Source organism: Melopsittacus undulatus, chromosome 7, assembly GCF_012275295.1.
Source record: "Melopsittacus undulatus isolate bMelUnd1 chromosome 7, bMelUnd1.mat.Z, whole genome shotgun sequence".
NCBI lineage: Eukaryota > Metazoa > Chordata > Aves > Psittaciformes > Psittaculidae > Melopsittacus > Melopsittacus undulatus.
In genome coordinates, this window is record NC_047533.1 from 12,078,230 (window position 1) to 12,200,739 (window position 122,510).

The 122,510-nt window shown below is 41.3% G+C and overlaps 3 protein-coding genes across 4 annotated transcripts; 1 reads left to right on the forward strand and 2 right to left on the reverse strand.

The window, feature by feature from the left end:
• The first annotated feature begins 26,145 nt into the window (after positions 1–26,145).
• GRPEL1 (GrpE like 1, mitochondrial) lies at positions 26,146–31,778 on the forward strand. Its single transcript, XM_005148506.3, has 4 exons — positions 26,146–26,259; positions 27,159–27,327; positions 28,695–28,776; positions 30,737–31,778. Exons 1-4 carry the CDS (start codon positions 26,189–26,191, stop codon positions 31,081–31,083), a joined length of 669 nt encoding a protein of 222 aa, XP_005148563.1. The 5' UTR covers positions 26,146–26,188; the 3' UTR covers positions 31,084–31,778.
• A 1,453-nt stretch (positions 31,779–33,231) lies between these two features.
• On the reverse strand, positions 33,232–39,364 carry TADA2B (transcriptional adaptor 2B). The gene is made up of 2 exons (XM_005148505.2): positions 39,095–39,364; positions 33,232–37,960 (listed from the first exon to the last, which is right to left on the reverse strand). The coding sequence occupies exons 1-2, from the start codon at positions 39,362–39,364 to the stop codon at positions 36,968–36,970; spliced, it is 1,263 nt and encodes a 420-aa protein (XP_005148562.1). The 3' UTR covers positions 33,232–36,967.
• Positions 39,365–42,581: 3,217 nt separating this feature from the next.
• TBC1D14 (TBC1 domain family member 14) lies at positions 42,582–116,141 on the reverse strand. Of its 2 annotated transcripts, XM_005148504.3 has the most exons (14): positions 115,804–116,141; positions 109,710–110,445; positions 93,199–93,319; positions 73,237–73,355; positions 70,463–70,545; positions 68,357–68,474; positions 66,985–67,091; positions 65,513–65,593; positions 64,003–64,097; positions 62,747–62,818; positions 61,296–61,424; positions 58,257–58,366; positions 48,560–48,818; positions 42,582–45,835 (listed from the first exon to the last, which is right to left on the reverse strand). In XM_005148504.3, exons 1-14 carry the CDS (start codon positions 115,844–115,846, stop codon positions 45,770–45,772), a joined length of 2,139 nt encoding a protein of 712 aa, XP_005148561.1. In that variant the 5' UTR covers positions 115,847–116,141; the 3' UTR covers positions 42,582–45,769. The 2 variants fall into 2 exon arrangements, with proteins under 2 accessions (XP_005148561.1, XP_033920562.1); XM_034064671.1 differs by lacking the exons at positions 93,199–93,319; positions 109,710–110,445; positions 115,804–116,141 and adding an exon at positions 77,425–77,523.
• Positions 116,142–122,510: the final 6,369 nt, after the last annotated feature.

Here is a 122,510-nt window from a genome sequence, read left to right on the forward strand (position 1 = left end):
TTCATTAATCCTCTCTGTGATCCTCACTAGAAATTGTGATCTTAACGAGGATTTCTGGGGTTTTGGGGTTCTATCCACTTGATGATTTCCCTAGGTTAGAAAACCCATTTTATACAGTGCTTATAAGTAGGTGTTATCATAAAATCATAGAATAGTTTGAGATGGAAGAGGCCTTCATTATCAATACATTCTTCCAATGTTATGCCATTGGAAGAAAACCTGTTTATTGCAGTACTTCTCAATAGTTAAGCTCTTTGCCACTTGGGAGGACAACACTGCTTAGAGAAAACATGCTTCAAAGCAGTTTAAAATTAGTTCCTTCTTTCTGCTATTATAGTTTACTGGCACTCTGCCCTTTCTCTTTTCCTTTCTCTATGTTTCCCTTGGGATAGATGGAGTGAGGAACAGTGAATAAAATGATACAATTAAATTAAATGCAGCAAGCTTCAGCAGGCACAACTCCTGATCCTGCAAGATACCAAGTACTCTCAAGTCAAGATCAGGTACTTAGAGCTCTACTGTGAATGAAACAAGCATAAAAGACTAAGTAGGAAACTCATTAATATGGAACAGGCACCAAAGAAGGGCACCTCTTCCCTTACCTACAAGACTACTACCAACTCGCTTAAATGGTCAATTACCCAGGACATCACTGCAATATCAATTTCTATTTCTGACTCCCATAGTCCTATGAAAATCAATGACTACACCATTTGGTGCATATTGGCTTTCATGTACTTCGATGCTCCCATTTCCCAAACCTGCTGAAGCCAGTAATTGATATTACAGTATGATCTTTATAGGATGCTTAATAACAAAATATGTTTTTAATGAGCTCAGTCATATCCCACTGTTTTATTTATTTTGTCATAAAGCCCGGTAATGGTAAGGGAGTGACTGAGGATAACTCCATGGGCCACATTCAAAGCGATGCCTGTTCTTCCTGGCATTGCCAAGGAGCAGCCTTTCGTTGTTATAACGGCATGTATAGATGGATTTCAAAGCACTTGGCAAACACTTCCCATTAGTTATCAAACAATTAAAGGGAGACACAGGAATCACAAGCAAACACATGGAGTGAGGCACAGCAACTGATTAACAGCACACAGCTGAGCTATTCTACATCAAACCTTAGACAGTATTCCTGTCAAACTCTGTAGAGAAGTTAAATGCACTGCACTATTTTAGAATCAATCTAAAATGCCCTAAACACATCAAATCTGAGTCTTGTGACAAGTTCCACTGAAATTAATTAGACCACTTGTAAAAAGCAGGGTAAGGAGCTATCTTTGTAGAGTGTGAATATGTCAAGTGTGAATATGTATGAATACGTGTGAATATTCATATATATATATATGAATATATAAGGTTAGTATCTGTTCTCAAATTCAACTTTTATCAACACAGATTTCAATGAACAAGAAGGAGAGATGTGTAAAGGTACCACAATCATAAGCTTAAGAAAAAAAATTTACTCAGCCTTTTCTATGCTACAAGTCAACCATTAGCCCTATATGGTTTTAAGAAAAACTACAAAATCCTGAAAGATACAGAAACTTTAAAGGCTTATTCAAAAATCATCACCCCAAAGAAAATGCATTCAGGAATCCAAATTCTCCACACTGCAGTTAAATTGATCTGTGACTCCTGCATACAGTTTGAGATCAGTATATTTCAACTTCTTTTTCTGACTCTTTACCACTTTAACTCCCTCTCTTTATTACATAAAAATACACTGCTCATAAAAGTACAACTAGATTTTATATAAGTATGTGCACAGATATTTTTTTTTCCAGCCAACATAACAATAACCTGTGTTATCACAACTGTGTTTCAACAGAGAAAGGAAAAATGATAGCATACGTTCTATAATAGTCTCTCTTTACCTTACTATCTCCCAGGTGTCACCATGCACAGCAGTTATCATAGTCTACAACAGAATGAGCCAAACAAAAAAATCCTTAATCAGTAGGAATGTTATCTCTGACAAAGACATCAGGTTCCTTCCGGCCATCTATTCTATTTTGTGTGCAGGAAGTTGTAGATCAATTTCACCAAGAGTATCACAGGTCAAGAATTTTCTGTCAGAATATGTGCTATTGGAAGAGACCTCTTCTCAATTACGCATTTAGTGAAGGTACAAAACTATAGTCTATTAATTTCAGAGGATTTAAGTTCCTCTTCTGAAGTTGCACTATAATACCGACCATCATAAACACAGTTCTTTACTACAGATAGCAACCTAGCTACAACCTAAAGGCAGAAGCTGCATTCTGCCATATCTCTACATAGACTTGAGACATTGTTGCTATTTTTCCTCCCTTGTGTGCATTTCAATCCAGTTTCCAAACAGCTGGCCTAAGAGAAGCAATGTTTTAACCAGAAACATGCTACTTGGGTGAGCTCTATTTATCAGATCATGGACTTTCATGTAACAGTCTATTAAAAGTTCACCAAACCTGTATAAATATTGAGGCTCTGTTGTACCTGACAGGGTTTCTGAGCCCCCTTAAGCAGATACGTACCATGAGACACCAAAATGCAGTGACTGAAGGGGGCCTACAGGGATGCTGGTGAGGAACTATCCATTAGGGACTGTAGCGATAGGACAAGGGGTAATGGGTTGAAACTTAAACAGCAGAGGTTTAGGCTGGATATAAGGAAGAAATTCTTTACTGTTACGGTGGTGAGGTACTGGAATGGGTTACCCAGGGAGGTTGTGAATCCTCCATCCCTGGCAGTGTTCAAGGCCAGGTTGGATGAAGCCTTGGGTGATATGGTTTAGTGTGAGGTGTCCCTGCCCATGGCAGGGGGGTTAGAACTAGATGATCTTAAGGTCCTTTCCAACCCTAACTATTCTATGATTCTATGACTTGCTGGAGGCCACAAAGGTAATGAGGCTGAAAGAACCTACATCTGCCATCAAGTCCTGTGATTTATCTGCAAGACCAGCATTACCTTTCTATTTTCATATAATTACAAATTACTCATAGATCACATCCTGAAACCTCATGAGGAACAAGGAGAAGAGCAGGAAAAAGCTTTTGAGTCACTTGCCATATGTTCATAGCAGCTCTATCAGAGCAAAACTGAGCAAAGGAGAAGTTAATGCAAACCTAAGACTAGTATTTATTTTAGAAATACCATCTCTAGAGCAATTTAAATCACAGCTTTATACTCTCAGTATGTAAATTTTTAAGAGTGAATATAGGAGGGCCGTTCAGGCATTCAACATTACTGAAGCACCATGCCGTGTCCCAGTGGTACCCGCAGCCGCATGGCCCAGGAGAAAGTAATAACACAGCACCCTTGCACAGGTGAGTTAATCTGCCCCTGGCCATGAAGCGGGCTTTATGGTTGCTCAATTGTCTCAGGGATAGCAACACAACCACAGCTGGGTCTCTGAACTCTTCATTCCCACAGTTGTTCCAGCTGTAAGAAGCTTTAGTGAGCAGATGATATGACATTTTCTTCCATTTAGGAAATGGTGGGTAAGGAAGTGGCAGCACCTTGCCAGAAACAATTTTAGTGGCAGCAAAGTTGGCTGCAAGAGAATCTCAGGAGCCTATGGCAGCAGTCCACATCAGTTATTTTTCTTAATTCTAGCTCATAAATCCTGTGAGCACTTTACACCAACATTAATTGGAAGTCAAGGGTTGACAGGGCCCTCCAGCAATTAACACTACAGAGTCAACAGAAAGTCTTCCACCGAGTCACATAAGGATTTCAGCCCCAAATAAACCCCTGTGGGTGTACTTTTATTTTGGGAGGAGAGAAGAGAAGGGAGCCAAGGAACAAGAAGTGTCTTACAATCAAATGCAGATTCTTCTTCCCTGTCTTGCCCCATTAACTGTAACAAGACTCTTCAGCTTCTCTCCTTCGAACTACTCTGATTCAACCCCAGTCTCCAGTTACCATTGCTAACATCTCCATTTATAATACAAGTTCATTTAAGTCTCTCACTGGAGCAGTACACACTGAGGACTTCCTTCTTCTCCCAGTGTTATGTGATAAATGTAGTCTAAGAGAAATTCCACCTATGACACTTTGCACTTTTACAACACTGTTCATCTCAGATGGTGTTTTACAATAAACAGCACTTACAGGCTTACCCAGTATGAGGTCCTGGCATTCTGTATGCTGAACTGCTAGTAAAAATTCACCTCCTGATCCAGAAAGCTTGCAGTCTGAATAGGGGAGAAATGGTAGGGGAAACCAAACTAGTCATTTGTACATTATCAAGGCAGCAGCATGGTCAAGTCCAGAAGACAGCTCAGACTTGTGTCCTGCACACTGGACCATGATGCTATTCAGGCATTACCTGAGCTCTGTGATACTTCTAAGGATCAATACACCCACTGGAATTAGAAGGAAAGCTGACTCAAGGACTAACCTAAGTTCTAAAAAATCTTCCATAAAAATGCACAGAATAACTTCCAAACCTCACACTTCTTTCCCACCTCCTTGCTACATCTCTCCTACAGTTCAGAAGTGTGTCATGTCCAGAGGTGAAGACTTATTATGGAACTGGGATAATTATAGAATAATCAGGTGGGAAAAGACCTCTGAAGATTGACAAGCCCAATCTCCTCCTCAAAACATGGTGAATTCCAAGGTGAAGTTAGGTTGCTCAGAGACTTAGCAAGTTACAGTATTTGTAAGGCTGGAGACTCCACAACCTACCTGGACAACTTGCTCCAGTACTTAAATACACTCCCTGTGAAATAGAACTACCTAAAAGCTAATAAACCTTCCTAATGCCTTTACATTTTTTATGTAGCAACTTGTATCCATTGCATCTTGTCCTTTTGCAGTGCAGTTCTAGTTCCCCCTGCTCTATAGCCCTCCATGAGGTAGTGGATGACTGCAGTTAGATCCTCCCTTAGCCTTGCCCAGGGTAAACAAGCATAGCACTCTCAACTTCTCCTTGCACTCCCTTAACTTTCCTGATTTTCCTATGCTGCAGCTCCCCAACCATCTTACTCCCTGCTGGACTTGTTCCAGTTTATTTATCTCTGTTGTACAGGAGGTCAAAACTGAACACACTTCTCTACGTGGGGTCTTGTAAGTAATTAATAGAGGGGAATAACCACGTGACCTGCTGGCTACAGTCTTGACAAGGCAGACCAATATGCAATTGGCTGTTATTGCTCTGTGATCCTGCTGACTCATGGTCACCTTGTTGCCCACCAGGAACCCCCAGGTCTATCTGCAGAGCTGCTGTCTAGCCAGTTGGCCCCCAGCCTGTACTAATCTGTCTTGGCAGAACAGTGTGTTTGCATTGTGAACATTATGAGGCTTCTACCAGACCATTCCTCCCACTTGTTGAGGACCCTCTGTTTGGAAGCTCTGCACTACTCTAACTTATCAACTGCTCCCCTCCCACACACACAGTTTGTCATCATTCATGAACTTATTGAGGGTGCATGTTGCCCCTTCATGCTGATGCATTGGAATAGGCTCTCCAAGGAATATGGTGGTTTAAAAACCACCATCCCTGGAGGTATTTAAAAGACATGTAGACGTGGGCTTAGGGACATGGTTTAGTGGTGGACTTTGCAGTATTGCTTAATGGTTAGACTTGATGATCTTAAGGGTCTTTTCCAACTTGAACAATTCTATGATTCTATGAAGCTGTTCAACAGTATCAGCCCCAGTAAGTGATCACTAAGAAAGATCCTTTTCAGTTGCCAGCTGGTTTTATTCCAAACCATTGACTACTCCTCTTCAAACCAACAGCCCAGCTTTTCATATATCCATATCTCACCAGTCTGGCTACAAGGAAACCATGCCGGAAGCCTTGTCAAGGTAAACAACATTCACAGCTATTCCTTCAACCACAGAGCACTCATTTCATTCTAGAAGGTAATGAATTTGTCAGGTGTAATATATCCCAGTAAATCTGTGCTGTTCTCAATCCTTTTCTCACTCTTCAAACATCTGGGAAGTATCTTCCAACATGACTTGCTCCATAACCCTTTCAGGAACTGAGGTGACACTACCAAGCCTGAAGGTCACACAGACCTCCTTCTTGTATTCATTTAAGAAACTTGTGGAAGACTGTATGGGAGGTAAAACAGTAGTAATGAGAATGAAAAACAGCATAGTGGAACATGAAACCATAAAATCCTTAGACCATTTCCTGTGCCTGATTCAGTAGCAGAGGGAGGAAGAACTCTCAGTATCCTGCACTGACACCTGCTATGCCAATTTTCCACATTGAATGCTATTTAAAGCCAAAGTACGCAGGTTTCAAAACAGAGTTATTAACTGCTAGATCTGTTCTGTGGTGTCATACAAGAGAACACTACACTCAACCATATATCTGGTTAGAACAGAAACAAGACAAAATATTTCTGCTGCTTCAGCTCCTGCTGTAGACTTCAAGATGGCTCTCTAAAGTCTCATGTTCACAAAAGTCAGGAAATGTGCTTAAAACTGTAGAAAGGAAATGGATGCCACATTCTGATCTCACGGGTTGATGGTTTTATTTGAGAAGTCCAGATCCTATTAATCAACAGAACACCTCTTACTGTTTTCAGTATGTGTCATACTGAGCTACTGACTGTACTCAGTGTAAGACTAACATGAAGGAAGAGTAGACCAGCACACGTATATTGTGATGTTGTTTCTTCTGACAGAGCCAGAAAAACAACTTTTCTCTAGAAAACAACCTGAATTCAAAGTTAACATCTATTTGACAATCAAAACCACCTGAGTCACTTTGAGGACACTGAAACAGAGTTTAGAGAGGAAAAACTGGAAAACATTTGAGTATCCAGCTCAGTAAATTAAAGATGTTTATTTTAGCTTAACTACAACTTCAGTGAAATATTTTCTAGACAATTGCTATTACATATGAAAGCCTCTTCAGATGTGAACTACACTTAAGAGCTGCAAGTGTCTCTGCCTCTGTATGTAACATTCCTGTCTCAGAATTCATACAGCATTTGACACCTTCGGTTTCTTTCCATAGATCTTGACTAGATGTTCAGCTCACCTTTAGTTTATGAGTCACTTTTTCGCTTAGACCCCTTGCAGTGGCTTCAATATTTAAAGAATCCAAAATCCATAAATGGATGGCCAGGGTATGACTGCTCCTTTCACATGAATTAGTTTAATCTAGATCATTTCCCAAACAGATTCAGTAACATGTACAAGATGAGTCACTACTTAGTACAGAGCATGACATTTAGAATAACATGGGTTGCCCAGGAGCCAGGTTTTATTGACTTTCCATGACATTTATTCTTTCCAATGCCTGAGTTGATTTACACAGTGGGGTTTAGTAATTTTTGTAATGTAGTAACCTTTCTTCCCCCCAGATCTCTCTCTCTTTTGCATGGGCTTAATGAAAGATATTTTGAAGTATTATGTATGAATACTATTCCATTCTTGCATAAGGTGTAATCTTGCTTACACACGTGCAGTTTGCATCTGCTTCTTTGAGTTTTAATCTATATTTTTGTGGTTCAAAACTAACAAATATAAACTAGGTTTTTAGCATCTGCCTGGAGCAATTACTGCCCTAACACTGCCTCAGGAAGTATCACTGTCCTAAAATTGCATGTTGCCATCTCTTAGCTGGAAGTTACTCACCTTGCATCAGAGCCAAGAAGCCACAATGTGTGAGACCTCAGCCCCACAGGGCAAGGTCAAAGCTTACTTTGAACCATGCCAGTCACGGCTGGAGCTACACTGGCTGATTTTGCACCACGTTGCACATTTACCAACCTGATGTTCTGCATCAGGTGTGCTAACCTCTACCTGAGAGTATACCTGTCCCTTTAGCCCCCTTCTGGATAGCACATTTCACCAGCATCTCTACAAACTAGCACTGATTCAAACACTGGTTCAATAGTGCCCTTTTTAAGTCAAACCAAAAGAGACAAATCAAGTAGACTGGTTCTGTTGAAGAAGTTAACATGTCAAAAATGGTAATTACTTGGAAATGCTACCTTGAAAACAAACAAATTATGTCTGCTACAGAAATACAGGCTGTGTACATCAAGATAATCATAAAGTTTTTTACCTTTTAGTTATCACATAGTTAACATAAGTGCCTTTACCTACTGTGGAAAGACCCCAGAGCTGCAGCGTTGATAGCTCTGCATCATTTCCAGCAATTTAAAGTAAGGCAAAAATGTTCAGTGTTATTAACTAACACTAAAAGTGTTTTGAATTCACATTACACAGGTACAGACAACTTGCATCACAATCTATATGGTAAAGTTACAAAAAATTAGCATATTTGTAATGCTAGAAGTTCCTCTTCTATTCCAAAATAAGACTAACATAAGGCATTGAACAAGTGAAACAGAAGTTCAGGACAGGATTCACATTCATGTTTCAAGGAAGCATGTATCAGCTATCAATCATAAATCACAGAATGGTTTGGGTTGGAAAGGACCTTAAGATCATTCAGTTCCAACCCCCTGCTATGGTCAGGGACACCTCACACTAGACTATATAGCCCAAGGTCCTATCCAGCCTGGCCTTGAACACTGCCAGGGATGGAGCGTTTACCACTTCTTTGTTCTGGTGCCTCACCACCCTCACAGTAAAGAACTTCTTTATATTCAGTTTGAATATCCCCTATTTCAGTTTGAACCCAGCACCCCTTGTCCTATCACTACAGTCCCCAATGAAGAGTATCTCTCTTGCACCCTTGTAGGCCCCATTTAGGTATTGGAAGGCTGCTATCAATCATTTACAGTGGCTTGTTACCATCCCTTGCCATAGGCTCCTGCCCCCAAACCTTTGCTAGTAGAAGAAACAAGTAAATGCTCCTCCTTTTCTTCAGTGCAAAGCTGAGTGTCTCATCTGACTTTGGCAGGAAGTGGTTTGAGAGCACCTGCACCTTTCAGAGCATAGGATACAGTGCTGTCATTTCCAGAGGCTTTGGTGATGACTTTAATGGATGCAGCATGATCCAGATGACCATGCCTGTCTAGCAATAGCACTATATTATTCTTGTCTATGCTACATCTGCCCTAAGAATAAACACAGAATTTTCCCTACAAGGTTGCCAACTTTTCTAATCCCAATTTAATTAAGTAAAGATTCTTAAATGAAATATGGTGATTAAAATTTCTGTGGAGAAAGAAAGCCTGTAAAACACTGAAAATTACAACAAAGCTTTTAAAGCAATTTCATATTAGGACTCAAGTTAAGTGAAAGAAATAATAAGCTGACTAAGCCGTACTCTTCTCTGTAATATTTGAATTGCTTTCAAGTGAACTCTTCTTGACAGCATTTGACATAATTAGGAAGTTTCACATTTTACTTCAACATTCAGGGCTTGAAAAAAGGTGTCTATTTATTTCATATAATTGCTAGAATTTAAATTAAAGTGGTAGATACCAAATTAAGCCCCAGCTTGGTTACTGTAAAAGTGCTGAGAGACTGCTGCCATTTTACACTCAACGAGTTATTTCCACATGGAGATACTGCCAGCACAATCCTGTTTCTGGATTGGATGCTGTTGTTGCTATACAGTACACTAGGTGGGACCTCCATTTTTACTAAGTGGGCAGGAATTCTTCTCACTGAAATGTTTCCATTCCATTTTCAAACCAGAACCTTTACAGTGTAATTTATACATAATAAATAAACACTGTCACAAGACTTCCTAAATTGCATGCTGCTTTAGAATTCCTTTATTTAGAAATAGGGAGAGGAATTTGACAGAGTGACCTTTGCCTTTATCTATAATTGATGTTTTTAGAGTTTAGTTTTTTTAAGAGCATTTGTTGATTTGTGGACTACAAAGAGCACAACATGAGTAGGTCACAAACAACATTCTTCTGTTGTAAGATATCACTGGAAACATTAATGAAATAGTTAACACAAAGCCATATCAGGATCTGGTGAAACATTGAGTGTTGGTCTGTTAGAAGTCAAAGAACTTTAGGACATCTTTTTTGTGTACTGACAAAAGAGGAATGGGAAATGTTGTTGGTTCTTATCAGATAGATTCCACAGCTATGAAAGAAACATAGTGGTTTTGTGAAATGCTTTAAGACAAGAAATCAACCACAGTCACACAGCCAAAACTTCAGTTCCAGACACACAGTAAGTCAGAACCCATCAAAGGTAAGTGCCGCGGCCAGGTGGAGGGGAGAAAACACCGACACGATGTAGGTTCACGAAATACTCCATTTATTGATTACAAGGCTGCTCTTAATATACTGTCCCACACGCAATCACGCACTACTTGATTGGCTACTTCACTCTGCCCGCGAGAGGTACACGCTCCACTTTGCCTCTCCTGATTGGTTTCACACCTTCGCTTCAGCTTAGCGTTACATCATGCTTCTGGCATCTTGTTATTGCTCTCCTGTTTTGCTGACCTTGATGCTTCCTCTTCCAGCCTGGGGTCAGAGGCTCACTTTCTCACAGCTTGCTGCAAGCCTGTTAAAGCGCCCATGCTCGACCCCCAACAGGTAAGTCTGCAAAACTGACCATCTCAGCTGGAAGTGCACAGGAAGACCTGTGCTTTTGGGAAACAAAGGCACAGGACACGAACAGTAAAGGTTATATTTCAGTAGGTCACAAATTGTCAAAATCCAAGTGGCTTTTCATGAGCAGAAGAAAGGAACTCTCCTTGCCTTTGAAATCACCACTGAAACATGTCAAGGAGGAAAGCAGTGAACAGAGCACGAAGGAGAGAGCTGCACCTAACCCCAGCTTGCCCAAACCCTGTTCTTGTGAATGGGCTGCAAGATTTCAGTCTATAAAGAATGTGAGGGGACTCTGCTTCTTAATATCACAGCTGAAACAAGCAGAGACACTGAAATGTTTGAACTGTATCTGTATTAAAAAGAAAAAAAGAAAAAATACCCAACATGATGCAAAGCAAGGGATTAACAATGTGAAAGTGTAAAATCTGATGCTGAAATCACTGTGTGCTGACTAGCAACATTTGTGACACGTTTGGAGTCTTAAGAGTATCCAAGGTGAAACAGAGTTGAGAGTGCTTTTATTTCTGCAAAATAATGTAGTTACTAAATTCTGTTTCCTTTTAACATAAGGAACTTCCATCCTTTCCATGGAAAGGATCAGAAAATGTTCCTCGAAAGTAGGGAAAGACTAGTAAAAGAAGCTTTACCAGACTCTTGTCATTCTGCTGGCAACACTGCTCTAGCAAAGGGTGAATAGAGCTGTTAAATCAGTGTATATATACATGTGACCTTCAGTATGGAGTGTTTTTTCCAGCAACCATGAAGTGCCTATAATGGTGACAAGTTATTTTCTGAGTAATCTTCTGTGTATATATATCACAAGATGATAGAAGATTTCATGTAGTAATCTTACTTTGCTCAGTGGAGTTAGCGTGACATATGCTGCTTTGTGATATAGAACGGAGTAAAATTGAGTTTTTTAATATAAGTCCTGACAAAAATGGTAAGTGAAATAGCAGTAGTGCAATGAAGACAGGGCAAACAGAGCCACCATTATGGGCTTTGTAATATCTCAGACACAGTCCTTGGTTTTTAGAAGTAATTTCATTGGGAAATGGAATGTCTGACAAGACACAGAGGTGATTTTTAAGAGGGGCATTGACAGAAGTGACTTCAATTTAACATATCAGCTGAAAGACAGCACCTTTCATCATGCAGGTTCTTCTAAAATCACTCTTCAGTGACAGCATCATATATGAGTCAAAGTCCTAAGGCAAGACAACAACTAAGCTCATAACTTTCTGCTCCAAAAGTGAATCCACAGTGAAAAATTAACACGCTGTCATAACACCAGGGACTTCACAGATGAATAGAAATCCATCAGGAATCACAAGTTGTGCAAAACATAAATCCATTGGACAAAGCCAAAACCTATCCCCAAATGCTTCTGTTTCTTCATCTCCCAAGAAAGGTAGCCACATCGGCCTCATTTCACAAACAATCTAACAGAGCCTGAAGGACATGAGCTTTGGAGATGGGAAATGTCTGGAAAGATAAATTTTCAACAACTTCCTGGCAGGTTCCCACCGAGTTAAAGGAAATTTGAGTAACTGGGAATCTTCAAAAATCTGCCTAAAATTACATATTTAGCACAGCAAATGAGATGTAAAGTCACAAACAAAACTTCAGGAGTCTCCTCCATGCCTTGGAGCTGACCATGTCTTTTCATACTCTCTTTTTCATACTGGATTCAGCTGAGTCAATTGGTCATACTCTAATGCAAAGAGCTGGCTGCAAATGGTGCAAAAATTTAAGGAAGGAGTTTAAAACTTGAACCTTGGTTTCATGTCTTCTCTAATATTAACTTTCAGCAAGCTTATGTCTAACCTATTGCCTTTGCTTCACGAATACCCTACATTTCTGTGCCCTCAGGCTGCTGTACTGTCACTTCAGGATCTCCTCCCCAAGACGTTATTTTTCACATTTTTAACCTCATACATCATTTCTATCACCTCAGGAGCAGGAAAATCTCCAAAGCAGTGTTAAAATCTCAGTTACCATGTTTTAAATTAATATTTACAATGCTAATAAAAAATTCATATTTACCATGGCAACCTGCATCATACATATGCTCCTGATGAGAGGGAGAAGCCATTAAAAATAAATAAAAATAAGCAGGCACAGAAATGAAACATACACATTTCTGGACACATATTTCCAATGGAGGGGAAAAATAAATTAATCCGCTCTATCAAAAACACAGATTTGCACATCAATACAAATAACATAAAATGTTCAGAGTGAAATATGAATTGCTAGTTTAGAGGGAACTTACTCAGTTTGGGTCTGAGCAGCGTAATGGGGAGAAAATTAATAATCTCAAAATAGAAACTGGATGTCAAATCTTGTTTGGTCCAACTTCTGTTTAATTCTTATATTCCTTTCCATGTAAACCTTACATTCCTTTACTCCTTTCTGACACATTTATTTCATTAAAAGAGAAGCTTTGGAAAGACTCCCATCAGCCTATTTTCTTTTGCGTCACTTGTTGGGGGTATTTTATAAGCAGAAAATATTCTGATACAACAGCAGAAATTTCTTCACTAAAAAAAAATCAGAGCCCCTTCCCTTGATTTCTGGATACTCTAGAAAATAACAAGCCTGAACATGTCCTGAGTACTAACCCCAATCTGTTTCTAAAGAAGGCTTCTGCCTAATCAGGAGTATGGTGAAGCATTTCAGATGAAGTACGTTACATGTAACAGCATCCTTCCTTAGAAATGACAAAGGCTTATCTCATCTACCTGAAAGAGTCAAGGTACTGTGCTCTTCTATCTGTACTGGCTATAATAACACAAGCAATTGCAGAGGTAAACACAATCTAGATGTATGCATGTATTCAGCTGAAGGGAAGAAACTCTGCTGGAGCATAGTCTCTCCTGGAACAACAATACAATAGGAGCAGGTCATTCTCATGCACAGCAGAAGTAACTGCTGATCTCACAAAAATTACAGCAAGAATAAATTTAGCTCTGCACAATAGAAGTGAGAACTTCACTGCAGCTGAACAATTGATCCTCAGAACAGCGAAAAGAACGTGCAGCAAGCTCACTGCCCTGGACTTCAATAGAGCAGACTTTGGCCTCTTCAGGAACCTGCTTAGTAGGGTTCCATGGGATATACCCTAGAGGGCAGGGGGGCCCAAGACTCTTGGCTGATATTCAGGAATCACCTGCTACAAGCTCAGGAGTGTTGCATACCAACTAGAAAGAAGTGCAGCAGGAGGGCCAGGAGACCTCCTTGGATGGATAAGGAGCTGCTGAGAAAAATTCACAGGAAAAAAGAGGCTTATAAAAAAGGAGGAAGCAAGAACAGGTGGCCTGGCGTGAATACAGGGATGTTGTCCAGGAAGCTAGGGACCAGGTTAGGAAAGCTAAGGCCCAGTTAGAATTAAACTTGGCTAGGGATGTTAAGGATAACAGGAAGGGATTCTATAGGTAAATAGTGAACAAAAACCAGACTAGGGACAACGTGGGCCCCCTCCAGAAGCTATCAGGAGAACTGGCTACACAGGACTTGGGAGAAGGCTGAGGTTCTGAATGGCTTCTTTGCCTCGGTCTTCACTGGCAAAGGCTCTGACCGCAGCACCCAAGTCTTGGAATGTTGACGCAGGGACTGTGAGAATGAAGACCTTGGGCCCATTGTAGGAGAGGATCTGGTTCGAGAACATCTTAAGAACCTGAACGTACACAAGTCCATGGGACCTGATGAAATCCATCCTCGGGTCCTGAAGGAGCTGGTGAATGAAATTGCAAAGCCACTGGCCATCATATTTGAAAAATCATGACAGTCAGGTGAAGTTCCTGAAGACTGGAAAAAGGGAAATATAACCCCCATTTTCAAGAAGGGGAAAATGGATGACCCAGGAATTACAGACCAGTCAGTCTCACCTCTGTGCCTGGCAAAATCTTGGAGCAGATTCTCCTGGAAGCCATGCTAGGGCACATGAAAAACAACAAGGTGCTTGGTGACAGCCAGCATGGCTTCACTAGGGGGAAATTCTGCCTGACCAATTAGGTGGCCTTCTATGATGGGGCTACAGAAAATATGGACAGGGGTAGAACAGCTGATGTCATCTACCTGGACTTGTGCAAAGCGTTCGACACTGTCCCACATGACATCCTTGTCTCTAAATTGGAGAGATATCAATTTGATAGGTGGACCACTCAGTGGATAAAGAACTGGCTGGATGGCCACACTCAAAGAGTTGTGGTCAACGGCTCAGTGTCCAGCTGGAGACCAGTAACGAGTGGTGTCCCTCAGGGATCAGTGTTGGGACCAGTCTTGTTCAACATCTTTGTCGGTGACATGGACAGTGGGATTGAGTGTGCCCTCAGCAAGTTTGCCGATGACACCAAGCTGTGTGGTTCTGTTGATACCCTAGAGGGAAGGAATGCCATCCAGAGGGACCTTGACACACTTGTGAGGTGGGCAGATGCCAACTTCATGAAGTTTAACCATGACAAGTGCAAGGTCCTACACCTGGGTCAGAGCATTCCCAGGTGCAGCTACAGGTTGGGCAGAGAAGAGATTCAGAGCAGCCCTGTGGAGAAGGACTTGGGGGTGTTGGTCGATGAGAAAATGAACATGAGCCAGCTTCAGTGTGCGCTTACAGCCCAGAAAGCAACCATATCCTGGGCTGCATCAAAAGAAGCGTGACCAGCAGGTCAAAGGAGGTGATCCTGCCCCTCTACTCTGCTCTCATGAGACCTCACTTGGAGTATTGTGTGCAGTTGTGGTGTCCTCAACATAAAAAGGACATGGAACTGCTGGAACAAGTCCAGAGGAGGCCACGAGGATGATCAAGGGACTGGAGCACCTCCCGTATGAAGACAGGCTGAGAAAGTTGGGTCTGTTCAGCCTGGAGAAGAGAAGCTGCATGGAGACCTCATAGCAGCCTTCCAGTATCTGAAGGGGGCCTATAGGGATGCTGGGGAGGGACTCTTCATTAGGGACTGTAGTGATAGGACAAGGGGTAACGGGTTAAAACTTTAAGGAAAGCAAAGGTTTAGATTGGATATAAGGAAGAAATTCTTTACTGTTGGGGTGGTGAGGCACTGGAATGGGTTGCCCAGGGAAGTTGTGAATGCTCTATCCCTGGCAGTGTTCAAGTCCAGGTTGGACGAAGCCTTGCGTGGCATGCTTTAGTGTGAGGTGTCCCTGCCCCTGTCAGGGGGGTTGGAACTAGATGATCTTAAGGTCCTTTCCAACCCTAACTATTCTATGATTCTATGATTCTATAATTGTCTGTATCTCATCTTCTCTGCTCAGACATAAAATATCAGAATGCAAACAGTATTGCTTGTAATATTTTTTATTGTTATTCTTGATGCCAGTTGCTGTAAAAAAATAGAAATATTTTCATAGCAGTAAAACCCAATCAGTCCTATACTGCCTGCTCTTTTTTAACTAGAAGAGAAAGATATTAAATCATCATGAATAACTATTTTTAATATAGGATTTTTTTATGCAATGATTTTTTTCCCAAACATTAATAAATGAGGGTAAAAGTCTTTCCCTCCTTGCAAAACTACATGAGGTTTAATTTGTTTTTATTGATTTCCAGAGGCATTTACACAACACAAGGTACAGTTAAGAAGAATATGTTACTTAAATATTTTCACAGGTATGTTCTTTTCACTTCAGAAAAATAACAGATCTTTCCAACCTGCTGTATGCTGCCTGCCAATCCTGTGTGGCAAAAGCAGCATCATCTCTTCTTAAATATAATGGGCTTTATTTTCAGTATGGTCCAAACCCCAGGTAAGTATTTAGGGTTAAATCACATAAACATTATCTTTTTGCAACAAGTAGGAACAAATGCACCAACTTTGACATGACTGGAAAGAGATTTTTGTAATGCCATTACTAACACTACATGCTTTCTGAACAAGGACATAACTGTGTTCGGTTCAGCCTGTGATCTGCTCATCAGAAAGCCATGGCAGTGTCCTGACACTATGTTAACCTGACCATTACACACGTTTCTGTCTGTACCATATATACACTTCTTCTCTGGTACCAATGTTTATTAGAGAGCCCAAGAAATATCAAGCATAAGCCACAAGCATTTGGGTCATCATAAATCTTTTTGAAGAAAGAAGATCAGGCAGGGAAATAGCAAACTCAACCTTTGAAGGAAGTCCTTCCTGAGGTTAAACAACTTTTTCACTGCTGCCAAACATTTGATCTTCCTTCCTATTCACTTAGAAGGAACTAGTTACCCAAAGCTACAGAAGGACGCTCTTAAAGGGCCTTCTTATGCTAATGGTTTGGTTTGAAAGCCCGGCTCCTGAGGTTGTCTTAGAGTTAAAAGCACAAATATGCTGGTAAATAGGTAGGAATTCAACATGAGACATAGGAATACGCTCAGATGACTCAGCTCAAGGTTGTGGTGACCCTCAAGTTTCTAGCCAGCTCACAAAACGGATCACTAAATCCACAGTTCACAAGACAGGGTATCTCCTGACATAGCTGGGTAAGCCACTTTCAAGAGTCATAGTCATAAGAAGTACTGAGTGAAGCAGATGAGAGCAGAGACAGGGGAAACAAACTGAAGACCAGAAAGCTAAAGGCCTCAGGATGATTTTGGCAGGCGGACTAGAAAGTGCAGAAATGATTTTGCCAGGAGCCTAACAGACACACAAACACAGGCAAACCAGCCCCAATGATGTAGAGCTGCATACTGACTGCAAGATAGAGAGCAAATTGCTGGGCCTTAAATGTCTTTGAGAGGCTCTTCTGAGGTACACAGAGGAAGCTGCACACCAGCCACAATGTTATAGTGGATATATTAAGTGTAGAACTGTGGCTTACTTGATTTGGTAGACATATTTGCTAGACCTGATGTTTGAAGAGTGATTCAAGTGCCTAAAAATAGCTATCTAAAAACACATTAAATGAGACATCACTATGGGGCTGGCAGAAACAAAACAAGACTTACTAAGGCTTGTGCACTTCTGGCACAGCTGCTGGAGGGCAGGATATGTAGGGTGTCCACAATGGGACTGTACATGTTTAGCACCAGAATTACTTGCTTTGTAACTTATATGGTAGAAAAAACAGACAAGTCTGCTCCCAGCCCAAAATACAGGTACAATAATTACACAGTGGCATCACTGGCCCAACAAAATGAAGCCTGATACTCAACTTCTCCTTACCCTTTAGTAGGCCAAAACTCTGCTTGTTTTTAATAAAGAATTACTGTTTCCAGCCTAATACTGCCTCCATCTCACATTATATATTATCAGCTACTCTGCTAGAAGTGATCATCCACTCCAGAAATACATGCAGCTAATTTCATTTAAAACCAGGAGTTCAGGTAAGGTAGGAGCACTTACAGGGCAAAGGGAGTAATGCTAGGAATGACATTCCAGAAAGTCCCTAAACAGAGTGAGGTTTCACCACAGGGCACAGACTTTTCTAGAAGAAAACAGAGACAGTTTTAGAGAAACAAGTTACTCTAAACCAGAGGTTTATATTTATCTAGGTTACAGATTTATCTAAACTGGAATCTCACCTAAATATACAATGAAAATATATCACAAAGTGATGAATATACAACCCTTGTAAGATGAAGACTACTACAAATTTTCTGGAACTGCAAGGGAAGAACATGTCTGAGGAGCAAAATATTTATGTGTATAAATAGAGACCAGATGCACATTTTCAGCAATTCCATTTGAAAATTTTACTTATTGCTTTCATAACATTTATTAGGAGTTTAAGATACTGGTATTTCTCTGTGTCGACTGGATAAATGTCATTGACACAAACCAAAGAAAATAAGAAGAGACGATACAAATGCAGCCAAGTTGTATTTATAGTGAGCATAGTGTTCATCCCTCTGTCAGGTCAGTGGGATCTCTATAGAATCATAGACTAGAACTATAGAATGGTTTGGGTTGGAAAGGACCTTAAGATCATCTGGTTCCAACCCCCCTGCCGAGGGCAGGGACACCTCACACTAGACCATGTCACTCAAGGTTCTGTCCAACCTGGCCTTGAACACTGCTAGGCATGGAGCATTTACCACTTCTCTGGGCAACCCATTCCAGTGCCTCACCACATCTATTATTTTATGTACTTGTTCTGGCTGGGATGGAGTTAATTTTCCCCCCTGTGTGAGGGGACTGAAGGTGGACAGGGTCAACCCATCGCATTGTGCCAACAGAAGAAGATAGATATATCCTGCCTCTTCCATTCAGTGACTGCCTAAAAAGCTGAGACTGCCTTAAGTCACCACCTAACTTTATCAGCATTTTGCACACACTCAGTGATCTGCAGAGCCATTACAAAGGCAGGGAATATCTGAAAAGTAAAAAGCTGGGTAAATTTGCTTGCTGCCTCAAAATTGCCCCCAACTGGGAATTTATTCCTTGCAAACCGTGAGCTGCAACAAGGAAATTGCCATTAATGCATAAATATTTCCTGTGCTTTGCTCTTGCTTGACCTTGTTTGTAGCTGTGCTTGCCAACTGCAGACATGAACTACATAGTTTAGCTCGAGTTTACTGCAAAGCCAGCTCTGAAACAGTTATTTGCAGTGTGGAGAGAGCTGTAAGAACAGATCCTCTGAGTCTGTCACGCTGCCTTCTGGCAGCAGAGCACAGAATTTTCTTTACAGCTCTCAGAGTTATCTCTAAAGCCTCAACTTCTTGTTTGTACATCTTTTATTCACTTGGTGTTGTACCAAGGTGTTAACAGTTATTGAAAAACAACCACTCTCAATCCAAAACAGCTCTTTCTGTCCCAAAAAAAAAACCAGAAAACCTGTCACATCAACGTGTAGACAGTCACTAATTGTCTCAGAGCAGCATAGAGCTGTATGAGATACAGGCAGCCCCAGGTCTAGTTGCTTTCCAGCAGCACAACCAGCTCGGAGCTATTTAGCATGACAACGTACTGTGACAGGCAGGTACACAGAGCACATACAGAATTCTTTGGTACTTCCAGATTACTGTCAGCATTCAGCTGCTTAGCCTGCTGGATCTGTCCTACAGAGCAAGCATCACTGTGATAACAATACACATACACCACTTGGTTTATGCACTTAAGGTAGAATTAGGAAGATCAATACATTAGCAGTTTGTGACTGCAAAATAATTTTACATTTTTCATATGTATTTATCCTGTTTTACTTAACTCCAAAATAAATATATTCCCTGTTTCCCTCAGCTTCCTCAAACTTGCACGTCCCATTTCAATGAGCGAGTGGATTTTTATAGCTATAACATGACAGTAATTTTATTCATTAAGACTTTGCCAGCCAAGGCACTTGGGGACTCATAGAAAAGTAATAAACACATGTTTTAAAAGACACAACAGAAAAATAATTTTTAAAATAGACTTAAAATACAAATTAAGCAGCAGGAGAAGGTGTTCCAATAAACAGCCAACAGCACTGGTCATAAAAGAGCTGTAAGCTCTTTGAAATGGAAGAGTCTGCTTTGTTCAGTAATAAAGATGAATTAAAAGAGCAGCCACAGCGGGGCTGGGATTCTCCACCTTAATGCTTTACCAAGGCACAAGCACAATTATTAATCAACACTAATATCATAAAGCAGAGTAGGGGGTAACACACCATCTCTAGAAATGAACACAGTGCTGTTGAAGCCATATTTAATATCACAAAGGTGAAGGTGTTCTTGGTCACAAATCATGATGAGAACTTGAGAGAGGATAGCATCACAAAACCTGAGAAACAATGAGTAAGCAGAGATGGAAGCAGTGTGCTAAAGAGGCACTTCCACTCTCAGCAGAGCAGATGTGATGATGGAATATGCAAAGCAGAAGATGAAAGAGGAAGAAGGAGAAAGAAGAGCATAAGCCTGGGCAAAACCCAAGGACCACCAATGGGTTGGGAAGACAATGAAAAGAAGCTTATCCAGTCAAATCAGAGAACAGTGCAGAGCCCAGCAGCTGGGATGGAGTCAGAGGGAATGACTATATGGTTTCAGCCATAGCAGTAGAATTCCTATTTAACATGTATCACAGAAGTGCAGAATCCAATAATTTTCAACCAGTTTCTGATTGATTAATAACACATTAACCTGATCTAATGCGTAAATCTGAGGTGACTTTTAAACCAGCAGTGAAAGGACTTTGGGTGACAGCTCTTACAAAACTTGAAGCAGCCATGCTCTTGCTTTCTGAGCAAGGTGCAAGTACAGTGGATGTAAAATAAGGGCTTTCATTCAGCTCTGCCTGTACTTGCCTGGCATATGTTTTACATTCAAATAAACTCCCAAAACTGGAGTTAAACCATAGACATCAATAGCAGAACCCAATTGATTTCGAAGAAATTCTGACAAAAAACATACACACTCCCCTTTAATTTCACCAGCTTCTATAACAGGGTTGACTTTGTACCTTCACAGATGCTTGTGGAAGGGAGCAAAGTATGAAGCACTCAGTGTAGGGACAAGCTCAGAGACCTCCACACAAAGCACCAGAAACGTAGTTAGTTATATTTTATTTCTGTGGCAATCAGATTTTCAGAAGCTTTTCTGCCCTCCCACTCCAGCTACTTTTAGCTGAACTCTTTGTCACCATCTAGCCAGACTCACCTCACCAGGTTAGGATTGAATGGAGCAAAGCACTGGTCCCACAGGAGCGTTCACCCACTCATTAATTACATACAGCAACACAATGACAAGTTCTTGCTGCTTTCTACAGTTGAATAAAAGCATCAAATAACCTTTTTAAATCTTGCTTTATGCTACCTCCATTCATAGCTTTTCAATACCCTTGCACAACATCAGCAGAACAAGCAGTCCTGCTTTGTCAGCCAGCTGAGTGCCCAAAGAACAGCCTACCTATGAGACTGAACTGTGAATCAGAGCACTAAACCATAATGCCTAGAAAGAGCTCTGTGCGCTGCCCAACCAACCACACAGTTCAACATCCTGTCAGTCATCAGATAAAGTATGCAAAAAGCAAGGAAGAAACATTTGCACAAGTCACACTTGAGCAGTAAAAAGCCAGGCCTCAGGCTTTCACAGCACTACTGGCAGCCTGTTTGCCCACCACCTGGCTTCAGCAAACAACATTCTCTTTGACTAATACAAATCACTTGTACAGCAGAAACAGGCCTGCAGCAAGTAATTTATCAAAACTTTAAGAAAAATTAAGAAAGAAAGAAAGAAAAACGTAGATCTGAATGTCAAAATACCATTGCAATACCACTTCCATTGTTAACCTGTGTACAGGAACAGATGCCAACTGCTGTCTGCTTGGCAAATGTGAATGTGACACAAGAGAGCTGACCTACTCTTCTATCAACTTGTTCTGGTAAGTTGAAAGGCAACAATTTCTTTTTATGAAAAATATGAAGAAAATCCATGACACAACACCAAGAGAATCACAATTGATTTGAAAACTCTTCTCTCGAAGCTCAATGGATTTGTCTCAAGGTGGAAAGCCACATCAGTGTGATAGAAGATTGTTTCTCTGCATTTGAACAGCTTTGTTCTGGGTGGTAGCTAGGCTAAAGTAAGATAGACAACACTTGATTGACAGGTTTTCCATTTTTATATCTCCAGGAATGCTACAAGACATGCACGAGTGCCCCTGATAACATACGGGCTGAGAGAACAAACCATAATAGACAGCCAGATTTGTAAATCCTTGGTATACCAGATGACTTATGCAGGAATATTACAATAAATTGCCTCTGAAATTGTGGCATGCTGCTCTGGGGAAGGATCTTTTCAGTGTCCCCCCAGGAACAGAACTTTTGTTGTTCTAAATTGCTGTAATTAGCTCTCTTCAAAGCCCTGTGGCTATAGCTATTCCATTTCCAACACAGCAATGCTCTCCAGGCAACAAGATGGTTACAAAATGTACCTTTCAAACCAGTTAGCAAAAAATCTATGGGAATTCCAAGAGTATTCTTTATAATCAGAGCAGGATGTATGATTCAGTATTTTCTGCCTTAGGAGAAACTAGGCAGAAAGTAGGTATTACACATTTCCTCTTGGGAGAGAGATCTTACAATGTTTACATTAAAAACTGTAATTCTGAACATACAGATAAACCATTTTAGTGCTGCTCTAATGAAAAGAAAGTCAGGTTATCTCCCCCCCGCAGGCCCCCAACCTGCATTTCAGGATTTAAAGTTTTTGGATTCAAGTAATGATTTCATCTTTATTGTCCTATGTCTGAAATGGACCCAGGGTGGAGCTGATCCTCAGTCTTAACAATCTTTATGGAGGAAGATTTGTTATCACTTTATACACCAGTATCAGTTCCTTAATTTTACACAAGACATCTTCCCACAATGCGCTATGGCTCAGTGGTCCCATCTGCAACCTTTTCTAAAGGGCACGGGTATGAATAACAGGTTTGTCTTCTTCATTGCCATATAGATCAGTAATGGTCTTACAGCTAAATTAACATTTTCTTTAATTTGATGTTTCCTGATATTTCATTTGATATTTAATGTTTTCTGATATTTAATTTCATGTTATTTCCTGGTAACTTCCCTGAAAGGTCACTGCTGGAATATATACAAAGGTATTTTTTGGTCATTTCTTGTCCACTTCCTCCCACCCCAGCTCAATATTGGTTCCGATCAGGATGACCTATATCTGTTCAGCAAAGATATAATGCCCTTTCACTTGCACCCTCAAAACATTAATAACACAGTTCATATTCAAATCACAAAAGTAATGGCATTCTGTTTGCTGCTTGAATATCAATAGGCTACATCTTAGCATTAAGAGACAGAACTAGGTTGTTTTTTTTTTTTTCTAGAGAAACAGAAGTGCCTTAATATTTCATTGAACTTTTCAAGCACAAATCTTGCATTTATGGCATTTTTCATCTCGAAGGATTATAAGTCTCTTCACTACAAGTGCAATATTAATAATAAAAAAGAGACATAATTCAGCTGACATTTTGAGTTTTCAAAGTATCACAGAAATTCCCTTGTGCTCTCTAAACAACTTCCTTGTAAGGTACTGAAAAATTACTGCCCTTAATTTGTATCTGTAGAAATGTAGTTAAGTAACTGCACAAGACCACAAAGTGAATCACTAGAGAAACCAAGGGATCATATCCAGAGTCCTTGATTCTATCACTAGATTCTATCCACAGAAATCAAGGGTGAAAGTCACTTTTAACCACATCAAGTTGAAAAGTAGCAGCTGGTCAGTGTTACAGAATTCAGGACAAGCATTACTTATCATCAGATCATTTTCAAACCCGGTATTTAAATGAAGAGCAAAAGGCCATTTGATACTGAGAGGACTGCTCAGGAACCAAACAGTGCTTGCTAGTGAACATCTGTGATTGCCAACCAGGTGCTGAATACTCAGTAGAGTATACAAAACCCCAACACATTAGGTTGGGTTTGCAATTAAAATGGAAGAGACACCAGTAGTGTCAGAACATTAAAATTTTGAAGGTTTTGGTCAAAGTGGGACAGTGCTCACAGCCAATATCAATCAGGATGCAAACAAGCTCTATTTAAATGTCCATGCTCTTCCTTTGTGCTGCAATCTGCTGTTTGGTCTTGACCCATCAATAGCTGTGCTAATGCAGGGTTTTCTTGACAGGTGTTCAAGTTAAGAAATTCACAACAAACCTCATTCTTACTGTGGAGTATCTTGAAAACTTACTTGCAAAAGGCCTGTGAACAACCATTTGGGGTAACTGGTCCTTATGCAAGAACAAACTTGTTTCCGAAATCTTGAGCTGACTGTATTTTACTGTTATTAATTAGCCGTGCTGGCAATGGGCTTTGCTCAACCTTTTGTTATCAATTTTGTGATTTCATGATCAATCATTAATTGAGCACAACTTCCAAAGATGATAGGCAGAAGAGAATTAAGAAAGGCTGAAACAGGAAGCTAGATGCTAAGAGTGACATGGAGAAATGACAGCCAAGAATGATGAGACAGCAAAGACAGCTTGTCTAGGCTTTGTGAGAAACGAATAATCCTTCCAGGAAACATTTTAAAAACATCAGACCTAAAGATCCACTTACCTTTTCTGTCTCATCATGGCTTTCTGTGGGCACTGCCTTTTGTGGCTATTCCTACTTCTCTCCTGGCTCCTTCTGGTTCTTCCTTGGCATTGTCAGCAGCTTTAACAGATTTCCTCAACTACTTCTGTCAGTATTTCTGAGGATGAAGCTTGGAATTTCTGGCTTATCTACATTCCATAAGGCAGATACCGACAGCACTACATCCACTGTGTGTATGAACATCCCATGGCATCACTCTTTCTTTGCTGTGTTGGGTACGTGCAAACCATTGGATTGTACCAGTGTCACATCACAAAACAGTGACAACCAAAATATAAAAAACACAAGACTGCAAAACCATTTGGTTCGTATCTTACAGCTGTTGCCTGTTGTCACCCAAATGTGTTTATTGGTATGCTTCTAGCTCTTCCAGGTCTTCTCACAGGAAGAGAAACCCACATCCATGTAACTGTATGAGTCAGTGAGGTTCCTTGGGATCTAACAGCTGTCACAGTATAAGGCCACTGGCCTCATTATACCATTTATCTTGTATTCTGCAGAGCCATGAAGCAACACATCATAGATAGGCAACCTGCCAAATAAAAGCCATGCTGGTAACTTCATGCACTCTGCCAAAGTTTGACTGAACTTATCAAAGCCGCAGCTTCTGCAGGATTCTCATGTGGCAAAGCAGGAATGTACTTTGATTACATGCTTGAATATAACATTTATCGAATTTGCACTGTGGAATCTTCATCTTCGCTATCCTTCAGTTTACGTTAGGGAAGTGCACAAATGCATGTGAAGATCAGGTTAACAGCTGGTGTTCACACGTCTGTGAATAATCCAGGACTCACTTTGGGACTGTACAATAAATGTGTGACCTTGATATTGGGTGTTTTTTTTTCCCCCACTTTAACAGGGTAACAGCCATTAGATATTGACAAAGCTCAGGAGCCATCCAAGTACAGCAAGCAGGACTTCCACAGCCTCCACTTACCATTGCACAAACAGGTTGCACAAGCAGGTGGCCAAATTTGGGAACAGTGGCTTAGCAGAATTAATCCCTTTTAATTAAAGCTCAAGATTTGAGATGATGATTACCCAGCAAGCGCGTTGACAGCGTTGTGTGAGCTTGCATAGGCACACTTCTCAGTGGGGGTTTGCACACCAACTACTGACAGATGCCACAAGGCATTACTGATTAATAGTTCAGCAGTTAAAAATAAAACGAACTGCAAACTCCAAACTTTTCCAGTCATAGCTCTTACAGGACAGGCAGACGGGACCACCCGCAGCCACCACACTGCCTCAGCTCGTCTTGACCCGTTCTGACAGGAAAACGCCGACGGCTGACGGCGGCCAGTGCCCCGCTGACTTCTGCGGGCTCCGGTTCCCGAGGGGAGGCTGTGACAGCCCGAGGAGGGGCAGCAGGAACCGGCAGAACCCGCTCCCAATATAAACGGAGTCTCCCTCTCACCGCCTCCCTCATACAGGGACCTCCTCCCGCCCAGGCCCCGCCCCGCCCGCGCGTCACCTTCCGCCACGAGGGGGCGAGGGGAGCGCTCCCCTCCGCAGCGCCCCGGAAGTGCTGCAGGCTCCACCCTCCAGCCTCGCCTCTTTGGCCCGAGCTGCGCACCCGGCTGTCGGATTGGCTGTCGGCAGCGTCGCTCTTAGCCTGTCCGCTCGCTGATTGGCTGAGGCAGCGCGGAGGCCCGGAGGGGCGGGCTGCGGCGGTCTGTGGGAAGGAAGGTGCAATGGCGGCGGTGGCACAGTGTGTGCGGGGCGCGTTGCGCCCGCGGTATCCGCTGCTGAGCTTCGCCCTGAGGTGAGGGTTGCGCCGTGCCGTCTGGTCTGTGTTTGGTGTTGCGGGATAGGTCGGGTCCGGGTCCGCACTCACCGCCTTGCCATCGCCGAGCCAGGCCAAGAGTGGGGCCCAGCCTCGCCGCGCTGGGGTGCTTCACCCCTTATAGCCGGTCCTATAGGGAGCCCCTTCTGATAGCGGGGACAGCCGGTGCGGGTCCCATCTCCCTTACTGTCTGCCGGGAGAGTGTCCCAGCTAAGCACGGCGGGGCCCGAGTGGCCGGGCCGTGGGCTTGAAGGCCTCCGGGCCTAAAGTGTTGGTGCGGGGTGCCAGGCCTGTTGGGATTGCAGCAATGAACCTCGCCCGTTAACCGATTTGCTCCTCTGCTTCAGAAGCATTAAGAAAGGATAAAAACTCATCTTCTTGAGGACCGCCGCTACATGGTATTTGCGATACTCCGGTGAGGTACAGCAGGGACTCAGAGGCGATTTTCCTTTGCCCTGTGGTAGTCGGCGGCAAACCGCGGTTCTTGTCCGTGTTTTCTGGGAGGCTGTTGCGGGTGATTGCATCATGTGAGCTGGCTTTGTGTCCTGATAGAGCACCGTGCTGAAAGCAAGCACATGCTGCCTTTAAAGATGCTGGTGCTTTGTAAACTGACTGCAGTGGGCACTTACGAGCTGCTGCCCTGTGGTTTTTATATTGCAGTGAAGTTATTTTTTGTAGCAGTTTAGATGGCCTGAGTTCAGTTACTTCTCGTAAGAGGCTCTGTAAGTAGATTTCACATACCTAGAGTTGTTGTATTAATTTGTGCTTTAATGTGAGGATTGTGTAGATATTGATATCTCAAATAAAGTGTCCAATATGTCCAGAAGATGCAAAGACCTTACAAAGTAAGCAACTGATTGTCCACGTTTTTGCCTTAGGACTTCTCCACGGCTGCTTTGTGCAGCAACACAACAGAAAAATACTGGCCAGAACTTGGAAGAGGACCAGAGTCAGAGCCAAAATGAACACAAGGTTGAACCCAGCTCTGCTGAAAAGATGTTAACTGAAGAAAAGGCCAAACTGGAGGAACAACTGAAAGAAGTTACCGTAAGTATCTTGTGGTTATTGGGTTGCACGCCGCATACCTACAGGTGTTCATTATGGTTTCTTGGTGCTCAGTCTGGATGGAGTTGTGTGACTGCTGTGTAGTTGTTGAATAAAAACCTGCACTTTGATAATTGCTTAAAGCTTCAAAGTAGATATACTACAAGATATGTGTCCCTGGTACAAAACTTAAGATTTTTTGGTAACTTATTTCCAGTTTCTGGATGCAGTTGGGCCTTGTCCAGCCTGAATATCTCATACTGAGTTTTGATGACTTCAGTTCACTTGGGTTTTGCTCAGTGGAGAAGTAATTTTTGGGAGCCTATGGAGGGGTTTGAGGTTGTCTTTAATGTGTAAATCTGTGTGCACTAGGAGTAGGCTTTCTGAAAAGAGCTGCTGGCTTTTCAAAGGTCAGGGTCAATGGTGCTTAGCTTTTACTTAATAGTCTACTTATTACATTCTCTGGAAGTTTCAAACCTTCTCTGTTGGAGAGCCCTTCAGACATAAGGCTGAAGCATCACATTCCCTTTGGCTGGCCCATCTTGCATTCCCTCTTCAGCAGAGGGTGAAGGATTAAACAAAAGTATTACTTTTCTGGGAGTGCTTTATATAAAATGTATTTCTAGAGCGTTTGAGACTTTGAGAGGTAGCCCAGAACCTTCTGTAGAAGGAGCACCTATGGATCATAAGTGGATTGAGTTTTCTTCTTGTTGCCCTTCCCAGAGCACTGAAGGACAAAGCAGAGATGTCTTTTAACATCTCTGCTGACACCTTTTGCTGTTAGCTGCCTAATGTGGCTCTTCAGTCAACAAGTTGACTATTTTTACTGTATTGTGGGATTCTTCACAAGCATATTCAGAGTGGAAGCCCAGTGTGGAGTTCTGGGTGAGGTGGTGAAGCACTCAACCTGAAATGCCTAGATTTAATGAATTCCATTCTTAGTACATCTGCTGCTAGAGGAGTTAGGCTTCATAGTTTGTAAAGTTTGAAGAAACCTGCTGTGTTGAATCTTCTTTGCCACAGTGTCAAAATCCCTCAGGACTGATGAAGGCTTCCTATGAACAGACATCACCAAAAGCGGAAACCTTTGATTAATAAAACTTGATGTATCTGTAGAGTTAAAAATGGTTTCCAGCTAATCTGTTGACAAATATGGAGAGTCTGGAAATTCCCTCACTTCTGTCTGCATTAAAGTGAAGCAAACATCTGCATTGGTAGATTGCTAATTGGCATGTTGTCTTTAGATTGGTCGGCCATCTAAACTATAACTGTGTAAATGCTGGTTTATACAGAATATGCTGTTATGAATTGTTGTTAACCACCTAACAACCAGAATGAAATCTCTTCTGTTACTGGTTTTATTTCTTCAGGACAAGTACAAGCGTGCCTTGGCAGATGCAGAAAACATAAGGCAAAGAAGCCAGAAACTGGTAGAAGAGGCAAAGTTATACGGTCAGTGGAGGCTCATTTTGTCTATGCTCGTAAGACCCAGGAAATGCACAGCCTGGAACACTGAGCTGTCTGGCCCAGAGTTTTGTACTTCCCAAGTCACTCTGACTCCTTGCTGGAAAAATGTATTTGAGGCAGAGGAGTTTTAACAGTTCCTCACTTTGCATCAGAATTACAATCATCTCACTAGACAAGAGCAAGGCTCACACAGCTGACTTGAAATCTCCTGTCAGCTTGGTACCTGATTTCCTACAACATGGCCTGCACTGGTAGATTTTTCAGTAAGGTTTGCAGCCTCAAGTTTGCCATTTTCACACACTTCAGTCTCAGAACTGTCTTCAGAATACTGACGTAAAATAGCAGCTTTACTTCTGGTTTAGGGGTTTTAGTTTTTGGTGGGTTTTTTGGGTTTGGTTGTTTTGGGGGGGGGGGTTGGTTTTGTTTGGGGTTTGGTTTTTTTAGCCTTTTATATTTGGATAACTTTTGTGTTTTGCTGAAGGCCATAGCTTTCAAACAGAAGTAATACATTTAGATGGGTGGTTTCTTTTCAGTGGTAGGAATGTAAAATCACTGGCTACTAGGAATGCTAGATACACATCTTCCTTCAACAACTGGAGCCAGGCTACTGACATCTGATTCAGCTTTTTGACAGTTCAAACACAAATCTGTAAAACACTGTACAGAAATCCTGTGGCAGCAGAGTGCTGATCATTTTAGTGTTTGACTGTCACTCTGGCTTGAAAAATTAGTTGACCTTTTTTGCCACACACTATACACAGCTCTATAGTTGAATTCTGAATACAGAAGTTTTAGATTTCTGAATACAGGGTCTTCAGTTAATGTGTGCTGTCAAAAAAAGCACTTCTCAGTTACACAGTGTTCTTGCACTGTTTTCATGGGTGTTTGAATACTTTGTTCTGAAGTTGATTTTCAATAAGCATTGTTTCACTGATACACTACTTAGTGCAGAAGGACTTTGAGTCACGTCTGAGCTCAGATGTTAGAATAGAAATATTCAAATAACGTTTCTCATGAATACCAAATTACAGAAAATCTGTACAATTTTATCATTCATATATGACTGCTTCTTCTGTTGAAGGAAGAGATGTGCAGTCGTTAGTGACCCATTCCTGAGAATTACCTGATCCCTACAGATTTTGCCAGGTGCCTTGGTAGGATTTTTTATGTTTAAACCAAAGACTTGTGCTCTGGTAATACTCATACCACTTCTCGATAAGGAAAAACCTATCAAAATGCAGAGCAGTTTGTCACAGGTTCACTTCTACATAGAAATGTGTTATTTTACTGAATGCTTTCGGTTTTTCATGATTTCTAGAAATGATTTGCCTTAAGTGAGAGGAGGCCAGATTCTGTTAGTGTGAGCCAGAGAACAGCTTCAGGACAGGGCCTGTGTTTACCTTAGGAATTGCTCAAGTGTTTACAAGGCACAGCTTCTGACTCTGTACAAGTGGTTTGTAGTGGCAGGGAGAGGTGTGAGTTCTCACAGTGAATCACAGGAGTCCCTGTTCCTCTCTCAGACTCCTCATCAATCTGACTACATGGGTTTTCTTCTGGAAATACTTTTGGCACATCAGATTAAAGAGTAGGAATAGGGCAATATAATGCTTTGAACTTGAATGCCAGGATGAGAGAGACATGAGGAAATGATGTTCATCTGAAGGGCTTGGTCATTTTGATTAGAATTTTAACAATGTCAGGTCATCAGTGCAGCTTTAGCTCTTTTAAGTAGAAGTAATTTTTTTCCATAGAACTAGATGATGTGGATTTCAAGGTACCTGTAATAATTCTGTGTCATCCAGTCAAATTGTAAAGGACATTTTACCCCAGATGTTTATGTATCCTGTTAAAAAGTCTAAAATAGTACAGATTGTTTGGGGCTGTGGTTGTTGGGCTGCCTGTTTGCCTTAGTGGACTAATTCCATTCCCTTCTGTTTCTTCTCAGGGATTCAGAGCTTCTGCAAGGACTTACTAGAAGTTGCAGACATTTTGGAGAAAGCAACTGAAAGTGTTCCAAAAGAAGAAATTAAGGATGAAAATCCTCACTTGAAGAGTTTATATGAAGGTCTCGTTATGACAGAAGTACAGATTCAGAAAGTGTTTAAAAAGCATGGCCTGCTCAGACTGAATCCTGTCGGAGCCAAGTTTGATCCCTATGAACACGAAGCGTTGTTCCATGCTCCCATGGAAGGGAAGGAGCCTGGCACTATTGCATTAGTATCCAAGATTGGCTATAAGCTGCACGGGCGTACACTGCGGCCCGCCTTGGTGGGTGTTGTGAAAGACGCTTAGCTGCTTAACCTGAGAAGGTAAAATGCCATACAACTATTAAACAGCTGGATGGTTTTCCTCTCACACCGTGCTTTCCTCATTCCTCTGCCCCCTGAGAGGTCTAAATGAATTGCTTGAGGTCTCCCAGTGAAAATGAAGCAACCAGTGAAATTCTCCTGCTTAGTGGCCTTCAACATAACTGTTCCATCAACTCTCTTCTCAAGTGTGAAATACAGGAGCCATTAAGCTCCCTAATGCTGTAGATAACGTTTTTTACAACTATTGCTCCCAAAGGTGCATTAAATTGAAAGGAACAAAATGCTCACAAGATTTTTGCATAACGTTTATCGTGTGTAGAGTGAAAATCCAAATCGTGGCTCAAACACTTCCTTTTGTTTTGTAGAATCCAACACTGCAGAAGTGGGTGAAGTACAAATAACCCCTTTTCTGCAAGCACCCATCAGCTTTTATGTGATAAATGCCCTTTTTTAATGTCTATTCAGAAATAATCTGGGCAACTGAAATGGAAACCTTGGTGAGTTCTGATGTGTAAATAAAAGGCAATGGAGAGTAGACATATTCTGTAAGTGTTCAACCCTTTTTGTCCTGTGCTGATGTTGACTCAAGAAAACCATCTAATACTTGTATGGCATTGAAGAACCAATAGAATTTATCCTATCTGGATTTTTAATTTAATATTGTATAAATTGGTTTAAACAATTTTGATAGTCTTGTAACTTCCAACCTTTACACTCAGTTTGGTATGCAAACTGTAGTTACATCCCTGCTGAAAGCCAGAATGCCACCATAAGTGAGTAGCTGAGAGTTTGGCACATACTGTCTTTTAGAATTACATAAATAATTGCATGTAAGTGGCTCAGACAGAAATGTGAACTTTGTTTCATCTGCATTTCTTGCATTTACTCAGCTTGGATCTTAAGCTGGAACAGAACTTTTCCCATGCACAGCTCTTGCCCTGTCTAAACTGCATGTGCTGCTCCCAGTCCTGTAGAATCAGGCTAAAATACAGTCCCTGATTAACTCCATGCTTTGCCCTACATTTGTCTGGTCACCTGGATAGGATGGGATGGAAACTGACAAATTACACAACTGGCAAAGCCTCTTATATCCTCAAAGCCCACACATCTAACGGGATAGAAACTGCAAACTTATGTGTGTTATTAGGACCTGGTAAACAGTAAGTACTGCTGAATTTTCACCCTTGCTTCTGGTTGTCTTCCATCAAGGACCTTCTGCCTCAAGGTCAAGTATTGATTTTTGTTTTGGGGTTCAGAGGCAGAGTTGCCAACAGTTTACTGAATGCAAGACCTGCTCATGGGGAGACGTGATTACTTCTCCTTCAAGACTTACTTCCCTGTGCTAGTTTGCCTCCTGGGAATCAGTTAACTAGGAACAACCTAAGTGCACATTGCTGGTGGGAGGACAGTCATGTTTAAGGATTCATTCATTCACAGCTCTAAGAAAGAAAATCAGCATTTTGACTGGGCAGGGGAGGGAGAATGATTTTTTGCTACATGAAGAACTGAATTGGAAAGTAACTTCCATCTGGGCTACAGCATACTGGAGCTGTGTTCTGCCCCCTCCCAACCCCTCTGTATCTAAACTAAATCTAGTAACTTCATTAGTATGGAAGTTTTGCAGTAGGGCAATTACAACAAAGGGCAGCTTCTTCCCTAGCAGATTAAGCTTTTGTTAATGGGCTTCCTAGCCCTTCATACAAACTGTCTCTTTTGGGCTGTATTACTTCATTCAGGGTCTTCTTAGACAAAAGTTACTTTTAAGTGTTCAGTGCAAGACTCAAAGTAGTAGTTTTAAATTTCATTTAAGTGTTTCTCCTTCCTGAGCCTGCCTGTTCAGAGAAGCTTTCAGCATGGAGAGCTTCAGTCTTCTCTGAGAGCTCAAACCACGGGTGTGCTTTGCTATACCAGTTAAGAAACACTGAAGAAATGAAAGAACAGAGGGAGGTCATTCTGAAATTTAAGCGTAAGAGCAGGCAACAAAGCTACCACCAGTACCTTTGCCTTAGCTCTTTCATAAACATCACTTCTCCACCCACCATCAGTTGGCTAAACTGCATCTCCATTTGTTATTGCAAAGACTTAAGCCATGTTCTTCATAATACAAGCTACATTGTCATTAAATCAATAATGGAAAGAAACTTTAATACAAGTTTATTTACCAATATACAATGCAAAAACCTAGTAAAATGCTGAGTGTGCACAACATCAGTTAGGTTTTACATGACTTCAGCACAGACATTTGTGTGTCTGGCACAGCTATACCAGTACACCATTCAAATGAGTGCAACATTCCCTTTAAGGAAGCAGCTAGTGAGCTGAACATGCTCACCAGGTACCTTCCTTCACAGTATTTAATGTGATATCACTTAAGAGCAACTGGGGCACATGCAAAAACATTTTGCAAGAAGAGAGTAAACTGAAAGGCCAAAAAAGTCCATTACGGTTGCAAAGAAACTTGATGCAGCCACCGCACAAGAGAATAATGGCAGAGTGCTTAGTCTGTGTGACTGACAAGGCAGTTTGTGGTCAAAGACTCGTGCAAACCTACTGACGCTGTTCTTAATGCTTGCTGGGACAGCAACAAAACATAAGGCAGGAGGGTTTGTATTCAGAACATTCTCTAACAAACCCTTCTGCACTGGCAGAGTGGAGATTAATGCTCCCTTGTTACCTGGTAAGCAAATATTGCTGTAAAACATCACTGTGATTGGACTGATCAAAGTAAACATACAGCATTAAAACAGACATATTGCTGCCTCTATCAGTAGCAGAAGACCAGTATTTTGAAGAGCTTATGGAGTGTCAGTTTTTCATAGGCTTACATCAATGCTGTCAGGAAAGATGCTATCATTAGTAGTATCTTCCATTAGAAAAGTCAAGAGCATAAGCATATAAAACACCTTTTCATTAGCAACATGAAGGCTAGGTTACTTGTACAGTACAGAAAGCACTTTCCAGATCAAGACAAGATACAGGTTGAGCTCTTTGCCATGTGTTTGCTCAGCCCCTTCACCACAGAAGAGAAGCAGTATAGCTCTAGTTAACTGCAGGATCAACATAACTGCATCTCAGCTTAACAAACAAACAAACAAAAAACCAGCAGCTCATAACAAAGGAATGCTTTGACTAAACCAGTTCCATGTGAAAACATGGAACAGCAGCATCCTCTAGTGCAAGTCACCTTAAAAATTCAAAGCATAGCTGACAATGAGACATTGCTTCTAGGGAAGCCCTTTCCAAGGGACTAGTATTTGCTAAAGCAAACATTCACCACCTTAAATTTGCTTGCAAGTATAAAATAAATATTGATATCCATATTTCATACATTAAAAATACTTTATTTTTACATTCATTTTGATGTTCAATAAGTTACGTCTAGCACCAATGAAACATTTTGGAGGGGCTGAGGCATTAAGAAACTACAAAGTGTAACTGCAGAGTTCACTTCAACATTTAAATGACTCATTGGTGCCTAGATACTGTCTTAAGTTATTGTTCAGATGGGCTTTAGACTATTGCTTCGGTTCCACTTGGATGTGCCACAACAGCGTAGAAATATAGAAATCACAGATCTGAGGAAAATAATAATAGTAAAAAAAATAGCTTTTAAACTCCCAGCTACATGCAGAGTTGAGGCTCCAGAACATTAGCAGTAATGGGATGTTATGGCAGTCCAGGAACAAGGTACAGGAAGAACCAGATTGCATAACTAGAATGCCAGAAAGGCTGAGCATCCCTTCTGCAGGGGTCGGGCAGAAAATAACCAAGGGTTTATACCTTACGAACTTGTGTGCTTTTTGTACAGTGTACAGGGTTGAAATGATTCTTAGAGCTACTCAGCACATTGCAGTTAGTTCCACTGCTGCCAAAGAGAGACGGTTTTGTCTCAAGTATTCCACAACGAGCCATTTACAGGTAAGCCAAACAAAGTGTTACATCCAAGAGGACATGGCCCTTACTTTTTCTGAAGGGACAGAACATCAAACATCACAAGCTCAAAAGAAAAAGGCACTAGAGTTTTGGTTTTCTCTTCCTTAGAAATGCTGGCTTTGTAATTGTACCCCTTTTATTCTAACCTCACTAGTAACACTATTCTGGTAATGCTGGATATGATACCTAAACCCCAGTTCCCATCAGTACACCTATGCCAAGTTGCAGAATTAATACTGGTTCAAGATTTTGTGGTATCCTCACTGACTACAGCCCAAAGCATCAAGGCAAGATGACCTTTCCAATCCTCACACCTGTTCTGGAGCCAGTCAAATTCCATGTTTTGGCACTCTTGCACTCCAGAAGACCTGCCCAACTGGCCTCTAGTCCCAGCTTCCTGCTCTTGACACAACTAGTGGAGAGGCTTAGGCAAGTACCACTGTGCTGTCTTCTACATGGCAACCACCGTATTTATTCATCTGGTTAAATACCAGCACGGGAATTTAAGGTTGAAACAAGCATAAAACTTTTCTAGTCCTTCAACATCTTCCCCCTAATTTAGTAGATCCTACTAACCCAGTGCTGTGGATCTGGTATGTCTTTCACTTGCAGTGTTATACCTGGCCAGAGGGTGCCTGTTGCAAGCACCCAGTTCAGACTGTAGTGTTAAGAGTTGGGGAAGTCACCTCTCCAGGTGTACTGTTCTCACCACAGAGAACTCTCACTCTCACTGTGAGTGGGCTGCACTCACAGTTCTCCTGCCATGTCAGTAACTTCAACATGTCTGGCCTGGTATGTTTCAAGGTACATGCAATCAGAACCCTGTAATGGCTTGAATACAGCTCTGCACTTCAGGAGCACATAAGCTGTGAGCTTTGACCTCATCTGTGTCACTTCTCTCATTGGGTTTTAAAGCCCAGTCTCAGTGATAACCTTTTTAGACTCACTCCCTTTCCTTGTACCTCCCAAAGTTCAGGAGGAGGTAGCAGCTACACCTCCCCAGCCCATAAAAGCTCAGAAGTTACAGGCACTGAATGAGGAGTAGGCTCCTCCAGCAAGAGGGAATGGTGATTCTGTTGCCTGAGGCTCCCACCTACTGACAAACGACTCACTCCCCATCTTTCCAAAACCCATTTCTGGCCCAAATCAGCCCCTTGACAGTGGTACTGACCCCACACAGCACCACAGCTGCTCATACTCCTGCAACTTTGCTATTCATTAGTGAACATCAAAGCTTCAGTGGGGTCTGTTTCATTCAAACCTCAATGTCAAAGCTGCGTCTGGATCAACTGGGAACAAAGGCAGCTCTTCAAGAACCCTTTCCACAGCACAAGTACCTGAAGGCATCTCACCTACTGCATTTCTTCCCCTCCACTCACTGCCTTTTCTCATGCCTGCTGCATTCCTGACAGAAACTCACCCACTGTCCCAGGCTTGGCTGTAGTTACTAAGGAGAATGTTCTGAAAGCTTAGCACTGGTCACCTGGAAGCACATTTGGAAGCTTCACTTTCCTGCCAGCATTACACCAAAAAAGACAACAAAGGGAGAAGACAGTTTCCAGCAAATGAAACTATCTCCCACCTTCAAACGAAAGTAAGGATTACACCGATACTCATTTATCCAGCAGCAGGGAGTAAGTAACTACTCTGAGACTACTGGAATTGAGTAAGTTCACGTGAAAGAAATCTGACTGAATAATGTACCAAAAGCAGTGAAATCCAATGCAGAAGTTTCACAATTATTTCCATGATCCAAAGCAAAAGTCCATTTGAACCATGGATCACGAATACTGAGGGGGTTTATGCATTCGCATTTCTGTTGCTGTTAATTTTAAGTGACGTGATTTCTGTATCTCTGGGGAGGGAAGGAAAAACTAACGGAGTCCTTGAGGCTCTAATGTGTCTCTGCTGTGTACTTTCAGATCAGCTGAGTTTCAGGAAGCGTCCCTAGATATCCAACCACTTTCTGTTAGAAAGTTTAAAATCCTTTTCTTCAGTACCTTGTCTAAGTAACTGGGAAGGCGACTCTTGGAAGGAATTCCTTGTCTTTTTTGAAGATGGTCTTTAATGATTATAGTTTTTACAGTCACATAACGTGCAGGACTCAGATTTAGAGAGCTGCAGAGCACCTTTTCCCTGTCTGATAAGAGTTCAAAGCCAGGCAGGTTTTCAATGGCAGCAAATTCACCCTCTTTTCCATCTTCCTTCCCTCTCTTTGAGCTCGCTATGTTTTTGTTCTCCTTCCTCTTTTCCCGTTTATGCCTGGCTGCCTCATATTCTGCCGACTCTTCCATTTTGGTGATCCCATTCCGACGGTACCGCTGCAGCTCCCGAATCTTTGCTCGGAGTATCCTCTCCTTGTGCATGTTCTCAAAGAAGTCTTCAAACTCCTTACAAGACATGAACTGGTACAGAGGCCTCAGTTTCAGCCTCAGCTCCTTCTCCTCTTTAGTGATCTTTCGTTTGGGAGCTTTCTCCTTGTCCTTTTTATCCTTCCCCAGAAAGGCCGGTACCAAGTTATAGTCTCGTGCAATGTTCTTCCGCCGCTGCCTCTCCTTGAGCTTCCTCACGTACATGTCTACATGAGCTCTTTTCAACTCTATCTCCACATCGTCATCGTCGTAGTTCACCGAGAGGCCGCTGATGAGGGTCTCCGCATCCTGATCGTATTCGATCTCGTAGTCATCCCGCAGCGGCATGTACCCGAGCTGCTGCTGCTCTGCCACAGTTATGTCCAGTGGTGGCAGCGGTGTGGTCAGGCTGGGGGACAGCGGCCCCCCGCTGGGACACGTGTGATCCGTCACTCGGTTCGGGATCGTGTCAGGGATGCAGGCTTTTCCCAGGTTGCCATGAATGTACATGCTCACATAGTGCTCCATCACCTCCTGGGGTGTTCGGGATGCTCCCACATGAGTAGCCATGTCCTCCTAAATGGTACATAAGGAAAAGTGATCAAATGATTCCTGTTACGTCTCCAGCATAACATGCACTCAGGGAAGAGCCTGACTTCTTCCCTGCTCCTCAAAAGCCAACTCATAGTACTTAAGCCTTTCCACCAGTGCTGAAATTAGCTACATTTCCATCAGATGTGTGTTTTTAGGTCAAGTATTTACAAGTGCAGAGGTGCACACTGGCCATGAAAGCAGCACCAGAAGCAGCATCAAGGCAAACTGCATCAGATCCTCAAGCTACATAACACCACCAAGATACTGGAGCCATATGGTGATTTCTGAGCATACATCACTTGGAAATCCAGCTCACCATCACTAGGAAGCTTTCTGAGTTCCAGGCCACCACCAAGATCACCGCATCATTTGGATTTTACTCATTTATATCACATTGCTGAGGTGCTTTTAGAGCAATAAAGAAATACAGTCAGAAAGATAATATTTACTCTTTTATAGCTGGTTAAGATCTAAACCAAGGTACAAGAATCATAAACTTTAAGATTTTGAAGAAGTCTTTATGTTCAATAAAACAAACTATGATCAAGTATCAATTACGGAATCAGGTTAAAATGCTTTTTACTGCTATTCTTTAAAAATGAACATGTACTGACACGAAAAGCAAGCAGCAAGCTCACAGCTGGGACACAGAATGGTTAATGTTGGAAAGTACCTTAAGATCATCTAGTTCCAACTCCCCTGCCATGGGCAGGAACACCTCACACCAGACCATGTCACCCAAGGCTTCATCCAACCTGGCCTTGAACACTGCCAGGGATGGAGCATTCACAGCTTCTCCGTGCAACCCATTCCAGTGCCTCACCACCCTCACAGTAAAGAACACACTGAAGGCACAGACCGAACACTGTGCAGCATCAGGTGCAAGCTCTGTCACACACGGGCTGAGGGAGCGGCAGTGCCTCAGCTCACGGCACCACAGGTCCGCCAAGGCGAGCGGTCCTGAGGAGCTCCTTTCCGCGGCGGGTCTCACAGGGGCCCGAGCACCCACCCCAGCCCGGAGGCTCAGCGGGCACCCCCCGCAGCCTCCCCTCAGGCCCGCCGGGAGCCGCTCGCTCGCTGTCAGGCGGCCGGGACCCCGCGGACCTTGGCCCTTACCCAGTTGCCAAAGCCGAACTGCTCGATGGCGTCCAGCAGCAGCTGCTCCTCCCGGCTGCTCCAGCCGCCCTCGGCCTCGGCGCCCCAGAGGGTGAAGCGGCCGCCGTCGACGAGCTGGTAGCCGTGCCATCGGCGGTGCGGGCCGATCTCGGCGCCCGCCGAGAAGCAGTCGGGGCAGAGCTCGATGTCGGCGCACTCGGTGCAGCGGAAGCGCAGCGGGCTCACCTCAGCCAGGCAGTACACGCAGTACTTCTTCCCCAGTTCCGCCATCTTACCCCGCCCGCCGACAGGCCGCGCGCACGCGCCGGCACGCCCCCCCACCGGCCTTGCCAATGGCAGAGCGCCCGGCAGGCGGAGCCCTGCTACAGGCAGCCAATGGGAGAGGAGGGCTCGGCCCTCCTCTCGGCCTCCCTGCCAATGGGGACAGCGCGCCTGGGCACGGGGGTATTAAAACGAATGAAGGGCTATGATTGGCAGGCAGGGACCCGGCTTCCTTGCCCGCGACCAATCGAAAAGGCGACCCAGAGCAACCCCGCCGCTGATTGGCCAGTTCCGGCGGGGGGAGGCGAGGCCGAGCCGGCGCCATGGGGAGAGAGGGGAGGGGCCACGCCGGCCGCGGAGCCGAGTCCCGTTGCCCGGGCAACAGGGGAAGCGGCAGCAGTGCGGCCGAGGAGGCTGCGGCGGGGCCGGCGTGGGTCTGAGCGGAGCCAGCGGGGAGCAGGAGCCCTGCGACATCAGGGCTGCAGGAGCAGGCAGGGCTCCTGGAGCCATCACAGCCGCACGTCGCGGCCGGACCGCCGGGGCCCTCGCCGCTGTGCCGAGGAGCGAAGGCGAACACACTGAAGAGGCCCCGGTCTCTCCGGTGCCGGCTGCTCCCCGCGGGGCTCCGCAGATCGCGGAGGAGCGGGCGGCGGCAGGACAGAGCCAGCCTGCAGCGACAGGAGGTCGGGCTGCCACGGGCGAAGCGCCGCTGTGTGTCCGTAGGCTGCCGGGGGAGCGGTAGGCCCGGGCCTCGGCCTAGTGTTCCATCGCCTAACATCTCCCCCCTTGGGAAGTAACCACCACAAGAGTTACAATGGTTTTCTCCCCTTGAAGCTTTAAAGAGAAGCAATTATGAAGACATACGGGAATTTCCTGTAATTCTGACATGCTGCTTTTTGGTGAGTTTTGCAGAATAAACTGCACAGGCACTCCTGAAAAAGCCTTTTCTAAGTGACATGTCAGTATTATGTATTCAGTGATTACAGTAGCTACTCATTTTGAATGAAGTGATACACGTCCCAGTCTTCAACAAAAAAAGCCTCATTCAAACTTCCACACTTTTAAAAAACCATTTTAGCAAACTGTCCTTTAAGGCTATGGCAACACTGTGTAAATAGAGCACTCACCATAACACTAACTCAAATCCTGATCCTGCCTCCTTCTGTATAGATTTCATAACTTGGTGTTGGCTTCATCTGCACACTAAATGTACCTTATTCTGGGCACAGCCTAAGCAGGAGGTTTCATAGATGTGGCTGAGAACTGGAGAGAACCTTGTTGTCAATACCTGGCACAACCTGCACGCAGCCAGTGTTCTACGAAAGCACTAAACTGTTCAGCCATTCTGTAAATACACTTGGCTGCCAAGTTTGCCTTGGGGGTGCACAGGAAGAAAGGCTTATTACTTTAAGAACTGTTTCCATAGTATAAATACATACATAAATCTTACAAGTCAAAGCTACATTATTTTTTGGCTTTCAGCTTTTACAGCTTTAGGGGGCACTCAGCCTCTTCCTCCTCATTCATGGTGTGTGAAGAGGCAGAGCTCAGTACACCCATCACTGTGTCAGTCCTCTCTGCACTGCTCAACTAGAACTGAAAAAAGAAGGCTGAAGGAAAAGTGGAGAAGAGCAACAAACATCTACACATTTATGTATGCACAGCCCACAGAGCTTTAGTTACAGGAAGCAGCTTCCTGTTTCCAAACAGTTCTTTAAACTCCAGTTCCCCCATGAGAAAGATTGAGCCCACTCAAAAAAAGGGGAAAAGAAACAAGAAAAAAACCCTAATAAAAAAGACATAAAGAAACACCAAAATCAGTACCTTTCATCTTGAGCCTTGTTAGCAAAAGTGAGATCTTCTCCTGCTCAAAGAGTGGCTGTTCGCAAAAGTCCAGTACTCTCCTGGTATTCCATGGAACTGCTTTCATCAATAATAAATGTTGATCAGTGGTCTCCCGTTCCTAAACATTACTGCCAGCAAAACTCTTGTGCTTCTTGTTGCTTTTGACTTCAGACATACAGACCTTCTCTAGCTTCTTTATCACTATTAAGCAATATATGTAGCCAGATAAAGCATGGAGAAACAGGGGAAGTAAATCTTCAATGCTTTTCATTGCTACATGTTTGACATCTGGAGAAAGCAAAAATTTAAGATGCAAATGATGCTGATTAGTATATTCCCTGAACTATTTCCACTGAAATAAATACTACAAAAACATTTGCTTAAACTTCACACACTGTCCCCAGCACTTCTTTTCTTAAGGCTGAGTTGTGGACACACTGCTACCCTACCCTTTCAAAGCACCCTGAGGATGAAGATCAATGATTCCTCCATTGTTCTCCTATATATATATATATATAGGAGAACATTCCATCAGGAAGCAGTAAAGACAAACGTATTTCCTCGTATCGTCTGTTACCATGCAGGAAAGTATTTAGCTTCTCTTCAAACAGACTGGAATTTATATTGGGAAAACAGGTAAAGTTTTGAGCAATTTTATGCAACTCTTCTAATGTATACAACATAAAGCTCTATTGACATCGAATTGGTATAGGCTTATATGAAGCAATTCTGATTTTATGTTTTAATCCTGCAAATCAAACAGTAAAATCCTTCAGTAAAAAGGAAGTGAGACACACATTTACTAGAGGAACTAGAGCTGTGGCAGCCAAGGCTGTGTTCCCTGTGTAGTCCTGTTGCACAGGTACTGTTTTCTCTCTCCTTTCATCTTTGACTTGGTGCTTTAACCTCTTTGCATTTCCACTTTAATCTCTGAAGTTATGCGTATGTAAGTATTAAAAAAACCACTGCCTTGAGCACAAAAATGCCTTGTGATTATGAAACCTACAATAACCCAAGGTTTCTTTTTTTAAAACAAAAGAGAAGGTATTGGAGCATTTGGGTTCTGCAGATCTCACAAAGATATCTTTTACATACTTTTTTCATGTTCTATTAGATCTCAGACTTACTTCACAGAAAGGCATATGAAATGGATGAAACCATGGACACCCTGCCGTAAGCACCAAATCTTCTAAATGTCACATGTAATGTAACAGGTATTTTAACATGAGAACTTGGAAAGCATCACCAAAAAATCCTCCACCTCCAATACTCAATGTCACAGGTCCTGATCTGGGACAGACTCAAACTGCTAAAGAAGCCTCTGAAGAAACAGAAAGGTAGTTGAATTTTTCATGCCTGAATTCCACTGGCCACAGGTAAGATAACTTTACATGACTTTATTTAACAAAACCATATATTTACAGTTGAAAAAAGTTCCAGTTTGACACACATATCTAACCGAAACAAACTCGATTAACTACATAAAACCAATTTAAATATGATGTACAGGAGATGTATCAACAGTTCTTTACATGTCATTCCAGGTTTCAAATAATTCAAAAATAAGCTGTTAGAAGGTACCTTTTTGTAAAAAAGGAAATTCTTTACTCAATGAAGTAATGTCAATGATTGATTGCTGACTGAAGTTGCAGAACAGCTTTATTATAAAGTGCAGGTCGTACACAATTCCAAACCTGGTTGAAGATTTCTGGTTTCTCTGATCTGCTGCATGTACTTGCAGGTATTTGCAGACTCCTGATGTATTGCAGCAGTTTTATTTTCCCTCAAACCCATGAAGACAAGGAAGTTTGCTTGATGGGGACACTTACTCAGTGAAAGAAAATCTCATGCATCTTGTTACAGATACCATGAAGCACCTGAACAATAAAATTGTCATTTTTTTAATGCAATCCCTGAATTTATTACAGAATTCTTCCTTAATAGCTAATGAAGAGTTTTGGTATGCTGCAAGAGACTTGAAAAGCTCAGTGGTAGGTCTATGCCCTCACTACTCATCTCTGGTTTTATCAAAATTCAAGCGTTATCTTCAAATCAAGTTGCTGAGAAGTTGCAACAATGGCATCTTTAGGCAGGTGATTGCTTTTTCAAATGTATTTAGTTTGAAACAAACTGTGCAAAGCTCCTTATTGCATTGCTTTTCTTCATTAAAGAACATACCTTATATACACAAAGAAATCATTTAGAAAATATATACATCTTCTAAGAACAGAAAGACTAAATCACAAACCAAAAATAATTACATTAGCAAGTAACAAACAGTGCACAAGTGTTGCAGCAGGCCTTTTTCCCCACAGCTATGCCCATTTTCACTGTTACATTCAACATCTTTTTGAGAAGAGGAAAAGGAGAACAGGCTGTCAATGGCTGCAAAGATACCTAGGAGCTAAAGAATGCATTTTAACTGGACAAATGAGCCACACTTGTAGACTAGCTTTAAAAGGAAATATAAATCTAGTTGCAATGAAGACTTAAATCACAAAGCCAGTTACAGTACCACCTAAAAATGTAGACTGAGGAAAAAGTTGTGTCTGTGTTGAGGAAACCATTTACAAGCATAGTGCAAGTGTTTTGGGTGGTAGGCCTCTCATATCCTTCATGGAAAGGCATATTGTAGTAAAAGTAACATTTAAAAACACTTACTGACCGTCCAGCTTTCTTATTGCACTTCAAAGCAATGTAGCATACAAGTACTGGTCAATGAAGGACTAAAGCTATACAAATTCTGGGAGAATTAATGTGTTTCACAGCAACACCTTGATGTCTATTTTTAGTAAGTGATGATCTAAGAGAAGTCTTATGGAGGAATTAAGATGGCCAACAAAAACCCACATCCATTACGCCAGGTACACAAAGGGGACAGGAAAAGAGGCCAGTGAGGTATCAGACTGTCAAGCTGCATTTGCATGACACATTGTTCAAAGTGATTATGAGCCCTCACTTACCAGGGAATGTTGCTTTCCCTCTTTTTCATATTACTATCAAGCTATCCCTCGCAGAAACAATGTTTATACTGAAGGACAGTAGTTTCATTATGTCCCACAGTCCTTTACGTGATGAGTTGAGCAGTGTGCAACTATTTTCATTCACACAATGCTGAAATCTCAGTGTAAAACAGACTGAAGAGAATTGGGAAACCGCTGACCATACAGCTAGAGGATTTAGTAACACCTGTTTACAGTTAACACAAATATTGCTCCAGTTAGTTTCCCTTTTCAATGATCATCATTAGTTATAAAACAGATTTTTCACTATACAATAAACATTCTTGTAAATCAGAGGCTCTCATGATTTACAGTCTGACATCCATGTGAATGCAGAGGGGAGCTAAGCTGGATAACAACACAGTTTGCTGCCTCTGTAACTTTCTCCCATGTCTGAGAGGCTGGATAAAATGCTAGGAAGTGACAGCTTGTACTTATCCTGATGGTATTTGTCTGGCACATTCCCCAATAAACGTCTGTCACTTGTCACTACATACAGATCAGCTCCACATAACACTTTCTCACTATGGCAGTAGCAGCAGCTTCAGGAGATCCTACAGAGCCTTTTCTTTGCAGCAGCAAAGCTGGCTTACACAACTTCTCCCTTAAACCCTTCCCCCTCGATTTTGCCAGTGAGCAGAGCTGGGTTTAGGTAAGAATGAAACTTACTTTTGACCACTTCTCAGTTCATCTGCTCAGCCCACTGTTTTATCAGCATGACTGGAGAGATGGCACAGGAGTAAGTAGGCAAGAACACCCCAAAACAGCACTGCCCCAGAAGAGAGACACGTGGAGACATACACTTAGTAGTATGACTGGGAAATGATGCCAGCTTAATACTTGAAGCCCTACAGTGAGTTTGGAATCTAGTCTGATTAATGGCTATGCATCCAGACTGGAAACATGTATTTCTGAGACATCCTCAAGAATAATTGCCTTTGCACTGCTAGCATGACTTCTCTTCCAAGTTTACTTTCTACTTAACATTTTCTTACTAAAGAATGGAATGTAGTTCTACATCTACATGATTTCTTTGGTAAATGGGACCCACAGCCTATAAAACAAGAAGCATTTCTAAACAAATGGTCCTTACATCATTAACTATAAATTCCAGCACCAGTTATTTAAAATCCAGATCCAGCTACTGTTACAGGTATGGGAGATACAGAAACATATCCTGCCCAAGAATGAAATCGGGAAATAGCATTCAAAGCAACCAGCATTGCTGAATGCCCAGTCTTTTAAAACATCAAAGAAAAAAATAATCATAAAATGATATTGTTTAAGCCTCACTGCCCTCATCAGAAAATCAGAATGTACAGTGCTGTCCACAGCAAATGCTCATTCCACTAAAAGTTTAAGGCTAATCCTAGGTTTAATTTATAAGGTTTTTATCCCTCGATTTCCTTCCCTAACCCCTCCCCCCTTGTTTCCTCTCTTCTCTTTAAGGCTATTCTACTACTAAACGAAACGCTGAAATAACACTTTACGTTGCAGGCTCATATATGTCAGACAGTACTCAATACTTCTGCCACTGTAGCTCCTTTCACTGTGGACAGCCACGTGTTTAACGTTTGAGTGAGGGACTTCCTCTCTCCATTTCCCGGTTATCTTTCTGCAGAGCAGCCAGGATCTAGAATGAGAGAGAACAAAGTATTAGAATTTAAAAGAGACTCAATAAATCATTGTCTGAAGAGTTTCCAATTTAATTATCTCTTAGCAGTACTATTCTAACTATTAAATGTAATCAAATTTGGAGAACCTCTCCACTGATGGAGACCTCTCCTGTAAGTCCTTGTGGCACAGTAGATACAAATAGATTTTACAAGGGTTTAAACTCAATTTCCCCCCAGTGCACACTTTTGAAGCCTGGAATTCTTTGTAGGTAATTCGAGAATAAAAACAGAGCTTCTAGGTTTCCTACCAATATCCAGAGTCCCTGTCACTAGAAGTGCTGTGTCCATGATTTACTAGGACTCCTTGCAGTCTTTAGTTTCCTGATCACATTGTCAGTGACCAAGGGAAAATGGAGTGAGATGGAAAACACACACCAGCCCATCTGATGAAGGAATCAGGACTGTGAAAACCAGCTCCATAAGCAACCCACATTTTAGATGAGATCCTACACACATCATCTCTAGACAGCATCAGCTCAGAATGTGACCCACAGGATAACAGGACTGTAATTATCATGGTACAGGAAGGTGAAAGGTTTTCTAAGTGGGTGTTCTGAGTGTCAAGTACACCTACTGCTGAGATGTGCAGCTAAATTTGACTTCTGAGTTCTACAGTCAAATATACTCCTACAAAGAAATAATATCTCAAACTCTGCTGCTTGCTTATGCAGCTTATGCAGTATAGGTACTGTACCCAGATGAGGTGATGCTAAAGGTAAGAATACAAAGCCTACTTTTCTAAGCTCAAGAGCATTCTACATCCTCTGGGAACTAGTGTGTCTTGTCAGTCAGTTCACCCAAGTGTTTATCTTGGAAGTGGTGCATCCATTGCTCTTGATATCCATTTTGCCAATTTGAAAAGGTACTTCTCTACAGAAAATGCATCAGATTTCTACAGCAATAGTCACAGTCAGAAAATTATCTAGCTAGGAGCCATCTAAGTAATAGAAAACAAAATCCCATGCCCTCTGTGTCTTGTTAACTTTCCTAGGTCAGATCTACTTGTGGTACCCTGGCAACCAAGCAGTCCCAGTAAGTGCATGACATGAGCAAGCTCATTGCTCCTACACTTCTGGCTTGGAAAATTATGGCAGGCTAGAGAGCAGGCAGGCTTTCCTGATGGGAACTTACTCAGCAATGGAACTTACTGGTCAAGAAAGCCAGCTGGTGCAGAAGTCAAGCTAGGCAAGAGGTCAGCCAACACCAACCCTACACCATGGTAACTCTCTCAGAGATCTGTTTGCACCACAGTTCAGCAACCTTTTTAATTCAGTTTGCCACAATAAGAAAAAGCCATCTGGAAAATACCAGGACTGTCAGAATGAAGCTGGTGAGGAAGACTGCTTGGGTGAGGTTACTTTGAAGTCCTTCTCCTGCTGTGATCATCACCACTAAACCATTATGTGTCACATACTGAAAACAACTGGCTAAGAAAGCCTGTTACTTGGGGTACTTGGCAGAACAGGATCTCTCCTTCTCTGCAAGGGAAGCAGTAGTAGGCTGAGAACATATTTGGTATGTGATCCACATTCACACAGTATGTTCAAAGAAAGTAAAATAATCTGAAAAGAAACAAGCCTGGGAGGTTACTTGTGGAGGTATTACTGTTGAAAAATAGAAACAAAGCTGGATCTGTACTAACAACTAACCAGCAAGACCAAAAGGGAAACGCAAACAAAGCTGTGTCAGGGAGGAAATGCTGGCAGTGTGCTGCTCTTAGCTGGGCAGCGCAGGTTGTGTTTCCCCTCATATACAAGGCAAGGTTCAGAGGCTACAACCTACTCCTGCTGTGAAGGTTAGAAGTTCTCATCTCAAATAGCAAGCTGGCAGTCCCCAGCACCTAGAGGCACACTGCCACTCCAAGGAAGAACCACACACTCTCATTTGTAGCTGAACTGCCATAACCACTCTGTTTAACATCACCTTAGTTTCACTGAAAAAATGAATCCAGATAAAATGGGCACATCTGTACTACAGCAGGACTGATGGATCAGGCTGTGTTACTGCTTTCAAGAAACTGAAAAAGAAAAAGGTGTAGCAAAAAAAAAACCCAGAAGTTTCCACTCCAAACGCTCTGAAGTACATTTGACCTGACCCTCCAGCATGAATGGCTGTTACAGCCACTTAACAATTCCCATGTTCAGATGACACCCTGCCACCTCTTTTCTTTAAACTGGAATTCAGTTGAAATTACAGTGATGAGACAATGCCTGAAATAAAGGCATCTATGCTAAATTTCAGTAATCAGAGATGCAATCACTTCTGTGCAGCCCCAAATTAGGCAAAACAGATCCTTAAGAACATCAAGATGATGACTGTATGATAATGTGTTCTGACAAATTGTCATCTTCTCCCAGTGAACAAATTTCTGCTTTTAAATATCAACTTGTAATTTTGGCACCAGCCTTTGTAATTAATGAATTAAAAAAGCTGTATGATAATGTATTTCATCAACTCCACTCAACAGCTCAATCTTGAATGCTGACTGAGCTCTCCCTTTCCAAAGGAAAGTAAGCTCAGGGAATCCGCTCACCTGAGTGTGCACTAAAAGCATGGAGTGAGCTACACAGTCCTACCTGCCTATAAATCAAGTACTAGCTCTGCTAAAGCATTCTTCCCAACCCTATCTTCCTGAGTACAGTACAATCATCCGTTATCAAAGATTAAGATCCCCTTTATACCTGAGCCCACTTTTTGTTTCTACTTTGCATCTGAATGGCAGCAATAGATGTGAAGAATTCTTCTGAAGGCAAGTCCTCTGGTAGCTTTGTTAAAAACTGGGCTATATGAATGAAGTCCATTTTGGTCAAAATATCTTCAAAAAGTTTCAATATTCCCAGTGCTGTACGGAATAAGAACTCTTCTCCATCACGGCAGAATACATCCCAGACACGACATGCCAGGTCTAGTGGCAAAGATTTGCTGTACAATGTGAATATCCTGAAAAAAAGAACAAAATTGTCAGTGCTGCTGAACAAGAAGAGTATCTTGGACACTCACAGAAGCACATAGCCCCACCACCACTTCAAGGCTTCTCAAATATTTATAACTGAATATTCTTTTTTTCTTAATTCCAAAATTACTTCTATTAGTTGCAGCATACCAATATATGAAACAATATAACAACCATTAAGGCTCCTTGCTATCAAAGTGTCCAAGTTCAATTCTCTTAGATCACATCAGAAGAAACAATCATTATACATGGGTTTACGAGGGACATGCACAAGCCACAGGCATTACCTAACTACGCCTTCAGAGTTGAGGATTGATGCAGCTTTAGCTGTGAGAAAACAAAAAGCTGAACCTAAAGACATACTGCAAAGGGAAATTTGTGCATCAGATGAAGGAGATGTGTAAATATAACTCCTGTTCCAGGCTTGCTTGACTGGCAAAGCAATGATCGCATGAGTTTTGGAGGAAAGATCACTGTAAATTCTAGCGAGTTGAGAAAAATAGGCACAACATCCAGATGAAATGCGTAGACAGCTGTGACAAGATGCTGGCTCAGTGTGCTTCAATGGATGTGATCCCCAAAGAGAAAAGGTAACAGCAGAAGCAAGAACCTTCTCCCTGTTACTAAAATTGTATTTCCATTAACTGCCAAGAGCACATGTCCTTCCTTCCTTCAAAATACTGACAGCCTTGCAGCCAAGAACCCGAAGATGCTCCCCATTCCCTCCTCTCGCCAACATTTCACTACAGGCACAGCAGTTTTCTTTGCCACCAACAATGTCATTACAGGAAGTGAAGAGAATTAAATCGTAGTATATAAGGGAAAAGAGTTACATTGGGGTTTAGAGAGAACCTTTCTCCACAGAGGCACTGCATAAAGATCTCCATGAGCTGCAAAGCATTCTTTCTCCGGCAGAGGTCAGCAAAGCCTCAAACGGAAACAAAACCTTCCCCCGTTCTAGCACAGGATTCATTGTCAAGTACGTCGAATTGAACAGTAGCTCTCTTGTGTTTAAGACTCCCCCGTAGGATCCCCAATTTCTTATTTAGGAAATTCAGGTTTACATTAATACAATGGAACAGATTACACACACATAAACATACACTTGTGTATATATATAAACATATATATATCAAACACAAATGAATGTATTTTCACAGCAAATTCTAATAATCAGAGGTTTTCTGAAGTTTCAGCTTTTTACTATATGAGGTTATTTGAATGATGAGTTATCACAGCTTCCCTGTCAATCAGGACACTTCAGGAAAATGCGAATAAATTCATTCTACAAGTACCAAGATAGAACCAAATCATTCACACAAATTCAGGTACAAGTAAAACTGCAGGCTTAGGATCCACAGGGTTTTACCTTTTTTCTATTGTTACATCTTACTGCAATGCTTTTTGTAAGAAGTGAAAATTGCTTAAATTCTGTTCTCTAAGAAGCTAAATTAGAAGTATAAAAATAAGTAAAGCAGAGGTGAAGCCTGGGATGGAAAAACCCCACTATTGTTCATATATGTATTATACATGGATGTATAAGAACAGCACAAAACAAAGCCTTTCTTTGGGTTACTGACTCATGACATGTTGGAGACTTCACCTACTCTTTCAACATTTCTGTACAGCCACACACCATGTAAAACACATCTTGCTAGAGAATACCCACACAGCAGAACTCAGACCTTTTGTCTATACACACACACATGCACAGGAAGCAGCAACAGCTTTTCCATTTAAAAAGAACAGTGTAATAGGAAGCAATTCAACTGAGTCCTTTCCTGATCACCAAGTAGCAGGCAAGCCCTCAGCCAGGAACGAGTCCTGGTATAGATAAGTAACAATGGCTGCTTTTTTGGGGTCTGGTTTTAAGTCACAAAAGCTATTATTCTGCATTATTCAGACCTAACCTACATAGCCCATGTGTATTACATCTGCAACTGTGCAGAAAATTAACTGTCAGAAGAAATAGTCAGAACTATTTATTAGAACATTACTTATTGTAAGAAAATATTTACTCATCAAAAAAGCTGCCACATCAAATAAGGCTGTTGACACTGATCTCTTCACAATTTGGAAGGAAGTGCAACTTGCAGGAAATTCTCAAGGCAATTCATTTCCATTAATACCAGCATGGAAATGCATCAAGCCCCGAGAATGGAGACTGGGACCCCTATAATAAGCACTGAAACAACAGTAGGAATCATTACAGCAAAGAACAGATACAGCATTTGCTCCCTTCCAGCATTTCCTATTGAAAGACATTTTCTATTAGACATCTGAGCTACTGATGTGAAACCCAGCTGAAATTTATTACAGCAATAAAGCAGCTGCTGGACTAACATAGCTATAGCAGCTCTCAGCAGCACAAGTACACTACTCGTGCATGATCTGCTCACACTGTGCTGTGGGATGATTTTCTGTCTGCAGCTCTCTTACAACTCACTGTGAGCCCCAGGTGCAGACAGCACAACTAATCAGAGATGTCCACCGCCAGAGTAATGTAAATGCAGGCTACTGCCTGCTTTCTGTTTGGTAGAGGGAAAAAATAAATGAAGTGCCAGATGCTCCTGTTCCTCCCAGCCCCGCTTATGATGGAAATGTACTTTGAGGTAGATGCAAATCCTGGCTGGTTTGCTACTCACAGGGAAAGTGTATGATCATAATGTTACAAGAAGCAAAGCACTGCTACTATAACCACAGCCTCTGTGTTTTCTTTCCTTTGTTCCTTTTTCTTTTTTATACTCTTTTCTTTATTTTTAATTAAAAGTCTTTATGTGTTAGCAACAGTGATGATGAACGCAGCTATGCCAGATTTTGGTTTGACAAGTCATGCTGCAAATCTGATGCTATATATTCTTTTCCCATGTCTGTAACAGTACAAAAATACTTCTGCAACTTCTGAATTGTAGGAACTGATGAATTAATTTGGGACCTTTTGGATCCTCCCTCCTTCATCCTGGTATGAATTTTTAGTTGTTACATTTTGTGGTGATGTCAACTACATTTGTTTGGAGACAATGACTGCACTTTTCTATGTGTTTATGCCTTACTTAGTGGCATCTCTGTTCCCATTAGCACCTTTAGGGTTATTGCAATGGACTTGTTGGTAACAGTGTATTTAGTACAGTTTTAGAATCATTACAGTTGAAAAAAAAGTGGAAATATTTACTTAGTTCCTTATTAGGAAAACTGAAGTACTACGTACTACACAATACCGACTGCAACAGAGCAACGTAGCACTCAGAAAATCTGACTGCATTGTAAAATGCATCAATATAAGACAAATAGTGTGTGAACTTTTGAGCAATTTCCAATTTCTGAGCACCCAAAAGCCCTGCTCTCTCACCCAGCACTATCAGAAGCACTTGGTTCCACCCCAACCTGCAGGGCCATAAGGATGAGCACAGTGTAAATTGGGCTAAAGTCCACAACAACTCCAGTCAAAGAATCAGGATGTCATCTGAAACCTCTGGACAGAATTACAGTCTGGTTTGGCTTTGAAAAGAAAGCATGCATTTAAAACATCTTAAACTTTTTTTTTGGGGGGGTGGGGGAGTGGTGGAGTGTTACTGGCATGATATGGACTATATTTCTCTTGATGTAACAGAGAGCAAGCTTATGAATATTTCACTATAAGTGAAATATACAAACGTCCACACACAGTGGCTTGAACCTTTATCATAACAGGCAAATGGTGTCAAAAGAAAGTTGATATTCACAGAGCACAATGTAATACTGAAGAACCACTGATCAATCCATCAGTACAAACAAAGCTCCTGGCTATAATTATTGCCTAAATCATTTTTCTGAGTAGGGATAAAGAGATGTTTGTATAACAGCAGCAGGGCAAAAATAGAGAGCATGTGGCCTTTGCAACGCACATTCTGCTCTGCTCACAAGAGCCTGTGGTACCTCAGCTGACAATGGCTGCTGGGCTATTCAGACACACCATTTCCCCTCTATTCTCTGTGAACCTTGTATGTTGCTCTTCACATCTTTCTCATACTTGGTTCCCTTTATATTCTCCAGAAAAAAGTAGCAACCTGTGTAGCTTTTGAATTCATTCTGTGAGATTTATCAATTAGAGTTTGAGTTTGAAGCACATAGGTCTTTTTTAAAGGAGATGCGTTATGTCTGGCAGGTACCTACTGATGATCATGCCACTCACCTTTTAATTGAACTCTAAGTCCTTGGCATTCTCCCATCACAGAAGCAGTGGTGGAACAAAACTGATGGGGGGCTCCCCCCTCCCTACATCCTGTGCCAGCCCCAAGAAACCCCAAAGTAGCACTGCATCACCTGCATAGCTGGGCCCATCTGTATGCACAGCATTTATTTTTCCTGGCAAGTATCTCTTCACAAATGATTTAAGCATTCCGATTTTACTGCTGCTCCCTGCGGCACTGCTTACAGGAAGCAGCACAAAGGAGCGTAGTTGATGCCACTAGAATTGCTGCAGGAGCAGGAGGGTTTCCCAGCAACTGGTCTGTGCAGTACTGGCTACTGGAGCCCTCCCAGAGCTGGCACCAACTGAGATTTACTGCACACATGCTTGCACAGTAACCATGCCAGCCACGGGGATAGCAGCAGGCATCCCTTTGGAGCACAGAATAAATGAGCATTTAAATAAAAGTAATGTTGTTAGGGCAAAGCTGTTACAGAGAGATTTCTACCTATAACCAAAAAGTCTGTCTCTTCAGAGAGACACTGTACTATATTCTTCCCCGACTTTAAACACGCTGAAACCACATTCTTATCTTTCAAGAAGCAGTTGTTTTTAAGACAGCAGTATCTGTACTACAGCAAATTCACTGTCAGCTGTGAGCCACAGGCAACCTTGGAAGCAACATTTTCCAAAGTCCTAAGCTTTAATAACTAACTCACTTTCCAGAACACAAACTCACATGATTTTTCCTTCCATCTTTTCTATGTTACATCCTGGAAGTAATGGAGGGACAGCACATATGAAGTGAAATCTGCTAAGTTTCCAGTGGCTGTTAAAACGAAAATAAACCTGCTTCCTACAGGAACAAAGTATTTTAAAGTAGAAAGTATACATATATATATATATAAATGCATAAAGTATATACACACACACATACATATATACACATGCACATACATATTTAAATATGATAAATCTTACACACTTAAATACCAACTCTACTGTCTAACAAAATTAAAGAGAGTGGGACAAGCTGTCTAACTCAAGAAGTGTTAAAAAGTTGAATATAGGATTGGGCAGGACTACCTCAGCTAGCCTACATTCCTGTGCACATTCTAGCGTGGTGGCTCTCTAGGGATGAGGAAGAACACAGTAAATTGTCCTTGGGATTAAAATAAACAGCTTTAGTACAGATGCAGGTAGTCAGCAAGAAATGCTGAGGGTTGTCATTCCATTGGTACAAAGCCCTTGAGAAGCTCCATCCACAACCACTTCTGACAGAAGTTTCCTTCAAGTGCTCTTGACAATACCCAAGAAGGAACAAAAGGGGGGCCTGATGTGCCCCCACACTGATTTGAACACTTCAGTGCTTTACTCGAAAGTCAGGTATTTTCCTCCTTTTTTCTGTAACCTATAAATGTGCTCAGAGAGAACAACTGGTCACATAAATGTTTACTCAAGAAAACATAATAAAGACCAGTCTAGCAAAGCAAAATTGCTGAGGGGAATGTAAACCTCCAACCTTTTGTCAAAACAGTCTTTTTCTAAATCTCTCATTTCTGGTGTTGTTCCTCAGGATTTCTTCTTTACCATGTAAGCTCAGAGTTAAACAACAAAGTGGTATTACCGTGCCAAAATTACAAAGACACTCAGTTTTAGTCTCTCCTATATAAAAAAACCCCACATCAGTTGAACCAGCATCACATTAAACCAGTAATGCATTAAAAAGATTATAACATGGTGATTTTAATGTTGTCTACCCAGTTATTCTCCACCACATTTACAGTCTTCTGATTCTGATATCCCTTTTATTCAACTGCTTCCTCCACATACAGGCTTTTCACAACGCTGTCTGAGGCAATGTAATTTCAGCATCTTTCGTCTTATCATTGAACATCCTCTGCTCTCTTCCTTCCCTTCTGTCCTATTCCAGTATTTTTTCTAGCATCTTCCTGCTCTGTGCATAGATCTAATTCAGTTTACTATACTTAACCTTCAGTCATAAAAATCCTTCTGATGCTTTTTCTTCCATCAAATACTGTGAGAAGTGAACCTATCCATTACACACCCCTTCATTTCCCTACCCATTTTGCATTAAAATTTAATCCCAGTGTAAAAGCCAAGTCAAACACAGCCCAAGTTACACTATCCTTTGTGTAAGAGGCATACAAAAAGCAAGGAACTCAAGCAAAGGCAGCAGGAGGCCTGTTTCAATGAACAAGAACCTCCTGACAAAACTCAAATATAAAAAGGAGGCATACAAGATGCTGAAGGAGGGGCAGATGACCCTGAAAAACACAGCACATTGTCTGAGCATGCAGAGAAGGGGCTAGGAAATCCAAAGCACATCTGGAGTTAAACCTGGCAATGGATGTTAAGGGCAATGAGAAAGGTTTTCCCTTTATCAGCAGAAAAGACTCAGGAAAAAATATGAGCCCATTGCTGGATAGGGCAAGAAACCTGGTGACAAAGCACATGCAGAACCGCCTTCTTCACCTCAGCCTTTACTGAAAAGACTTGCCTTCAGGAATCCCTGGTCCTCCAGGTAAGTGGGAAAACCTAATGCAAGGAAGCCCTAGGTGGAGGAGGAGCACTTTAAGGAACATTTAAACAGACTGGGCACATACAAGTACATGGGAAGTGGTAAGATACACATGAATGCCGAGGACACTGCTGTCATTGTGAAGCCACTCTCAACTATCTTTGAAAGACCCCAGTGATCAGGGGAGGTTCCTGAGGACTTGGACATAACTAATGCCATTCTTATCTTCAAGAAGTAGGATCAATGTAACTACAAGCTGGTCAGCCCCACCTCCATCTCCAAAAGTAACAGAAGAAAAATTCCTGGATATCATTTCAAAACATGTGATGGCCAAAAAAGTGACTGGGAGAAGTCCACATGGATTTATGGAAGCAAAATCATACCTGACCAACCTGACAGCCTTTTACAATAGGAAATGACTGGCTTGGTGGATAAGAGGACACCAATGGATGTCTATTTCAATGTCAGCAAGGTTTTCAACACTGCATCCCAAAATCCTTGTTGATGAACTGATGAATAATGGATTAGATAAATGGACAGTGAGGTAGACTGAAAAGTGGCTGGAATTGCCAGGCTCAGAAGATTGTCTTTAGAGACATTACATACAGCTTCAAGCCAATCCACTGGCAAAATACTCCAGGGTTGATACTCATCCAGTCTTTCAAATGCCTTCATTAAGGACCTAGATGATGGATCAGACTGTACACTCAGTGAGTTTGCAGATGATACAAAACTGGGAGGAGCAGTTGATACACCACTTGATAGGGATCCTGAAACACTGGAGAAATGAACCAACATGAGTCTCATAAAGTTAAACAGAGAGAAATGCCAAGTCTTGCACATGGGCAGGAAATCAAGCCAGGCACCAGTACATGTGGGAAGTCAACAGACAATGCAGCAGCTTTGCAGTAAAGGACATGGAGGTCCTGGTGAACAAGTTAAATGGAAGCCAGAAATGTGCTTTTGCAGCAAAGAATGTCCACAAACTCCTGGGCTGTATTAGGAACAGCACTGCCAGCAGGCCAAGGCAAATCATCCATCTACTCAGCACTGGTGAACCAGCTCTGGGCTTCCCAATTAGGACAGACAGATACACTGGGGAAGTCCAGCTTGCCATGAGTATGATTAAAGGCTTGGAGCACCTGGTACATAGTGAAAACTGGTACTATTTAACCTGGTAAAGAGATGGCTCAGACCTCAATGTGCAAGAACACTTGGCAGGAAGACAGAGAAAGACTCTTCTTGTATCCCGTGAAAAGACAAAAACCAGTGGGCACAAACTGAAATACAGGAAATTCCATTTAAATGTAAGAAAATAGAAAGCTCCTTCACTGTCAGGATGGTTGAACACTGGAACAGAGTTGCCTGGAGAGGTTGTGGAATCTCCTTCCTTGGACATACTCAAACCCCAACTGGACTAAGTCCTGAGCAACCTGCTCCAGATGACCCTGCTCTGAGTAGTGGGTTTAGACTACATGATCTAGAGGTTGTGTCCAATGCCCCAGCAATTCCATGACCCCATGAAATTTCACATATTCAAACTTCAAGCTTGAACTGGACTCAATTATATCAAATTGATTTGTCCAACGGATCAACAATATGTTCAGTGCTAACAACTAGGTCTTAAAAATCAGGGTATAGAGAGCTTTAGTTCAATTAGAATTGCATTAACAGTACAAATGTTCCCCAAAGTAATACCACACAAATCTCAGGAAAAAAATGCTGCTACTACTTGGAATTTAATCTTTTACTGAAGGTATTCAACTGGATATTCAAGATCATCAGAAGCTGTCAACAACTTAAGGGCAAACCAAGTTTCCACAAAAGAAGATTACATATCCTCCCACACCAGTCATGCCTGGTTAGAAGAGACTTTTGAGCTGCCCCAAACCAGTCTGATAGGCACAAATGCAAACACTTAATTTGGAGTTCCTTATACTACACTGAAATTTGGCAGGAGTGCAAATAAGATCGTCTTTTCTTCTCTCCCAGGAAAAAGATTCTAATTACACCGGAACTAAAAGGGAAGGCAGCTTCACAAAATAAAAAGACTGTAATTGCCTGTTTGCTAAGGGGCATAGCTGCAGTAATTAAAAACATGCCCTTTAGCAATTCAAGTGGGCTATGTCAATCAAGATCAGTTTTCAGACAACCTGTACTGGGATCCTCTAAAGGGGATCTGGGACCACCTAACATGAGTAAGATACAGCCTAAGAGTCATAGTTCATCCTGCCAAAAGCCAAGGTGTTTGTCATTCCATAGCTTCTAGCTTTTTGTTGCATGGACAAATGTGTTTACTCCTCTACTCCTGTTCTGTACAGGCAGACAAGCTATGCATTTTAAATGCCAGACTAACAGTTATTTTCTGGATATATATCCCTGGGACACACCTGCACATGGAGAAGATAAACTAACAGATTTTCTCAGATCAATCCAAATATGCACTAAATATGGCTAAACACTGCCATACAGCTGTATTTCAAAACAGGCTTTAGACTCAACACAAGTATAATAAAAAAGGTTAGGCAAACATCAAACATCACAGGTGTATGTGGGAATGATTTGGATTGACAACTCAAGTACTGAACAAAAGGTAAAGTCTTTTAACTTAAAAGAACACCAAGCCAGGTAAGAGCACTCCAGCTTCTGTCATGAACACTGACACAGAGCTGTAGGGTAGCATACACATTAGCATTTCCATTTTCAAAGGCTTACCAATCAATCAGATAGATGTCTGGAGTCAAGTTATTTTTTTTGAAGTGAGCAAATAACTTTGGCAGATTTTCTTCAAAGAATACCTCAAATGCGGCAAAATACGTCAACATCTGGAAAACAGAATGGGGAGAAAAACAAACAGCTGTATTATTAACAGGCTTGTTGTTCAATTAATCCTATAAATTCCCTAATACCAATAAGGAGCTAAACATTTACATAAAAGACAGCATCTGCAAGCACGAAGAGTTTAAGATTCACTCTCTGTACCGTTCTCATACTAAACAATATAATTATTGGTTTGGGTCTTGGCCAGCTTCCTTTGGAAAGAAAAACACCAGCAGGAGAGAAGTTATTTGCTGATTTCTCAGAATAATTATAACAGAATGGTGCTTTATGCCTGTGGCAGTAATTTAATATTATACTGAATGAAATCCAAGGCCCAATGGATTATAAAATGAAATATGAAACTAAAATAATTTAATAGTTCACAGCAAGACTGAAATGTCCAGTTGGCTCCAGTCAAAATATCAAAGATTCCTTTATGCCGTACATTTTAAAATTTGGTAATCACAGAAACATAGCACCAGACATTTCCATTGCAAAGGAGTGCTGAAGTTCATGCCAAGGGGGAGACAAAGTGCGTACAGAAAAGCCAAAGATCAGGACAAAACATCTATGCAGGAAAAACAGACTAACTCCCATTTGATACCATAACCCCTAAGCTGTACTATTTTTAACACTAAGACTTTCATGTTAATTTAAAATTTGAGTATTATGTTAGATTTCATAAGAGAAGGCATGGAAAAATCTTCTAATCCAACTAAGAGTTAAAAACAAAAGGTTTTTTAGCTCCTTCACCTCTCTTCTTAATACTACATGGAGAAAAGTTAAGCAAAGTCCTTGAATGATTCAGTATTTTTAATTACAATATCTCAGTGAAAGCAACAAAGAACGGCTGTGATTCTTCTTCTCCAGTTGTATCAGCATGCTTCTCCCCAAAACACCGTGACAGTAAGAGGAAAACAGGAGCTTTCGGAAGCCTTTTGTCTGAAATCCTTTGAAAGGATGACAGATTGTCTCCCAGTATTTTAACGTCCTTACAGATTTGCTTCCCATTTCATGGGAATGAAGTGGCAGATGGTGGAAGACCTTCACTCACAAGGGCAAATAAAAAAATTAAGCCTAGTAGTCAGCACATGTTGAAAGCTTAAAAGCCAACCAGAGATGGTTGCATGCTACAGGAATAACCATACAGAGTTATGCAAAACCTCTGAACTATCAGGTACCGAGAAACATCTTCATGGCAAACATGACACCAGAGATCTAGAAACCCACTTTTACAGAACTGAAATAGCTTCCCAACATGAATCTTTAAATGCATGAAGTCCGAGCATCACATGACACCTCTGAGTGTACAGAAGGAAGCAGGTAATGCAATGGACAGTTCCAAAGTGATCTCCTTACATGCTAGCAGCACAGTAGGAGTTCTACTAAGGCATTTCAGAAGTGCTCTAGAGAAGGGATCTTAAACATAATGCTATAATCACATCTATTGACAGCAATGCAGGCAGCTCTATTAGAAATGCAGCAGCAGGTCAGGTATTGATCAGCATTCAACGAGACATTCATTTAGTAGTAATTAAAAAAATCTAGTTTAATGAAACTATACCCAACAAAAGAAGATAAATCAGTGTAAATTACTATCAGCTCCACAACTAACTTACCTGGTCTTAAGTTTTTCAATTAGAACTTACAACAAATGAGCACAAAACAATGAGGGTAGACAGCAGATCAGTACATTAACCACAGGAAGCCAAAACTGTCTCACTGTCACTACTCTGTTTGAAATACTAGGTACAAAGTTTTCCTTGTGGTGTTAATCACTGCTTTGTAATTTTACAGTATGTTAGTATTATTCCATGTCTATCTCTACTCTCCTGTAAGCATCCATTTACCATATAGCCTCTACTTAGCCAGGCTAATAGAACTAAACATCACTATCCAAGAGCATATCAAACCCAGGTATTTTAGCTAAAAAAACAAACCAAACCCCACAATAAATCTTACTCTAGCAAATTTAATTCCAAAATGATCTTCATAAGAACTATCTTTACACACTGAATGCATAAAACATATCCTTTTTCCAAGAACAGTAATGGAGATCACCGACACTCCTAGCAATGACGACTGTGCTGTGGTACAGCTCCCCACAGGCAACCGATGAGATTCAGGGCCTACAACAGGGAATGGCATACTGCTTTTCCAGCAGGCAGTACTGATAGGATCCCTAGTGTCTTACTGTTTTAGTAACAAAAGAGATTGTTGTTGATATCTATTCCCTTCCTTTATTCTTCCCATTTGAACTCCTGAGAAGCAGATCCTATTTTCACAGTGTTAAAACGTGAATAATTGGGAAAAACAATGCCATAATATTTTACAAAAGCACACTTCAAAAGTAAACTAAAAACAGATTTCAGCAGGTATGTCTTATTTTGCTAGGGTATAGGTAGCCCAGTGTACCTGCTAGCAAGGAATTTTAGAGACTACAAAAAGAACCAGCTAACCAGCTGCCACTGAGTATCAGAGGGTTCTGCCCATCAGATTGCCCCAGGCTCCTCTTCAAACACAGCTGCTACAATAAGAGATGGGAAACCTGGTTCTCCCTGCAGCAGTCTATTTTTAGCAAGCTATTAGTTAGGATAAAAGCACCTTCAAGGCACTTTGAATATTAAGGTGTTTTCAGCTTTCAACTACAGCGCTCAATTTGAAAAACACCTACAGTAATGTTCTCATCACTGTTCTTTGAGGATCATAAAATAGCAGCTGAACAATTTCATTCACCTGCCTATTCAAAAGGGTTAGTGAGGTGAGTTTTGGTTTGGGTTTGAGGGGGTGAAGTGTGTGTTGTTGGGCATTTTGTTTATCAAGCTTTAAAATAAATCCTGATTTCTCCAAGCTACTGAGCCCATGGGTTTTTCTTCTTAAACTCTCCCTATACATACCCACAGCACGTTGAGAACAGTTTTCTTGCATACTTACAAGGCCATGGTCCACACGGAAAAACGCCATCTGACAGGGTTTATTTAAAAGGTTAGAAAAAGCAATGAAGGCATCTGCAGTATCCAAGTTCAAGATCAATACTGCTGCTATGAACGACATGCCCTGTACCTAAAGAAAGGAGAAGTGTTACAATTCAGCAATAACTGTATTCTTCCAAGAATGCTTCTTCATTTAGTCCTCGTAATCACTAGTGTTTAATGCACTCTTGTTGCTGCTGAAGTCTGTGAAACATTCAGAAAGGCAGGATTTTTTAACCCACTTGACCTTTGGTATTGCATTTAAGAGCATGGAAGTCAACAGTTCCCACACTGTATCCTCTCTCAAGGAGTAAAGACACCTTTAAGTAAAAATCCCAGGACAGGCTAAGCTGACAGCACTTTCAAATATGCAGAATGATGTTTTTGAAGAATAAGCTGTTCATAAATAACTCCTCTCAAGGACACATCATATATGCCCTTATCTGTGGAATGCTGGCCTAGGACACTACAGACAAAGCCTGCTCTTCTCTTTTTCAATCAATTAGCAGCAGTTACAGACAACTGCAATGACTCATTTGACAAGCAGCACCATTTTAAGATTAAGCTCTTGTTCCATTTACAATAAGCTCATAATGCTGTTGCATTTTTCTACAGAGTATGCTGTGGAATCAATGCTGAATCCAAGCCAAGCTTGCTCACTCAGAGGCTACAGTGCTGCCACTGCAGGGTCAAACAGGCCAAGGTGTGACAGTCTGTCCTGCAAACCTAAGGAACAAGCTCCTCAACACAACAGGTTCCAAGCCATATGAAGCACACCACCTGATCTGCTCTTCTCCAAGCTTCCCTGCAGTTATTTTCAGCAGCTTTATCCCAAGCATCACATGCTACTCTCAGATGTAGATCTGCCATCTCAAAAACAACTGTTCCCAAATAAAGAATAAATTCATATATATGTTTATAGGAGCCCTAGCAAAAAAGGCTAAAAAACTTATCTGAAACCTACTCAGTCCTCTCCTAATCACTACTTCAAATGCTCACATAGCCTTCATGGGCAGCACTGCTTTGAAGACTGTTCCAGAGGCTCACAGTGCTAAGACACAGAAATACGTGCCAAAAGGAGTAAAATGTACTCAACAGAAGAGTCTCTGTAAGACTGCCATTAAGAACAGTCTGTACTCCAAAGGACCAAGTTAACTACATCTTCTCTTTTAACTCCGAAGTATGTACTTTTGAGTACAAATATGTACTTTTGAGTTTTCCAATTACTTAACCTGTTAAGTTTAAAACTAGCAACAGAACTGTTATATACACTTCTCAAGCATGTACTGGAATAGAAGAAAGCACAGAGAAACCCCACAAGTTTTCATAAAATCATGTAGTACTGGCTTACAAAGGACTAAATAGCACAACTCTCCCTCCCCACCTCTGAAAAAAGATGAGTTTGTCACTTACATAGCCTACATCAGGTCTATAGCAAGTATAGGCTCCTAAAATACTGTGCAATGTGTCATGGTAAGGACCACCCTATAATTAAACAAAAACAAAGACAATAGATTTGAGTATACAACAAACATATCAACAACTCTTCAGTGCTACAGACAGCATGTACTTACTATCTCTATTCTTTCCCTATGCAGCTTTAAACAGTCACAAGTCTTTCAAAATAATGTTGGCTTTAAAAGCATGATACAGCCCTCCATACCCCAGTTATTACAAATGCATACAGTTCATCTGACATATCAGTTACATATTAAGTGATAAATGATCCATCCCTGGTAGTGTTCAAAGCCATGTTTGACAGAGCCTTGGGTGATGTGGTCTAGTGTGAGGTGTCCCTGCCCATGGCAGGAGGACTGGAACTGGATAATCTTAAGGTCCTTTCTAACCCTAACCATCCTATGATTCTATGGTATTAAAACCTCATACAAGAGTAATACAAGCCTAAGAGATTTCTTACAGCTTAGCTGCACTTTGACAATAATGCCAAGAAAGCAGAACTCTAATAAAAAACTAACTTGTCTATTAGACTGGAGACAGGAATCAACCATGAAGAAAACAGTCAGAACAGCAATATGCCATAACGTACAATCAGCATATCAAGAATTACATGTATAGTTAAACATGTTCACATTGTTGACTATTAACAGCTGTCATATCTTATACTGAGTACTGTAAATGGCTGAGAATGTCAAAAGGTTTTTCACCCAAAAAATGTTGATTTATCACAGTCTAAACTTTTCATAGCACTGCTAAAATCTGTGTATACAAGGACAGAACACTTGGTTAAAACGAGTCTTTAAAACAAACCAAAACCACACAAATTAAATTGGCCTTGCATCAAACCAAAAAGGGCCACCAAATCTTGCTTGCTTATCTGTGATCTCACTCACTGTGTATCTGCAACCCAGCAGTACTGATTCACTGACTTGAAAACAGTCACCTGTAGACAGAAGCCAGCATACACTGGGCTAGATGAATCACAGTGATTAGCCAACATTGTTTTTTTGCCTCTTTCAAATAGAATCATAGAATCAAATGTGCAGTACCTCAAGGTTACTCTTTTCTAGGTTATTTACAGTTTTCCAAAAATCCTCAGGAATTCTTTCCTCTCAAGATACTTACTTCAGATTTGAACTCAATGGGCTGTTTCAGTCAAGGGATGGGCAAGATCATGTAAACTGAATTTAGCTGAAGTTAACATTGCTTACTTGCTGGAAAATACAGAGATTAGGAAACGTCCTGGAGATATCCAGTTTTATTAACTCCAAGCTTGCTTCTCTGTCAGCTGCAGAAAATCCAGCATCTACAGAAGCCAAAAGTTATGCACTTATTACATGGATCAGTGTATGCTCTTCTTCCCCCCTGCCCCCAGTAAGGGTTTGCTTTGCTCAGCTCATTTATTTCATCAATGTGAATGCTAGGCAGTAAAGGAATAGACAGATTTCCCGAATAGGGTACACAGGCTGAGAAGCAAGTATATCCTGACGAAGAGCAACCCTACAGTGCACATTGACCCTCTGTGTTTTGAAGAGCTGGGGGGAAGGTGCAGGGCAACGCAGGCCAGGCACTTACTGGTATCTGCTGACAAATCACTACACAGACACAAGCCTGTTAATCTGTGACCCCTCACCCTCAACAAGGCTTCCTGCCAGCTCCTGAAGTAGCTGTCTCTGGTGAAAGGCTGTGGTGGGAGAGAGAAGTCCTAAAGCAGCAGTATTTCATGGATGACACCTATTTACTGCTGTCAGGTCTCCTTCCAAAACAATGTTCATTTACTCCTTGCATTCATGGACACTGCAGTACAGTCTCCATAACTGAAACAGATCTCAAACAAAGTACATTTCTAAAGTATTAGGTGTTATTTCTGATACCAAAAAGGTCTATTTGTAGTATGTCTTTATTTGTACTATGTACTATGGCTAAGTATAGTTGGGAATTACCTACTGCTGCTTACTCCAGAATCAAAACCTAACAGTTGTCACTAGCCAATATTTACACTAATCACAAGAGGATCTACACTCCAGAAAATAAAGTACAAGAGGAAGCTGGAAACATACTATGTTTCCACAAATACTCATGTTATTTAAGACACAGACAACCTTAAGAGAACAAAGCAGGGGATTTCCAATCCAAAATATTTTTCTGTTGATAAATGCCAGTATGCATGTTCTCCTTTTTCAGCTCAGCATACTTACATAGCAAAGGCAATTTCATGCATCTACATGTAGCTTTATACGTTCCCAAAATCAGATAACTCTTCCAATCAATTAGTAAATCTCAAACAACTTTGCAAAAATGAATTGCTGTTCTCTGAAACACACCCAAGAGATGGGCTCAAAGCTGCAATAAGGGACTAAAATGCAATTTTCTGCTGTAATTTGAGTTTCGATTCCAAAATTACAGATGCAGCAAAGTATTTAGTGCTGCAATTATAGTTCCCAAATTTTCCTATCTTTCCTATAAACTGCCATCAGAACTGTACCTAGTGATGCTTTATAAAAAAAAATGAACAAGTGTGTTTTATAGAAGGCCATAGTTTCATAGAGAAGAAAGAACACACCTTGCTCTTACTTCCACAAAAGTAAGTGTTCTTTTTATTAGACAGCCTTATAGCTGATTTTTTTGTTTTGTTTAAAATCTGTGATTTCATTTTAAGGAATAATTGTACAAAATCTCTTATTCTGTACCACACTGTAAAATCATTGGTCAAAAGCATACCTTCACCTTCTACTTCAGCCCCTCCTGTGCTAAGCGATCGCCATTTCTCTTTAGCACGAGCCAAGCAAATATCATACAGCTCTGGAAGAAGAAAAACAGAAACCAAATCCATGATTTGTATATAGACTCATAGAATAGTTAGGGTTGGAAAGGACCTTAAGAATATCACCCAAGGCTCTGTCCAATCTGGCCGTGAACACTGCCAGGGACGGAGCACTCACTACCTCCCTGGGCAACCCGTTCCAGTGCCTCACCACCCTCACAGTAAAGAACTTCCTCCTTATACCCAATCTAAACTTCCCCTGTTTAAGTTTTAACATGCTACCCCTTGTCCTGTCACTACAGTCTCTAATGAATAGTTCCTCCCCAGCATCCCTATAGGCCCCCTTCAAATACTGGAAGGCTGCTATGAGGTCTCCATGCAGCCTTCTCTTCTCCAGGCTGAACAGCCCCAACTTTCTCAGCCTATCTTCATATGGGAGGTGCTCCAGTCCACCGATAATCCTCGTGGCCTCCTCTGGCCTTGTTCCAACAGTTCCATGTCCTTTTTATGTTGAGGACACCAGAACTGCACACAATACTCCAAGTGACGTCTCACAAGAGGAAATATGCTCATATCCAGTCCAGTGCCAACTACCTACCATATGGAGCAATGCTGCCCCAGTCATTACAAGTTAATAAGATAGTAGTTGAACTTTCTAAGCAGGTTACAGTTCCAAATTACTGTTCCACTAACTTATAACTTCAGATTAAGTGAAAAGGAAAGGCAACCTAGGCACAAGTTTCCTTTTATGTTGAGGTAATTACATTTCTGACAGGGCACTGATGTTCAAAATGATAGTCTGAATGGATAACTGGGATAAGTCTAGCAAATTCCATGGAAGAACTACACCAAAGGTAACTAAGCCAAAGTACAGAAAAGTAACACAGTGCAGGAGTAGTACAGGCAGTCTGCTGCATTTCCATGTTGGAATTACATATGTTAAGTCTTTCAGAGTCATGTTTTTCTGTACTCTGAAATAGCACACTAGTTCCATTTTCACAAACACACACAAACAAAAGTACAAACTTTCCCACAGGTTTTCTAATCTCTCACAAACCCACTGCCCTGCTCTAAATCAAAGGAAGCGCGTTACATGCACACTCACAGGCACTGCAAAATTAATGAGTCTAAGTTTCAAAAAGAGAAAAAAAGCTGGAGTCATTAATTCCTCCCATCTTCATCTAACATCAAAGCAAGCCACAATGACAACAATAATCAGAAACAATTCACAGCAGCAGTCCTAGAGCAGCTACAAGATTAAAAGACATGGTATTTTTTAACAAAACACATCAAAGCAACTCAAAAAGAGCATAACCAGATAACATCTCCTCACATCCACACCCCAGGTTCTGATACATCAGAACAAATGCAGAACTGTCCCTGTACTGTTTTTCTTGGTAAGACAATGCAGACAAAACATCAGTCTCACCATGGGTGATGTTTAACTCGTTGCCAATCGCCAGGCTCCAGACTTTGCCTCTCACACTGGGTGGAATGCCCTGCCACCACAGCTCTCGCACTTTACGGGAACAACACCTATTTAAAGAAAAACAGATTATTCCAATAAATACTTTATTGCCAGCTGAATTACAGATGTGTCCTCCTATCGCTGGTGAAGGGATCCAAACTAAAATGAACATTAACCAAAATGAACATCAACAGGCAAAGAACTCAAATGCAATTTGGAGATACCCATTCTTTAGTACTATTTTGCTTTGAACTGTGAAGGAATGCTCAATTCCTTCCTGGTTAATGGCTTATTTTGACAGATGCATAGCAATCAAAATAGCCAGAATTTGCAAACACACCTGACCAGCAAGAACCATAGGGGTCAAAACCAAGCAAGTGAAAAGGAAATCTGTATCTATGCCACTCCCTAAAGACTGGACACCTCCATGCAAGATGAAACACAAACTTATTGAAGTCTACCCTCTTCCCACTCTGTCCTCAACCTGCTGGGAAAATGAGATGTGCAGTTCCCCACCCAACTTTGTAGCTCTAGCCCTTCCCTAAATGCATGAAGATATAACAAGTAATAACTTTAGGTGAGAGCATTAAAGCCATTTCAACAGAACACAGGCTTTGAAATGGCTGCAGCATATGTTCATCAATCCAAGAGCCCAGAAGGAGGAACAGAATTGCACCTGAACACCAAAGTGCTGTGGAAGCTGGTATATGCTGCTGTGGTGGTGGTTATACTCAAAGGCTGGGGGGGGCTGGTCTTATCTATTAAGATGACTACCAAGGGCCATGCAACACTATAGACAGGGAAGGTAGCTTACCAATTGCCTGTGCTGTCTCTCTGCAGGAAATCTTTTAGCACTTAAATATTTATTTTTTCAAATAACTCTCTAGCTACTTCTCTTTCCATCACTGATTATCCCAGCAGGTATAGCACTGTATAATTAAAGAGGCTTCATAATAATATACATGTACTTCAATCAACATCCGATACCGTAACATCAACAGCTCAAGTAGCTCATTTCTGATAAATGCATGGTGTTTAACCATCATGCTTCCTACTTCTACATTCTCTACCACAGATCACTTCTTAGCGTTGATACAGTTTTTTTTATATCCTACACCTCTATTAAAGACACAAAGTAAGAATTAGAATTGCATCACAGCCACCTTGTAGAAATAAGGAAATAAAAGTTGCTCATTTTCTTTGCAGCTGTCCAAAAGTGATTTTCAAACAAAAGCATCCAAGACCATTTTAAGTAATACTTGCTAATTTCGTAACTTTTCAGGATACGGACTCAGCAATTTTAATTAAAACACAGTATAACATACTGCCTTACATAGTTTCCCAGTTGGGCAAGATTTCATTGTTCCAAGTTAGAACAGCATTGCCAATGCTCTCTTCCAGTTTACAACGTTCTTCCAGTTGTTTCTTTCTCTTCTGGGCTTCTTTAAGCTCTGCAGAAAAGCAATATTCCTTCTTAAGTTATTAAAACCAAAAACCAAATACCAAGAGTTAGCTAGTGACAGCTACACAGCCATGTAAAATCACTGTATGTTCACCTACAAGTGCTGTTCGAATTCTAAGCATTTCCCATACATACAGCAAGCTAAGCAGTGATGTTAAATGCGAATAAAGGATAAAGTCAAACTATGCATAAGGCCCAATTTTGAGGGATGGGACATAGGGATTTAGATAATATATGGCTCCTTTGACCCTTCAAATCTACCCACATTAGTAACTTAGAATAAGCATCTCTGACAGCTGACAGCACCATCTAGTAGGACAGGTCAGAGTGTTTGCTAATAAAGCCACACCCCTTTTGTTATGGCAGACTCAAAAATACAGGCTAAAATAATACAAGTTTTGCATTTTGTTTCCACTCTTACATGTTGTCTTTGTAGCTTATGATTTAGACAACTGTCGGAAAAATCACAAAAGCCCCATTTTTGATGCTACTTAGTGTGTGGTTAAGCTAAATGTCATACACCACTGTAAACCTTCAGTTCCTTAAGAAGATGGCAGTTTTCATGTTAGCTTAAACATATTTTACATTTTTGCATTATCATTCAGTATTTCTTCTTCTTGCATCATCAACTACTATTCTTCCCACTTGGAAAATGTGTTAGGACATGTGCATGCACACATAAACACAGAGTCTACAATATCAGAAGGTACTGATCTGACAAGGAAAACTAACCGAAGAACAGCAGTACCATGAACAAAGTCTTTGGAATGAACACCTACAACCTGATGGGTCCACATTAGAGCCCAACAGAAGCTGTGCCTAAGCAGAACCGTACCAACTTCCTCGCAGTATTTGCTTTGATATGAGCATACTGTAAGGCTGCTTAAATGCAGGCTTTGATTTTGTTTCTAAACAAAAAGAGGGTGTTTATACTCTTTGATTTCCTGACCTCTACACAATACATAACTCTGCAAAGCTGTTCATCTGGATTGGCTTCGGGGAAAACAGGTTTGCCAGGGTATTTATCTAGACAGAACGGCACACTCCAGTCCAGTGAAGACAGCTCAAGGACATGGCTCATTGCCTAACCTGAGCATCATCCTACTTCTTTCAATCCATCTATCCTTTGTACAAAGAAAACACAGAAAACTCCTTTGGATTACTACATGTTAAATGGATATATTAACATGGGAGTCACATGAACTTCACTGGTAGGTGTATCATGTTCAAAACCACAAAAGCATACTTTTATTAATTTGTCAACTGCAGAAAGCAAGCAAATCCTGTGTTCATATCACCTCTCCAGTTTCTTTTGGCTCAGGAGTTCTCAACATTTCCAGTAGTTCTCGCTGGACACAACTTCTGTGAGTCTAAATTCCCTATTAACTGCAATGCTTGTTTTTAATTAGAAAACCCAGGTGGTCAAAAATATCAGCAGAAGAAAGCCACTGCTGTCACCTCTACTTGATGTGCACTGTACAATGTCACTGAGACACTTCTGTGGACAATGTTAGACAAGAAATTATGATGAAAAAACTTGGGAAAGCTGTAAATCTGAGGTGGGAGACAGATTATCAAATTAACATGACTAGGTACATTTTCCTACATGGAAAATTGTGTGTTTGTATACTACAGCCTGAACAGGTTGAACCCAGCATGAAGCTATCAAATAACCTGTACTTACCTAAATAATTCTAATCTTCACTAACTTGACTGATGAGTTACTTCAATATATTAGTGTTTAAATCTACAAACAAATGCCACTCAATTGTTTATTCTGCTGGATTCTAGGACTGTTTTTCAGCTTGAAGTGGGGCTTTTTAGTAACACTACCTTCATTCCTCTCTTCTCTGGACTGATTCTGCTTTGAGGGGAAGTACAGATCCCTCGCATTACAGAGCAACACTGACACAAGTGCATTTCAAGTTTAGAAATACCCCTTCATTTCTCTCCTCTGAAAACAAGAAATTCCATCACCTCTTTTTTTTGCTTGAACCACCATTTCTTCGTACTGCTGCCTGTGTTTCTGAGCTTCTTCTGCAGGTTTTGCAGGGAGGTTCCTTGAATTTAAAAGAATAAAGATCAGTATTTAAAGTTGGCATGCTTGTCTGAAGAAACTTCTAGACCTTCTCAAAGAAAAACTTCTACTGCTCCTGTCAAAATATTTGATCAAAGAACAGAGCAACACATCCTTGGAAAGAAATTTTTGTTGCCAGAGTCAGCAGAAGAGAAGGAAAGAACATTGACCAGCTCTGACTACTTTTATACACAAAATATGCTGAGTAATTTCCTTATGTTTGGTAATTTCAGCATTTTTATTATTGAACCAACTGAACCCGCAGGCTGATCTTCAGAAACAAAACGACTATACTGGTATATGCCAAGCTGGTAGCTTTGTTTTAAACCGATCTCTGCAGAAAAGATACAAGACCATACTCTCTCTTAATATGCACCTTGTTTAAGTGTTAGACCCACAACTTTCTTTACCCATATAACTCCCTACACCAGCTTCTTTTTCCCCTCTGCTCTCTGAGGCCCTATTTCTATTTTATATTCATCCCCTGCACTTGTACAGCAACAAGTGGCATTGAAGTCATCCTCTATATGCTCCCATTATCTATATGCTCCCATTATCAACACAGCCATTTTGACTTGTTAAGGCTCGTAACATCTCTGCCATACAAATCCACATACTCCTATGTCAGACCACATAAACTTAAGCTATACCCATACTTGCAATTAACATAACCACTATGTATCTCACACAACTACAGGATCACTAAAACATCAGAACAGAAATGACTAAGTACTTTGTTCTTCTGTGAACACAGTATTGTGTTCCTAGCACACTTTGTATCTTTGGTTACTAAAAAATAGATGCCTTCACTTTCACATTCCTGTAAGGTGTCACACGTGAGGCAGCTGTTAGCACAGTCAAAATCAACAGTAGCATGCTTTACTATTTACATAATCATATCCCTTGTTAAGTATGCACAGCTGTGTGATATGTACCTATGAGTATCTTTTAAAATTGAGATTGTTACAAGAACAGGGAAAGTGGATTTTCGCATTAGTGTCTGTTAACCACAGAGAATAATTTGCTCCTTTTCCAGTTCCATTTATGTGCACTGACCAGCATCTGTTTTAAATCCAAATCTTTAAAAGTGATGTGAGTTAGGAAAAGTTTAAAAGGAAAACCAGATGAAACTATGTATGTTCTGTTAACTTAAATTCCACTACTTAAATTATTTGTCCTATCTCTTAACAGCACCACCATACACATAAGATGGCAGTGCTCAAGGCCAGGCTCCACAGAGCCTTGGGTGACATTGTTTACTGTGAGGTATCCCTTCCCATGGCAGGGCGCTGGAACTAGATGAGCTTAAGGTCCTTTCCAACCCAAGCTATTCTGTGATTCTATGTTTAATATCTAATTTAGATTCAATTAACAAACCCTACAAGTCAGTGCAAAATTGACAGTAGTTATTTGGAAAAAAATCTGCATTTTTCTTCTGTACATCTTAAATCTTTCTTTTACAGGAAATAAAAAAAGAATTTGCTTAAAGCCTGATAGGTAAAAAACAAAACAAACCCCAAACAACCCAACAGTATAAAACTGTAACTATTAGAAAAAGATTCCTTAGAGTCACCTGAAGACTGCACTGTTGTCCAGAGCTTTTCCCTACTAGACAGACATGATGATGCAGTTGTCTAGAACCTTGATATCTCTTCTGCTACAAGTTCCTTAGACTATCAATAGTAGGAAAGAAAGCAAACTCTGACTATTATCCTGTAATGTATCACTAACGCAATCTGTCTGAATGTTGCACTTCTCAGATTCTCTCATTAAGCATGATTTTTAACAGACAAGTTCTAAATACAACAAATAAGCTAGTATGTGTTGTTTCCAGCTCTACATAATAAAACCTGTTGTAACAAATAATCACGGGTGCATTGTTCCAGATGTCCCAAGAAGTCCTGTCATAGTCTACCAGTCAAGCCAAAAAGTGTCTTAAATAACCCTACAACTAAACTACTTTGATACATGAGCATTCTTCATACAGATCTGCTGATGAAAACACAGGCCTATGCTATGCCAGTTCTTTACACTGACATACAGCTATATTAGAATTTAGACACCATGCCTGTAAACCTAGGTACCATTCAGAAACAGGCTAAACATAACTGAAGCTATGTAATTCAGAAGCAAACCACAGTAAAACAAGTGCCAGTGAATTGCTACGGAGTTAGGCTGCATATACAAGAATATCCTTGCAGCAACACAAGCATGAAACAACTCACCAAGCACTTGACAACCTTTAAAATGCAACACTGAACCCACTGCAGAACAAACATTATGTTGTTTCATTATTTATGGAGGTGTGGTCTTTCTCTGTGTAAACAGGACACTGTATCCTTACTTCTCAATTTCTGTAGCATATACCAGCTTCACTTTTATACTTACAGTCTCTCAGGGAAAATAAAAATCCCTTATTCATGTTTAGAAGGTAGAATTACTCAAAACCAGACCTCTGCTCTCCGAATTACCCCCCTGTCATACAAGGCCATTGCTTTTATTATAAAATAGTTTTGAGTCATTTTTCTCATAGTCATCCCACTATCATATTCATTCGCCTGAAAAAAAATCTACTTAAATTTTAAATCATTGAGTCATCAAATACACACAGCAAGGAAAGCATCACTAGGCAAATCTTAAAGAGACCCTAGGTGGTGTGCTTCCCAAAACTTACGCTGGTCTGTCCTCCAAAATAAGTGCTGTAGTGGAGAGTGGCTCAAAATCAAGATTCTTCCTCACATTCTGTTTAGGAGAGAGCGGTTTGTGAGCTCTTCCAGTTTTTTCTTCATATTCCTAGAGAAGATAAAGACAAGGGCAAGTTACAAGAGTTACAAGGTAATGCACATGAGATTCTGAAAAGGGTCTATAAAAGTCTACAAGATAATGCTTTCACATCTCTGCCCAACTTGGTCCTTTTAAAGCTTTTAAAGTAAAGCAACTTCAGAATTCAAAACAATGTTCAAATTTCTGTTCAGGAGTGAGGTTTGATTTTGTTTTTTTTTTATTCCTTCTATTTGTAGAAACATCTTAAGCTCCTCTGGCTTTTGTAAAAGCCAGCTTTTACAAACAACTGCCAAGAAGGACCTTAAAACCGACAGATATTATCTGAGGTAGAAAATAAGACCTGTTTAAAATACTTTTGTTTTGATTTACATGGTTTTGAAACCGAGGGCAAAAACAACCACAAGATTCTTGTCTTAAAATCTCATCATATGATTTCTTCTCCCAAGCTATTTTCAGCTGCAACTGTTCAACAATGGCAAAGAAGTTCAAATCGTGGTCAGACAGAAACCCCACATGTTACGATGCCTTGAACTACAACAATCCTAAGTCATAACAGGGCATAAGGTATGAACTTTGGTGTGCAGTACAGATACTGACACACCGAAGCAAGACTAGCTAAGAGGCACCAAGATGACTGGGGTCTGGAGCTAGTGGCATACTGAGAGAAGCTGAGAGAACTTGGCTTGGTCAGCCTTTGGTAGAGAAGGCTTCATAGGGATCTTTGGTAGACAGCAGTAATGGGATGGTGAAGGCAAAGTACAAAATTCTGAGACACTTATATAAAGAAGAAGAAGACAATAGATGCAAACTGCTACAAAGGGAATTCTGGTCTTAAGGAAGAAAGGAGGGTAGTCAAACCCTGGGACATGGTAGAACCTCCAAATTTGAAGGCATTCCCAGCTCAGATGGATGAGCCCTGGGAACCTCATCTAAGCTCTCTTGGAGAGAGGAGTTAGCCCTTCAGAAGTCCTTTCACCCTCAGTGTATCACTATGATCTGCATCAGAAGACGTGACATTGCATGCTCCATGCTGTTTTTATTTTTCCTACAAACACTGTTTCAGAAATAAATGTACTGAAAACATGACCTAATGGGATAAAATCTTTACACAACTCCTGTCTACTCCAATACTTGGAGTACTATAGCAAAGGTTAACTATTTAAAGTATCAGTGATATACAAACAACAAACACTGTCAAATGGCCTGTTGGAAAAAGCAAATCCATATTACAGATACTTCTACATTCAGCTTTATAATGAATTTTGCCACTGCCAACCCCACTTGCTTCCACATGTAGGTTGTTTATACTATTTCCATTAAAAGAAAGCAAACTAGTGTGAAAACTATTAATTACAAATGAGCACTAGGCACACTGTTCCAGCTATGACATCTTCCCATAAGCACAAACAGCTCCTCTAATGGTACTGATTTCTTTCTTTTAACCTAACGGGTCAATTACATCAACACTTCTTTGGTAACAGATTCAACCTTTCCAACACATTCAGAAGACCCTGGATCATTCACAAACTAAAATGGGACCCCTACTGCTTCCAGGAAGGCCACCTCCTCCAACCCCACCTCAAAAAAAGGATGGATAAAACCCACACATGAATGCAGAGCAACACAACCATGGTCTTCTACTCTCTGTTGTACAATTCAGTTCTAATAAACTAGTTCTATGGGAGTCATAGCTGCCAGCCCATGAAGCTCTTGGGTCACAGGAAAACACTCTTTTTCCTTGTTTGCTAATTGGACACTGCCTGGACAATCAGCCCTCTGATACCCACATCGCTATGATGATAACACTCATGAATCTGGAATGTCCGGCTTAGTGATACCAGTTAATACTGCTGTGCACGACATCCGTTTTGAAAACAAGGTTAAGAACCAAGAAAAACTTATCTGAAATACTGAATGGTAGTCAGCTTTGGTCAGTAAAGGGATAGAGCTCATGCTGAAAAAGCTGTTCATTAAAAAAAGCCTCCAGAGAGAAAATAAGTAAATAAATACTAGAAGAAAGGCATTGTGATTAAGAGCATATTCAGAAAGCTAAAACACTAGTCTTGCTTTAGTAATCCCTTGGAAGTGGCTGATAGTGACTGGCGTATGAGTGCGCCATCCTAACCTGCTTCAGCTGCACCATCAGCTGTGGAGTGTAAGCACTGTGGTGTCAGGAGTGAAGTTCATTTCTAATAGAAACTGGGAGAAAGAATAGACAACTGATTTTTATTAGCTATTTTTCACAAATTAACATAGTCAAATATTAACCTCTATTACTGCTTCCACAGACAAGGTGAACCTTGTCCCTAAATCTCACATTTTTACTCCTTTGGGACACTACTAGTGAAAGAAAAACCATCTGGTATCCACAAGAAACTGTTAACATGCAGAAATAATCATATATTGATCTCCTTAAAGCCTCACAGAACTTGACATTAAAACACATGCACCCAGTGTGTATTACAGCACAAGTTCCAGAAAAGCAGCTTAATTAAGGTTTATGAAAATTACTCCAAGGTCTTCTTTCTCGGAAAGTCCACTGCAGAGAAAAATTGCTTTTGGAAGGTAAGAAAACCATGTACACTGGGCTGCAGTAGGGATTTTATTCTGTACAGTACAATCTGAATCTCTCATTCAGCTAAGCACAAAGTTTTCCAGACCACAGTACCATTCTTCCAAGAATTTATTGCTGAAGGAATGCCTTATTTTGGAATATGGGCGGCTAGTTACACAATTTGCGTATTAGTACAGTTATTCACAGTTCTTACAGAGCAAAAGCCCACCCCACATTTCAGCAAGTATTCACTGACGTGCTCTCAGCACTAGCCTACAGTAAAGCAGCCAGAGCAGCACAGCAATGGGAGTGGCACATTTTATCAGATTACGAGTCCTTTGTAGTAATTTCATCCTTTCCAGTGGCAGCCAAAAAAGAATAAGATGTCTGTTGGTGACAGTTATTAACCAAAAGACTGGGTTTTAAATAGGGAAAACTAAAAAATAAGCACACACACACAAAAAAAAACCAAACACCCAAAAGTCACAGCAGACAAAAGCTCATGAAAATGATCTTTTATTCCAGCAAGAAGAATGCCATTTCAAGCAGAGCACAATGTATGATATAGCAGCGAAGCAGACTGAATCCTCCACAAACTGATATTAACAGTATCTGCTGACTGAGCAAGTAGAAGGATTTGCACACGCTGCAATAGGCTAAACCACACAATAGCTCATTTTAAGCTTTTTCTTTTCAAATAAGGCAGACTCAAATCTCTCACAGGTACAAATAATTCAGCATCTACTTAAATCCTACACTGTAATTAGGGCTTACTAACCTGATATGGTTGCAAGTTAATTTTAGGATCAATTTAGGATGATCTGATCCTTTATGACTTAGAATACATCCTTATCACTGAGATCTCTTAGGCTTCCTTCCAGGTTTCATCTTTACCTATTCAGTATTAAACCACAATAGCTGAACTACAGCTTGAAGATGCTCTAAGAGAACGTGCTACAGATTAAAGCACTGATTTATAACAAAGCAAAACAAACAAACATACTCAAGGAAACACCACACACACACACCCTGAAAGCGAGTTTAATTGGGCGGAACCTGGCAGCTTTGCAGTTGAGATGCGAGAAACTCAAGTTCTGCTTATCCTCCGTAATTCTTCAAGAAAAAGAAGCTAACCAACAAAGGGATCCTGAACCATCCCTATGGAAAACGCAAATAACTCACCAGAGCACATCACCCGCACTAAGCGGGAGAGGGCTGTGAGACTTCCCACACGCACCGAGCCTCCCCCGGGGACCGGCATCACCGAGCCCAAAGTAACACAACCGCTTTACCAAGGTCATCCCGCTCTAGCTCCGCTTATACAAAGATAACCACTCTCCGAGGAAGCCGAAAGGGAAATTACCGCGCCAGTCTCCACAGCGGCAGTCTCCACACTGCTCCGCGGCCGGCAGCTCCGCGCGGGACGGGCCCCCGGCCTCCGCTCCCACCCACCGCGTCCCCCCGGCCCCGACTCCCCGCAGCCGCCCTGCCCTGCCCTGCGCAGCCCTTTGCGGCCTCGCTCACCATGAACGCTGCGGTCCTCACAGGCGGCGGCGCCGGAGCCCCCTACCCGCCCGCACCGCCGCGGCGCCACCCGGGCCCGCACCGCGGCCTCGCGGGCCCCCCCCCCCCCCCGGCCGCCCCCCCCGGGCCCCGCCCCGCCAGCCACGCTAATCACGCGCGGAGCCGGCGAACCCGATCGATGTTCTCCGTCTCGCCCAGTGCTGCCTGAACGCGCTCGGCGCCCGGCCCCTCCCGGCACAGGCTCCCGGCTCTGCGCCCAGCCGCAGTTCCCAACCTGGTTCAGCTCTAGGTTCAAGGAGGGTAACCGAAACCTCGCCCAAGGAACGTGCATTAGCCACAGGCATGTTCGTTTCCGCACACAACTGCCCAGAATTAGATGCAGCAGCCGCAGCTGCATTCCTGACTAGGAGGCATCTCGCCCTATTTGGATATCCACACTCCTGCTCCCGTCCCTGGCTCCCGGTCCATTTGCCGGTGGCAGGTACGGGCAGAGCTCCATGGAGAGCCAGCCCCTGGAGCGGCCCCGAGTGAGGGTGCGAGTACAGCTCTCCAGCCCTCAAACAAACCCTCAAGCCAGTCCCCAAGGAACAGTATTTTTTCTGTACAACTCGTGCTCTGTCCTCCTCAGACAGCTCTAAACGATATATATATATATATATATAAATCTCTTCCACAGTTCAGACAACTTCCACATCACATCTTGTTACATATTCTGCCTCAATCCAGATGAATTAAGTTTGTCATTTTCCCTCTGCCCCCTGCTAACTCAGAGGAGATACCCAAGCTGTTGTAGCACAATCTTTGGCAGACTCACATTTTATCCTACTCTCTATTCATCTGCAACCGTTACTTGTCCTTTTCACCACACTCAACTAAGGATTTCTTATTCCTTAATCTCACTGTTGGAGGTTAAGGTTTGCAGTTTCCAGGCTGCATTTGCTACTCATGGCCCTTACGAAGGCCTGATCCTGAATCACAAAACAAGCAGCAAGGATCAACCTTAAGACAACCAAATTCACTTAAGTTTTCTGCTTTTGAGAGATTGTTCTGTAAAACATGAGGTAAATTATTTCTCAAAGTTACCAGCTCTTATATCAGCTGTTGGTTTAAACCTGTGAATTCTCATCTAATTCACGGGCACAGCAATATTACACCAGTGAGGAACTGCTCAATGCTTAACAGTATCTGAGCTTCATTCCCACCACCACAAACTGATGACAGACATTTGCTATGCAAGCATCTGGTGTCAGAGCACTAATAATTACCACAGTGGCAAGTCAATATGAAAAGCACTACAGCCTCCAATGTGAATGCTTTTTCCTCATAATCTGAAACCGTAAATTATCGCACATATAAAAAAACACTTCTGTAAAATTACAGTCATTAACATCAAAAAATACTTCACGAGGAAGAGCAGCCTTAGGTGGACAAAAGTATTTCTGTGCTAAATTCCTGTAGTTTCACAGGCTGAAAGTAGGACAATATTGCAGCTTGTCTGAATGTAGGAAATAGCCATTTGTTGATCCACAAAAAGAGCAGCTCAATCAACTATACACTCCATAACACACTGCCTGCTGATAGGGTAAGATGCCTCTGTGGGGTGAAAAGGGCAGCACATTTTACCTCAAACCATAACAAGCCACACATTACACTGATAGTTGGGAGCAGTCACTATTTTTAGGCTGCCACGATTATAACAGTACCTGAGGCTACTAGAACAAGTTATACGCAAGCTTTAATTACATGACTTTTTCCCACTGGAATTTCCCCTCATTTGGCATACAAGATAGGCACTGGACCAGGACTGCACAAGCAAACAGAAAATACTTGTTTTTTTCCTGGGTTTCGACTCTGCTCCCTAAATACTGCCCCAACATTCCTGTCTGTTGCTTCAGAGCTTTCTACTATGTGTCCATCTGCAATCTCTTGCCTTCTACAAGTGGTTTATCAGGTAAGTTGGAGATGGTGCACACGCAGCACTTCACTGCCCTCCTGGCCCCACACATGGGGTTTTTTTGTGCCACTAAGTAGCTGTGTGACTGCACAATACACCAGATTGGGGAAATGATACTGCTAAATACTAACCTTTTGTTTTGCTGGATCAGCTTGGTTCCTCTGGTAATGTCTGCTATGGGGCAGTGTAAATATGGAAGGAAAAGGAAAGAGCCAGGCAGAAGGACTGTTTCTTTCAGAAGCTTAACTGAAACCAGCAAATCATGAAACCCAGTCTTTCATTTGGGAAACTAAGATCTGATTCTTGACATGGCATCAGGCAATAAAAAAAGTAATTTTAACAGAGGCTTTTACATACACAGTAACCAAAGAAAACTTAAGACTGACACTCAGGCAAAAATCAGCTGATGAGACTATCCTCCAAAACTTAACAGAAAGAGAGTATCAACAGCTGAACTCAGATATTAAGCTTTCAAGCAAATCCTTGAGGGATATATATGAAGTCTTTTTATACTTCAAAACCAGTACTGAACTGTTCTGAAATGCAGTTAATTAGTTACTGACCTAACAACACAAAAGATCCAAGTTGCACACTCAACCTGCACACTTTGCCGAAGTGATCTGGCAAGAGTTCTACAGTTAATAGTTCAACAACCATCAGCCGTACTTGCTTTACCCATCCACATATATATACTTAATCCTCTTACATTACAGAAAGGATACCAGAGCACAAGATAGCAGTGTGATGGCAGAACTTGATGGAAGTTTTATCTTCCACTAGGACATCCTTTTATCTTTAGTACCACAGTATTCTCCTACTGCATACTTAACAAAGGTAAGGTATTATAGCCAGTTCATGAGGTAAACCTCATGCTACCTATTTTTAGGCATCATGTAAGTGCTCTGAAATGTCCCTGTTTTCCCCTAGCAGTGTCTACTTCTCTCTTCCAACTGCAGGTGATACAGAACTTAGGCTTGCAACTGTGGTCCCACACAGTCACACTGAAGTTCAGTGAATAAAGTCATGCATATGTCTTCCAAAAGGTTACCAGTGAAGAGAGAACTAGAAGACACACACCCTGCTTTGCAGCCCTGTGCTCCAGTCATGGACTACTTGAACAGTTTTTACATATATATATTTCTACAGCATCATATCTTGAGAAACAGAGGCATCAAATTAAGGAACATTTAGAACCTAAGCCTAGATAAGGCCATGTTAAGTCTTACAAGAAAGAGTAACAGCTTGCTGTTTTGGAGACTGTCACCTCTAACCATGCAATGTGCTATGTACCAGATGGTTATCACCTTCAGGGTTCGTGTTTCATTTGTGCTATACATAAATAATTTAAGTGCTTTTTGGTTCATATAGAGTGACACGCTTTATTTTAAAAAAGAAAAAAGGGAAGGGTTCTAGAATAGTTCCCTATATGTGAGGTACTCAGAGACAAAGCATACCTATGAACCACGGGCTTGAGAACAGCTCCTTATTGTCAAATATAGGATCTCCTATCAGAATGTGCAGTGTACTGTCACGAGTGACTCCAAGATGAGTCACACTAACAAAAAGCCCCTGCTACTCACAACGCTGAAAAGGATATCTGCATACACAAACAGCTTCCCTGTATACTGATGCTGTCTCATATGCTGCAGTATGAAACAAGTGGAAACATCTACAAAAAAGGCTTCTGGCAGGGCAAGCATCTGGTAAGTGCTTGAGCAAGAGAATACAAGCTAAATGGTTATTTCACTTCTGTTTTTAATGAACATCTGCGAGTATAAAATACTACCAACACCTGCTTCCAGTTTATGCCTTAAATGTCAATTCCAGGGACTTGGATTACACTGGATACATAGAAACATAATTTTACATAAACTATATGTCTGCTCACTGATCTCTTCACCTCAATTTTCTGCATAGTCTCAGCACCATACCCTTCCAAATAATCTCAGCAACTTTTTCTTCCAACGTTTCACATTAATGCTGATGTTGCAGAAGAAAACTTCTCTTTCTGATCTAGTCTCAAATAACATGCTCTTTGGTGGAGCTGAAGAGCATGTCAGAAATGTCCCTCCCATTCTGAGTGGCACAGAAACAAAAGGACTCTATTCCACATCAGCTTCATTCTGACACCATTCTGAAATGGCCAATGCACCAAAGCTTACAAGTTCTCAAATCAGTTGCAAATATGACCTCAAGTACTTGTAATCTTCAAGAGAGTATAAAAGTCACCCAGGAATGCCATCTGCTTTTCAATGCACAACTGGTATTATTATGCTGTTCAGATCCAGATACACACCGCAGCGCACAGTTACTATTCTGTTTGCAAAGAGCTGCCTGCATAGGTAAGTATGTGCATGCTCGTAATTAGCAATACAACTTCAGTACATACACCAAACTAGTATAAGGAAAGATACTCCAGTTGATACTTTTAACCATAATTCTACTTCTCCCCATCCCTCTTTTCAAATCCCTCTGCTCATTTCTATTCTGCTCCCTTACCAAGACTTGTGCATCTCTCAGGATCTCTGGCCTTTCCCAGTTTGATACCTGTCTGTCCTTAGAAATGACACAAAAGCAACATGGTAAGTCTATTGCACTAAGGCCTCTTTGAATGGTTTTCTACATCCATGTTTGCTCCCCGTCCCCAAAATTACCCATGAGGCAGCTACTAGTGCCAATATATCACATATCTAATAAAGCTTCTTTTGTATGTATACTGGTGGTGTGTATCATACTATCACTCATCATCTGCTCAGACTGGTGGAGTCTAGTGCATCCTGTGTTCAATTTCACAAAACTTGGATCAACATGTACATTTTCCTAAATATAATCTTCTTTACCACTTAAGGTTCAGTCTTGAAGAGAAGAGATTGTAGCTTTTTAAAGCTACAGGCAAATATAAATACATGAAGGAAGGCAACATACCTTCACAGTCTATCTTAAAACAATGACTATTTCCAGGCTTCAATATTGATGAAACTGCTTCCATTGAACTCTGCAATGCTAAAGAGACATCTTCTCAATAGAGCAAAAGACATTTTGATGTGGAAATTACTAACAGGCAGAAAAAATGTATAATAAAATCTTGTTGAAAAATGAGATTTAGTGTCCTCAGAGAGGAGGAGAATGAAAACCTAAGATTTGAAGAATTTTTTTTCCAGTCTTTCTTCAGAAGGACACTTATGGAAAAAGTAGCAGTCTGGCTTTTTATAATCCTTACATCTGGCTCCTCAGGGTTTCCAGTAACACACATACTGCAACTCCATTCATTTTATAGAGCCAAAGAACATCAGCTTTGCTTGTTGTTACTGGTGAGCATGGCTAGAGTTAGCCTTCCACAACCTTCACCTCCCAGCCATTCTTTAATTTTAGATTAAGTTTGACATGTATGAACTGAAAAACAGACAAAGAAAACTTTCGGCTCAGGTTTCTTGGGAGCTCGCTCTGTTTAACACAGAACACACTGAAGTCTAGCAAGGCTTTCTCAATTTCACATTTCACCAACACAGGTTGTAGTCTCCTGTTACAATAGGCAGTCCCACCACAGTATTTAAAGGCCTTTAAGGATTTATCTCCAGTTTTGCTTCAAAGTAATGTTTTGCCAAATTTTAGCAATGGTACATGTGCCAGTATTTCCAGGCTTGCTCTTTACAGACTTCTAGCTTTATCCAAAAACTCATGGAGAGAAAAAAATGTCCAAAAGCCTCCTGTGTCGTGTATCAGCATGCACGGTAGAAGGCTACTACACTGAAAAAACTTACTGGCTACACAAAGATGTGGGTGTTTAAGTATCAACCTATAGCAGACACAAATGGCAGCTGCATGTTGGATTCTCATGTAACAGCAAGTGAAAACAAACTTCCACTGATGCATCTGGTCTTCTGAATTCTGCAAAGTTGCCTTCCCTGGCCTTGAAACTGTGGAGGCAGGAAGAGCTCTGTACTTCATCCTCAGAAATCAAGCAGCTTCCCCACCAGTTTGTGGCTTCTTGCATTTTAAAATATTCTGTGCCATGTGAATTTACTGCACCCAATGCTAATCATCAGCTACAAAGTGACTGTTTCTATTAAGACAGACAAGCTTCATGATCTCATGACAACTTTAAACTTACTGCATTTCCCCTAAAACATACCACTGGCATTGAAGCAGACCCTTCAGTAGAGACCAGCAGTTGACATTTTAGCTGCAGAAACAACTAATGAAGCTTACACTTCCATCTACTTAGTATCTTTATCCCACAAAGGAGATACCTGTCCTTAAACGCTGCTCGCTATACCTATTTAGGATCCTCTCAGCTTTCTGGGCTTTTGACCAGCCAAATTTTGATGAGGTTTAGAGAGTAATAAAACTAAAATAAAACTTTAAAACTGGAAATGGAGGAGAAAAAAACCCTCTCACTTCCTTACAAATAATACTTTGTAGCTTGTCATAACTGTTAAAAGTGACGCTCAAAGCTCATTATTTCCTATTAGCCAGATATCCTTAGCACATTCTGTGCTTTCACATGTCCATAACATGAGGGAAGCAGCTCCAACATCATCAGCACTTTGGCAGCTAGACTGCTAGATTACAATACCTGGGTAGCTCATATTACAGTCTTTTATTATTAAAATACCCAGGAACAATCCTGCCATAGTATTAAATTACCCTTTCATTTAGTGTGGATAGAAACTATTACTCTTGCTATATCTGTTTAAATATGATAGTAGATTTGTTTGAGGCAGGTCATTTTCAAGTCAGGACATGGGCAACACACTCTGTTGAGTAGCACAGCCTACTGGAATTGCTGAATAATCTATTCAGTACAGTTCCTGAGGGGTAAAAAAATATTTAAGGACTTCAGCACTGACATGAAATAGCAGTGCATTAAGGCAATATGCAAGTTTGAGGTTATAGTTCTTAAGTGGGAAAATTAGAGTTATCCCTTTATTTCTAGAGATTGCAACAAGAATAAGCATAGGTTAGTCTTCCACTAACACTATGCTTTCTTGCACTCCAATTGCAGTGCAAAGAAACTCTTGTTTCTTTATTATTAAAATGAGGAACTTGGGGAAACCATGGCAAACCTAAATCCTGCCTTCCTGAAGGCTGACAAGTAAAAAGGAACCCAGAAAAGGAGAACACAGGAAGTGACTCATTTACACCCTCGGACTTCTACTGCAGAACAGTAAAATGCATAGACAGTACAGCCTAGAATACTTTGAAGTTTGAGTGAAGTGCACATGCACACAGCCACCTCACCATTAACAACTACAGCCATCAGTCACAATGATTTACCCAGTGATCTACCCAAAGACAAACTCAGTGTGTGCAGAAGACAATACTTCATTCAAAACTGTAGATCTAGCTCCTGCTAGAGTCAGCAGCCAGCTTGAACCAACTTCCTCTTCAAAAAGCCCTGAATGGACCATCTGATTGCAGCACAAAGCAGTGAGGACAAACCCTTAGAACAGCTGAGTATTTTTAGACAACTGCCACCCATCAGCAGAGCACTGCGGATGCAGGAGTGGGACACGTGGCAGCAGCCAGGCACATGGCACAGCTCCCATCTGGAGCACTTTTACACATGGAGCTGCACAAGATCCTCCACACATCAGCACTCAGTGGCCTCTTCCCGGGGGCTCCCCACCTCTCCCCCCAGATAAAACACACTGCTCTCAGCAGTAGCTCTTCCCATCTGCCTGAAGCATGAGTTGGAATAATTTCAGTATTTCTTGCTGGGTGCTGTTGCTTGCAATGCTTTTCTACATAATAGGTTCCAGCTGAAAAACAGACTTTGAGTAAAGTGATGTTATTAATCAGTTAAGATTATAGCTGAAAAAAAAAAAAAAAAGGAAAATCGAGTGAGGATCGATTTGAATGAAAACTGACCCAAAGCAACTTACAAAAATTTCCTTGAGTACTGTTATAAACTTAACTATTCATCCCATAAAAAAGCAACACTTAAGCATCAAGCAATGTTTTTAGCTGTTTCAAGAGCTCATTTTCACTTTATCATATGCTGTAGAGTAAGCCTCTTAAGTACAATTGATTTTAATTGAATGGAATATTGATCCCATGTGTAGTCATGATCTAATTAGAGGAAAACATAATTGGTAAATCTCATTGATTTATTTCCTGTTAGTGCATCATTCCTAAAAGAAAGCCTGTTGCGCCACCAGCTGAAAGCAGGCCAGTTGGGAAATCTTATAATTGGTACCAAAAAGACAAAAAGGCTTTTCCATCCCTCCTTCTTCTCAGGAAAAACAAACAAAGGAATGATTTGAAAACAAGAAAAACCCAAAGCAGTTTGGTAGGAGATGTTGAGAACACACTGTTGACAGCTTTATGATAGAAGTAATATTGTACTAGTGTGATCATCAAGGCTGAACAATCTGACTCAGGTGCCTTTGTTGCAGTGTAAGGGCAGAAGCAGCAAGGTGTCCTGCAAAGCCTGGCTGTAAGCTCCACATACTGCACACCTGCAACCTGCTCCTGGGGCCTCCTCTGGGTTTGCCTCCACAGGCAAACTTGTTACCTATCCACTGCTGCCTATAAATCACGGCAGTTTTCCACTGCCTCCATCACTGGTGGCTTCATGGCAGGAATCCAACTCCCCAACAATTCCTTTATTTGAATCCTATCCTGATAGGAAAATAAAGAAAGAAAAAAAATGGCTCTCCCCTCTCCTAGAGTGCACTATGGCTTTCAGAACAGAAACCCTTCTAAACTTGGGAAGACGACAATCCCTATATTAAAAGTCACAACTACTTTTCATTACTAAGGAACTGCCATTAGAAATTACAAATATTTTGGTACGGAATATCAGCAAATGAGATTATAACATGTTTACATTTGAATTTGTGAGCAAAGATTGTTATTGAAAGGCCTTAAGTGTTATATGTGCTGAATTTTACTAGTATCGAAACTCACCGAAGGCATCCCATTCAGCTCCTATTGGAATTCATATTAAGTTAAATTCAATAGTCTTCACAGGGTCATAGCACACTTGGAAGGGAGAAAATTATGCGCTGATTAAAAAAAGGATTTTCCTCTTACAAAAAAAGAGATGTACCCTATAGAAAAAAAGTAGTTTCATTTAAGCTGTAACATGTCTCTAGAATACAGCTAAAATCTGACTTTCCTCTGTACAAATCAGTCTCTTCATACACAAGATCTTGACTGGCCAGTTGCAAACAAGTTCTGCAAAGACCGATCACATGAGAGGAGACAACTGAGAACATCATCACCTTTTCTTGAAAGGATTCCTGACAGAAACAGTGGCCACAAAGCCCAGCCCAGCTCTACTGCCTATTGGAAGGGAAGAGACTTTAACTTAGGTGGTTACTCATAGTGAAGCACTGTCATCTGACTTTCAGAGCATTTTCATGCATCAATTACATAAGCAACTGGCACAACCAGTTCTTCCCAAGCAGGATTCCTGAAGATAATTGATACAAAAATTGAATCATGCAAACCTCCATGGTAAATACACATCCAGCTTCTCAGACCAGGTTACATCTTGACAGCTTTCAAGCTTTAAAACATTTCACTGGATAAAAACTGTACAAAAGTTCTTGGTGATCATGCAAAGCGCTCCAACCTTAGTGTATGTTAATATTGATTCTTCATCAAAAGACTAACATTCACATATGTTGTCAGCATTAAAAGTATAACGAACAGCAACTTAGCTGGGATGATTTTAATTGCCACACTGTTAAACTGGAGTATGATGCTATGTTGTACATACAGTAGTTGAAGAAGTGAGTGCTGTCAGAAGAGTATTTATAGGATGTGAGAAAAGGCTTACATGCTCAGAAACCTGTTTGACCATTCTTTTTGTCAGAGGGAAAAAATGTTACAATGCTACTTCTTACACAGTGTGTGTGTCTTACACAGTACAGCCACCTTCAGTCACAGTATAGCAATGTTCAGCTTGTGAATGGCACCTAAAGTTTGAGGGTCTGGAGTTTTCCTCATTTATTTTACAAGTAGAAGGCAGGAAGGAAGGAAGAACTGGCATTTCTAAGATCAACTTTTAACCATCTCACAGCTCAATTACTATTTTTCCCCTCTTTAGTACTTCACGTAAGCACAAGTCTTGAAGTTGCATTCTTTCTTGCAGATTTCTTTCAATCCCAGATGAGAACATTATGAGGAAAGTATCAGAACAATGTACAATAAGAATGTATTTTAAAGAGTGATCCCTTTATACGTTTAAAACGGGTGCACACACACAAGCCCATCATCCTTTTTTTCAGAAGACTATTTAGGTTTGCAGTCAAATTTGTTCATCTCATGCTGGAAAAAAAAAACAAACAACCGAATCAAAACATCTTTCATCCATATAATATAAAGGTATCAGAACATGGAAACATGAACACACCAATGAACTCCTTACAGGTGCCTGCAGTCAAATTAATGGGATACTCACAGGGCTCCAAATAATGACAAGGTATTTCTTTGATGCCTGTCCACAAGCAAAAGAATCCAGCCTGGAAAAGGACTGTTTGGTGGCTGTCACCTTAACTCCTGTGCACAGTGCTTCACACCCAGCAAGTATGGTCAAACAGATTTCCCCAGGTATGTGAAACTTGATGACTGATACAAACCATAGCTCTATGATAGTCAGGATACTTTGTGGCACCTTAGATAATCCAAATAACTTTTGACAGTCTAAACAAATGAAAGGCAACCTCAATTTTTTCTTTTTTTCCAAGACAGAAAACCATAATCAAGTAAAAAAAACCAATCACAAAGACTGTATCACCTTTCTCCTAAATTGCCTTTCAGAATTAACTTAGATCAAGATTTGTTAATAGAAACATTGCTCAAGAGCCTCTGTAGTCAGGCACATCCTCCATAGCCTAATGAGTATTTCACAGACAACAACCTTGCTGTGAGCTGACAATCTGCAGGAAGACCTGGATCCTTTGGCATGAGTAAGTGTGGGGTTTTTTCTTTGAAAAGAATCAGTAAGTCAAACCTGAGCAGCCAGAGAATGGAATGTGCTCAATACACAGCCCCCGTTTCCAGCACCAGCGCCAACAAAGGCAGACACTGGAACAGGAGGGAGAAGGTCAAGCTCAGAAGGATGGCGCCAGCGCCATCTACATCTCCACCGTTCCTGGAAGCTCAGGCATCTCAAGTAACAGACTCTGAGAAGCCTGGCAGTTTCTGCCACCAGCAAATATATTAAATCCTTTAACAGGGCACTGAGTACTTTTTCAGTACAAATCCAGATGATGCCCAAGCGACAGTGATGAAAACTTACAAGCACATGCCAACACACATTCTATTGTATATCACATCAGCAGCACAAAACATTAGAAATAAGTCTGCTGGAGCACTGAATCCTATGAATAAGGTCAGATAATCCTGCACATGCAGAAGACAGAGGGCCTAAACTAAAGGAAGGAAGCAATAACCATGATAACTGGCCAACAGCATATGAGCAACGTCTATTTCTTATCAAGTCTGCACAAGCCCAGTTGTGTAATATAATCAGAAAATCATGGTACAGAGTGACAGGCAACTGCTGCTACATATCCCTGTGTTATCTTAAAAGAGCAACAGACAGCAGGGTTCAGAACCCTGATAATTTCCCACGATGTCTGAAGAACTTCACTGTTCTCCCTCCAGTTGTAGTTTTCTTTAGGTGTATAGGAAGTTACATACATTATATGAATACTGAAATTTTTAATTAGTCCCTTGTGTCTCAGTGGCATTTTCCACTGTGTGCTCTACATACTTCACTCAATACATAGAGCTGACAGTGCTCAACTAAAAACCATGATTTTGCCATCATTGTTGAGGACCTCACAGCTCTCCATACAGTCCTCAGGACCCAGCTCCCATATCAACAAGCTCATGTAAGAGTGTTCCAACTTCTCTTTGTGCAAGACAGTTTCAAGTCATGAAACACTGGTGATCAAAATATGGAGTCTGAAGCTCCAAAACAGTCACTAACTTTGTATTCCCAAACAATTGGCTTCTGAGGCACTCTGTTCGTAGGATGCAAGTGTAACTCCCATTGCACTCAGCTTTAAGGAGGGCTCCAGCGCTTCTGGGAAGTAAATAAAATTAAAACAAAAAAACCAAGCCCAATTTCACGTAAAGTGTGCATAAAGCACAATTAACAGCCACCTATAAAAACTTGATTCATGCCCCACAGGAAAAAGTACAAATCATTACCAAAATTATTTCCTAGAACCTTTCCCATCTCCCCAACTTCCACATTTTACTGCACACCTCCACATTCTTCAATATGTAAGCTAAGGATCTTGCAAGCACCTACTCTTCTGGCCTTGACAATAAAATACAGTAAGTAATAGAGTCATAGCATTTACTCTTCTGAGCTAGTACTCCTTTTCCCAGAATCACAGCATGGTTTGGGTTGGAAAGGACATTGAAATCATCCAGTTCCAACCTCCCTGTCATGGGCAGGGATACCTCTCACTAAATCATGTCACCCAAGACTCTGTCCAACCTGGCCTTGAACACTGCCAGGACAAAGGAGGAACTGTTGTTGGCCAACAGACATCATCACAGTAGCCATATACTGTCACCTCCTCCACTTACACATACACAAGTTCTTTAGGTGCAAAGAGGTAAAAGCATTCCTCTAAATGGGCAAAAACCTCTGCAATACAAATGCTACTTTGACCTTGTCAAAGCAACCTGTGAGGGGTAACCTAAATTGGGATGTGCTTTTGGGTGCTGATGAGACTGAATTATCAATCTACAGAATTGCTCATGTTTCAGAAAGCCTACATGTCACAAATAACTTCAAAATAAATTAGGAAGAATTAGTTATTGTTATCCAAGAGGCACTGGAGAACTGTTTCAGAGCTGCAGTCTTGCCAGAAACTCACTAATGACTGGATGCCATAGCACATAATTCTTTAAGTTCCTTTTTTTCTATCAAATTTATTAAAGCCATTCAAAGCTGTTATGTTCTACTAACAGTGATGTCCTGGTTTGGGCTGGGATAGAGTTAATTTTCTTCATAGTAGCTGGTATGCAGCTATCTTTTGGATCTGTGCTGAAAACAGTGTCGGTAATTAAGAGATGTTTTCATTATTGCTGAGCAGTGCTTACACAAACCCAAGGTCTTTTCTGTTCCCCACACCACCCAACCAGCGAGCAGGCTGAGGGTGCACAAGAGGATGGGAGGGACACAGCTGGGACAGCTGACCCTAACTGACCCAAGGGATATCCCATACCAAATGGTGTCATGCTCAGCATATAATGCTGGGGGAAGAATCAAATGGGATGTTTGGAGTGATGGCATTTGTCTTCCCAAGTAACCGTTACCTGTGATGGAGCCCTGCGTGCCTGGAGATGGCCAAACACCTGCCTGACCACAGGAAGCGGGGAACAAATTTGCTTTGCTTGTGTTTGCTTTACCTGTTAAACTGTTTTTATCTCAACCCACTTCTGATTCTGTCCCCCAACAGGCTGCAGCGGGAATGAGCAACTAGCTGTGCAGGGTTGATTTGCCTGCTGGGATTAAACCACAACAGTCCTTTTTGGTGCCCAACATGGGGCTCGACAGGCCCACGATAGTGACAGATTTGATTGGAATGTGCCAGATCAAATTTCCAGCTATTATTGCTGCTTAGCTATTATTTGACAGGCTACTGTGCTTGACATGGAGCTCACAGTGCTCATTAGTGGCTGCTTTTTGTTTCTGCTGCACACTGTACTGCTTTATCAACTCACTCTGCTGTGCCTGGGAACATTTTGATAACAGCAATGGCCATGCACCTGGGCATCGCTGCTGTTTCTGTGCTGCCGTGCTAAAACTCAAGTGTGAACTCAAGCCAACAGGACTGTGACTAGTGGGTGAGTCCATGTGGGAGCAGGACACACCAAGGTGTCTATAGTCATGGATAAGTCCATGCCAAAGTGGGTACATCTTAAAGTATCTGTGGCTGTGGTTCTGGCTGTGCAGCAGCAGGTGTCCCTCTGAAGGGACTGCAGCCATGCTGGACTTTGCGTTGCTTGCATGCATGGCTTTTACTTTCCTTATTAAACTGTCTTCATCTCAACCCACAAGTTTCTCTCTTTTAGCCCCATCCTATTGCAAGGTGTGTGAGAGCAGCTGTGTGGGGCTTATTTGCCAGGTGGGGTTAAACCACAGCAACTGAATACTCAGAATGTAAGATAGTTTGAATCTAAAGAAAAAACATTCACAGCACCAGCAACACCCACAAGATGGTAATAAACTATATACCCACTTATCAAAGAACAGATGACTACAATAAGGTGAGTCTTAAGCCCCTTCAACTGTGTCATCAAAAATCTTTGGTGAAGACTTCAGAACTGTTAATGGTATCAAGAAAGCTGTAGATAAAGTCAGAACAGTTGATCATAATGACAACTTCCAAAAGCTGTTTGAACTTTACTTTGATTAACAGCCTGGCTACAGATAAGAACAGTCACATCACACAACACACCAACATTTCCAGAGCACTTTACCCCAAGTTAAACATCCTAATTTCACACACAGCACCTGGTTTTGAAGTTTTTACTACACGGTCTCTCTCCATGAAAACCTACCTCTTCCCACAGCATTCTGAATAAGGAAGCAAGAACTAGATGAAATGCAACAAAGTCCCAAACACACAAAATGCCCACATGCAAGCCAAAAACCCTGGATCAAGTGAGACAGATTGAAAGATGAGGCTTTCTAATCAGTGAAAAAGCAGCTCATAGACCACCGACCACATAGCTGGATTTCACAGGGTTTTTCCTACTGGGAAGGCAGGTTATTTGATTCACAATGTGCCAGGGTTTATTTGTAGCAGAACCAGTCGTTTGAAATGTTGTTTTCAATAATGTTATAAAGCTACAGCTTGAGAAGTGATATGCAAAGAAGGAGAAAATGCGGTTTCATTGTGCTTTTTCATTGTCATTACACACAAAGGAAGACCTAAAAGGATTTTTGTATAACATCTTCACTCCCCTCCCCTGCCCCTAAAAGCAGCTGCTAAAATTTAACAAGTCACGGATCTAGCTACTGGAAAATATAAGCAACAGACACACACATAAAAACAAGTCTCAAAACTAGTTAAGCAGCAATGAAGATGGGATAAAAAACAGAGTTCTTTGGCGTTTCTGGTGCTGTTAAAATTTTTCTCTCTTCAAGGAACCACTTTGATAAACAATTTCAATACACACAAAGTTGAACTATACTGTACACGCATAAAAAAAAAATCATATTGTTCCATTCAGTTACCCTTAACTGTGTTGTCCCAACATTTCAAGTCAGTAATCAAATTTTCATCATGAACAGCAAATAATCCAGAAAACAAGGAATGGGTAAAACTAGCCTTTCAGCACAAGCTTCTGGCACTCTACTACATTTGTTCTATCTTGAATTTATGTACTTTGAATTGCTATTTAAGCACAAATAAACCAAGGCCCGGCAGAACACAATTTCTCTTCTAACAGCAGGTTATAGGTAGGTCTATGACACAAAGGCCACAAGTCAGTGAAAGCTAGACTGGGATAAAAGGAATGTGAAGATTTTCAATACACCTATTAAGCCTGATTATAAAAACCAAATACACTTTCATACACTTGAATTTCACATGAAACACTTTATACCAGAGCAGTATGTGTTTTCATGGAGTACTCTATGCAATGACCCAGTAGAACACATTCTTTTGAACAGCACTGTCAGAATGGAAGTAAAATTTCAATGAAGAAACTTCTTTGATACTGCCAAGAAATTGTGTGCAATTCAAACAAGCTTCAAAGACATATACACACATCATCAACTTAACTGGCTTCTATATCCATCACTAATCTGAACACAGAAAAAAAACAAATACCTTTTGCATTTTCTTTGGATCTTTCTGTGAGTTTTCTCTGAGAGGGACTTTTCCAAACAACTTCCATCCCACATCATTTTGCTTTTCAAATCTTGCACTTGGCTTTCTGGTAAACAAGTTCCTACAAAATAAAAAAGCTTGAGTAAGAAAAACGGTTGATTAATTCTAATAAACAGAAGGATATATGATTTGCTAACCTTATGTATCCCAGTCACAATAGTCCAGTTCCTCTTATGGTTGTGCTGGCAGGCACTGTTTCCCAAGCTCAAGAGGTAATGAAGTATCATCATACAGTACCATCACAATACTAGGCAATGGAGTTGGTTAAATAAGAATTCGTAGTAGATAAGAAAGTTCATTTGTAACTTTGCAAAAGTGGACTTCTTTAGCCTCTCTGCACCATCCAGCCTCAGTCTTTCGAAGTAAAACTGAACCCCTAAATCTCTTGCTGCATGAACATTCCCCAACTGTTACAGCACACTATTACCAAAAATAACAGAAAAGTTGCAATTGTAGTAGCCTTTTCCTGTATTTAATCTGCTTTCATAAGCTTCTTTTTTCCTGAATAACCTTAAAAGCAGCTGTCAAAACACATTTATTTTGAACCCTCTCTGAAATGTCTCCAATTAACCAGCTTAACCACTGCAGTAATAGTCATGAAACCAGACATAAAGCCACCGAAAGTTACTTCACTGGTTTTTAATCACAAAGCAATATGCCAGACTTGCATCTCTGCACCACAGCTACATTTTCCCAAAACTGGACATAAGGTACAGACCAATCTTCATACTTTTGGTAGCACTCAGCTCCTCCAAGAGCATAGCCCACAGCATGTCTGGATTATTAAAGTAACAAGTTCTCTTTTGTTGTACTCTCTAGGTCAGCAAATAACCAAGGATGTCCAGGTTAGCTCAGTTATTTACACACCTTGTGGCAGGTTTACCTGGCAACCTGACTACAAGCTTTTGCTCCCTCATTTAAAAGAAAACAGAAACAAACAAACAATGTCACTGAGACAAAAGCATTTTTGCGACTTCAATCAGGAGGCAGCTGTAGCACCTTCATACCACAGATGCTTTTGGTCTGGTATTACTGCTTTTCTTGCAGTTACTACCTTAATACCCACCCAGTGCTCTGACTCACCAAGTACAAATTGCTTCTTATACATAGAGTGTGGAAGTTTGGGAAATAAAACTGTATTAAGCTTTGTATTGTGAAAGGGCTGAATACACATCTGCAATAGGAACAACCTGGACACTAAAAAGGTGTTTTTCTTGGCCACTCTGGATCAGCTAACATGAACAATACCATAAACACACCAAGAGAGATAATATTGTTTGGAATACAGGAGAAATGTACAAGAAAAACAGCCTAGGCATAAATGTCAGAGTGAGCTGGTATATACTATAAGGTTCATAGGCTGTAATGCCGTCCTCAAATATGCATGTATTTACAGAAATGATCACATGCTTCTGTATCACAAGGGTACAGTTACCTTGAAACCCAAAGAAGGAACAGATTATCATATAAAAAGAACAAAGCGTTTAGGTACAGAAATCACACAAGTGAATTACAACTGATGTCAAAGCTAAGCAGTAACTATACTTCTACAAAGCCATTTCCGGTTTCCTGTACCCCACCTCACACAAAATATAAAGGTATAGGGAAAGAAGAATATGGAAAATGTTGAAACATACTGCCACGTTTCCCCTCTTTTCACTTGTTTCAAAGCATGAAATTATAATTCTACAGGCAAACTATTGGATCAAACATAAGGATTTGCTTTGTCCCTATAACTGGCCTACTCCATTTCAGTATTATGAAGCTCTTCCATAGCTCATCATTACAGCTTCAATGCTACTTGGAGAGGTATAAGCTAACTAGGAGAGATTAATCAAGAAGCTTGACTACACTGCTACCACTAGAACTGCTGGGAAAAAGAGGCCATCATAAAACCAATTTCCAAAAAAGGTATTTCAGCTGAATTTGGTTTCTTTTCACCAGCAATTCCTGCACCTTGGCAACATGAAGAACCCATTCTGTTTGAGGGTTTAGCACCCATATGGGCTTGTGCATGAAATTATCTTCTTACTCCTGCCCAAGTTCATAACATGTATGTAAAACAGCCTGAGGTGATGGATTTATAGGTCCATTTGAGATAGCTACCAGGGAAATAAAATGTAAAGAGGGGCAAACTTGAGATTATTTTATATATACATGTTGAACTAATTTAAAATGGAGAACTATCAAGCAAGTTCTAAAATACATTTAAGAATGAAAAGGAGAACATGACAGAATAACATCATCAAAACCACTGCAGGTAAACAGGGTACAGAATGCAATACAGGCTGACTGTTCTTGCAAAAGGTTTTCTTTGAGGCTGTTACTACTTCAGAAGCAGCTAAGTTTCAGACTACATACTGCCCTCAGAGCAAGAATTTTTAGCATCAGGGACATCTGAAAAAGCTCCATAAGGAGGCACCTGTGTGACAGTTCTGTGTATATTCAAATCCTCTTTTGCAAATAAAAGGCTTTCACCACAGTTCATTAGCTCTGCAATAACAGGAAAATTAAAGGACTAACAGGCAATTTTCTCTCAGTATCTATCCACATTAGAGGTTGCCTGCAAAGGTATATAAAGCAATAACCTCCTCTATCTCCTCTAAGGGATTTTAAGAGCAGCAGTAGGTCTTTATCTGCATGGCAAAATAAAGATGAACTGGAATGATAAGGGGTAATAGCTCTCTGTTACAAATGCCTGCATGAGAGGAACCAAATCTGAAAGGTCAATCTCACATACTTATTTTCAATTCAATTCTGCAATCATAACTATCCATTTTCACTTGAGAGGGAGCATCATAATAAGTAATCTATTCTACAGCTTCTCTAGCAGATGGCACAGCCCTTGCTCAGCTCACTCTTCTCTGCATATGTCGTTTCAACTGTATGTTCTAGGGCACCAGGCATCTCCTCCTCTCTTTGCACTGTCAGGGATTTCCAGTTGCCTTTCTTAAAGTTTAAAATATATATTTAACTCAAACCAGCAAGAACAGTCAATATACAATTCCTATCCCGTACAGAGCAACTTACTCTCCTTTTCCTCTTTTTCCTTGCTCTGTCTGTGCAAGTCCTGGTGTTTTGCAGATGTCCATACTCTTTATGTATTCCAAAAAGTCTCAGAACTCCCAAAAGGCATAACATTATCAGAAGCCACAAACTGGTACAATCAGATGTAAAACCTCAAACAACCTGTTCTTGCTTTGACTGAGGGGACACAGCACTGTTAATCCCCGATCTGCTCCAACTGGAACAAGCCAAAGGTAAACCGCATATCAGCTGGGCTGGCATGGAAGGACCAGAAGAGGTATTCCTCCCTTTGCACTTGATTTTAGAAAACTTAGGGGAAAAACAAACCAAAACCAAACAAACTATAGAATATTCTCTGGTCTGGTTTCTGCAAAGCTTTGCAGGGAGTCAGGACAACACCACATGACCCTGATAATGCCACTACTTGAGACTTCTGGACTGAAAATACACCCTTAAAATATGCAACTCCCTTAGAAGGAAGTAATGATTTCTGCCATATGTACGTATCAGAGCAAGTAATTCATGGCAAAACCTTTCATTTTCCTGCTGCCACAGCACAAAAGAGAATTCATTTCCATCCAGGATTATACAGCTTCTCAGGATTTGCAAAAAAGCACTAAGCAGTCTCACTTCTGAGCAAATATAATTCACAAAAAAGACTCTGCTCTGAGGGTAATTTAAGGAGCTCTTACCTTACTGGGAAACACAGGTTAGCAAGAGCAAAAATGCTCCGTTTGGGGAAAAGAAAAAACAAACAAAAAAGACCAACCGCAAGCCAACCATCACATGTACAAGTCTTCACTCCAAAGATGAGCTCAGAACCCTAGAGTGAAAGATCTGAAAGTGTTTTAAGATACAAAAATCCATGCAAGATCTTGAATGTAAGAAGGATTGACATACCTGGAAAGAAAAGATCACATGCTGATCATTATCTCAGTCTCACTGTCCTCTTCACAACCATTAGAGCACATCATGCTGATTTGCAACAGGGATATTAACAAGAGTATCTGACAGGAAACATCATGTCTGCAGTATTATTAGTGTGGAGCCATTAAAGTGTCATAGGTTACATCTGCATTCCTATTGAAAGTGTTAACTATTTCACACTAACTCTCTGTAGCTGCTTGTTTTAGGAAAGTCAGGCTTGGAAGTTAAATTGAGATCAAATTTCAAACTGAAAATTGCTTTTGCAGAGTCCCCCAAAACAGTATTTGACACCAAAAGGCTGTTTAACCTTGTTATTTTAATTGAGCTATGGAGAGGAATTACCTGCCTAAAGAGATTTTAATTCTAACTCCAGAGTTATCTTTTTACATACAGAGAGTATCCTGTGATACAGGAAAGAGACCAATCATTTGCTTGAACATACACATACTGCACCATTACTGTATACTCATCTGCCCAACTGCCTTTTTTGTGGGTAAGAGAGGAAGTAAATACTAATAGGCAAGCTCAGCAGTGCCAGGAAAACAGTTTTTGATAAAACTTATGAACCACTTCCTTTTGGTTCTATAAGCACTAAGGTAAACTTTCTATGAGGTCATGAGGCACCAGCACATGTTGCCCAGAGAAGCTGTGGCTGCCCCATCCCTGGCAGTGTTCAAGGCTAGGTTAGACGGGGCTTGGATCAACCTGGTCTAGTGGAAGGTGTCCCTGACCATCGGAGGGGGTTGGAACTGTATGAGCTTTAAGGTCCCTTCCAACACAAACCATTCTGTGATTCTATGATACACACTGCACACTCAGATATGGCCAGTATTTATGTAGCCTTGTGTGCTGTCAGGGTTAGGCTGAAGCATCACTCGAAATAAAAGCTAGACCTACATCAAGAAGTAATCAAGCAAAACCCATCTACATAGCCCCTGTTACAGCTTTTTTAAGCTCATGCTTTTCAACAAGGTCCCACATCACCACTGAAGCAGAAACTTTACCTAGTTCAGTTCAATTCTCCTCCTAAAAAGACAGGAAGTCTGTAACACAACTGCCAGCAACTACTGCTGTGTGACAAGTTTATGGCACTGCTCCACTTTTTCCACATTCCAGCTGTGGTTTGTCCCATACAAGATTAGCAACTTACATGAAGTCATCCTCAAAAGGCCATCCCTCCCCACCACTCCCCCAGTTCAGTATACAAACCTATGAACCAAGAGGAGCAGAGACAGTGCTGCCATCATTTCTGCTGCCAGTTTACTCCAGATCTGACAGGCAGCTCTAAACCTCCTCCCTGAAGAGTCTCAAAGTCTTCTCTAGCCAGGCAGGACCAACACTGTGCCCCCTGACATACAGCTGAAGTTTGGTACCACTGGAGTCAAGGAACTGTTCCTCGGGCACATGTCACTTGAACAACAGGAAAGAAGGATGTGCTCCAGCACAGGAGCTGTCAGAAGGTGGAGCTGAACAAGGCAGACACACATACACCCACTGATGCCTGTTTGCACACACACACACTACAACTGGACTTCCAGGCAATGCACAGCATTTTTTTTTACCCCAGAACTCCCAATATGTATCAGTTGGTAAATAAAAGGGTACAGGAGCTTCGGACTTAGGAGTTTTCATGACTAGAGTATGCGAGTTCTTCAGAAAAATCAGAAACTGTTTATTTTTAAGCCTTTGGCTGTTACTATTTCAACATGGCTAATTAGGCAAAGTTCCACAGCACGTGAACTACTGGCATGCAGCATGGAATGACAGTTGCAAGCAAAAGAAAAGTGAGATGGCAGATGCTGCTCTGTGGTAAACCACTTCAACACTGATCTAGCTTGGAGATTATATTTGCAAGCAAATGTGTTCCTTACTCTTAAAAAGACAGTTGCTGTAAAGAAACACTCATAAGAATTAACTGGAAATTGACCCAACTCATGCAGAGATTGATGCAATTTTTAGCTGTATTTACGTAGAACTAATTTGCAAATAAACTTTTGTAACAAGCGTTAAGAACACATCCCACATGGTTACATTTCCTGCTCTCAAGATGCAAGCTCACACCCAAATTTCAGTAGTTGTTCAATTCAGAAGGCTATTTTCAGAAGACAAAACAAGTGGAAGTGTCATGCAAGTTAGCAACTGGAAAAACTTAGCAGTCTCATGAGTAAAGCAGATGAAAAACAAGGGCAGTGAAGAAAGTGCAAAAGGTTCAGATTTTGTAGAACAAAATTATCTTGAAAAACAGCTTTAGTATCAGTCTCACACATACTCTTAAGAAGCAGAAAAGAAACAGAGGCAAGTCAAAGCTTGTTTCAGTTGCTTCTGGGGGAAGACCCTGAAATTTCCTCCTAACTCTAACCCTAACCCTAACAACATGAGGAGAGAGCACTAAAATCTTAAGGCCCTTGGCCTACACAAAGGCAATCTTAGTGCAGTAGATAACAGACTTTATCTACAGAGTTTGACAGTTTTTAACCATGAGGACTAGGTAAACCCAGTCATCAGCACAGTGTTAAGAGATGTCTCCACAGGCATTATTCCACAAGGCACAAAATCACAGAATGGTTTGCTTTGGAAAGGACCTCAAGATCACCTCACATGACGCCATGTCACCAAAGGCTCTGTCCAACCTGGCCTTGAACACTGCCAGGGATGGAGCAGTTAACCACTTCTTTGGCAACCAGAAACCTACACTGAAAGAAGACATTTTAACTAATGCAAAGAACCTGTTAAACAAAGAACATATTAAGATAAATTCTACTAAATATTTGCTGAATTGTGAGCAAAAATGCCCAGCTTCCTTACCTGGCATGGTGTGACTTCAACTAACACTGTCTTGGAAGCATTCTCAGATTATTACAGAATTAAGGCAACAGGTACAGTTTTCTTCTCATCCTTCAATGACCTTTACTAACTGTAACCTTCAAAACTTACCCTCAAACAGAAGATACTCACACCAAGATGTTCCAAAATCGTACTCTGTTCACTTAAATGATTTCAAAAGGCACAGAAAATAAATCCTGAAAAATCAGCAACATATTCTATCATAGGAACAGAGTACCTGATTACTGGAAGAACAAGATTCCAACCCATAAATCATGATTACGAAACTGATGGACTTGACAAGAAATTCTTGTCAGAAGACTCCCCCAAGATCTCCTGAACATCCCCAATCTACATTCTCCACAGGTAAAAGCCAACAGTTGGTACCCATGACCAGGCAACACTTGTTTCTAGAAATAACTCCCTGGATGCAGTGATTGTCACTTCTCGATTCACCTCTTCCAACCACACATCACCTCTCAGTCAACTACACTTCTCAAAAAAGAAACCAACCAACCAACCAAAAAACCAAACCAAAATAAATATCAAAACCCCACAACAGAACAAAACATCATCAAAAACATGCAAGTATTTTGGCTATGGTGTATAACCTTCATCAACAAGTCAAGTCATGTTTCGAATCAGATTCCAAAATCACATAAAAAACCACATTTGCAGATTTTTATCTCTGAGAGGCTGCTATAGGTCAGGCTAAAGGAAGAACAATGCTTAGTTTATGGATAAACACAAGTAAAGCCGGACAGCCTAGAAGCTGACCTACCTATGAAAGAGGTAACCAATGAGAAATCACGTTTTAAAACCCCTATGACTTTTTATAATCAAGGTTTTCCAACCACTGACCTTCCAGTAAGAACCCAGAATAACCCGGACACTTCACAGTCTAACAGGTACCTGCAGGTCTAAAAAACATTTACACTATCAAGGGAAAGAGCAATACAAGTGCAGTACAGGATATCTGAGAGCTGCCATAGGGTAACTTGGAAATCTCTCTTTAGATTTCTGAGGAAAAAAGCAGGGCTTGATAAACTACTTGTCTACAGTGTGCATTTACCTTTTTCTCTTAGAGCATACCTCTGATTTCAGAGGGGAACAAAGCAGGGCTGCCTGCACTGAAGCATCAAAGACAGGAAAAGATAAACTGGACAGTAATCCTGCCTGTTTAACAGTTGGGATAGGTTGTAGCTAACCAAGAACTAGTTTGCAGGTGGATAATGCACAGTGCTCACCTACCATGTGAATGCTGCAGAGTTCTCAGAAACAGGAGTTTCAGCAAGTTAGGACTCATACAGAAGCAACTTTTGGGTCCAAGTTCAACCTATTAGAGTCAACCAACTACACATAATGGTTCTTTTCTAGCTGGTAAAAATTCCAGTTATCCCAGTGTTATCAGACTAACCTAACACTCTATTCCCAGAGTCTGAAGGCAGATTTCTTCATTGACCTGAAGTACTATTACCACACAGACAAAAACACAACCCTGAATGAATGCATGAAATGTCATCCTAAGCAAAAAGCTGAACCTGAGTCAGCAGTAAGACCTTGCAGCAATAAAGATAAAAATTTGCAGCAATAAAGATAAAAATTAAATGTGGACTGAGTCGTATAAGCAGATCAAAGGGACAAAAATGATTAAAAGCTCTACTTGATACCCATGAGACTATTACGTGCATCCAGTTTAGTGCCCCTGGACTAAGAGAGAGCCCAAAAACTGGAGCAAGCCCAGTGAACAGTGATGGCCAAGTGCTGAGGCCTGCAATTTACAAGCAGGGATACTCAGAGGTGATTTAATTCAGCCTGCATGACCATTCTCAGAGAGGCAAATATGAAAAACAAGGGGCAAAGCACCAAGCTACTACAAAGTACATACCAGTCGGATAAAAGGAGACAGGGAAAAAAAATAAATCACAGTGGTAGTGGGTAAATCCTGAACCACAGAGGATTTACCTGGAAAAGTAGAACCCACGTACAGGTTTTTACCTATATCTGGGTCATTTTTTCACCTAGATAAACCTAAACAAGGTTGTGTTATGACTTGGAAACTTTTGAGGTACTAATGACTACAAAGAGAGAATTAATATGGATATCTCCTTAAAACAGCAATTGAACTAATACCCAAATTGAGCTTAATAGTTCATAAAGAAGAATTCAGATTGTTTGTTTTTCTTGCCAGATAACTCAACATTTCTTTAACAGAACTTTCAATATACAAAGCAAGGCTTAAAACTGAACCCAGATACAGGTCCTGAGCTACTCCAAAAAACCCATGGTCTCCGCATACTATTTCTGTTAAGCAACTATTCATCTATACATAGAACTTCTCTTAACAGACCATTTCTTGTTCGAGCCTTTATGAAAATTTTGACAAACAAAAGCTAACATTGACTCCAACTTTCCCACAGATTACAGAACACAGGGAGACAGTATTAAAATAACACATTCTTGTTCCTTGATATTTAGTTCAGCTGATTTCACCTTGTTAAGCATACCCAATATCCCCTCACAATGTCAACCCTGAATTAAGTGTTTTTTACATAGAATCATAGAATAGTTAGGGTTGGAAAAGACCTTAACATCATCTAGTTCCAACCCCCCTGCCATGGGCAGGGACACCTCACACTAAACCATATCACCAAAGGCTTCATCCAACCTGGTCCTGAACACTGCCAGGGATGGAGCATTCACTACCTCCCTGGGCAACCCATTCCACCACCTCACCACCGTAACAGTAAAGTATTTCTTCCCTATATCCAGTCTAAACCTCTGCTGTTTAAGTTTCAACCTGTTGCCCCTTGTCCTATCACTACAGTCCCTAATGAATAGTCCCTCCCCAGCATCCCTGTAGGCCCCCTTCAGATACTGGAAGGCTGCTATGAGGTCTCCATGCAGCTTCTCTTCTCCAGGCTGAACAGCCCCAACTTACTCAGCCTGTCTTTATATGGGAGGTGCTCCAGTCCCCTGATTATCCTCGTGGCCCTCCTCTGGACTTGTTCTAACAGTTCCATGCCCTTTTTATGTTGAGGACACCAGAACTGCACACAATACTCCAAGTGAGCCAAAGTAATTTTTTAAAAACCATTTCTGTATAAAAATAACTTCCAGCAGTTGATATTTCTGATAAGGGACAGACAGAATAAAAAGTCAGTTGAACATTAAATGGTATTTTGATTAGACAGAGATAGGTAGAGAGTCACATGGCAGTAATAATAGATTGGTTATGGTTGGAACGGACCTTAAGATCATCTAGTTCCAACCCCTATCATGGGCAGGTACACCTCACACCAGACCATGTCACCCAAGGCTCTGTCCAACCTGGCACTAAACATTGCCAGGGATGGAGTATTTACCACTTCTTTTGGCAGCCTGTTACAGTGTCTCACCACTCTATTCCTGCTGATATTCTCCCTCTTCCCCTGTGCCCATCCACTTCCTCTCACAGCTTCTTTTAACAAATGGAAATGTCAGTAAAGTTCTTGTGAATTAGCTGAAGATACAAAGAACATATAACCCACTAATTCCCTAAACATTCACATAAACAATGAATCAGAATGAAAATAGAACTTCATTTCATTCACCTGAATTAGTTCATGAAGTGTTATATACAACAATGTAAATAATTCTTTCTATTCAAAAGTAAGCAGGTGGAGTGCACAGAACTGAGCAACCACATCCTTTCCAAAAGGCATTCTCACACAGGAGATGAAGAAGGAACAGGTGTTAGTAGCAAACACTTCTCCTGCTAATGGAATTATTCCTCATCATCTCATTCTAGCTTTTTTGGCTAGAAAATAAGGCAGAAATTTTACTCTCCCTGCACAAAACCTAGCTAAGCAGACTATGCAGAGAACTTAAAGAGGGATCGTAAATGGATTAACTGTGGGGAGGTTCCATTACAACCCATTTGCAGCCCTCACCTGTGGGCTAGAAAACAAGCCTCTGACAGTCTACACCTTTACCCTTGATCAACATAACTTGAATGTCTGTGGGACATCTTTGTAGGGTTCACATATTTCTCTCATCTCTGGGGTTTTTGAAGAGAAAAAGCATTATAGCTAAAGGCTGCAAGCAACACACAACACCTAGCCATGCTACAAGCCTCTCAATAGCCAGTGTGAGACTTTTGTAACACTTCCCACCAACCACTAGAGAAGAAACATACATATTTGACTTAATGTAACGTAGTAACTAGACCATATTAACTCCTCACTTACTGCATAACTGCATTACTAAAAGAACAACCCCAGAACTCTGAAGTACCACTGAGCAATTTTTCCTTTAACTTCCATAAGGACAAAAATAACCTCAGCCAGCCTCTTAATTTTTCTGCTAACTGAAAACAGTTTCAAACAAACAGGACTTCAAATAAAGCAGATTTTATCTGCAAAAGCCACTTCCCTTTATTCCAAAGAGCTTTAGTGCAAAATTTAAGGCAGCACTAGCAGAACAGTCATTCTAAACAAAAGCCACATTACTTCATGCATAAAGGGAAAACAGGGATTAAAATTAATGTGGACAGTTTCAGTTCAACACCTAGTGGAGAACAGTCCACATGACAAAGTTCAAAGCACACCAGATTAGCAGATAGGAACTCTGAAAACTGCATCATACAATTTTCAACCATTATCAAAACAAAAAGGCTGGTATCTTTATACGAGTCCAACCTTGCACCTATAGAAGACCTGCATGGAGAGAGAATAGTTATTTCAAAAACATTCTGTGAACTTTTATCTTTTCCTACACAGTGATGTGATAGTAAGTAAAGATGAGAGGAGGAACACTAGTCTTTCCCTTCAAACAGCCAGAAAGTAGCTTTCAAATAAGTAGCATCCAAAACGGTGCTGTGAAGACTGCAACATCCATCACCTGAACACCTCATGGGCTGCTGAAATTTTGTTTCCAGCATCATCTGTTAATGCAGATCCTCAGTACCTATGCTGCTTCCCACACCACTGTGACATAAGCTCATTAGCCTTCCTCCCCATACCTGCAACCCTTTTAGATGACCATTACTGGCAACCATTAGCTCTATATGCACTCAAATAAAGTAGCAGTGAGGGACATAACCTCCACCAAATTCCTCTTTTCCCTGCAATAGGAAAGTGAATCCTGGGGGACAGGCAACCACAGCTCCCCTGCAGGGCAGAGAAGCAGCCTGTGCTGGGTGTCCATGTGTGTTCCCTCCATCAGAAGGTGGGAACTTCTGGACAACATCTGCAGCTCAGATAGTTTTTATTCACTGGTGGTTACAAGCTGTGTACTCACATCCTCCCCCACAGCTCTTTCTGTCCCTCCTCCTACACACTTCAGTCCTGTTCTCAGCCTGTCTCCTCCTGAACAGCCTAGGTTCTATTTAATAGGCTTCATTTAACATAAAACAGGCACAGAAAAAGAGACAACATGATATATCAAGTTTAGTATCTCACATTACTCAACCATAAGGATTTTCATCCTTTCTCTTCCCTTCAGTGGTTAGTGAATTCCCTCTTCAGAGAGACAAAAATGGGAAATCAACGGTATAATACTCCATATTATTCTGTCTTCCTTTGAACACCAAAATTAGGGAAGTACAGTAAGCTGTCCTCTCATTAAAAACAAAATGTAGCATTATGGAAAGGCCCTATTTATTAACACAGGTGACTTACCTATACTATCAAAATTCCTAATGTCAGAAATCCAAATTACGTGACCAGTCACCTGAAAACACATGTATGTATACATGATGTAAACATATCAAATTCACAAGATTTCAGACTTAATGCTGAAGCCAGTAGATATTATTTTGAAAGTTAAGCCTTTTTGCTTATCAGATGACAAGTAAAGCTACAGTCTGGACTAGGTCTGTGATTCTGTATGTGGTATAGGGTGTAAATCCTGCTTCAGAAGCTCTCTCTCAAATACAGAGATTCTTTGGAAACAGAAGAAAGCTCTTTATTTCATGCATAGTCCCTATTTGCTGCAGAGGTTTCCCAAGATCTGCTACACAGCACATACAGATGAAAAACTTTTAGGAGTAGCCTGAAAGAAGACCCAAATTCCTGCAAAAAGCAGAAAACATCCATAGCAGTAGACTAGATAAAGACTTTGGATTCCTGTAGTTCATGAAAAAAGGAAGGGATCTGCATGGCTTATTATTTAACTGCACATACTCCTAGTCCTTCTTATGTTCACTCTGTGCATAACCATAGAAAGCCTCATTCTCAGTCTCCAAAACAATAAATTAAAAGGATAAACGAAAGTACAGCTTCCACACTCAGATCACAACAGTCCTGACTCATCAAAGCTGTTAAAACCCCAAGCATTTGAAGTCGTGTGTTTCAGCAGTGCTAAGCAGAAGCAAAGTCCAAAGGTAAAACTCACTAACCAGAGCTACTCTGGGTCACTAGGGCGAAGGGACAGACAACCCACCAGCTCTTTAGTCACCCAGCTATTTATTTGCTCACCCTGTTTCTCAAACCAGGTTCCTGCATATATTCAAATGAAGGAAATTAATTCAAACTCATGCATATGAAAGACCTCCGGCCTTTTAGAGCTGATACAAGTACATGTGACACTGGGAAACAACCAACATCAGGTTTCTTTGCCAGCAGTCAGCCTTACACCTGCTTTCAGAAGCAATACAACAGTTTCATGTGCTAACCTGGAGGCTTATGAGAGTACCAGTACCCCACCTAGCACTGTACCCGTGATGCCTTAAGCTCTTTCAAGAGGAAAGCTATGTGTAAGCAAGCAGGAAAGTGGCCATTTTCACTTTGGATCTTCCTGCCACACCCAAAGAGGCATGTACCAGCCTGAGGAAACAACCAGATCTTTCCAAGGCTCCATCAACTGAAGAGACAGCAACCAAGCCAGAGGAACCGTCTTGCAGATGTTCTTCACTATAGTGCTCAAGAAGGGAGGGCAGGAGCTCTCCATTCCCAAGTGCCCATTAAATGATATCTAAGTAGCTTAGGTGCTACTGGAAGCATCTGATTTTTGTCAGTAGTATCAGGCAGCTACAAATCTTAACTGACATATCCGGGGCAAACTCGGTCTTGACAAGTTCAGAGAAGCTAACACATTCTCAGATGCCAGACTGGATTCAATGCAAGCACTGCTGTTTCAGGAAGGAAGACTTCTCCTTTTACCAAAAGTCAACAACTTAAGCTGATTCATCTTCGCTCTCAGTGGTTCAAACCCATATCCCATTACTCACAGGAGCTGTCACAGAGCTATACATGCATATTAAAGCTGAGAGCCCCTGCACTGGAGCTTTATCCCATCACCATCAGGCTGCTGGAAGGCAGAAAAGGTATGTACAAACCACTCAGGTGCTTGTTCTTCCATATTGCACACGAGTGTGCCTACCGCTGACCAAAGCCAAAGCAATTTGGCTGTCTCCTGCCATAGTTCATCTTTGATTTTCGAAAGGGAAGTTTTGCACACTTAACCTACAAGACGGTGAGCCCCAAGTGAAACTCCTTTCAGGACAGTGTGAAGCGCTAAGGAAATGCTCCTCTCTGGGGCACTGTTTCTACCTACCACTGCAGCACTTGTTTATAAACTACTTTCAGAAGCTACCTCCCCTCAGTGAGTTGGTCTTCAAAGATACTATTCCAAATGCCTCCTCCTTCCCTAACACTATACATAAACCCTGGCACACAACACAGGCTCAGCTATGTAGGAAGGGCCCTAGAACCCTTCAAACAAAACAGTGCAGGGCCCAAGGTCATTTACTGACCTACTCATTTAAGCCCTGGGAATGAATCCAAGAAGCCCATAGAAACTGCAGTGAACAGGGACTGTACAGGATCATTAGAGGAAGCAGCTACAACCCCATGGGCAGCAGATTGCAAATAACAACAAAAAACAGCAACAGCATGTTTTGATCCTTAACACTGTTGACAGCATAAATACAGATAGCATTCCCCATGGCCCAGAAGGACCCTCAGCAGCTCCCTGCTTGATCAACACCTGCGAAACTCAGGAACAAGTTGCACAGTGTATGAGAGTGGATGCATAAAACATGGGGAGGATGTGCAAGTACAGACAAAAAGTGACAAACTCTTGTTCTCAAAACAGAGCAGAAAGTGGATGTTAAAACAAAAGATATTAAAAGCCAGGATATAGACAGAGCAGCTGGAACTTCAAAGCCGATCACCTAGTTTGAACTTAATCCTCATATTCATACAATGACATCATGTGGTAACCAAGATTACCTGTTCTCCATTTAAAAAGTAGTAAGGACAGCCTTTGTTTTCTGGAATTCAATGTACCTGAAAAGATTCACATTAAAAAGCTCAGTCTAGCGAGTACCACAGATTGTTTAACACTGGCAAAACCACTAGAGACCACAGTAGAACAGAATTTGGACAGATGACTTTATTTTGTTGGATGAGTAAAGGTGAGAAGTGGTTAAACATCCTACTTTGAGCAGAGTCTGAATGTGCTTGTTCAACTGTGCTCCCTCCATGCTGAAGGGCAGCATTTGTTTGAATTAGCAGTTGTGCTACCAGGACTGGAAATAAAAGCTCACGCTTTGAAGTGTTGAGAAGCCTCCTGCTTCAGAATTAAGTCTGGCTCCATGGCAACAAACAGAGAGAGGTCCACAAAAGCTTCAGCACCTCAAACATGACTGGTGACTAGAGTTCTACTACACAGTACTTTAACCTAAGAATAAAAATCAATGAAGGCTTCAGCCAGTTTAGTATAGCTAAAGAAACTGCTCAAGATTTGCAAATAAGGCAAATAAGGCAGCCTTTCGAAGGATGATGTCTGCCAATTCTCTAAGTATTTTGTCAGCCTATTAGTCTCATGCAAAAACAATTTTACATGAAGAAACAGAGATTAGCTGAAGCAATCACACATTTAGAAAGGTTAGATACAGCCAGCTGTGCTTGATGTCTAAAGTTTATTTCCAGAACTGTTTCTTCAACATCGATCATATTTCAGAAATTACATTCTAAAAAATAGATGTTATGAAGGCTTTAAATAAAAACAAACCCCCCAAAATAGACCAGACCTTTTAGTCATTCACCACTTTCACTGGGTATCTGCATTTGGAACATCATGTTTAGAAGGTTGTGTAACTGCTTTGAGTGGCCAATGCCTTCACTCCAACAACGGAGTGATAAAAATGTCAGATGTTATTGGAAGAACAGCAGTCACACGAGTGTTTAGCAAACATTTGTATTTTAAGCTTCACATGCTTACAATGATCAACAAACTACTCCATCACTGCTAGACTACTTATGAATCCTTATATGTTAAAGCTCTTCAATAGAGATATGGATCCTACCTATATTTACCTACTTATCTGACATGAGACTAAGGATCTTGGCCAAAATCACAAACAGCATCACTGGAGAAGCTAGGAAGAAAACTGTGGTTCAGGAGAGATAAAAAACTTGTTTATAAGTCATTTTCCTGTAATGTAAAAGGAGTCTTTTAAGAAGACTTAAGATGTTTCTATATATTACGCAGATAATACAGAGTAGGATTCAGAGCCTTAGTCCCTAGCAATGTTTGCCTACTTACTCAGAACAAAATATGGTGTTAATACCTATTTAGATTAAAATAGCAAGCTGATAAGTCTTTCAAAATAAAATATCACCGAAGACCTCTTTCCCATGATCTTAATCTCAGTGTTAAAATACAAACACATTTTATGGAAACATTACCTGGCAAAGAAGTTTGTAAAAGGTCCCAGTATTTTTCGTTTACTATCCACGTCCGTCTCATGACAAAACTCCTGCAAGCTCTGATCATTGGTCTCTTTACTGGAATTCAGGGTAACATCTGAGAAGTGCGCCTCATCAGTCTCAAGATTCACAATTGCACTTGAACTGCTGGTGACCACAAAGTCCAAAATGTCTTCATTGCTAACTGATAAAGTTGCTGACAGTTCTGTGCTAAGACTAGAAACACTACAGACAGAGATATCATCACTGCGATTCAGAGTTTTTGAAGTTGGACTGTAAAGTTTGACGGTGTCATAACCAGTTCTGGGGAAAGTAGAGGATTTTCGCACAGCGTGGTCGTGTTCAGCAGTCAGAGGATGTGGAGGCACATAGGACGGCAGTGTGCATGCGCTCTGAAAACCCCTGTCAGGCACAATTTCAGGTTCCGATTGCTTTCTCTTCACGTTTAACACACTGCAGTGAACAGGCTCTGGATTTCCTATTTCTAGAGTTGGAATCCCAGAATCCACTGATTTAAGGCTATGATAGTCTTCTAAAGCACTGGACAGCTGGCCAGGCCCATACTCAGGCAATGAGAGAGATCTCGGGGTCCCAGAGTTCAAGTTGTGAAGGCCCTGGATGCCGCTGCCCACTCCTGCATCCAGAATTCCCATGAAGCTCAAACCATTCAAGGAGTTGGATAAATTTACATCAGTTGTCTTGGCCCAACTGGTAACTGGTTAGAAAGAAAGAAAAGACAAGATGATGAGTTTGCAGGAAGGTTGTGGTCTGTTCTTGGCTGTAAGTGAGATATTTTTTGTTTGTGCTGTTGGGTTTTTTTTAAATACACTCATTCCTGTCATCATTTAGGTTTTAAATTAGAAGCTACTCATATTCTCTTGCACATGATCACTACCCCTTTTCCCTGCTTGAACAAGCAAGACAATGGCAACTTAAATCAGGCTTCTAGAAAATGCAAAGCATGAAGAGCTTTTCATAAGCAGTCTGCATACCAGTGTTCACTTAATATATATCTCCTCAGAGTGAAACCACATATAGAAGCTGTAGTACTTAAATGTTCCATGTCAATATTAAGACAAGTATTTTAAAGTTATTTTTACACCTACATATTTTTATACAGTCCTAAATGCATATTTAGCAATGTTGGGAGAGGGAGGAAGGGCTACAAAACTTCTTTCCATACACTTAGACCAAAACTTTGAAGTATTCATTTAAGCAGAATTTTTTGCAGTCTTCTGGAAACCATAAAACTGATAATAAATTTATCTCTGAAAATGAATGTATAATATATGAGTTTTGCATTAAGCAAGAAATGCAGAATCTGAATAGCTATAAAGCTATCCACTCAGTCAATGCTTTGACAATACACAGGATGTACTTCATGTGTAGGTACAGTAAAACTGACATTTGCCAATATATTCTATTTGCTGCACTCAGGGATCATTATCCTTCATATCTGCAATGAAGGATAATCTCCCCAGGGTTACTTAACCTATTGGTTACTTTGCCAGCAGGTTACTTAATCCAGCCTGTGCCCCACTTCCAGTCTAAACTTGAGTGACCCTCAAAGAGAGGGCAGTCAAGTATGAGCTGCAGGTTGGATGCACTGGGCAATTGTTCCCATGGGCAACTGCAGCCCTCCGGAAACGTGGAACACCATCAGGACTGCTGCCATGGCTCTCAGAACTGCTACTGACCCTTTAAAACCCTACATGCTTATTACTGTGACAATACATACACCTCCTTTGTCCAAATGAAGTTAAAATTATGTACAGCTGAAGTTTGCAATGTAATTACTCTGCAGCAGTTGGCAGAAGAAATATGCACATATTGCTTAGTTCCTTCACTCTGAAACAGGCTGGGCTAAGTGTGAAGGAGTGAAGAATGCTCCTTCCATCTTGCAAACAGCTTGCTTTCTACATAGAACTTTCTCCACTTCCTGAAGCCTTGTGTCCTGCTTCTGATCCCCTATTCTCTCCCAAATGTTAACACATAATTGAAGGTGCCAGTCGTCCTCTAGGAGGTCCTCCCCACACTCTACCTTTAAAAAAAACCAACGCACGCCACTCCCACAAACCAAAGCAAAACCCAAACATCTCATTTGGGAAAACTGGCTCCCCTCAGTAGCTCCAAACCACGGGGTAATGGCACCTAAGTCCTGCCAGACACCAGAGATCAACATGCTGTCTGTTCTTAGATCTGAGCCCATCAATACACTTTGGCACTGTGATACTGACAGGCAAGTGTCAGAAAACATATTTCAAACATATTCCACTGGTCCAAACCATAACAATTTCTTCCACAAGCCTTCAATCATATGAAAAGTTCATGAATCCAAACATACTACATATGCTGTACCAACTGTTTAGCTTACTACACAATTGCTATTCACTGGCTGATGACACCACAGTTCAGTCCACTCCTAAGTGTAGCAAAAAGTCAAGTAGAAACAACCCTGAAATCTTTCAAACCTTTTCATAACTTTCTAACAGCTAACTATGTACTACCCATCCAAATCAATCAATGCATCAATTGCCTAATACTTTGGATAAGCAAGGTTTCAGATGTATTGTTTTGACTAAAAAGCTTGTGAAGATAAACACTTTTCTTAGAGTTGCTATAGCAACTTTTCTTTTTTCACATTACCATGGTTTGAAAAGTTTACATCCCCTGCAATTTAAAGACATGTTGTCTCAAGACAACTAGCATACCAAAATGTATATATTACAAACCAACCTCAGTTCACTAAATTAAAACTGCAAAGGCCAGCAAAAAAGTCCCCCAAAACCTGAACAACAATCTTTGAGTACAGGCAACAAGCTGTTCTACCTAGAGAAGTCAACTGTGAGAGTCAAAGTGTACAAGTATGACATGACATGGAACATTAGATGTAATTACTGTAGCATATACTTGGATCTTGGGCTGTCAAAGCTTCTTGACTGGATTCACTTATTTTTCTAATTCAAGGCTGACTGTTTTCCTTATGCTCACCCACACCTTCATACACATTATATTGCTCTTTAAATCAACAGCCCACCCAGCTCCAATGTTACTTTAAAGCACAGACACACATACACCATGGGCCAAAACAAGGGTGCAGGTGTTCACTTTATCACAGCTCATGCTTCTGAGTGCATTTGGAAAACACAGCCCAAACAAAGTACAGAAATGTAATGAGCCAGGAACAACTTTGATGGTGCTTGGATAAATAGCACAAGCTTGCTCCCATTATGAATTCCTCCAGTGACTGCCCTCACTCCTACACCATGATTTTCCCAAGCAGTAGCCAGTCCTTGGTTTAATTACTAAGCCTACAAATGGTAAACATTCCAGTGGCCTTGGAAGAGCCAGTAAGTCCAGCAGCTCAAAAGGCCAAACAATTCTGTAAACCAGAGAGTTCAAAGAGAAGTGAAACTGAATTTCCATGTGGGGTACTGGAGCTATTTTAACTTGGTTTGGCATTTTTTTAAACAAGAAATTTAACAAGAAGGATCCTTTAAACAGGCAACCAGCAAATGCAGAAGTATCCAAAAGCTACAGCTTGTTGAAGCAAATTATGCAATAACAACCTACAAAGGTTTTACACAGTTCAGCAAAACTGTAGGAAGCTTTGAAGTATACCCATCAAGGGCTTTAAATGACAACTTGAGATGTAAGCAGCTGTCAAAAACATACATGAGAACTCCTTGATTCATTTTGCATTGTGTGGTTGTAAGACTTTTTTAAGGATGTAGTAAAGTGGTATTTATACTCCTTATTTTACCTGCCTCACTGTTCAGTGCAAAATCTGACAATGTTAAACATTCCAAGTGTCATGTGCTCCAATGCTAACTTCTTTCCATAAATCATTTACTAACATATCTTTTTTAACGTTATCATCTTAATAACATCTTGAAGTGGTAGTAGTATCATAAACTATTGAGAAAGAGTAAGCGATTGTGTCTGCACAACATTCATAACCCCCGTGGTTTACCTAAATCCATTTATCATCTAAATATTTCTATCTGTAAAGTCCTAACATCTTGTGCCTTATAGGAACCATGATCTCCTGTTAGTACCATAGAAGATAGAGAACACGGGAAAAGGAGATAGGAAAACACAGCAGAGGTCACATGTGGCAATGGCTAGTCAATTCTTTCAACATAAGCACTAAGGGACAACAGATAAAGACAGCTTTGTCGTCAGGTTCCAAATTAACATCAGGATGTAGCTATTCACGCTAAGGGTAGCTGAACCGTGTAACTCCTCGCCACAGTACACGGCAGATACCAGAAACTTACATGTAAGCTCAGGGAATAAAAAAAACCACTCAGGACTCCTAAACAAAAAGAAACTCAGTAAGTCCCTGGACTGTAAGTGGCAGAACTCAATGGAAATATCAGTACACATTCATCCTGCTTTTAGGCCCTCTCCCAGGTAAATTCTTCTGTCTAACAGATGGCGTTGCTCTGTCCCATTATGGCCGTCTGTACGGCCTCACATTCCCCAGATTCTCATCACAGCATGTCCTGACAATAACCAGCAGCTTTAAAACGTCGCGACTTTGCCTATTGCTCAACCACACAGAGGGAACACATCGTGTTTGATCTGAATTAGTAAGATCTAGAATAAATTAGCTTTTTAACCAATTGTAATGTAAAATTTAAAGAAAGCTAACAGCAATGCCGAACCATTAGAGTAACACAAGGATCACTTGTGCCACTTGTTCCACAACACAAGTTCCCTGTGTCTTGCAATGCAGTTTAGGCAACAAACTTGTTTAGAAGGAAGGGTAAAACAGCCATCACCAAAACAGGATCTATATCTTCTTGCCTCTCAGGAATGACAAGAGGGGTGATTACATCTATTGCTCCGTTCTCAAACAGTTAACATCTCAGTTTTCATCACACACAATTTGTGTCTCTTCAACACATCTTTGCCAACAATTTTTTTTAAAGTTTTTAAAAGCAAGGAATTTCCTTTATTAAAATGCTGCAAGCGTTGGGTTTTCTCTTCTTAAAGGAAAAAAAAAATAAGGGTTTATACTCTCTTTGGCAACATTTTTGTTGCACATACCAAGAAACACACTGCTATCAACTGCGACTGCAGGTGACCTCGGTGCACAAGGGCATCAAACCCAGTTTTGTTTATTAAACATTTCTCGGTTCAGACTGTTTATGTTGATGCTTTAACAGCCACAGCACTGCCAACAGGGGAGAATTCCTGAGGCTGCAAGTCCAGCTTTCAGCAAAGCGTGAGATACAGCGATTATGGCTACAGACATGAGCACTGCCAAAACTTAAATGGTAGGAAAAAAAAACAAAGTTGGGATTTTCTTTTTATTTTAATTAAAAAGTCTTTTATCTGACTCTCAGCAGGCACCCTGCACGAAGCCTGGGCTTTAAAACTCCGGCTCAAACAGAGTGCTTGGGAGAGCGATCGTAAGTAAATCATTCACTGCTTTTCCACTTTCCTGCCATGTCAGGCAGGCAATATGAGTCACAGTGTTCCTCTAAAGCCTCTGTTAGAAAAGCTTTTTTCCTCCCCACACCGGTACGACTGAAAAATCCGAGGCCACATTACATTACATTAGCAGCAGCGCCATGAGAACTTCACCTCACGTTAGCTGCAGTTTTGTCTGGTCTTTGGGGATTGCCTAAAAGACTTCAACTAGAAAGAGAGGCAGCCAGAGATGAAAGTTGTTTCCCCTACACGGGCTTTGAGGCTGACCCGACACTACGAAGGTTTCCGACCCGGTGGCCGTAGTTACAAACGGAAAGAAACGAAAACCCACAAGCAGAGCCGTCCCCCAGCGCCTCGGGAAGCACCGCTCACCTCCTCCACGGTGCTCAAACCAGACTCCGGCGGCCCCGAGCCACTGCTCCAACTTCTGCAGGCAGCCACCGACCCTCCGCCGCAGCCCAGACCCGGGAGCTGCTCCCCACAGCCCGCCCGTGGCACCGTGCTCTGCCCCTCATCTCAACAGGTACCACACAACACCCCCCGGCCCCAAGCGCAGCCCGAGCCCCAGCAGCACGACCGGGCCGGCCGCCACCCGAGCAGGAAGAGCTACGCAGAAGCTCTGACACCTCACCGGGGTACTGCTGCCCTCCGTCGCTGTCTTCATGCTGGGCCATGCCCAACTCGCCCCACAGCTGCCGCTGCGAGACTACGAGATGGCTGGCAGCTGCGGCGGACAATCCATGTCGCTCTCTGGTCCCAGCGGAGGAGCGGCGGGTTCAACGGAGGTGAAACGGGGCTGCCACCACCCGCCGAGCACCCTCCCCGCACGGCGCGGGGCCTCCCATGGCGCCCACCCCTGCGGAAGGCAGGGTACGGTACGGTACGGTGCTGTTCAGCGCACACCTGGCTGCCAGCACAGCAACAGACTCCGGTGCCGGGACAGGGGCCGGGCTCCTCCCGGGACGCTACAATCCCGGCAGCCCGGCCTCGCACCGCCCCGCTGCCGCTCCCCCTCCTCAGCTCAGCGGAGGGAAGCACCGCCCGCCGGGGCGGGGAACGCCTGCGCGCCGGGGGGCGGGAGCACGCGGGGAGACGGCCGCCATTTTGAATCACCTCAGAGCGTGCGGGTTGCTAGGGGAAGCTAGTGTGAGGTGTTCGCGCCTGTCTCCGTTATGGCAGAGGTCAGTGGGATGGTCCCGGGAGCGGGTCGGAGAGCGGTGAGCTTTAACCGATGGTGCTCGTTTAGAGGAGATCGTGCTGGAGTGGAGCTGCTCTGCTCCTACCAGGTGGCTGCAGCCCTTCTTTGCTACTGCTGGTGGCAGCGCGGAGGGGCCAGGCATAGGGAGCAGGTCTGTGGAGGGGATGCTTTTGTACTCCCGGCTGCGTTTAAGAGGAAAGCAAAATTCGGTGTCTTGTGCAAGTTTGGACTGTGGAAGGTGTGGCGAATCAAGTGAAGGTGTATCCTTAGCTCTGTGGAAGTGAAATGTAGTGTCTAAAGTGAGGCTCTGGGCTCGTAATTGCTCTTCCAGCATGTTTGTCTTCCCTTTCTCTTATCTTTACTTTTCATTTTAACCTGCTCCCTTTTGGTGTTTGCATAGTGAACTTGCCGTGCACACTCCTTTCTATTCCCATACTGGAATCAAAGGAATTGCCAGCAGTCAGGGCCTTACAGAGGCAGAGCTTTCCTGTTCCCTTACCATCTTTGAAACTCGTTATTGCCTTTTTCTTGCACCTAGACTAAGTGAGCATGTCTCTAGAACAAGGTAAAGTTGCTCCCCATCTTAACTGAGGGTGTAAATACCACCACTTCATGCCTGTTATGTCTACCCTGAAGCTGGATGTGTGAATGCAGTAAACACACGAATATCTAAACTTGTGTTAGTGTAGTTAGTTCAGTATCAATAAGAGCAAAGCCAAGATTATTCAGGCTTTGATATGAGCAAGTTGCACCCGAATAAATTGCTAGAGGCCGAGGTAAATTTGCATGGAAATGCTTGCCACTGTGACCTCTTTGACAGCAGTTCAATGATATCAAGATGAGAATTCTGTTATTCAAGTATGTGCTGAAAACCTACTATCAACCAGAAATTTTACATCTGCAGGCAATGTATGTGATTGGGTCAGAGACTGATAAATACCAGAGCTTACTCTGCTGGATTTCTGAGATGGGTATCAATATAAACAATTAAGATAGGCGCTGATTTTTCCCTATCTTTCCTTAAAAATCACTGCTACCTCTGCAAGACAGCTCACATATTAAAAGGTAAATAAAAGCAAACGAGCTTTGAAGCACTATTAACTTGTTTATATGCAAGAGACACACTATTTTGGAGTGTATGCTCTTACTAATTCCCTTTTCAATATTAATATTTTCCTTCTAGTTTTGAAAGCAGGCATCAATTCTTCTGTTGGAGTAACCAGAAGAGTGCATTATCATGGTGTTGTCAAAGTTATTAAGGGTAAATTAAGGTAAATAACAGAATGGAAATAGTAATGAATTCTGTAAGTCTGCAGAGTGTCTCCATAGGAAATAATGATACTCCCACCTTCATAATGCTATTTAGGTTGAAGAAACTATTAGAGGAGCCTGCTGGAGGAAATCCTCTGCAGAGCACAGAGTACAGCTGAAAAGTTTCACGCAGGGAGTTAGGCACTTAAACACTTGCGCCAGCACTTACTTAAGGATAGAACTTTGCCTAGCAATCATAATACCTTTGAGATTCTAAGTGATTTATTTTAGTGGATATTTTCCATTTCCAAACCACAGATGACTCTTCCTATTAAGCTGGTAGGATTTTTGATACTTGTAACAGAATTGTTACTGTTCTTTCCACTATGGAAACATGAAAGCACCAGGGTACCAATGTGCTAGGCAGCATAACAATATCAGGGTCAGCCTCAGAAGGCTTACAGAAAATAACAGCCTAGTCAGTATAAAAAAATACCTTTTATTGCATGTGAATGACCATATAACTTATGAAAAAGGGGTAAATAGCATTTCTGGTTGTTCTGAGCTATTAGCAAAAGCTGACTTGTTGCATTAGTGGTTAGCATCAGTTCTATTAAAGCCGTCTCTATCTGAGAAAACTTGGTTTCTGTCTGCAAGTGCTGTGTATTACTATTCCTCTACTGGTAGAAGCTGAAGGCAGACATTATGTGACTAGATAGAGCGTCACACCATCAGCTTACAGAAGTATTGCATGGCCTAATTATTAAAAGGAAGCAGAACAGGAACTACCACTTACAGGAAGTATAAATTAATAACCAAGTACAAAGGGGATCTTTAGTGCCTTTAGTTCTCAACTGTGCAGAATTTAAAGTTCATCCAGAAGAGCACACTGAGAAATCAAGTCTTCCTGTTTTATCAGATGGGATGTAAGTAAATCCTCAAAAGTATGGTAAAAACAGGCTTCCCAAGGAAGTGGTGGAGTCACTGTCCCTGGAAGTGTTCAAAACCTGTGTAGATGAGACCCTCAGAGACATGTTTTAGTGGTGGTCTTGGCAGTCCTGGGGTAGTGGTTGGACTTTATGATCTTAAACATCTTTTCCAATCAGGTTGATTCTATGATTCTAAGAAGTCAGTTGTGGTTCTTACTGAGCATGGTTATTATCAGTTCTCTACCATTGGTTCAGCTGGGTAAACCTGTAAAATACTTAATGTTGTAAAAAATCTTGGAATAAAATCCTGATGTTCTGTTCAAAATGTCTTGCCTATCTATGGCTGTTGTATAGAAATGAAGCACTGTATAGAGCAGCCTTTGACTGGCAACTGATGTTCACCTAGTGAGCAAAAGACATCAGTGTGGTCTAATAAAAGATCAGTGCTAGAGCATTTAGTTTTGTGAAAACATTCAATTCAAAACCTCTGTCATACAAACTCATGTTTATGCCAGTGCTATGGTTACCGTGCAAGAAAGCATGGAGAGTTTCTGCCCTGTTTGTCTGATTTTTCAGAAATACACTCCATGTGAAAATAGCATGCAGAGTTAATAGTCCTTCCTTCATTCCTTTGGAGTCACAGGAACAGAAACACAAGCTTCCCTGCATGCTTATTAGGCCTGTAGATGTGGGAAATCATCTTCTAGGCTTTCAGTTCTGTTTTGAAGCTGCAGCAATTTTGCAGTGGATACAACTTACAATTTATTTTTTTTAAGAACTACATGGGAACATGTAGATTGAATTTTCATTCATCAGGAGCCAAGTATGATGCAAGCAGCTTTCAGAGACAGCCAAACTGTTTCAGTTGAATCAGCGGTGCAGCTCCCTGCCCATCCAGAGGTCAGGAGTTCCCTGTCATAAACTAGAAGACATTTGAGTATAATACTTTTTCTCTAGTTAACCAAAGATTTGCATATCATGAAGATACAGCAGTTGCACATCATTGAATACTAGCTGATCAACAGCTCCTGCCTCCATTTCCCATCACTGTTGTTTACTGCAGTTTTAATTCACACAAGCAAGAGAGCAAGTATAGCAAGTGATGGATAATCTCTGTTCCCATCTGTCATACTAAGAGACAGAAGAGTTCTCTCTTGAAGGTAAGTGCTAGAACAGAAATGAGACATTAACCTTTTCCCTCCTTGCTTTACAGAATTACTTGTATAGTAAAGTAACTAATGCATGCTTTATAGCACAGAAAAAGGGAACAATAAATTCAGGTTTGTACTGACTTGTAGTAATGAGAAGGATGATGATTTGATCAAAAATATCAGTAACTGAGAAGCAAATGGTGATGTCTTTGACAAATGGAGAGTATTATACTCTTCTACTTCAAATTCTTCACATTAATTTTGTCCACACTAAACAAGGATTTGTCTTTTGCATGTCTGTGTTTGACAGCAGCCCATCTCCAGCACAGCCACCATCTGCACAGGCACTCCTACTAGCAATGAAACATCCAAACCATTTTAAGAGGTGTTGGATGAATCAGGGACAGCTGGAGAATGTGCAATTAGCCCAAAGGCTGCCTCCTCCTGTAGGAACTTAAACTTGATAAAGGATGAGGAACATGAAGGCAGATCTCTACCTACCATTACTGTTAACCCTTCTGTTACCTCTGGATACTAATAGACTTACATGGTTTAAAAGTCCCCTCTGTGAGACACCAAGAAAATGAAGAGCAAGAAAGATAGGGGAAGGCAGTGTGAGACTTCCCAGCATGATGGAATTGATATTACTGCAGCATGATGCGTGTGGCTGGACTGTTCCTATCACTGTCTACAAGCTGTTTAAGACACACAAAATGAGTAATAAGGTGTGAAGGACTATACAAACTAAAAATATCGCTGCTTGCATTAATATCTCAGAATTGCAGAAGCTTTAGTGCCCATAAATAACTGCCAGAAATCTTCCAAGGAACTCATGTTGTGGATCTTTACTTACTGTAAGATCACACCAGAGAAGGAAATGAGGTTTTTGTTACGCAGTGCTTCATAATGCAAAGTTGAGATGCTATAGCAGAGTTAGTCTCTTAAACTAGCAAAATTTAAGTTACATTTCCAAAAGCAAATAGATCAATTCTGCAGCACAGAAGACATCGCACCCAACATGTGGTAATGTTCTCCTGGAATTCGCTAGGGAAAAAAGTACTGCTCTAAAAATTAGTTGTGGTCTACAACTAGTAATGACGAATGAAACCCAAGTAACATTTAGTTTGGGCAGATGACAGATCCAGTTATTATGTCTCTATGGATCTGCAATGTATTGAATCAAATTATAGGAAAATGGAGAAAAAACATTTAAAAAGCACAAGTGATTCTTAAGTCTTCTTGAGCAAAACTTTGTTGTCAAAAAAATAAGGGTTCCAGACTCAAAATTATGGGCCTGAACCCCACTGTGAAGACAAAAGCCAAGCATCCATACAAAAATAAGAGGTTGCAAGAGAAAAAAGGAAAAATCCTACTGGAAGGGTATTACGAACACGAAATTGAAAGGCCTGGCTGATTAAATGTAATTCCTTTATCGAGTATCTTCTATAAACACAAAGAAAATATACTTGTTATATTTAATAAATAAAAATAATTTATGCCTCATAAGTTTGGACTACCAGGTTTAAAACATGCTAGAAGGATGCAGACCTGTTAGAGCAAATCCAGAGGAGGGCACAAAGATGCTCTGAGGGCTGCAACACCTCTCCTATGAAGACAGGCTGAGTGTTGGGCTTGTTCAGGCTGGAGAACGAAGGTTCTGGGGAGACCTTAGAGCAGCTTCCTGTGCCTAAAGGGGTCCTACAGGAAATCTGAGAGAGGGACTTTTTACAAGGGCATGTAGGGACAGGACAAGGTGGAATGGCTTTAAACTGAAAAAGAGGAGAATAAACTCTTCCCTGTGAGGGTGGCAAGACACTGGCACAGGTTGCCCAGAGAAGCTGTGGCTGCCCCATCCCTGGCAGTGTTCAAAACCAGGTTAAACGGGGCTTGGAGCAACCTGGTCTAGTGGAAGGTGTCTCTGCCCAGGACAAGGGAGTGAGAACCAGGTGAGCATTAAGATCCCTCCCAACCCAAACCATTCTGTGATTCTAGGCACTGATGAACAAAAGTATTCACCCAAGGGCCTTACAGAGAGCTATTTTCCATTATTTCCCAAGTGTGTATTCATGTGTTGTTTTCATCGCACCTCTAATTCAGGAGAGTTGGAATCATTCCTCAGGGAACCCCGTCTGGCTACAGCTGTAAACTTACAGCAACACATTGCATGCATCCCCACCACACTGGATGTGAGCTACTGAAAACTGGCTCTTTTTTGCTTTTCTATAAAAGGAAGACCTGGCCATGCATGGCATTAGGATTATGCATTGTCACAGATGCAGTCTGTCTGAAAGCAGAAGATACTGTCCATTTGATGGTGAACACAAGCTGAAAGCAGAAACAGAAGCCTGCTACTTTAGATCCCTTACTACATAAAAGTTCTTTAACTGTTATGTATGACAGGGGCTGGGTTTGCTCAGGTTTGCATTTAATTTTATTTATTTTGAAAGAGGTCTCGTTTTCTCTAAACATGAAGCTGTTGTTACGAGTGAATTTTTGGAATAAGATTATGAAGCGGGGACGAAGCTTATTTGTGTGCTTGTCTTTTTGTTAAGAACATATGCAATGTATTTAATTTTCCTGCCTTGTACTGAAAAAAAAATATTAACAAGCGAGAATAAAAAAAGTGATGCAAAGAGAAGGATTCCCAAATTAGCTGCCTCCTGCCACCTCTCCAGGGTGTTGAATGGTTAACTGCCATGGGAGCTGCAAAGAGGATGGACGCTTGCTTTTTACAAGGAGTCAAATGCAAAAGATGAGGGTAATGGGCCCAAGTTAGTCCTGGGGAGATTCCAGCTGGACACAAGTGGAA

Excerpts from the sequence above, each read along its gene's own strand:
- GRPEL1 (XM_005148506.3), top strand. The coding sequence starts at position 26,189 with ATGGCGGCGGTGGCACAGTGTGTGCGGGGCGCGTTGCGCCCGCGGTAT. Across the intron at positions 26,260-27,158 it reads CTGCTGAGCTTCGCCCTGAG|GACTTCTCCACGGCTGCTTT; the intron begins GTGAGGGTTGCG and ends TTTTTGCCTTAG. Across the intron at positions 27,328-28,694 it reads AACAACTGAAAGAAGTTACC|GACAAGTACAAGCGTGCCTT; the intron begins GTAAGTATCTTG and ends TTATTTCTTCAG.
- TADA2B (XM_005148505.2), bottom strand. The coding sequence starts at position 39,364 with ATGGCGGAACTGGGGAAGAAGTACTGCGTGTACTGCCTGGCTGAGGTG. Across the intron at positions 37,961-39,094 it reads AGTTCGGCTTTGGCAACTGG|GAGGACATGGCTACTCATGT; the intron begins GTAAGGGCCAAG and ends TGTACCATTTAG.
- TBC1D14 (XM_005148504.3), bottom strand. The coding sequence starts at position 115,846 with ATGGCCCAGCATGAAGACAGCGACGGAGGGCAGCAGTACCCCG. Across the intron at positions 68,475-70,462 it reads GGTTCAAGCAAAAAAAAGAG|AGCTTAAAGAAGCCCAGAAG; the intron begins GTGATGGAATTT and ends GCTTTTCTGCAG. Across the intron at positions 62,819-64,002 it reads ATCTCTGTATTTTCCAGCAA|GGTGGTCCTTACCATGACAC; the intron begins GTAAGCAATGTT and ends GTTTAATTATAG.